The sequence below is a fragment of the Sorex fumeus genome, unplaced genomic scaffold (genome assembly GCF_029834395.1).
Source record: "Sorex fumeus unplaced genomic scaffold, SorFum_2.1 ptg000002l, whole genome shotgun sequence".
Taxonomy (NCBI): domain Eukaryota; kingdom Metazoa; phylum Chordata; class Mammalia; order Eulipotyphla; family Soricidae; genus Sorex; species Sorex fumeus.
In genome coordinates, this window is record NW_026606059.1 from 47,627,690 (window position 1) to 47,771,868 (window position 144,179).

Sequence of the window (144,179 nt, forward strand, 5' to 3'; positions counted from 1 at the left end):
AGGATCAATATAAAAATCAATTACAAAATCAATATCTCGAAATACATATGCTACACCATATTCAACATTATTTACAATAGGCAAACTACAAAAACTATCTAATCAGAGCTGGAGTGAGTGATAGTTTAGGACACTTGCTTTCACTGACCTAGGTTCAATTCCCGGCACTCCATATGTTCCCCCAAGCATGCCAGAAGTGATCAATTCCTGAGTGCAGAACCAGGAGTAAGCCTTGAGTACCACTGGTTGTGATTCCTAAATCCAAACTTAATAACATTATAAAAAATACACCAACCTAATCATGATCAGATGAATGGAGATAGAAGGTGTGTTATATATATGTAAACAAGACAATGTTATCCAGTCATTAGAATGAAAAACTACCATTTTCAGGAATGTGAAGAAATTCTGAGTACATATATTGCACTGCCTGTCCATTGTCCTCCCATTGTTCATCAATTTGCTCGGTGGGCACCAGTAACATCTCACAACAAATTATGAGACTTGTTACTGTTTTCGGCATATCGGATGTATCATGGGTAGCTTGCCAGGCTCTGCTGTACTGACGGGATACTCTCAGTAGCTTGCTGGGCTCTATGAGAGGGGCGGAGGAATCAAACCTGGGTCGGCCCCATGAAAGGCAAATGCCCTACCCGCTAAATCAAAGATAAATGAAATATACGGAATATATGCAATCTAAAACACCACCACCAACTGAACTCCTACAGACATGAGATTGGTGGTTGTTAGAAGAGAGAGAGAGAGAGAGAGAGAGAGAGAGAGAGAGAGAGAGAGAGAGAAGGAGGGAAGGAGGGAGGGTAGGGAGGGTAGGAGAGATAGCAGGTGAAGGTGGCAAAAAATAAAAGCATACCACAATGAAACTCAGACATCAACTCTTGAAAGGTAAAATGCATAAAAGTACTAACTGCATATGAATAAGATTATTGTTAACTTTCCCTCCTTCAGAATTGGGATCAAGGCCACAGGGCCCTTTGGAAGGAGTCTGGGAAGACCAGGGGACTGGTGGTGGGAATTTTAGCGGCAAGAAACCTGTACACCACAATTCAAGTGGTGAGCAAGAAAAACGGATGGTGGGGGATGAAGGGAATGTGTTTTGACAACACTTTGTAGCAGGGAAATTGTTCATTTGGAGACTTTAAAAAAGATGAACTCTGATAAAACAACTAACCTACATAGTGTTGGGCTGGAGCGATAGCACAGCGGGTAGGGCGTTCGCCTTACAAGCGGCCAACATGGCCGACCCGAGTTCGATTCCTCCGCCCCTCTCGGAGAGCCCGGCAAGCTACCGAGAATATTCGATATGCCAGACACAGTAACAACAAAGTCTCCAATGGAGACGTTACTGGGCCCGCTCGAGCAAATCGACGATCAACGGGAGGGCCTTTACCTTTACCTTTACCTTACATAGTGAGGCTGCTGTTATTTTTTGTTGTTGTTTTGTTTTTGTTGCCCATTCACACAAATTATCTTATTATAACTTTACAACCAACTCTTGAGATTGTTACTATTATCACTCATAGAGACGGAAGCTGAAGCTAAGGACGGTTAAAGTCACAAAGCTTGTAAACAGAGTGGGGACCAGTTCCAGATCTCTTGGCTCTGGAATGTGTTAAATAGAATTCAAACAAGTACACATCAGTGTGAGTCTTGCCTCGCAGGCAGTTCCCAGGAGGATCCAAGTCTTGTGGTTCTTCTTTAGCCTGGCTAGTTGATGGAGGAAAGGGAAGCAGTTTGTGGAAGGAGACTGTATTGGGCCAGGGACAGTCACAGAGGCCTTTGGGGAGCTGCCCCGCTCTCCCGCCGCGCCCCACCCTCACCCCGACCCCGACCCGTCACCGCGGAGTCCCGCCCTGCAGGAATCTCGGCGGCATCTGGTCCTGCGCGGCCTCCGTAGAGTCCTGGTTGCCATGGCTCCCAAATCGCCGCGTGGCCGAGCCGCGTCTAGACCAAGAAGAGTGAGGAGAATCCTCCTGGACCAGGATCTGGCATCCTCCCGAGTCGGGGACCCCGGCAGACGTCATGGGCCGGAGTAAGCGCCCCCTCCCACCTGCAGCGCTCCATTCTTTCTTCCCGGGGCTTCTGGGTGTCCCCTAAGATCACCCCAGAGCCACCCTCGACCCCCCGCGGCGCCTTTGCCCTCTGCGGTGTGCCACAGCCGGTCTGGATGAAGTTGCAGGGTTTGTGAGCGGTAGGATAGCAGGTAGGGCATTGCCTTGCATGCGGCCCACCCGGGTTCAATATCCAGCATCTCATATGTTCCCCGGAGCCCACCAGGAGTGATACCCAAGCGCAGAGCCAGGAGTAAGTGCTGGGCACCGACTACTGTGGACACACACAGACACACACACACACCCCCCTTACCTGGGCACCGCCGGCTGTGGACACACACACACACATACACACACACACCGTAAGGGTTTTCATGTAAAATGCGTTGGACGTGGTTCTAAACAACTATATCTGTGTGTGTGTGTGTGTGTGTGTGTGTGTGTGTGTGTTTTGGGTCACACCCAGCGTTGCACAAGACTTATTCCTGTCTCATGCACTCAGGAATTACTCCTGGTGGTGCTTGGGGGACCATATGGGATGCTGGGAATCGAACCCGGGTCTTCCGGGTGCAAGGCAAACGCCCTACCCGCTGTGCTATCTCTCCAGCCCTTGAAAACCTGTATCTGAAGAAGAAATTTTGTGTAGAGAGAGGGTGGTAGTATTGTAGCACTATAGCACTGTCCTCCCATTGTTCATCGATTTGCTTGAGCAGGCACCAGTACTGTCTCACAACAAATTGTGAGACTTATTACTGTTTTTTTTTGCGTATCCAATACGTCAAAGGGTGGCTTGCCAGGCTTTGCTGTGCAGGCGAGGTAGTCTCAGTAGCTTGACGGGATCTCTGGGAGGAGCTGAGAAATCCAACCTGGGTTGGCCGCATGCAAGGCAAATGCCCTCCCCACTGTGCTATCACTCCAGCGGAGAGGGTGGTAGTTACAACAAATATTTGTTATGTACTTTATACCTTTTGCACTGTAGCACTGTCCTCCCCTTGTTCATTGATTTGCTCGAGCGGGCACCAGTAACGTCTCCATTGTGAGACATAACTTTTTGGCATATCAAATACGCCAGGAGGAGCTTGCCAGGCTCTGCTTTGCGGGTGGGATACTCTCCGCAGATTGCCGGGCCCTTCGAGAGGGACGAAGGAATTGAACCCAAGGCAAACGCCATACCTGCTGTGCTATCACTCTAGCCCTGTACCTTCTAATCTAGGAAATTCTCTAAAAGTAGTTTTGCTTTTTCTTTTCTATAAAAATTGTTTTGAGGGTCTGAGCTTCATCTGGCCATGCTCAGGACTGACTCCTGGTTCTGTGATCAGGAATCACCCTTGGCAGTGCTGGGCAGTGTGAGGGATCAATCTGGGTTGGCTTCATGGAAGGTTAGTTACAGCCTCTCTGGCTCCATCTAAGTGGTTTTGCATGCAGTTCATGGAATCTTTAAGCATGCCTTGAGAAGTAGACATGTCGCTTTCACTTTGTAAAGGAGGAATCTGAAACACTGAGGTTTAAGCAACTTGCCCAGTTTCCCAGTGCACGTAGTATAACTGGGAGGTGAACCTAAGCAGAGATGGCATTCTTCTATAGGTTTCTCACTCTTTCTCTTAGTATTAAGAGAAAATCTGGCGAGAAAAAGTGAGGTTCTGCTGAAAATTTTCATACATAAAGTCTAAGATGCTACTTTTAGTGTAATGTCTACTCCAGAGGTGCAGTGAGTTCAACAATAGGGAAAATTGGTAGAATTAGCTCTCCCCTCCTCCACCCCCCCCCACACATTTAATCTATATTGAGTATTTAGATACTCTCGGTAGGTTGTCAGGCTCTGCGAGAGGGGCAGAGGAATTGAACTCGGGTTGGCCATGTTGGCTGCGTGCAAGGCAAACCCCCTACCGCTGTGCTATCGCTCCTGCCAAACACAGTAGCAACAAAGTCTCCAGTGGAGATGTTACTGGGCCCGCTGGAGCAAATCAATGAACAACAGAGGACAGTGACAGTGACAGAGTATTTAGAGAAAACCTAGAATATTTATATTATTGAATTTATTCTGTATTACTATGACCATCAAACTAGGGTGATTAGTCTTTATATCAATTTATGTGATCAGTGAATACATTTTTCAAGGGTGGGAGGTATTAAATAACAGAGCCAAAGGATGTTATTTCTGGAAGGTTACTGAATTAATTAGAAAGTCTCTAATCCAGACTATTTATTTCCACCCTCCTCTATACAGTTGACAAATATTTTATGAAAAACCCTTAAGCACCGGTTTCAAGGTTTCAAGCTTTGTTCCAGTTCTGTGATAGGCCAGGATTAATCTTGAGGCTGTAATCCAGAGGCTGTACACTATGTTCTCACTTTTTTTTTAAAGACATATGAAGGGGAAATTGGTTATATATGTTTCTTTTAAGTTTACACCGAATATCAAAATCCACATGAATCATTCCCCTTTATTCATGAACTTTGTATCGTAGATACTGCACCTTTGTAATCTTTAAATTCTTTTTTTATTTAAATTCTTGCTTAATGCTAAATTATTTTTTCTCTGAGGTTTGTATTCATTTGGTGAGTATTTTGCACCCTCCATTTGAAACTCTTTGAGACAGATAACATATACTAGGTACCACAATGTACTTATTTGCATATTATGAATACTTCCTAATGTTTTTAATAAAAATTTTAGCTTTACAAGGAAAAATGAGATTTCTTCTCCCCATAACATCTTTTCAGCAAGTTGCCTAGATTTTTATATGTAGCATTACGCAAGATACTTAACTTGGGAGAGAGTTTGTTTTTGTTGTTCATTTTGTTCTCTTTTCAAGAAAGGCCTAGTTTAGTTTTCAAACCAAACTATAATAATAGGTGATTTTCTTTAGTAGTAGCTTCACAAATAGGACAGTTCTGTTGACAGTCATTTTTATTACTGAAAGAGTAATATTAGACAAATATTTCATGGCTTTAAGAAAATTCAAATACTTTGACTATTTAATTTTTGAGTGTTCATAATGAAATCACTCACGCATAACCCTATTGGGTCCTTCACTTACATGTTTCATAACTTATTTAAAAATAGGTAAAATAGACAAATAATACCTTAAGCCCCCTAACTATGTAACATAACACCCCTGATAATAAAGAGCCTATACTCTGTTAGAAATGCTATCACAAGAAAAAAACAAAATGACATATAGATCTATAAAAAATACCTTTTATAGACAATGTTTCCTTTCTTCTCATTAATTTTTGGAGGATTCTTGCTTTTTCCTTGACAAAAATTCCTATTAGATGTTCAAAACCCTATTGTAAACAATTCTGAAAAGCACAATGTCTAAATAAAAATTTTAAATGAATAAAAGAATGAATACCTTTAGAAATAAACCATTGGAAAGACTTATTTTAAATGGTAATTCATAGCAGTGACACACTTTAAGGTTTCTTTCTGCAACTATAAGAGAGTAAGTGGCATTGAGCTTGTTCTTCTATTATAAACAGTAATACGGTTGGTCAAAATATAAATGGCATTTCTTTTCAGGAATATGACTGTGCACAAGAATTTAATATGAATTGTATAAGAGGTATGGTTTACACATATTCCTGCTTCTTATGTCACTTTCTTGCAGCAATAAAGGGAAATGGAATTCAGGAGAAGTTAGTAGTCTTTCTGAGCTGAGTTAACAGAAATTAGCATCTGAGATGCTGAAGTTACTGATTAATGGGGCAGAATACTGAAAAAAAAAAGTACAGCATGCAATGGGAAGATTATTTAAGTCTATTTACTGTAGGTTTTCAAGTGAGGCCTGGCTGTGCACACCTAACACAAGAGTTTGTGAGACCTAACAGAGGTCACCTGCCATGGAACCAAGAGTTAGTTGAAGATGTCAGAAATCATGCAGTCCCCTATATCCAACCTCACTTTAGGAGAAAATACTAAACCCTCAAGTAGTAACCATGGAAAATTAGTCCTGCTCCAACAAAAAAAATATAAAATCAAGCCTAATATGGAAATGGTTCATCTGTCACTATTTTCACTGCCTCCTAGAATAAAATTTCACACCCTATAAGGAAGGGACTTTGGCATAATCCAGACTTTGAATAAAGTTGGAATTGAGTTGGTTGCATGCGAGACTTATGAGTTTTAACCCCTGTACTAATCTCTCCAACTCTTAACTGAAATCTATTTAAGTGACTTTCATTATTTATTTATAATCTCTAGTTTGGGGGTCATAAGTGGCAGTGCTCATGACTTACGCCTGCCTCTGTCCTCAAGGATCACTACTGACAGTGCTCTGGGTACTGTATGAGGTGTGACTGAAACTTGGGTAGGCTGCGTGCAAAGCTGCACTATCTCTTTAGTTCTAACAGACGTTTGTAGTTTTCCTTTTATAAGGAGTTTTCTCATTTAAATTGTTGAACTTGTGAGCACAAAATTTATATTATTTACCTTTTATCCTTATCTCTATAGTCTATGTGGTAATTTTGGTAATTTGTGTTTTTTTTTCTCTTCTTCATTGGTTGCTCTAGTTAGAATTTTACTGATGTTATTTTCTTAAATATTTTTATTGACTATCTTACTTAATTGATCTTAATTGATACTGTAACAATGCTATTGCTTATTTTCTTTTTTATTTTAAACTCCCAGTTTCTAAAAGAAGAAACTTTACATTTTTTCTTTCTTACTATCGGCATTTAGTGCTTTAAGTGTCCCTTCAAGTTAAGTTTTAGCCATATTTCCCACATTTTTATGTGCTTGTTTTCAAACTGTGATTGTTGAAAATACTTTCTAATTTCCGTTTTGACTTCCTGATACCCATAACTAGTTTTTTAAAGATCTCATTTGATATATATATATATATATATATATATGTATATTTTTTTTTTCTTTTTGGGTCACACCCAGCGATGCTCAGGGGTTACTCCTGGCTCATGCACTCAGGAATTACTCCTGGCGGTGCTTGGGGGACCATATGGGATTCTGGGAATAGAACCCATGTCGGCCATGTTGGCTGCGTGCAAGGCAAATGCCTTACCCGCTGTGCTATTGCTCCAGCCCCACCTTTCATGTATTTTGTCTGAATTCTTAGTTGTTTCAGGCTGGAGGCTCAGTTCTATTCTATTACTCCCAGTCTATTTGAAACTTAAAGTTTGTGATATTCTAATGATCTTGTACTAAGACCTCACTCTTCTGTTTCGTTTCCAGAAAAACCCTCTTTGTTTCCTTCCAGTGAAGTATTCTGGTTTTCATACATAGCTTTTAATAACTGATTAGTCACTCAAAGTCTTTCTTTATTGTTTAGAAGCAACCACCAATACACTGTCCTTTAATATTCCATTTTCATCATATTTCTCTATGACCTGATACATTTAGTAATGCATTTTCTTCCATTGGCATTATGTTTCCTATAGATTATGTATATTCATTTATTAAAATCATTAACTCATCTTCTTGGCTTCCAGAATTATTTAAAAAATATATTTGTTAATAGTTCTTCTGGTTTATGGTTTAGTTGTTACTAGAGTAGTGCAGGTAACCTGATATACCATTTTTATCATTACCAAAGAAAATGTTAGCCAAAGCACAGGCACTTCATGCTGACTGTGTTTGTGCTCCATTACTACTAGTAGTGGTATCCCCCTGGGTAGGAGGTGAGCAGTAATCTGACTCCCAAGTCCCATCTTGGTTAAAAGGACCACTTTTTGCACCAACTCTTCTAGCTTATCATTCCCTTGGAAGTAGATTTTAGTTGGAGATAAGTATCAGAAGATTTACTAAGGAATATTATTTGAGGGAGTAGGGAAGAATGCAAGATTGGGCAGAGAGACTTCGCCTATCATCACTGGATCACTGTATCTCTGTCATCCCGTTGTTAGGTTGATTTACTCTAGCAGGCACCAGTAATGTCTCTATTTCTCCCAGCCTGAGATTTTAGCAGCCTCTCCTTACTCGTCTTTCCCAAATATTGGAGGTTCTTTCAGGGTCAGGGAAATGAGACCATTATTGTTACTGTTTTTGGCATATTGAATATGCCACGAGGAGCTTGCCAGGCTCTGCCCTTGTGGGCGGGATACTCTCAATAGCTTGCCGGGCTCTCTGAGAGGCATTTATATTTCTTTCTTTCTATGATTTGTTGCCTGTTGTCTGAATCCCTTTAAATATGATGTGATAATTATGGAAAATGGGTAAGAAGTTTCTTATGATGTGTTCAGAAAGCAGCCTGGATTGTGGCGGTGGTTGAGTAGTGGATGTCAGCTGCTGGGCTGGGTCCCTTGGGGTGGGGAAGGCTCTCACCCGCCCCACTCTGGGCGCCTCGAGTGAAAACAGCCTGGCATGCAGTCCGGTGACATGGTTATGGACATGGTGACATGGTGACATTTTATGCTCCCTTCTGGGAGAAGCAGCTGTGAGTTCTTCAATTGCCTCAGCTGAAGAAACATCTCAACTGATTCCCCCTTCCAGAGAACACTAAGCTAAAAAGCCTTAACTAGCCAACTCCAGGGTTGTAAACTTGATACATACCCGCTGATTATCCAAGATGGGAGAGGATTGGGCACTTATCTCCTCACATTGCTAGTCATTGGATGTACATTGGAGTGTTCTCTGGAAGGGGGAGTACTCAAGTTGAGATGTTTCTTCAGCCAAGGCAACTGAAGACATTGGGAAATTGAGGTCTCTCTCTCTCTCTCCTCTCTCTCTTTCAGAAGAATTTTGAGTAGTAGAGGCATTTATATATCTGTTCTAAAGAGGAAACTGCATTTTATATCATCCGCTGTAGCTTGTGATGCCCCTTTCTCATTGTTTGTCTGGAATATATTTTCATATTTCAAGATTCAACTTGGGCTTCTCCAGGCCTCTTTTGTTTTCCTTTCCATCAGCAAATAGCACTAATCACTCCCTCCTTTGTACTTACTGTACTTTTTCCTCACACATGTTGCTGTCCATAAAATTTTATTCTTGTTTTTAGTAGCATTCTAAGGGAATCACCACTCATATTACTATTGGATTAGGGTAGTATATAAACTATCAGTAGGTGGATGTAAAGCTCCCTATGATGACCCTAAGAGTGAGAAAAGGCAGGGGAAATAGATAATCCTGTTTTATAAAGTTTCCATTGATAAAGGAAGAAAGTTTAGATGTCACAAGAACTTCCCCTGATCCCTTAACTGTTTTATAAATCTATATCATATTTATATCTACTTTGAATTTTTTTTTATTGAATCACTATGAGATACACAGTTACAAAGTTGTTCATGATTGGGTTACAGTCACACAATCCATCACCTATCCCGCCACCAGTGTACATTTCCTATCACCAATGTCCCCAGTTTCCTCCCGCCTCTCTCCTCAGCTTGCCTCTCTCTGTCTCAGTCTTTCCCTCACTCTCTTTCATTTTTGGTGTTACAGTTTGCAATATAGGCACTGAAAAGTTATCCCCCATATCCCCTTACCTCCTTTCAGCACTTAGTTCTTGTCTGGAGTGATGATTTCCGGCTATCATTGTCCTAGTGGTCCCTTCTGTGTCCTAACTGCCCTCCACTTCCCCCCACTTGTGACAAGTTTCCAACCATGGACAGTTCTCCTGCCCCTCATTTCTACTGCTGTTGGGTCTAACCATGGGATGAATTAATGAAGAACAAAACATAAGAATCACTGGTGTCCCCAAGGAACAGGAACCCAATCCCTATGAGGAAGTAACAGTCAAAGACATCATTGCTGAAAAGTTCCCAGAGCTTTCGAAGGTATTTTAAATTCCATCAAATCTGCTGGAGTCATATTGATTAATTTTATTCTAATTGGAAGAAGAGAGCTGTTTACAAAATACAATATGCAACTTGAAAGAATAGCTTTGGTAGTTTTGAAAAGCTGATTCAATATACTGAAAAAAGCTTCTTAGAAGTAAACACAGCACAGTAATAAAAAAAAGTATTGCAAAATCTTATTTCCTGCCTTTTATTCCCTTATACTACAAAATTATTTTACTGACACTCTACTTCAAATGATTAAAAACCAAATCATATTAAGAAATTGAAAAGACATCTAGACTGGCTGAGCACTTTTGGTTAACCCTTTAGACTTTTCAGCATACTTAATGAGATAGGTAGGAATTTGTGGTTGAAATTGCCAATATTCATGATAAGCCACTCATTCTTCTAGTCAGACTGGTGACCAGCACCCCCAGTGGGTGAAATTCTTATAGTCCATCTGTATTTTGTCATTTGAATGCTTTCAGGATTCAAATATGATCTTGAAAGAAATGGAAAATGTTTTATTTGAATCTTAGTATGTTCTTCTATAACATAGGACATTGGACATTGTGCAAGTATATACATTTTTTAAATAGTCTTATAATTATGTAGTGATGCTTTTAATGCATCTTCAAAAATTTATTTATTTGAGGCACTGTGATTTATAAACTGTTATTAATAGAATTTCATACATGAACTATTCCAGAATCACACCCTCCTCCCAAGTGTCTGCTTCCCTTCACCATTTTCCCAGGTCCCTCCCTCCCCCTTCCCACCCCAGTGGTAAGCTTCCTACTGAAAACAAGGTCTTCGTTTCTGTTGTGTTATTTGTATGGGCTTTTGTGTGTCTCTATTTCTTCGTAACCTACACATGAGGGATATCTTGTGTCTGTCCCTCTCTGTCTGATGGACTTCACTCATCATGACACTCTCCAGCACCATCCAGGTGGCAGAAAATTGCATGATTTCATTTTGTTTTCAAACGGGTGATTAGTATTTATCCATTATGAATATGTACTGCAGTTTTTTTCCCAGTCATCTCATCCTGGACACTTGAGTTACTTCCAGATTTTGGCTATTGTGAATAGGGCTGCAATGAACATATACGTGCAGATGCCTTTTCTAAATGGAGCGTTTTGAGCACTAGAGTAGATGCCCAGAAGTGGAATTGCTGGGTCATATGGGAGCCCAATTCCTACTTTGTTGAGAAGTGTCTACTTCAAAGCATTTTTTAATGCCTCAGATTATTTTCTTGCAAATGCAGAGCTGTAATACTTGGAATAGACATTCAAAAGGTGAATAATGCTCCCTGGAATTAACAAATATTTAGCCTAAATTATACACTACAAGAACTTCAAAAATGTTTTTCTGTTTAAAGTGTGAAACACTATGAACTTTATAAACACTATATACAGAATGGATATTCTTAGACATTTCTTCTTGGGGACTTCAGTTATCTTCAGAAGTAAATTTAGAAAAAGTGGCTAGAGGCACACTTGGGGCCCTTGTACATTTTTATTATCATCTGAAGAACTGTCATCCTATGTAACCTCATCTCCTACCCTCAAAAGTACCTTCAAATGTTAAACTCACTGGGATTTCTCTTTTCATAATGCAAGTTTGTTGAGGCATCTCCTTCAAAGAGGCCTCCCATTTAAAGAGAATTGATTGTCTACAATGTTGTGTCACAACTGGAGGATATTTGGCTTCCTGAGAGAACTACAATATTCCAATGGGGGTACAGGTGAAAATCATATTAATGGAAGGCCACAGTATGTGAGGCTAGAGTTCAGTCAGTAGAATAGGGACATAGTGAGAAGAGGCATGGTAAAATAGAATATTATTAGTCATTAGTAAACACACTGACAGCTACAGACAGACCCTACTTCCACACTGAGTTGCCTTTGTTTTAAAGATTATGATTATTTTCAGTAATTGATCATTTGGGCACTTGTTTTCTAGTCTTACTGCACTTTAAATTCCTGTTCTTATGTTTAAAACATATGGACTGATCCTATGAAACCATAGATCCTATCCTCATGTCCAAAAAAAGTAGAAATCTGTACATATACTCCTCTCTTTCATTGTCTTGAATTCTTTCTCTCTTCCCCTATCTTTCTTTTTCTCTACAATCCTTAATTTCTCAGTTTTCTCATGGCTACTTCTGGAGGGCATATGTAAATATAACTACAGGGGCTAATCTAATCATAGTCTCTGTTATTGATAGCCTGAAACTGGCAATAAAAATGTGTAGCTAATTGCACACAAATGATCACATTCAATACACACTTTTTAAAAGGCACAACCTGCTCTCGAGGATGTGGCCCACTAATGGGTCAGATGAAAAGAATTTCATCTCAGCTAGAAGAGCTTGCACATTTAGGGAACCTGAGACATCTCAAGGGATTCTTCTTTGCTTAATTTGGAACAGTACAATTAACAGTGGTTAATAGCATATGGTTGGCTACCAAACTCTTACATTAAAAGATGTTGGCTCTGGCACTTGTTGAAGTCCTTGGGCACCTAACTTAGACTTTCTGTGCCTCAGTTCTTTTCTGAAAAATGTATACTATACCTACACATATATGAATAGATGGAAAGTATTTAGAGAAGTGTTGGACGACTAATAAAGTAGCAATAAACATTTTTTATTGGCGATAGAGAATTTATAATTCCATTTAAAATTGAAAGTTCAGGTGGATTAATGTTTTAGCATATAGGAACTGTGTGGTTTCTTCATTTTAAGTGTCTCTTTGATTTTAGTGCATCTTATGGAGTTAATTTATGGTCTTGTTCTTATGGCACAAGATCCTCTAAGCCTAGATATCTTCCTCCACTCTTGGTCCTGATCTGCTGAGTCAGGCCAGCTCAGTGCCTTGCATCACTCTTGTCAAAGGGAAAAGACCCTCAAGTCTGTTCTCACAATGAGTGGAATCTTTGGGTCCTCCTGAAAACAGAACAATCTGAGATGTTTCTTGCCTTTCTCTCTGATTTTAAATGAATAAATATTGGTTGAATGAATAAATGACTATTTCCTGATCGAGTGGTAGAAAATACATTCATATTTCTGCCCCCTAACAACCTGATGTTGCAAGTTGCTCAGTTATGGTTCACTTAGTGTGAGTCACACAGTTCTACAAATAACCTAAAGATTCCATGCCCACATTCTTATAACTATCAACTCTGATTCCAGTGACATATCAAAATGTATGTAGACTCTGGCTAAAAAGGAGAAAAGTTCTCATCATGTTTCATTCTTCTCTGACTCCCTATTGCATCACCGAAACACCAGTGGAAAAATTTACTCCTTGGATCTCTTGCCTTCTGAAAATCACTTGGGCCTGGAGAATTGAAATTAACTGCAAAGAATACCCAATGCATTAATAATGTAATAACCTGATGACAAACACAGAGATGCAGATGTAATATGCAACAAATTTTCTTTCAGTCACAGAAGATCTTATTAGACGGAATGCTGAACACAATGACTGTGTAATTTTTTCCCTGGAGGAACTCTCCTTGCATCAGCAAGAAATAGAGAAATTAGAACATATTGACAAATGGTGCCGGGATTTAAAAATCCTTTATCTTCAAAATAATCTCATTGGAAAAATTGGTAAGTTTTCAAGACCTTACTCTCATAGTTTCTTTAATATTTTTCAGTGGGAAAACATAGTACATAGTTCGGTGGGAAAACATCTTAGAGGAAGACCACCACCACCACCAACAACAACAAAAAAAGCAAAAAAAAAAAACACCTCAGAAGCAGACACAGCCATATCTCAGGAGTTGTGTTGGGCATATCCCTAATCTTTCCACATGTGATCCATCTTCTTATCCCTAGGGAGTTCCATCAGAGATGGAAGCAGCAGATGAACTAACAGCAATATGTTTGTTGACTAGCTTATTTATAGCCTGATTTGGATGCCAGGGGATTTCCAAGCATTGTTTAGAGGACCTAAGGCCTCTGAAAAGTAGGCCAGGCTGTACTGAATGAAGGCTGACTGAATTCAATTCATTATCTTCAATGAAACTTGAATGGTTGGTCTTGAGATGTGGTGCTATTCCGGCACAGCAGTCCTTAGGTACCACCACGGCCATATCCAGAAGTGCTCAGGGGACACCAAGCCTATACCTAATGGTTCTTAGACAGCTCCATTGTCCATGTATTGAACATGGGGTTGTCATAGATGTCAGGTATAAGCTCTAGCCCTTTTGGGCTATCAGTTTAATCCAGTAGCCTGATTTTTAAAAAAATGTTCGAAAGGGATGAGGATATAATATAGGCATGTGTTACGGTTTTGTATTTCCCTAGAAAACTAAAGTGATGTGTGAGTTATGTAATTTCATGTCAGATTATCAGGTCCTATGATAGCTAGTCCTGTTCTGTGTTTTAAGAATGTATCTCTCAAGCCATTGAGCTCAGTATTGGGTATGGAGGGACTTCCACAGATTTACTGCATCAGTTTTGAGTGAAATGAGAGATAAACATTTAAGTTAGGTGAACAAAAGTCAAAACATGAGCATACTAATTAAAACTCTTTGGAAAGTTTTGCAACCAAAGGAGCTTCATAATACTACCTTCAATATTTAAATCTTTCTAAGGAGTCATGTGCAGATGTGGACAACCATTCTTTTATCTATACTGGTAGAAGGGAGCTATGACTGTTTTGTGCTGGCAAGATGATCCCAAAAGCTAGGACAGAGGGTTGGACTAGGTATGCCTGTTTTTTTCCTAATTCATCCATCAGTGAAGTTTTTCCTCCCTATAATCCTTCCAGGGAGGGATGAGTTGAGGAATCGAGAGATTGGAGGCCTGTAGAGTCATTCTTTTGGGAGATTTTGCCATATGGAAACAGCAAGAGTATCTCCCAGTACTCATTAGGGCAACATTATAGTTTAGTGGTAAGAATAAAATGATCTAGGAAATAGTACATGAGAGCATGTGCCTGACATGGGTTCAATTCCAAGCACTACATGGCTTTGCAGGCATCACCAGGTATAACCCTGGAGGCCTCTAAGCATCTCTCATGGTGCCTCTAGAAACCACCATGTAGTTCTGGGATGGTGGCCAACACTGCAAGTCCCAAGCATCAGAATTTCCTTAGACCCTCACAATGAGCCACTAGTCTAGTTGGCCAAGTAACAGTGGGAATTGCCAGAGGACTTCCTGAGCACTGCTTGGGAGGTCCATCACCCCCAAAAGTACAGGCCCCGACCTTAGTAAATCTTTAAACACTACATTGCTTCTTGGAAATTGGGTGAGATTAGATAGTGAACTCCTCCCAGGCTTAGTCTTGTATCTATAAAACAGGGATATTAACATCTAACACAGCAGCAATATAAGGCCTGCATGAGATCACAAGCAAGTGTTTAGTCACTGGCTGGTGATTGCTGTGGCTGCTACTATTATTTTTATTTTAATTTTTTTTGTCAGCCCAGAGTGCGGGGGAGTTGGAGAGACAGGAAAGTGATAGGTCCATAATCTCACCTGACACAGACAGAGACAGTAAAGTGAAGGAAATAGAAGAAGTTTATTGGGGAGGGCAGTGTTGCTCCCCGGCAGACTCTATGAACCTCAGCAATGTCCCTTTTGAATCCCATCAACGGCCAAGACTCAGAGACTATAAAAACCAGCTCCCGGAAGAGAACAGTGCAGTCTCCTGCCCCCGCGCCTGGCTGTCCTCACCCGGACCCCTTGGAGGGGAGTGGGTTGAGCTTTCCTCCCCGCCCTGACCAGGGCTCCGGCAGCCAAAGACCTCCAGGACCAGCCACCACCATGCTGAGACCACTTTCCTCACACATGAAGGTACTGGCAGAGAGACAAAGTCACGCAGGTTCTGGGGCCGAGATCTCCAAGCCTACTCGGATTTGGGCCGAGCATCCTCCACCCAGATCCTCCAAATTCCAGTAGGCGGTGGTCACACCCACCAACTGGCCCCCTGGCGCCGTGTAATCCCATCAACGGCCAAGACTCAGAGACTATAAAAACCAGCTGTGCGACATCTTTTTATGACATCTTATTATCTCATTCCTACTTTGGACAAACAGGCAGGCTACCAAATGTAGCCTGCCCACACGACAGAGTCTGGCAAACTCCCTGTGTCGTACCCAATATGCCAAATACCAGTAACAATGATGGGTCTCATTCTCCTAAAGAGCCTTGAATACAATCTCAGGGCTAGGATGAAGGAGACGTTACTGAGGCCTGCTCGAGGCAATCGACGAATAACAGGATGATTTGTGATTGATTGTGATTGAATTTTTTAAAAATTTTATTGACATAGTTACAAGCTTTCATGTTTGGGTTACAATCACACAATGATCAAACACCCATCCCTCCACCAGTGCAGATTCCCCACCACCAATATCCCCCGTCTACCCCTCCTTTCCCACCCTCCCTCTGCCTCCATGGCAGACATGATCCCCCATAATCTCTTCTCTACTTTTGTGCATTATGGTTTGCAATACAGACCCTGAGAGGTTATCATGTTTGGTCCATTATCTACTTTCAGCACACATCTCCCATCCCGACCAATTCCTCCAGCCATCTTTTTCTTAGTGATCCCTTCTCTATTCCAGCTGCCTTCTCCCCTTTGCTCATGAGGCAGGCTTCCAGCTACTGAGCTGCTACTATTATTAACTGCTATTTACCCCTGTTTGCCTCAGGGGAACCACAGAAAGGAAGCAGGAAGGAAAGCAGAGTGTGAGAAAACAGTGATTCCAGGGTTGATGAATTAGAATGAGTAGCAACCCCTGTTCTGGCACTCAAGCACAGAAGTCAGCTTTTCAGGTTGTATTTTAATTTTCCATTCCGATATGCAGTGACCTCAGTAATGCCATTTGGCAGTGTCTGGAGATACTTTTAGTTGTCCTAAATGTAAGTGTGTTTGGAGTGAGGGAGGGCAGCGACTAACTTGTCCTGTGTAGAGATCTGCTAACATCCTACAGTACACAGGAACCCTCCGCACTCCCCCCTCACCACTTTTCATTCCCAGCCCCCAGAATAAATTATGGAGCCCAAAGTGTTAGTATTGCTTAGGTCAAAAAACCCTGGTGGGTGATGTGGCTGCTCCTTGTTTCATGGGTAATTTGGAATTGGCTGGAGGATTGCAAAAAGTCTAGAATTTGCATCATTTTGAAGAATTATTAAAAGTCTTTCTATTTCTTCAGAAAATTATTTTCAGCTTCTTTTTACTTGGGCCAGAAGTGAGGAAAACTGAAACATTGTTCAATTAAAAAGGCTGTTAGAGAAAACCACCAGCCTTTCTGCAAGGGGACATGAAGAGCTGTCCTAATTGTATGGATCTAAAAGAGTTTCCCCAAATTTTAATTTCGACAGCTGGGTCCACCACAATGACTAATTAGCAGCATAGTATTACAGGCCTTTTCAGAGCTGTGAGAGAGCTAAAATTTTTGCTTCCAACGTATTCTTAAATTAAACACTATTTTAAATCCTAATAATGGAATTTTTTTCAGAGCTTCTCCACCCATAGGCATTTCAGCATTTATTTAACAAGTAAAACCATTTAGCAAGGATTCAGCCCTGCTCTTGTGTCACTGAGGTAGAAGTCTGCAACACAACTGCCTTGCCTAAAGTTCTGTTCCTCCCTGGGAGATGCAGATGGACTGTGAAGGGGCTACTTGGTGAGGATCCAAGTGGAACGCAGAACTGGCTTCAATGAGCTCAGGCCCCACCCCTGACTCAGAACCTGTGTGGGTGGATTCCCCAAATCCACATTGATAATAGTCTTCCTGGTGAGCCTCAGGCCTGGAAGATACTTCCAGCCTAGGAGCTTCTTGAATTAAGGTGGCATTTGGTCCATTCTAAATTTGTTAGTCTGGTTTGAACAGTTGGCAAGGACTGATTCCAGGATTGTTGGGTGGAATAGACTCATTTCCTGCTGCCCCAGACACTCTGTATACATTTTTATTTATAGAACCTTTACTTCTGGACCCATTTGGCCACTGTTATTATTGATAAGTTAGAATTTTTTTCCCCAAACCAGTCTTGCCTTTTTGGGTCTTTTTTTTTCCTTACCAGGTGATTCTTTTTTATGTATGCAAAGTCATCCATATAACAAATGTGTTGAAGTAGCAGTTGTTTTAGTGTAGCCTGACAACTTTTTTTTTTTTTTTTTAAATTGAATCACCGTGAGATAGAGCATTACAAAGCTGTTCTTGATTGGGTTTCAGTCATACAATGTTCCAACTCCCATCCCTCCACCAGTGTATGTTTCCCAGCACCAATGCCCTCAGTTTCCCTGTCACTGTCCCCCCATCCACCCCTCCCCACAGCTTTCCTTTATAGCAGGCGCTTCACTTCTCTCTCTTTCTGTCTCTCTCTGTCTCTGTCTCTTTCTCTTTGTCTCTGTCTCTCTGTCTCAGTCTCTGTCTCTGTCTCTGTCTCTCTCTCTCTCTCTCTTTCTCTCTCTCTCTCTCTCTCTCTGTCTCCTCCTTGTGCCCATATGCGCATGTGCACATTTTGGGCATTATGGTTTGCAATACAGATACTGAAAAATTATCAAGTATATACCTTTACCTACTTTCAACCCCTTCAACCGTCAATTCTTGTCCGGAGCTATCATTTCCAACTATGGTTGTCATACTGAACCTTTCTTTATCGTAGCAACTCTCCACCCCACACACACACTTATGCTAATATCCAACCACTGACCAATCCTCCTGGCATTGGATATTAGCTTCATACTTTTTTTTAAGTATATCCCACAAATGAATGCTAGACTGATAATTTTAAGAGCAACAATGTTACCTACTTAAGTTGGAGACTAGAAACTGTCATATTTCCCTGTGCATAGAGACTACGTACGGAACTGTTGATCATCAAATGCCTAGGATGATCAGAAAAATGGACGTTGCATAGGCAACTAGCAATGTCTATTGTACAAATATGCATTTAGGGCAAAATATTTTTTATCATCATAGAAGCTCTAGATTATATTACAATTTTCATAAAGATTATATAAAAGCATAATCACATTATTTGTATATTTCAGAAAATGTTAGCAAGCTCAAGAAACTTGAATATTTGAATTTAGCTTTGAATAACATTGAAAAAATTGAAAATTTGGAAGGTAAGAATATTTCTTTTATTGTTATGAATTGAAATTGTAATTTAAAATTACATTGTAAATTATTGCCTCAGCAATAGGTATACTTTCCAAATGAACATTTTACATGTCTTAGACTTCTTAATGCTTACTAAATGAGATAAATTTTTTGAAAAAAATTCATTTTAAAATGTAAGAATGATGCTCCCTTCTTGCCCTGCCACAGAAGCAGGGTGGGATGGGGGGGAAAATGGGGAGTGGGAGGAATACTGGGATCCGTGGTGGTGGGAAATGGGCACTGGTGGAGGGATGGGTATTTGATCATTGTATAATTGAAACCCAAGCACAAAAATTTGTAAGTCTACAACTGTACTTCATGGTGTCTCACTAATAAAAATTAAAAAAAAAAAGTTAGGTTTTGGAAGAACTAAAAAAAAATGTGAGAATGAGCTTATTTTGCATACCACATTCCTTCTTGAGGTATATGGAAGTTAATGTTTCTTGTCTTTGTATCAAAGACATGTATTTAACTTTGAGTATTGTTTTGATAATTTATTTATTTATTTAGAATGATCTTGTTCTTTGTCTACTCAGGAAAGAAGTAGAAGTGGGTTGGGGATGAGGGATAAGCTACGTAACAAAATGTTTGCAAAGTGTTTTATTCAGCTGTTTATACATTTGTGTGATTTCAGCAATTTTTTCTATAGTGGTTATAATGGCTGCTATGAGCTTCCTTTTGCATGTCAACTCTCTGTGCAGGTATAATTTTTTTTTGAGAAGTGATTCTAATTAATGGAATTCCTAGTATATTTGCCAAACTAGTTTCCCCAAAATCAATGTATACATATACTGTACTAATAGTCTATGTGAGTATGAAACTTTAATACTTTCTATTTTTGCTTTTTGGGTCAAACCTGGAGATGAATAGGGGTGACTCCTGGCTCTTCATTCAGGAATTACTCCTGGTGGTGCTTGGGGGGACCATATGGGATGCTGGGAATCGAACCCGTGTCTGCCGTGTGCAAGGCAAATGCCCTACCCGTTGTACCATTGCTCCAGCCACGAAACTTTAATACATTATAGAAGAACGTTTTTAAATCAGAGTGACATTGGTTTAGAAGTCTACAAATGTTTATGCCTCTTAGGGGTTTGTGGAAGATTATCACACCATACCCCCCGCCAAAGTGCAAAATCCTTCCAGCTCATTGGATCCTTCCTGCCTTTCAGCACACTCCCCTTTTGTCCCCAACCTTTGGTAACTTCAATTCTGTTGTCAGAGTCCAAGAGTTTGTTTTTATTGGATCTTGTCTGTTCCCTTGCTTTGTTTTTCTTATCTCACATATCCGTGAGATCATCATCAATGAATGAGGAATTCTCTTTCTCCACACTACCACTCACAGTTGTTTTTTCTGTGAAAATAGAAACTATTTCACTGATGTGAAGACATCATTCATTTTCATTTTGATGTGCGTTTCCCTCATAATCAGTGTAGTGAACATTTTTTCATATGCCTGTTGGTCATTTGTCTATCTTCTTTGATTAACTGTTCAGCACTTCTCAGTTTTTGTCATGTTTTTTTTTGTCATTGTTGAATTTTGTTAGTTCTTAATATACATCTTGCCTGTTAGGCATTAGTCAGATGAATAACACTGTCCTCCCGTTGTTCATGGACTTGCTCGAGTGGACACCAGTAATGTCTCCATTGAGACTTGTTACTGGTTTTGGCATATTGAATACACCACGGGGAGCTTGCCAGGCTCTGCCAGGCGGGCACGATACTCCAGTAGCTTGCGGGCTCTCGGAGAGGGATGGAGGAATTGAACCCAGGTCGGCTGCGTGTAAGGCAAATGTCCTACCCGCTGTAGACCAGATCCTGCCCAGTCAGATAAGCGTGTTCAAATATTTCCTCCCATTCAATAAGACATTTTTCTTCCAGTGTGGAGCGATAGCACAGCGGGTAGGGCGTTCGCCTTACACGCGGCCAACATGGCCGACCCGAGTTCGATTCCTCCGCCCCTCTCGGAGAGCCCAGCAAGCTACCGAGAGTATTCGATATGCCAGACACAGTAACAACAAAGTCTCCAATGGAGACGTTACTGGACCCGCTCGAGCAAATCGACGATCAACGGGAGGGCCTTTACCTTTACCTTTACCGTTCTTTTTGCAGTAGAGAAGAATCTTTTGATTTAATCTCATTTGTATATTTTTGCCTTTGTATTTTTTACTTATGGAATCAAATCCAGAACCCTCTGTACCCTTGCTGGTGTCATCTCTATCTGTTGCTGGACCTTGGGGCCTCTCTCTTAAGCTCCATAGATCAGAGGCTCTTTGTCTGTTGGGCTTTCTGGATTCTCAGGCCACGTGTGAGATCTGGTACTTTTCTGTTCTGTGCCTGAGCACAGGTGAGGGGCCAAAGAGGAAGTTACCCAACCGGAACTCCCTCTTTATATCTTACTATTTCTCATCCCCAGTGTTTCCATTATCTATGGACTCCCTCTTTGGTGGGCAATACGGAAAAGGACAAATGAAAACTAGCTGTGTGATCCGATGCTCCTCCTTTCCCCTGTGCTTCTTCCTTCACAGTCGTAACCAGACTGCTTGATGTTCCTTGTCTCTTACTCAGTATTCATTATTGAAACCTTTTTAGTCTGGTCATTCTGTTTTGAAAGGGTTCTTGTTTCACTTCCCATGATTCTATCTTGTGCTAATATATATTTTTCTCAATACCTGGTAACTGCATGGTGTCTGATTATAATCACAAAGGACTTGGTAACTGGTGGCGGGTGCGGGACTCATCTGCCTCAGTAAGATTTTTGTTTCCACATTCTGCCTCTTATCTGGCTGCAGGCCTGCTTGTGGGCTCCGTGTGAGTGGGCAGTCCCTGCTCACTGGGCGGCTTCGCTTCAGAGCAGGGGCATGGAGCAGAGGCAGGGAAGCTGCTTTTCACACCCCACTCCCATCTGCTGACAGCTAAAATTAGGAGGACTTTTTCCTTAGATCATGCAGAGTTTTCTTTTTCTTTTTTTTAAAGCCTATTTGCCATCTCGTCTACATACTGATATGCCCGTAACTATAAAGGTTTTGAATATAAGAAAATTTATATTAATTGACATGTTTTAGACTCGAAAAGAACCTTATTATTATTTAAGCCCTGAATTCCATGTTTAGAGCTGGAATTGAACCAACTTTCCCCTACATTGGCTTGTCTGCCTTAGATGAGGGCGGCATACTTTCCTTTGTCTCGTGTGAACAAATGGAATAATGAAATTGACTTTATAACCATACTTTACGTTAGCGAACTATCAGAGAAGTTGTTTAGACTGATTTGCGGCTGGCTGATCCCTGGCTTGTTCTTTTGAGATTAAAGGAGTTTATGCAGCGTGCACGCTGTTCTTGCAATGTTTTGTTTATTTGCCACAAGAGGGCAGCATTGCCACTGTCTAAACTTCACAAGGCTCACCTCAAGCTGTTTACTTGAAGTACTTCATTTCTTGCCCTGCCTTCCATCCACGTGCAATGAGGACAGGGGTAGCTTGAGGGCATGTTTAGGGGATGAATTGCTGGAAAGGAGGATGCAGTTTACCTGTCGGCAAAAATGCTCTTTTGTTCCATCTCATTTGGGGTGGGGGAATTTGGGCCACACGTGGCCATTCTCAGGGATTGACTACCCCTGGGGTGCAGGGAATCTAGCCTGAGTCAACCACAGTAAGAGCCTCCACTATTGTATTATTTGCCCCAGTTTTGTTTCACCTTTTTTTTTTTGGCTTTTGGGTCACACCCGGAGATGCACAGGGGTTACTCCTGGCTCTGCACTCAGGAATTACTCCTGGTGGTGCCCGGGTGACCATATAAGATGCTGGGAATCAAACCCTGGTCAACTTTGTGCAAGACAAATGCCCTACGGGCAGTGCTATCGCTCCAGCCCTAGTTTTTTTTCCTCTTAAGGGTTTGGTGTGGGAGATGAGGAAGATGGGTGTGCATACTTTGCCCTCACAAAAGTAAATCCCAACATAATTTTTATTTTTTGGGGGGGGGTTAGGTCACACCTGGTGATGCACAGGGGTTACTCCTGGCTCTGCACTCAGGAATTACTCCTGGCAGTGCTCAGGGGACCACATGGGATGCTGGGAATCGAACCTGGGTTGACCATGTGAAAGGCAAACGCCATACCCCCTGTGCTATCGCCCCAGCCCCCAGGAAATGGTTCTTACTGTCAGTGATCTTCAGAAGTGCGCCAATGATTTCAATATGCACAAAGCAGGAGGTGGGAGAATCTGTGCCTCACTACACATCGGCTCTCTCAATCCTGTCTAATGAGGGTGTTTGTGTATGTTTGTTTGCTTGTTTCTGTGGTGCCAGTGGTTAAACCCAGGGTCACAAGCACTCTGCTCCTAGACCAGGTCTCATGAGGCTTTTTTTCTTCTTTTTTTGACTTTTGATTTTGTTCCAGAGCCAAACCTGGATATGCGTGGGGCCTCTCCCAGCTTGGTGCTCAGGGGATCATGAGGTGCCAGTGATTAAACCCAGGGTTCCCATATAAGAAGCCTACCCTTTGAATCATTACTATGGACCCACAAAAATTTGGATTATTTTGGTTTGTGCATCTGGTTCTATGCTTAGGGATCACTTCTGGCAGTGCTAGGTGGACCATATGGGTGTGTGTGTGTGGGGGGGGGGGTGCCAGGAATTGGACCTGGGTCAGCTGAGTATAAGGCAAGAGCCTTAACGACTGTATTGTTTATTTGTTCTTTAGAATGACATATTTGGTTTATTATATTAGGGCAAATAAAAGAATATTTAAAATTCATCACTTTAAAAAATATAAACTTTTTGAAAATTTATCTAACAATGCATTAAAATTGAATTATAAACATTTTATCCAAGAGTCTTTTAAATTCTTTCCATCTCTCTCTCCCTCCCTCCCTCCCTCCCTCCCTCCCTCCCTCCCTCCCTTCCTTCCTTCCTTCCTTCCTTCCTTCCTTCCTTCCTTCCTTTCCTTGGAATGTAAGTACCTTATCCATTGCAATACCTCTCTGACCTCAAATAGAAACTTCTTCAATTTCTTCATTTGTGAAAGGAAGGCATAGTTAAAATGTCTTTAGAGACTCTTAAGATAAAATTTAAGAAATATCGGTTAATCTCTATTTTAAGTCCAATGAAACTTAAATATATCACATTTTATGAAATTCATCTAAACTTTTTACCAATGTAAAACAAACATACAGATCACTGTCCTGCCATTGTTCATCGATTTGCTTGATCGGGCCCAGTAATGTCTCTATCACGAAACTTGTTCTTACTGTGTTTGGCATATCGAATACATCATGGGGAGCTTGCCAGGCTTTGCCGTGCGGGCGAGAAACTCTTGGTAGCTTGCCGGGCTCTCCGAGAGGGGAAACATACAGATTTAGAGATATAAACTTAATTGCATTTATGATTTAGTAGCATTTTTAATATAGTGACTAAGTATGTTTTAATAATTAAATGGGACTGGAGTGATAGTACAGTGGGTAGGACATTTGTCTTGCATGCGACCTACCTATGTTTGATCCCCAGCATGCCATATGGTCCCCTGAGCACCGTTAGGAGTAATTCCTGAGTGCAGAGCCAGGAGTTACCCCTGAATATTGCCGGGTTTGATCCAAAAAGTCTCCCCCAAAAATCAATTGACTGAATTATAAAGTATATTGATGTGTTTTAAGTAAATTATTAATTCGGTGCTTGACATACTTTTAAACATGCTTGCCATTGTGAATAGTACTGAATAGTTTTGCACAAATTACTTGTTTTTCCAGCAGAGGTAATTACTGAAAATTTTTTCCTCCAAATGAAAGTCTGGATAAAGAAAAGGTAAAGGCCCTCCCGTTGATCGTCGATTTGCTCGAGCGGGCCCAGTAACGTCTCCATTGGAGACTTTGTTGTTACTGTGTCTGGCATATCGAATACTCTCGGTAGCTTGCCAGGCTCTCCGAGAGGGGCGGAGGAATCGAACTCGGGTCGGCCATGTTGGCCGCTTGTAAGGCGAACGCCCTACCCGCTGTGCTACCGCTCCAGCATAAAGAAAGGAAGGTATTATGAAGTCTATATACCATACACTGACAGATAACTGAAAATCCTAACTGTTCTCTCATACTTGCTAATGTATTTTTAATGTTGTTTAAAGTGTATAGTTTAAATGTTTATGATTAAAATATTTTTAAATCTTAGGAAAATTTTCAACATTTTTTCCTAATTTTAGTTGGAGTTATTTTGTTCTTTACATTTATATAATTTTTTTTAAAAAAGATGTAAAGTCATTGAGTTACCTTATCCTTATAAAAGAGTCTCTTTGTTTATCTGTTCTTACTCATTTTAGATATTTATGTTTAATATTTAATACTTTACCAGAGTAATATAATATGTTTTATCGCATTAACAATAGCTTCAAAAGCCAAAGTGTTTTTTTTTTTTTACTTAAGTTGAAAACTATCACTTCTTGCCAATGTTGTAAAGCCCTGGGTTTTACACCCTAGAGGGAGCCACTCTTAGCTCTCCTTGTTTCTTTTGCTACATGTTTCCTTCTGTGCTTTTCTTCTATTTCATGATATTCTCACTTAGGCACTTGTTGTTCTTTCCTTAATTAGAAGAGGCAGGTTTTCAAGATTTTCTCTCTCATTTAATCCACTTTGCACTAATATATATATGTATGTGTGTGTATATATATATATGTATGTATATTTATCACACAATGGGATATCCTAGAGGGATACATGATATTGACCCATTTTTGGTGACTGGTATTTTGAATTTAATTGTTTTTTTTTTTTGGAAGGAATAGTTAGCTGCTGATCCACGTCTAACTTCTGATCCTTCTTACTCCCCTTCTCTTACCTCCTGCCTCCAGACTTGTCTGGCTCTCTTCCACAGTGGTATGGGTTATGGTCTTAGGCTGTGCTGGGCCTTCCCTTCTGATGGTTGTGATCACAACTACTTGTACTTACAAATGCAAAATTGCATTCCACAGAGCTTCAGCTAGGGAATTTCTTGGTAACCGGCGTGGTGAGGGTGGTGATGTCGTGTTAGTAATAAGTAGCTGATATTAGCAAGGAGACTGACTGTGTACACTCTGGGGTACTGTTCAGCTGTTCGGCTGGCTTCCATTCCCAAGTCCCCAGTTTAGAACTGTGTGAACTTTATACATTTCTGAACTCTTTTGCCTTACAGTTCCAGTATGCTGTGGTAGTGAATAAAACCTTCAAAAGTGTAGTGCCTTAAAACCATGTTTTTAGATCCAAGGGATCTGATGGTGGCAGTGTCTGCCTTGATGGCATGAAAGCAAGCCCTTACCATGCCCTGCAGTGCCCCAGGAGCACTGAGTACTAGTACTGTGATTGTGATCCAAAGTGTCAGAATAAGTGCATCCTTTGGTACCCTACAACCATGTGTACACACCACCTGCATGCTCTGCACCCATGGGTGTGAGCACCATACCGAAGTGATGCTCACAACAATGTAAGGGAATGTCTCCTGCCCCCGTGCCTGACTATTCCTCGCCGGGGCCCCTTGGAGGGGAGCGGGTTGAGCTTTCCTCCCTGCCCTGGCCAGGGCCCCAGCAGCCGAAGACCTCCAGGACCAGCCACCACCATGCTGAGACCACTCTCCGCACACCTGAAGGTACCGGCAGAGGGACAAAGCCACGTGGGTTCCGGGGCCGAGATCTCCAAGCCTACTCGGATTGGAGTCGAGCATCCTCCACCCAGATCCTCCAAATTCCAGTAGGCGGGGGTCACACCCACCAACTGGCCCCCTGGCGCTGTGTAATCCCATCAGCAGCCAAGACTCTGAGACTATAAAAACCAGCTCCCGGAGGAGAAGAGCGCAGTCTCCTGCTCCCGCGCCTGGCTATTCCTCGCAGGGGCCCCTTGGAGGGGAGCGGGTTGAAGGGAATGGGAAACAGCAAAAAGAAGACAGGCCATGTTTCACACCCATTCACAATGTTGTGGTTGAGCAATCGTATTGAACTTCTTTGATCCATGTAATCAGTTGTGACAGTCATTATTAGATCTATAGCTGAGATGGCTTCTTCACTACATTTTCCGCTGATTTAAACAGGAAGTGGTGTTGTGCCCAAGTTTCAGATTCCGAATTGCGGAGAGACCAAGTCACACATGATAATGCAAAAGCAAAGGAACTTTATTACTAGCCCGAGCCAGCGCTAGCTCGAGCAAGGGTCCAAGTCTCATCCATCCAATGCAGTGGAGTCTTGACAAGGACCCCGACTCCAAATCACAAGCAGTTTATATAGGGTTGAGTCAAGAAGTGGCTTATATACTGGTCTATTTTTAGCACTGCCCTATTACAACAGTGGTCAGCAATTAGACAGCAGGTACCAGTAACAGTTTGGGGTTCTTTCCAAGAAGGGTGCAACAACCCCTCATAACTGGCCAGATCCGACTGCCCAGTTTCTTATCTAGGTGAATTACTGAATTGGGAGTTTACAAGAAACTGCTTTGGGGAAACAGAAACTCAGTCCTAGTTGAGACTTAACGTTAGCAGCAGCTTGTCAGTAGCTTCTGAGGAGCCTGTTTTGGGCCTCACAGTGGCCCCCATGTAGGATGTGCTCCTTACTCTGCTCCACCATACATGAGACTGTTCCCCAATGTGGATGCCGTTTCACCTTGCTTTCCCTACAAACCCCCCTGCTAGGCAGGCAGCCTCTCATGTGGATTATTTTTCGGTCCTCCAGCTCTGACATCTTCCTTTTGGTTCTCCTATGTTGCCTCCCTATTTGCTCTGCTGTATCTCCGACACCCATTTCTGGGTATAATGTGCCATCTGGCTTTTCCTTTAGATTCAGATACCCCAGGGTTGGCCATCTCTGGCATGAAGACTCTGCTCGGGTATGTCCCTCTCTGCTGGGATGCCTTCCTCACTGACCTGAGGCTTTGAGGCACATGCCCAACCACTGCTAAAGCTACAGCTTCGCACTGCTAGACCTAAAGCTGTGCCCTTCACTGCTCAGCCTCTGATTTCGCTGGCCAATGCATTTTTTCTCTACATGTTTTTCTCATTCTGTTTGATTTGGAGTCCTCTGGACCTTCATAGCTATTTTCTGTCTGTCCACTTTTTCTTTGCTTTGCTTTGCCTTCCTATGTTTTGAAGGGCACAAGGGAGAGGGAGAAAAGAATAAAAGTGAAGATATAGGCATAGAAGAAAAAAGAAGGAAAATATGTAAGAGGAAGAACCATAAATCTTTTCTTTCTCTATTTTTGTCCACTGCCCCTTCTTTCTTCACTTCCGATGTTATTAAAATAGGAATATAATTATGGTGGTGATTGCCACTTTGTAAAAGGTGATGATAACGTCAACTGGAATATCAGTAAAAGAATGAGAAAATTTAGTACCGAATATCTGTAGAACTTGATGACTGATGACATAAACAGGTTATAAATTGACATAAACAGTTTAATTTTCAAATGACCCTTGACTTGTTGATGTCAGACTCACATGTGGTTACAGAATTGTGACAGCATTAATAAGGGTTAGACAGGAAAAAATGCAGAAAACTCTCTAAAGGAGTGGAAAGTGATTGAACATATGGGGAGTTCTATTTGGTACATTTTGAATGTTATTTAGGCATTTGGAACGGGATGGGCATTCAGAAAAAGGAATAAGATCTTCAGTTGTGGATGTGAGATGTCGAGTTATTTTTTGAGAGTTGTCATAATCTTGGGTTGGTCAATTATATAAGTATAATTTATTTGAAAAAGACTGACTAGGAAGAAAACCATTGTATTTTGGATATAGAAGACTCAGGTGTTAGATTCAAGAATAGATAAGAGAGAGGGAGCAAAATAAATAAATAAAATGTGAGAAACCTTGCCAAAGGTAACACTGTTACTGTTGCAGAACTGTGAGTCAGTATGAATCAAATTTCATATTTGTGAGGTTAACAAATCAAGAAAAGGTAGTTTACTAAGCAATGAAAGGAAAGCAGTACATAACTAGGGAGCATATATGGGAAGAGTAAAGTATATAAAAGTTTGAAGGTAATGAGTGCAGACCAGGAGAGCTGGGTTTCACCAGGTGATGCCCTAAAATGTTGAAGGCTGCAAAGTCTTTCAGGTGAGTCCTGAAAGCATAAGTCTGTTGTAGGGAGAGACAGCTTTATACTGAGCCTCACCAACAGGGGTACCTCACCAACATGCCAACTCTTCCAGAGTTCACAATGTGCAAGGCAAATCCCCTACCCACAGTACTATCACCCAGACCTCCCTAGCTAATTTTTGCAAATGAAGCCCTCTAGTTCACACACTGTTCTCAGTACTTTTTGTGAATAATCTTATCTTTATAGCAACTTCCAATTTGGTAACAACATTATAGTGATTCTACACATGAGAAGACTGAGGCCCGTCTGCCTCGTGAGCTGGGAAGAAGGCAGCTGGAATCAAGAAGGGATCACTAAGTCAATGATGGTTGGAAGGATTGTTAGGGATGGGAGTTGTGTGCTGAAAGTAGATAAAGGACCAAACTTGATGGCCTCTCAGTATTTGTATTGCAAACCATAATGCCCACAACTATAGAGAGAGAGTATGGGGGAAATTATCTGCCATGGAGGTGGGGGAGGGTGGGAAAGGAGGGGGTTACATTGGTGACAGAGAATGTGCACTGGTGGAGGGATGAGTATTCCATCATTGTATGACTGAAACTCAAACTTGAAAACTTTGTAACTGTATCTCATGTTGATTCAATTAAAAAAAGATGGGGGCTTCTAACTTCTTCAAGATTATAGGGCAAGAATGTGACAGAGAAAGAGTTCAAAGTCTAATTCAAAAGTTTGTCTTTCTAATTCATATGGACTGTGTGAGAGGGGAGCTAATTCAAATTTGAATTTAATTCACACATCTATACTGAAGATGGGTATGTCAGGTTTACCCTGTTTCAGTAACTCACCATTTTCCATCCTTCCTAAGAGGAACGAATTTGTTATTTTAACCTTTTATTATACCTTTAGCCTTTCATTTCATTTCATTTCATTTCATCATCCTGTTATTCGTCAGTTGCCTCGAGCAGGCCCCAGTAACGTCTCTTTCATCCTAGCCCTGATATTATATTCAAGGCTCTTTAGGAGAATGAGACCCATCATTGTTACTGGTATTTGGCATATTTGGTACGCCACGGGGAGTTTGCCAGACTCTGCCCTGTGGGCAGGCTACATTTGATAGCCTGCAAGTTTATCCAAAGTAGGAATGAGACAATAAGATGTCATAAAAAAAAAAGCCTTATCCACTGTAAATCTCTCTGGCCCCATTCTGTCTCTTTAAGGTGACTACAAATATTATTTCTGATGGATTAATTTTGGGGGAGGGGCCCACACCTATTGGTGCTCAGGGATTATGCCTGTCTCAGTACTCAGGAATTACAACTGGCAGTGTTCAGGGGCCCATATGGGGTGGCAGGGATAAAACCTGGGTTAGCTGTGTGCAAGTCAAATACCCTATCTGCCCTGCTATCACTCTAGCCCCTCTGATGGATTTATCAAATTCCTTTCTTTGGGGGGAACTTCCCTTTACTTTGAATGTTCTAACTGCCTTCAAAACTTTTTAAAAAGATTCAGATGCTCTTAACCTTTTTTGGCATCTGTGAACAGGTATCTGTCTGCATACTGTCCCATTGACCGGAATTTAGAACAAAGCAATAGACAAAGTGTATTTTTACCTTTCTACACCCGCAGAATATGGAATATTGTTCTAGATGCCCTGTATAAAGGAGCATTGTTCTCAAGTAAAGTCCATCCTAGCACACTCATGTGGATTTTCTTTACACACAGTAAATAGGAGCAAACTAAATCCAAATGTTAGCCAGATTAGCACTTGCATATGGTTCAGGGAAGTGATCTCTCCTAGATGGAGATGCTACGGGACTAAAAATAAAGGGAGGTGTAAATAAAAATGATCAAGACTAAATATTTGAGGGGCTGTCAGGGGAGATAGCTCAAGTAATAGGAGTGCTTGTCTTGCAAGCATGTGGCCCTGACATTGATCCCTGGCACCACACAGTTACCTTGAGGTTACCTTGAGTACCGCTGGGGGTAGTCCTGAAGCCCCCAACGCACCCCTGGTGGTGCCAGAGCATTGTGTGGTACCTCTTCTTAGGAGCCCTCTCTCCCCCCAGTCCTCCCAGAGAGAAGAAAAAAGACCAAGCCTTTGAGTTGATATTTCTGCTAATCCACTTTTTGGTAAGCAATTAATCGGTCTTAATTACGGAGACTTAAAATAGTACAGTTTCTATCATGTGCTGTTACCCACATTTTATTAACTGTGATTTCTTTTTTCGTTTTTTTTTTGCCTTTATTTTAATTTCTCTCAACAGGATGTGAAGGGCTAACAAAACTTGACTTGACCGTCAACTTCATTGGTGAGCTGAGCAGTGTTAAAACCCTCCAGCACAATATCCACCTGAAGGAACTCTTTCTCATGGGTAACCCATGTGCTGATTTTGATGGCTATAGGCAGTTTGTTGTGGCAACTCTTCAACAATTAAGGGTATGCTTATTTTCATAATGAAAAACCTGTAATCTGCAATTATAATGATTTTTTTTATTTCTTCACAATTTCAGAGAATGTGTTGTTTCAGAGACTGGAATATTTATAAAAACCAAAACCAATTCTTTGACTATTGAACTTCTAAAATTGTTTTTAAGTGTTCAAAAATCTTTGAAAAATAAATTTCATACTTTTCTCTTTTCCCATTTGTGACACAGCAGAGCTTGTTTGAACTATTTCTTTAATTCAAATCAATGTTACAAAGAGCATTCATCATTACTAAGATCAAACTGAAAGGTTTTGAGATGATTAAAGCTAAGTGACTTTTTAATTAAATCACTTTGCTTTATTAAAAAAGAATTTATTATTATTATTGTTATTATTATTAGGTTTTGGGACACACTCGGCAATACTCAGGGCTCACTCTTGGCTCTGCACTCAGGGATTACTCCTGGTGTTGTTTGGGATACCATATGGCTTTGTATGGCATTCCGGGGATTGAATCCAGGTTGTGCAAATGCAAGGAAAGAGCTTTACCCATTGTACTGCCTTTCCAGTTCCAGAACTAATTTTATTATAGCTTTATTTTTAACTTCCTCGTGTGGTGGTAGTTCTCAAACTTTAGTGGGCATTGAAATACTTGGATGGTAATTATTAGGTCTCAGAGTTCCTGGTTCAGCTGGTTTGCTACACCATTGAGAATTTTGCATATTTAATCAATAAGCTCTGAGGTGGATCAGATGCTAATAGTCCAGGAGTTACTATTTTATCTATTAGCCTCTTTTTTACAGAACTGCTAGATTAGTATTTTAGAAACTTTGGAAATGACATGTGATTTCTAGAGAAATCATCTACTTGAAGCTACTGAGGTAGTATTGTTAATTTTCATATAATTATGGCCGTTCTTGACCCTCATGCTTCTGTCAGGAGAATACATAGATGCATTGGCTTTGTCATGGACCTTTTTTTTTCTGAAATAAGTACTTTTATTAAAGGTATTGTTAACTGAACAAAACAAGTTGCCTATCACAAAAGTTTTCATGATTATCTTTGGACATGGCAGTAGGGGTAGAAAGAAATCTTTTTTTCTAATTTTTTTAAAATACTCTCGGCAGGCTACCGAGAGTATTCCACCCACATGGACAGAGCCTGGCAAGCTCCCCATGGTGTATTCAATATGCCAAACACAGTGATGACAATAGGTCTCGTTCCCCTGACTCTGAGAGAGCCTCCAATCGTTGGGAAAAGATGAGTAAAAAGAGGCTGCTAAAATCTCAGGGCTGGGAAGAATAGAGATGTTACTGGTACCCGCTTGAGTAATTCGAAGACCAACGGGATGACAGTGATACGGTGAATACAGTGATTTATATATTAAATCACCATGACAGTAGAGCATTACAAAGCTGTTTGTGACTGGGTTACAATCATATGGTGTTCAAACATCCATCCTTCCACCAGTGTAATTCCCCAGCATCAACGCCCCCAGTTTCCCCACCCCCTTCACAATTGACCCCATGCTGGCAATGCAGTGTTCTGGCTTGAGAGGCCTGGAATGCGGGCTAGGAGTTGTTTCAGTGCGCTGGTTGCAGTGTCTCTGATTTGACCAAACTTTTGCAATAAGATGAGTGCCTTAGGTGTTTACAGGCATGATGAAGCCATTGCTCTGAGAGTCGATGCTCCCTGTTTCACCTGACACTCCTGTCATTGGAGCAGGTTGAATCTCAAAGAGAAAGGCTGCAGTGGGCACTAAAACTACACTTAATGGGGCTCTGTGTGTATTAATGCATAGGCTTTGGAGCAAGTCTTTCATCAGAGTCAACTATTAGAATAGGCAACAGCATCTCTTTGAGAAATACTATTTGTAAGTGTTTGCCAGTGTTTTACAGATAAGTTGATAAACTTTGTACTTGTAATTGCCACTTCATCAAAAGCTTGCAATTTACTTGAAAGGAATTGTATTAAATGATGTCTTATTCTCCTAGGATTGTCACGACAAAGTACAGGGAACTGCCTGAAACCTCAAACTTTTATTGACAACACAGAAGTCTAGAAGTTTGAGATCAAAGTGTCTGTAGTAGGAGTTAGCTCCTAAAGACAGCGAGGAGAGTCTATTTCTAGCTTTTCTTCTAGCTTCTGGTAGTTTTTGACTGTGCAAGATTTTTTTTTTTTGGCTTATATCTGTCTCTTCACATAATAGTTTTTTTTAAAATCTACTTTCGTGTGCTGAAAGTAGGTAAAGGACCAAACATAATGGTCTCTCATTATCTGTATTGTAAAACCATAATACCCAGAAGTAGAGAGAGAGTTAAGAGGGAAATTGTCTTCCACAGAGGCAGAGGGAGAGGTGGGACGGTGGGGCTGGGGTGGGGCAGGGAGAGGGATACTGGGGACATTGGTGGTTAAAAATATACACTGGTGGAGGAATGGGTGTTTGATTATTGTATAACTGAAACTCAAACGTGAAGGTTTTGTAACTGTAGCTCATGGTGATTCAACTAAAAGAATTATAATATGACAGTCATATTGGACAAGGGGCTACTTTCTCCTGTATAACCTCAACTGAGCTAATTACATATGCCATAGTTATTTCCTAATAAGGTCACATTCTGAATATGGACTCAGGAATTCAAGGTAACAGTTCCCCTCACCCCCCCCCCCCCACCCAGAGACACAATTTTGTTCACCACAGCTCATTTATTTGAGTTCCATATATAAAAGGTAAAGGCCCTCCCGTTGATCGTCGATTTGCTCGAGCGGGCCCAGTAACGTCTCCATTGGAGACTTTGTTGTTACTGTGTCTGGCATATCGAATACTCTCGGTAGCTTGCCAGGCTCTCCGAGAGGGGCGGAGGAATCGAACTCGGGTCGGCCATGTTGGCCGCTTGTAAGGCGAACGCCCTACCCGCTGTGCTATCGCTCCAGCCCTGCTATCGCAGTTCCATATATACATATCTTTTTTTTTTTTTGTGACTGAGCCACTGGTAAGTATGCACTGCAGAATAGTGAAAAAAAAAGTTTTGGTAATAGACTGGGATTTTGCTCATATCTCCACCATGAATAGTGTGCCCCATTTGTTTTTCATCAATAATGGACAGTTTCTACTTTCTACATTCTGTGAGAAAGTCGGTACATTTTTTTTTGCTTTTTTTGGGGGGTGGAGGTCACACGCGGAGATGCTCAGGGGTTACTCCTGGCTCTGCACTCAGAAATCACTCCTGGCGGTGCCTGGGGTCCGTCTGCAAGGCAAACGCCCTACCCGCTGTGCTATCACTCCAGTCCCAGAAAGTTGGTACATTTTAAATTCTGTTTCTTTGCTTTTTTTTCTTATAGTATATGTGAGATCATTCTATCACTGTATCACTGTCATCCTGTTGTTCATCGATGCCTCGAGCAGGCCCCAGTAACCTCTCTTTTGTCCTAGCCCTGAGATTTTAAGAAGTGCTACATTCGAGGCTTTTTCAGGGTCAGGAGAATGAGACCCATCATTGTTACTGGTTTTTGGCATATTAAATACACCACAGGAGTTTGCCAGACTCTGTCGTGTGGGCAGGATACTTTTGGTAGCCTGCCAGGTTCTCCAGAGTAAGAACTAGTAAATGGAGATGGGTTTTATAGTTCCTGGGTCTTGGCCAATGATGGGATTGCACGGCGCCAGGGGCAGTAAGTGGGTGTAATGCCTACATACTGGAAGGTAGGGGATGTGGGTGGAGGAGGCCCCAGTCCCAATCCGAGCAGGCTTGGAGATCTTTGGGTTTCAGGAATTCTAAATGAAAAACATTAGAAATGCTATAGTGTGTAACTTAAATGGACAGGAGTGGTAGTAGAGTGGGTAGGGTGCTTGCCTTAAACACTACTAACCCAGATTTGATCCCCAGCATCCTGTATGGTCCCTGGAACCTGCCAGGAACTCTTTCTGAGTGTAGCTGGGTGTGGCCTCAAGGGCCTCAAAACAAACCAAAACAACTACATAACCAAACCAAAAAAAAAAAAAAATCCACCCTCATTCATTAGACCTCCAAAACTCAAATGTGATTTTTTTCTTTTTATGTAGGAGTACGGCTATTTATTCAGCCACTGGTTAGCTGATTGAATTGTGCATGAACTCCACCTTACTTTTTAAAAATTTTTTATAATTTTATTTATTGAATCACTGTGAGAGCAGTTACAAAGCTTTCGGGTTTAAGTCTCGGTCATACAATGAAACACCCATACCTTCACCAGTGCCCATTCTCCACCCCTAACAACCCCAGTATACCCCCATCCCACACCCTCCCCCTACCTGTGGGGCAGATGATTTCCACATTACTCTCTCTCTATTGATCACATTCAATATTTTGACACCAGACCCACCAATATTATTTGAGATTTTACCCCAACACTCAGATCTGCTGAAAAGACAACAGTAGACAATTTGTTTTCTATTGCTGGTTATGAATAACACAAGATGTCGCATGGCTGCAGTAGTGGCCACGCAATTTTGAAATTCCAAAATTTTAACCCTTAAATCTGGAGGGATTTCTGCCAATACCTACTGGGTTCCAAGGTTTGCTCCTGAGTCTCTGGGATCATGGCCATTAAGCAGCTTGATCAGGAGCCAGAAAGGGCGTTCGTGAGCAATGACTTGGGGTCTCGTGGGGGTGGGGAGGACAGGACCGGCTCCACCCCCATCCTGTAAGGCCCAAAATGTCTTGTCACTGTGGGCCCAAATCTGACTGTCCAATGGCCTCTGAAGGATAATGGCCACCGAGCCGCCAGGGGGAAGCAGGCGAAGGGACAACACCCTTTTCCCCCTGGGGTGGCCCGGCGATGGTAACCTACTGTGGGGTCCGGACGCATTTCTGCCAAAAGCTGCAGGGTTTTGAGATTTGTTTCTGAGCCTCTGGGATCATGGCTGTTAGGCAGCTTGATCAGGAGCCAGAGAGGCAGTTCATGGACGATGACTTGGGGTCTCGTTGGGGTGGGGAGGACACGACCGGCTCCACCCCCATCCCATGAGACCCAACAAGTTTTGTCACTGTGGGCCCAAGCCTGACTGTCCAATGGCCTCTGGAGGATGACGGCCACCGAGCCACCAAGGTGGAGCAGCGAGAGTGGCAACACCCTTTCCCCTCTGGGGTGGCCCGGCAATAGTAACCTACTGTGGGATTTGACACATTTCTGCCAAAAGCCACTGGTTTTTGAGATTTCTTTCTGAGTCTCTGAGAGCATGGCCGTTTAAGCAGCTTGATCAGGAGTCAGAGAGGCTGTTTTGTGGGTGAAGACTTGGGGTCTCATTGGGGTGGGGAGGACACGACGGGCTCCACCTCCATCCCATGAGGCCCTGCGTGTCTCGTCACTGCGGGCCCAAACCTGAGTGTCCAGTGGCCTCTAGAGGATGGTGGCCACCAGACTGCCAAGGGGAACAGGCTAAGGCACGAAACCTATTCCCACCTGGATTGGCCCAGCACCGTTAACCTACTGCAGGGACCGGATGCATTTCTGCCAAAAGCCGCTGGATTTTGAGATTTGTTTCTGAGTCTCTGGGATCATGGCCATTAAGCAGTTCAATCAGGAACCAGAGGGGCCATGCCTCCAATTATATAGCTGAGCCGGAGGTGGTTTGTGGGTGTGTTTCCTATATACCTAACTTTTGGCCGTTTACTTTCTTGGTAACCTTTTCCCCAAGTTTTTGGGGTCTGGCCAAAGGCACAGCAGCAATTTTGGGGTATCTGGAAGTCTGAAGGTGCCATCAGGCTGCTGATGCACAAACCTCACAGGTACAGATTGACCTGCTGGTGGCACCATACCCCCTTCAAGTGTGATTTTTGGCTTTAAGGAATTTAGGCCATTTTCAAAGGTTACCTTTAAAAATCATAATAAAAAAAGATTCAATAATTCAAACCCTAGAACAGATGCTGGTAGATGTTGAAATATCTTCATATATTTTCAAAATGTGTTTTGTTTTGTTCTGTTTTGCCTCCTGTCTCTAAGGTAACAGGGAAGTCATTTGTCATAATCTCTTAGGAACAGTAGGTCTAGCAATTATATCTGTGTGTGTGTGTGTGTGTGTGTGTGTGTGTGTGTGTGTGTGGTGTATGCCTGTGAACGCACATTAATACTTGATTTTATGTTCTAAATAAGTTAAGAAAACATTATCTTGCTTCCTTCCAAATGTTTATCAAAATGTTAATGAAAATTTATATTTGACCATATGGTCATGGTCTTCCTGTTGTTCATCAATTTGTTCGAGCGGGCCCAGTAACGTCTCCATAGTGAGACTTGTTACTGTGTTTGGCATATTGAATACATCACAGGGAGCTTGCCAGGCTTTGCTGTGTGGGCGAGATACTCTTGGTAGCTTGCCAGGCTCTCCGAGAGGGGTGGAGGAATCGAACTCGACTTGGCCAGGCCAGCTGCACACAAGGCAAAGGCCCTACCGCTGCACTATTGCTCCAGCCCATTTGATCATAATCTCTCAGTTTATTCAATCTTAATTTAAAATCTTTCAAGATCTCCACAGTGAATCTCTACATGGTAAATGAATTTTGGAACTGTTATGGGAAAGCTATAAAGCTATAAAACCCAGCTACCGGACATCTTATTATCTCATTCTTGCTTTGGACAACGTGGTGGGCTACCAAATGTAACCTGCCCACATGGCAGAGTCTGGCAAACTCCCTGTGGTGTACCCAATATGCCAACTACCAGTAACAATGATGGGGTTCATTCTCCTAACCCTGAAAGAGCCTTGAATGTGGCACTTTTTTGAATCTCAGGGCTAGGACGAAGGAGACGTTACTGGTGCCTGCTCAAGGCAATCGAGGAACAACAGGATAATCATGATTGTTATGGGAAAGCTTGAAATTGTTTCATTTTCTAATCAAAGATAACAAAAATCATGGAACTGATCATGTTTTTCTGTTTTGCTTTCACTGTATTTATAATTCCACCATGATTCTGCATTATTTATTGTTTTTAAACTTTAAAATATTCCAGTCCAAGTCTACCGGTGCTGATTCAAATTGTGACTTTTTCATAACTGCACCCTGTTGATTGTCCTTTTCTTCTAGTGGTTGGATGGTAAAGAAATAGAGCGTTCAGAAAGGATTCAAGCATTGCAGAACTTTCCAGAAATTGAACCATCTATCAAAGAGCAGGAAAAAATTTACTGTCTTAAACGAGCCAAAGAAAAGGAAGCGACTCAGAAAAAAGTTCAGGAAGAATGTGGAAAGGAAAAAAAGAGAAGTCACAAAGAGAATTTCAGGCAAGTGAACCTTAGAACTCACTGTGCTTTTGTTAGTCACTAGGGTTGCTTTCCAAGATTCTGGTAAAATCATCAAGCTATATGTTCACTTCCCCAATATGAATGCAATCTAGCTTCTTGAACTATGGGTTACCAACTGGGGTAACGTTTTAAAAACTTATTTTAAAATAAGTTTGTATGGTTCATTATCAGTGAATGGTTTCTATACCGTACTTCAACATCTTGGGTGAAAGGGATCGCCAATGGAAAAAATATAAGAAGCCTGGTTTACAGTATCATGAAACTCCAGATGATTAACTTTGAAGAATAAATTAGGATGTGAATTTTGGGGAAAGTAGAGCATCCCACTGTTTGTGCCAGTTCTATGAGGTTTTCCTCTCAGAAACAAATGCCTTTCTAAACCAGCAGCTTTAATTTGCATCTAAAATTATCTTCAAATCTCTTGGAAAATGTGCACAGGAAAGATGAATTAACAGGTGTACTTAGATTTGTAATGTAGGACTGTTTCAGAAAAAGTTAGATGCAAATCACATTATTATAATTGAACAATTTTAATTGCATCATAAAATGTTCTATTTTGTGAACTGTATACTAATACATTTTAATGTGATTAATGTGACTTTAATTGGTATACTTTTACAAACATAAATATTTCATGCTTCTTCATTTTAAATGAATTGCAACTGTTGTCAGCTGATTTGATTCTATACTACAAAAGCTTTAAATATTTTGATAATGGGACTGGATATGTGGCTCAGTGATAGAACATGTGTATCACCTGTGTGAGGCATTTTGCATTCAATCCCCAGAACTCAGAAAAATAGAAAATAAAAGAAAGATAAATATTTTCATAATAGAATTTTAAACTTGAGAAAATAATAATCATAAAATATTTCAAACACATAAATGTTTATAAAGTGATAACTATATAGACCCACTATATAGATTTTTAAAATGTCAATAGTTTTGCCTTTTATTTTCCCTAAGAAGTGACCTAGGGCCACGCCTGATGATTATTAAACACTTAGCTAATTATTCAATGAGAGAGACTAAGGATGTCGTGCTCCTCCAGCCTTGCAATGCTGGGGAGTTATCTGGGCTATCAGGTAATGCTTCCTGTACCCAAATCAGCAGCTTTCCAGGGGTCTCCGGGGCTGCATCTGGTAGTGCTCAAGGCACTTTCTGGTGCCAAGGATTGAAACTAAGTCACATGCAAAGTGTGTGCCTTAATCCTTGTACTATCTACATGGCCCTTGGAATACTGCATAATTGGTCTTACCAATTGTTTATTAAAGCATATTCACTTATACTCACCTATCAATAGTGGAGGAGTTCTTCATCTTTGTCAATATCATCAATATGGTGATAGTACAGCAAGTAGGGTGATCCAGGTGTGACTGAAAACAAAAACAGACAAAAAGATATGTTAATACCTAAGCCAATCAAGTTGAGTGGCATATAGCATCTGATATTTAATTCACATTTTAAAAATCACTAAAGTGAAAGATTGTAGCTACCTTGTATATTTTCAATTGTTTTCAATTATAATTAAATGGACTACTTTTCCTTGTTGAAAAAATCACTAGAGTAAGAATTTGTATCTGAAATAGTATCTTAAATTAGTGTCTGAAAGGTGGTTTTTTGGTTATTATTTGTGTGTGTGTGTGTGTTTGTTTGTTTTTGCTTTTGGGTCACACCTGGCTATGCACTAAGCATTACTCCTGGCTCATGTACTCAGGAATTACTCCTGGCAGTGCTCGGGGAACTATATAGGATGCTGGTAATTGAACCTGGGTCAGCGCATGCAAGGCAAATGCCCTATCCACTGTGCTGTCTCTCCAGCCCCTGTTTTTGTTTTTTTTAATTACTACAGGGTCATATTTGTGTGAGATTAATCTTTCTTATTACTAATCTCTCCCCCATGAACAGCTAATTGTCTCTGCACTATTGGTTTAGATGCTGTTCTTCCACAGATCTCTTTTAGCATTTTACCATATAACCTCCCCTCAGAGAGAAGGGAGCTTCATCTGTCTGGGGCTTCCTGATAACCTTTAACTAATTTTAGTTTCTGTGGGTTTATGGTGAATCTTGATATTTTGAAGGAAATATTCTTTTATTTTAGATTTGTTTATTTTTTGTTTGTTTGTTTGGGGGCCACACCTGGCTGTGTTTTGGTTTACTCCAGGCCCCGCATTCAAGGATCACTCCTGATAGGTCTTTGGGAACCATATGTCGTACCTAAGATCAAACTTGGATCAGCCTCTTATCAGGCAAGGACTCTACCTACTGTACCATTGCTTCAGCCTCTCAAAGTATTCTTAATTATACATGAAATTTCACTCATATGCAAAATTTTTTGTTGTTGTTAATTTTGGAGGGAGGGGAGCACACCTGACAGTGACCACAGCTTTCTCCTGGATTTGTGTTTAGAAATCACTCCTGGCAGGGAGACATGTACGTGGTTCCAGGGATCAAACCTGCATCTACTCTTAAGGTGCAAGGAAATACCCTGCCTACTATACTATCATTCCAGCCCCTGTTCTGAAAAAAAAGAAAATTAAGATCCTCTATTTAGACTCTAAATTCCTAATGTGATTTTGATTGAAATTGTCACTGTCACTGTCACTGTCACTGTTCTCCGATTGTTCATCGATTTGCTTGATCAGGCCCAGTAACACCTCCATCGTGAGACTCATTGTTACTGTGTTTGGCATAGTGAATATGTCACGGGTAGCTTGCCAGGCTTTGCTGTGCGGGCAAGATACTCTCTGTAGCTTGCTGGGGTCTCCTAGAGGGGTGGAGGAATCGAATTTGAGTCAGTCGGGTTGGGCTCATGCAAGGCAAATGCCCTACCTGCTGTGCTATCACTCCAAACATTGAAATTATATTTATTTTATATTAATTAGGGGAAAAGTTGGAGTCTTCATGACTTTGATTCTTTCCTTGTTGAATTTTGGAATAGCTCTATTTATTTCTAACTTTTGAGTTCTTTGATAAGATTTTATAATATTCTCTGTAAATTTCTTACATTATTTTTGTTACATTTCTATGTATCTTGTAGAATGAGGTTTTTAAATAGAATTATAATTGCTTCTGTTGATGCATAAAAATGCAACTGATTTCTGTATACTATATTTTTAAAGCAGTTTTTCTGAACTTTTAAAAAAGAAGGTAAATCTGTAGGTTATCTTATGTTTGCTACTTTAAAAAATATATAGTTTTAAGTAATTGTCTTTCCCCCCTACCAGCCCATTTTTTTGGCCACACCTGGTGGTGCTCGAGGCTTATTCTTGTCTTTGCACTCAGGGATCACTCTCAATAGGCTTGGGGAACCATATGTGGTGTCAGGAATCAACCCTTGGTGAGTCAAGTGCGTGGCAAGCACCCTGTTCTTTGTACTATCACTTTGGCCTGAAACTCACCTCTTTAAAAGAATTCTTAAAATCGTTTTTCATCTACTTTGCATTTTTCTTTGTGGTGCCTGCCTCGAACTTTCAGGCTGAAGTAGAATAGCAGTAATAAGGATGGTTTGCTCTATCTTGTTCCTGATTCTAGAAGGAATAGTTCTAACTCTTCATCATTAAGTATCACTTTAGCAGTGGTGTTTTAGTTAAGGAAATTTCCCCCTTTTTACCCTTTCTCTAAGGGTCACTTGTAGCTCTGCACTCAAGAATTACTCCTGGTGTGCTCAAGGGAAGCTAGAGATCAAACCTGGGTCAGACACATGCAAAGCAAACACCTACCCACTGTACTATCAGTCTGGCCAAGTAAGTTTCCTTTTATACAAACTTCATAAAAAGCTTTTGCCATTACAAGTACCAGATTTTTATGTTGGGATAGTCTTGTTTTACTTGTTAATGTGCTGAATAAGATTAATAGATTTTTCAATATAAAACCATCCTTGAATTTCTAGAATAAACTTGATTTTTCAATTATATTTTGAAATACATTATTGCATTTGTCTTTACTTATATTTTATCTATCGATAGATCTATGAATGTAGATTTTTAGATTTTTGCTACAATGCCTCAGGAATGTTTTTCATTTGTTTTTTGTCTTTCTTTTATATTTAGGTGCAAGAGATCAAGCTTGGGTGACACATTCATTGAGCCACATCCCCAGACCCTTTAATTCTATTTCTCTGATGTTTTGCTGCAAAGCAATGAAATGTGTTGGGAATGTTTGGTTGATAAAAGTTTATACAAATTATGCCAGACACAGTAACAACAAAGTCTCCAATGGAGACGTTACTAGGCCCGCTCGAGCAAATCGATGATCAACGGGAGGAGGGCCTTTACTTTACTTACTTACTTACTTAAATTGATTAGGTTCATGCTCTTCAGAAGAAGCATAGTCAGGTTTCTTGCAGGAAACCTGAATTTGCAAGAAATTCTTTCTTCCTGACCACAAGCCCCATTACTCCCTCCATCCTTTACCCCTACTACTCTATTTAACCTGAATAAAAACATCTATGAACAGACACCTAGACATTCTAGAGGAATGACATTGAAATAGAAGCACAATGACTTAGAGGGGTATCAATGAAATTTCCGATGTCAGAAGCTGAGCAGTTGTCACAAATGACCATACAGGTAGTTAGTATGTGATCACTATCATAGGGAACAACCAATAGGGAAAGCTTTCATGTTTTCAAGAACCCATAAATGTGCTCACATGAGAATCCCAGTAGCTAGACATCAGCCTCAGAGAAGGTACCAATAGCCGAACTGTAACAGCGGTAGTCTTACAAGAGTGTTTTGTCTCCTTCATCCATTCTTCTAGGCCCAAATTTCAAAACTGGGGGAAATGATGAAACCCAGTGAGATGTGATTCAGAGGTATGGAATAGATGAGCAGCAAGTCCATATTCATAAGCACAAGCTAAGCATGATCTGGGAGTGGAGGGAGAGCTTAGAGTGGGGGAGAGGATTTCCATTTGGATGTAAGTCTGATGTAATATTTAACTGTAGACATTTCAAAACCTGAGCATTGAGCTGGGATGAAAATGTTCTTGTATGTGATTAAAAGGCTGTGTCTCTTCATGAGTGGGAAGTTAATTCTGAGAGCATATTTGAAGAGCATATTTAAAGAGAAAAATAATTTGTTTATATGCTAAAAAGCTCAATTTTTTTCCCAATCAGCTACCTACATTTATATACATTTTGCATTTGAAGATGCATGCTGTTTAGGTATCCTATACATTTTAAAGCATAATTACATTTATTTTTATTATACTTTTTAAGATGGTGATTGGTAAAAGTAATGCAGTGAGTCACTTTTTAGAAAAAATAAACTCTTAGATGAGAATGAAGCCAATCATTTCAGTGATGATTAGCTAGGATAATATAGAAAAAAATAGAATCCCTTAATTGCATTTTTGGTACTATAAAGAACAACAATGCTGCAGGGAAAATATTCATTTTGTGTAACTTGAGTTATTTTAAAATTAAACTATGTACTTGGATTTTACAGTAGGTTAGGTATCTTAAGTAGAATGTTATTCTTTTTTGTGTGGTTTATATCGCTTGTATTTTATGTCTATTACTTTGTGCCTATCTCTTAAATATCTTATTTGTAGGTCAACAAATGAGCCCTTTGTGTCTTCTCATCTCAGTAGTAACAGAAACAGAGATATAAATTAATTCTCTGACGGTCTATAAATTATGAATAAAAATGAGAATAGATCTCTGTTGCTATATAAAGCTATAAAACCAGAACTATGAAAACTGGAGTAGGCCAAGGTTATAGATGGAAGATCTTGGTCATTGTAGCAGAGAAATTTGGAGATGGAAAAAATATAATCAAACTTTCCTGTCAGAAATATCCCTTGGGAACAGTACTTGAAATGGAATGAGAGGTTCATATTCAGAGGGGTTATGGTTGGTTAGGCCCTGTTACTGGTAAGCCCCAGACTGGTTCAGTCATCAGAACCTCCTGCACAGTATTGTGAGGTAAATTCCTGTTCCTTTCTCCGATCTATGAAAAGACTCACAAGTAGCATTCAAGGGACATAAAATTTTAATAAAGCTCCTTAGATGACTGATAACCATATCAGCTAGGTCTGTGGACTCTGGAATGTGTATTTAGCATTTATTCTTGGGGTTAGATATTGAGAGTTTACCCCAATGAAATTACATCTTCCAATTAGGTTCAGGTAGGCCTTCTTTCAGACATACTTTTGCCGTTTATAGGTAAGAAAACTTTGTGAAGTTTAAGGATGCACCTAAAATATTCATTACTGGTCTTATGTTCTCTGTGTTCTTTTCTTAAGCCCGTCTTCTGTAGGGGGTCATGACCACCTTCAGATACCAGATAGACAAGAAGGGGCATGCAACATGAAGAAATCAGATGACATTGAAGATGACTTGGAATTTTGGAATAAGCCCTGTCTGTTTACCCCTGAATCGAGGTTGGAAACTCTTAGGCAAATAGAAAAAACACGAAATGAACAAGAATCATCAAGGTAATCTATATTTTCCTGTCATTGAAAGTAAAGTAGTGAAATATTTGCTAGCCATAGTAAGTAGACTTTGCCTTTTTTTTTTTTTTTGCTTTTTGAGTCACACCCAGCGATGCTCAGAGGTCATTCCTGGCTCTGCACTCAGGAATCACTCCTAGCGGTGCTTGGGGGACCATGTGGGATGCCGGGGATTGAACCTAGATCGGCCATGTGCAAGGCAAACGCCCTACCCGCTGCACTATCGCTCCAGCCCCGACTTTGCCTTTTTCTAAGTTCATTGAATTGTATTTGCTAACATTTATTACCTTCTTTATAATAGCATGAATTACAGTATTTTATGTAGGTTTTATTTGTGTCTTTTAAAATTTTTAAAAAGTTTTAACTTTCTAGGAGACTAACACCCAAGAGTGGCCTAGATTCGTACCAGGAGGTTTTCTCCATGGCTTGGAGGCCAGCCACACATGTTAGGGGAAAAGGGAGCTCAGGTAGAGAAGGGAGCACCAAATAAAGGATGTTGGGAGGATCCTCCCAGGATGGGAGAAGCATGCTGAAAGTAGACTACAGACCAAACATGATTGCCACTCAATGCCTCTTTTGCAAACCACAACATCCATCCAAAAGGAGAGAGAGAACAAAAGGGAATGCCCTGTCACAGAGGCAGGGTGGGATGGGGGGGATGGGAGGTGGGAGGGATACTGGGATCCGTGGTGGTGGGAAATGGGCACTGGTGGAAGGATGGGTAATTGATCATTGTATAATTGAAACCCAAGCACAAAAATTTGTAAGTCTACAACTGTACCTCATGGTGTCTCACTAATAAAAATTTAAAAAAATATAAAAAAAATTAACTTTCTTATTGAATCAGCATGAGATAAAAAGCTTTCATGGTTGAGTTTCAGTCATAAAATGACTGAATGCCCATCCCTCCACCAGTGCACATTTTCTACCACTAGTCTCCCCAGTATCCCTCCTACCACCCTCACCCCATCCCACCCCCTCCCTCTGTGGATGGCACTTTTCTTTTTTATTTCTTTTTATTTATTTATTTTACAGTTGTAGATTTACAATTTTTTGTGCTTGGGTTACGATTATACAATGATCAGATACCCATCCCTCCACCAGTGCCCATTTTCCACCACCATGGATAATATCCCCCCACCCCCATACCCCCATCCCCCCCTGTCTCTGTGGCAGGGCAATCCCCTGTGTTCTCTCTCTCCTTTTGGGTGTTGTGGTCTGCAAAAGAGGCATTGAGTGGCAAACATGTTCACTCCATAGTCTACTTTCGACATGCATCTCCCCTCCTGGGAGGATCCTCCAAACATCCTTTATTTGGTGCTCCCTTCTCTATCTGAGCTGCCCTTTCCTCTAGGATACCCGGCTGGCGTCTAAGTTATGGAGTAATCCTCCTGGTGCTGATCTCAGCTATGCTTGGGTATTAATCTCGTACTTTGTTACTTTATATCCCCCAGATGAATGCAATCTTTCTATGTCTATCCCTCACTTTCTGACTCATTTCGCTTAGCATGATACTTTCCATATTGTACCACTTGTATGTAAAGTTCATGAATTCATCTTTTCTAAGAGCTACATACTACTCCATTGTGTAGATGTACCAAAGTTTCTTTAACCAGTCATCTGTTCTTGGGCATTCAGGTTTCTTCCAGTTTCTGGCTATTGTAAAGAGTGCTGCAATGAACAAACAAGTGCAGATGTCACTTCGACTATACATTTTTGCCTCTCTGGGATATATTCCCAGGAGTGGTATTGCTGGGTCAAATGGGAGCTCAATTTCTAATTTTTTGAGAATCGTCCATACTGTTTTCCAGAAGGGCTGAACCAATTGGCATTCCCACCAACAGTGAAGGAGTGTCCCTTTCTCGCCACATCCACGCCAGCATCGGTTGCTTTTGTTCTTTTGAATGTGGGCCAGTCTCTGAGGTGTGAGATGGTATCTCATTGTGGTTTTGATCTGCATCTCCCTGATGATTAATGATGTAGAGCATTTTCTCATGTGCTTTTTTGCCATTCGGATTTCTTCTTTGAGAAAGTTTCTGTTCATTTCATTGCCCCATTTTTGGATGGGGTTGGATGTTTTCTTCTTGTGGAGTTTAACCAGTATTTTGTATATCCTGGATATCAACCCCTTGTCAGATGTGTATTCGGTGAATATCCTTTCCCATTCTGTGGACTGTCTTTGTATTTTGGTCACTGTTTCTTTGGAGGTGCAGAAGCTTCTTAGTTTAAGATAGTCCTATTTATCTATCTCTGTTTTCACTTGCTCGGCCAGTGGCATGGCATCTTTGAAGATACCATTAGCTTCAATGTCATGGAGGGTTTTGCCAACTTTATCTTCAATGTACCTTATGGTTTCTGGTCTGATGTTGAGGTCTTTAATCCATTTTGATCTTACTTTTGTACATGGTATTAGGCAGAGTTCTGAGCCTATTTTTTTGCATGTAGCCGTCCAGTGATGCCAACACAATTTATTAAAGAGGCTTTCCTTACTCCACTTCACATTACTTGCACCTTTATCAAAGATTAGATGATCATATGATTGAGGGGAGATGTCAGTGTATTCAACCCTGTTCCATTGGTCTGCAGTTCTGCCTTTGTTCCAGCACCATGCTATTTTAAATATTACTGCTTTGTAGTAGAGCTTGAAGTTAGGGAGGTTGATTCCTCCCATTTTCTTTTTTCCCAAGAGTTGCTTTAGCTATTCGTGGGGGCTTATTGTTCCATATAAATTTCAGGAGTGTTTGCTCCATTTCTTTGAAGAATGTCATGGGTATCCTTATAGGGATTGCATTGAATTTATACAATGCTTTCGGTAGTATTGCCATTTTGACAATGTTAAGTCTCCCGACCCATGAGCAGGGGATATCTTTCCATTTCCTCATGTCCTCTTTTATTTCCTGAAGTAGCGTCTTGTAGTTTTCTTTGTACAGGTCCTTTACTTCCTTAGTTAAGTTGATTCCTAGGTACTTGATTTTCTGGGGCACAATTGTGAACAGGATTGTTTTTTTCATGTTGCTTTCTTCTCTCTCACTGTTTGCGTATAGGAAAGCCATGGACTTTTGGGTATTGATTTTATAACCTGCAACTTTACTATACGAGTCTATTGTTTCTAGGAGTTTTTTGGTGGAGGTTATTGGGTTTTCTAAGTAGAGTATCATATCATCTGCGAATAGTGAGAGCTTGATTTCTTCCTTTCCTACCTGAATGCCCTTAATATCTTTTTCTTGCCTAATCGCTATTGCAAGTACTTCCAGTACTATATTGAACAGCAGTGGAGAGAGTGGGCATCCCTGTCTCGTCCCTGATCTTAGAGGGAAGTCTCTCAGTTTTTCCCCATTGAGGATGATGCTTGCTGTAGGCTTGTGGTAGATGGCTTTAATTATGTTGAGAAGGCCCCCTCTATACCCATTTTGGCTAGGGTTTTCATCAGAAAGGGGTGCTGGATCTTGTCAAATGATTTCTCTGCATCTATTGATATAATCATATGCTTTTTATCGTTTCTTTTGTTGATATGATGGATTATGTTGATTGATTTTCGAATGTTAAACCATCCTTGCATCCCTGGGATGAATCCTACTTGGTCATGGTGTATGATCTTTTCGATGAGTAGTTGGATTCTATTTGCTAGTAGTTTGTTGAGGATCTTTGCATCTGTGTTCATCAGGGATATCGGCCTGTAATTCTCTTTCTTTGTGGTATCTCTGTCTGCTTTTGGTATCAGTGTGATATTTGCTTCGTAGAAACTGTTTGGAAGTGTTTTTGATATTTCAATTTCGTGGAAAAGCTTAAAGAGCATTGGGAGTATGTCCTCTTTAAAGATTTGGAAGAATTCACTAGTGAATCCATCCGGGCCAGGACTTTTGTGCTTGGGGAGACTTTTTATTACCATTTCAATTTCCTTGATGGTGATAGGTCTGTTCAGGTATTCCAGGTCTTCTTGGTTCAGCCTTGGGAGTCTGTAGGAGTCTAGGAATTTATCCATTTCCTCGAGGTTTTGATGTTCCGTGGCATAAAGCTTCTCAAAGTACTCCCTGAGGATCCTCTGAATTTCTGTGGTTTCTGTTGTAATGACCCCCTTTTCATTTCTGATTCGGTTTATTAGGGTTTTCTCTCTCCCTTTCTTTGTGAGTTTTGCTAGAGGCTTATCGATCTTGTTAATTTTCTCAAAGAACCAGCTTTTGGTTTCATTGATCCTTCGGATTGTTTTTTGGGTTTCCATCTCGTTAATCTCTGCTCTGAGTTTTATTATTTCCTTTCTCCTGTTCGGGTTGTGCTCCTTTTTTTGGTCCTTCTCCAAGCTCTTAAGCTGTGAGGTTAGGTTACTTATGTGTGCTCGCTCCTCCTTCCTGAGGAATGCTTGTAGAGCTATAAACTTTCCTCTTAACACAGCCTTTGCTGTGTCCCATAAGTTTTGGTAAATTGTGTTCTCATTTTCATTCGTTTCTAGGAATCTTTTGATTTCCTCTTTGATTTCCTGTCTAATCCACTCGTTGTTCAATATTGCACTGTTTAATTTCCAGGTGTTTGATTTAGTTTTCTGTTTTTGTGTGTGATTTATTTCTAATTTCAGCGCATTATGGTCTGAGAAGATTGTTGATACAATCTCTATCTTCTTAATTTTATGAAGGCATGTTTTGTGGCTCAGCATGTGGTCTATCTTGGAGAATGTTCCATGTACGCTTGAGAAGAATGTGTATTCAGCTTTTTGTGGATGAAGTGTCCTGTATATATCTACTAAGTCCCTTTCTTCCATTGTTTCCCTCAAATGAAGTATGTCCTTGCTAAGCTTGAGTCTGGTTGATCTATCAAGAGGTGACAAAGCAATGTTGAAGTCTCCCACTAGTATTGTGTTGCTATTGATGTCTTTTTCCAAATCTATGAGTAGTTGTTTTAAGTACTTTGCTGGTCTCTCATTAGGTGCATATACATTTATTAGTGTAAGTTCTTCCTCTTGTACAGATCCTTTGTTCAATAAGAAATGGCCTTCACTGTCTCTTATGAACTTCCTCACTCTGAAATTGATATGGTCTGATATAAGGATGGCTACCCCAGCTTTTTTATGGGAGCTGTTTGCCTGTAGGATTGTTTTCCAGCCTTTGACTCTGAGTCTGTGTTTGCTTTGACTATTGAGATGCGTTTCTTGCAGGCAGCAGAATGTTGGGTTCAATTTTCTAATCCATCCTGCCTCTCTATGTCTTGTAATTGGTGCGTTTAGCCCATTGACATTGAGAGAGATTATTGTTATGGGATTTTGTCCCATTGTTCTGTTAAAATTTGGTGTATTTGAGGGGCCTTTTTGCCTTAAAGTAGCCCATTTAGTTGTTCTTGTAACCATGGTTTTGAGTCTAAGAAGTTCCTGAGCTGTTGTTTGTCTGTGAAACTGTGTGTTGTTCCTTCTATTATGAATGAGAGTCTTGCTGGGAAAAGTATTTTTGGGGAGGCATTTATTTCATTGAGTTTTTTCACTATGTCCCACCACTGTTTTCGGGCCCTGAGGGTTTCATCAGAAAAATCAGCTGTGAATTTTAAGGATGCTCCTTTGTAAGAGATTTCTTTCTTCGATCTTGCTGCTTTCAGAATTTTGTCTCTGTCTAAGGTTTTGGTCATTTTGATCAGAATGTGTCTTGGGGTATTTTTATTCGTATTTCTTCTAGCTGGTACCCTTCGGGCCTCCTGAATGTGGTCACACGTTTTCTTCAGCTCTGGAAACGTTGTAGCAATGATGTCTTTGGCAGTTCCTTCTTCATCAAGGTTTTCTTCCTGTACCTCTGGGACTCCAATAATTCTTATGTTACCCCTCTTGGCTTCATCACGATCTACTCTTGCCATCTGTTCCCGAATTGTGAGTCTCTTTTCCATTTTCTGCTCTTTTCTGGAGAGTCTCTGAACTTCATCTTCGAGCTCACTGATTCTGTTCTCAGCAGCTCTTACTCTGCTGCTGAGGCCTTCCACTGAGCTTTTCAATTCGCTTACAAGATTTTTCAGGTCTGACATTTCTTATTGCATTTTCCTCATTTCTGCCTTCAGATCCTCTTGTCTTCTATTGGCATTGCTTTCCATTGTTTCTTTTAATTCCCTAAGCATCCTAAGTAGCTCCCTTCTGGATTCCTTGTCAGAGAGGTTGTCTAACACTACAGTACTGTTGGTGTCATCTGGGCTAGACTCTTCAATATGAAAGTTTGGTGGGCTTTTGCGTTGCTTTACCATTGTGAGAGGTGTGGTTTAGTCTGTCACGTTCACTGTTACTATTCTGCTTGATATGCAGTGTGAGTTAAGATAGGCTTATGAGTTATTGGCTACTGTGTTTCTAGTGGCTGAGCTAAAATAGAGAAGTTTCCATCTAAGAAGGTAGCTTATGGTTCCTATGGCATACGTAGTGGGAAAATATTTCGCGGCAGCATTAGCGGCCGCGGCTCTTGAAAGAGTCACTGGCACTGGGCAAGGAGTTGGGAATGTCTCCTGTTTGAAATTGGAGCCGTTCAGCTTTGTTGCCCAGAGCTGGGCCTCTGTGCCTGTCCCGCGCAGATCAGGGGTTGAAAACCGGCTTTCTAGGGGCTGGATCTAGCTGCGCATGCCCAGAGAGGGTCCCAGGCCCTTGGGGGCGGGCTGTACCTGTTTGGAATTGGAGCCGTTCAGCTTTGTTGCCCAGAGCTGGGCTTCCATGCCCGTCCCGCGCAGATCAGGGGTTGAAAACCGGCTTTCTAGGGGCTGGATCTAGCTGCGCATGCCCAGAGTGGGTCCCAGGCCCTTGAGGGCTTGCTGTACCTGTTTGGAATTGGAGCCGTTCAGCTTTGTTGCCCAGAGCTGGGCCTCCGTGCCCGTCCCGCGCAGATCAGGGGTTGAAAACCGGCTTTCTAGGGGCTGGATCTAGCTGCGCATGCCCAGAGTGGGTCCCAGGCCCTTGGGGGCGGGCTGTACCTGTTTGGAATTGGAGCCTTTCAGCTTTGTTGCCCAGAGCTGGTCCTCCGTGCCCGTCCCACGCAGATCCGGCACTTTTCTTTTAATCTCTCTATACTAATGGACATCATGGTTTGCAGTACAGATACTGAGAGACCATCATGTTTGGTCTTCAGTCTTCTTTCAGAATGCATCTCCCAAGTGATCCCTCCAACCATCATTTACTTAGTGATCCCTTTTCCATACCAACCGCCTTTTCCCACAGCACATGAGGCCAGTTTCCAAACCACTGAGTGATCCTCTTGGCCCTTGTCTCTACTGTCTCTGGTATTAGTCTAATCACTGTATCACTGTCATCCGGTTGTTCATCAATTGCCTCAAGCAGGCCCCAGTAACATCTCCTTTGTTCTATCCCTGAGATTTTAAAAGGTGCCACATTAGAGGCTCTTTCAGGGTCAGGAGAATGAGACCCATCATTGTTACTGCTTTTTGGCATATTGACTATGCCACGGGGAGTTTGCCAGACTCTGCCATGTGGGAAGGATACATTTGGTAGCCTGCCATGTTCTCCAGAGTAAGAACTAGATAATAAGTTGTCGCACGGCCGCAAATGCGGCCGCCTGCTTCCAGGAGCAGGATTTTATAGTCTCTGGGTCTTGGCCATTGATGGGATTACATGGTGTCAGGGAAAGTTGGTGGGTGTAATGCCTACATACTGGAAGATGGGGGATCTGGGTGGTGGAGGAGGCCCCAGTCCCAATCCGAGAAGGTTTGGAGATCTACACCCCGGATCCCGCACACCTGGATTCCTCTGCTGGTTTTTTCATGTGTGAGACTCCTTCAAACATGTGGAGAGTGGTCTTAAGCATGGCTGTGGCTGGAACTGGAGGTCTTCAGCTGCGGGGGGTCTGGCTGGGGTGGGGAGGGAAACTCAACCCACCCTCCTCCAAGGGGCCCCAGTGAGGACAGCCAGGCATGGAGGCAGGAGACTCTGCCTAATATATTATTAGTCTAATATGAGTCTCAAAATAACAGTTATTTTTTATTCCACAAATGAATGAAGTCATTTTATGTCTATCCCTCTCTTTCTGACTCATTTCACTTAGCATGATAGTCACCATGTCCATCCACTTATAAGAAAATTTTATGACTTCATCTTTTCTAGCAGCTTCATGGTATTCATTGTGTAGATATACCCGAGTCTTTTTTAACCAGTGGTCTGTTCTTGGGCACTCAGGATGTATCCAGATTCTGGCTATTATGAATAGTGCTGCAATAAACATACAAGTGCAGATGTCATTTGTTTTGTACCTTTTTGCATCCCAGGATATATTCGTAGAAGTAATATTGCTGGGTCATATGGAAGTTCAATTTCTAGTTTTTTTAGGAATGTCCATGTTATTTTCCAAAAAGGCTGGACTAGTTAGCATTCCCACCAACAATGAATGAGAGTCCCTTTCTTACCGAATTCGTACAAGCACTGGTTGTTCTTGTTCTTTTTGATGTGTGCCAGTCTCTGTGGTGTAAGATATATGATATGTCATTGTTGTTTTGATTCGTGTTTCCCTGATTAGTGATATAGAGCATTTTTTACGTGCCTTTTAGGCATTTGTATTTCTTTTTCTAGGAAGTTTCTGTTCATTTATTTTCCTCATTTTTTGATGGGGTCGGAGGTTTGTTTTTTTTTTGCCAATCAGTGGCCTCTCTCTACTTTGGTCACTGATTCTTTTGAGGTGCAGAAGCTTCTTAGTTTAATGTAGTCCCATTTGTTTATATATGTTTTCACTTGCTTGGGCAGTGGTGAAAGTGGTGAAAATTTTTTAGTATCTCTTTTTCATCCTTAAAAATGGCCTTAGCTTCAATGTCATGGAGGATTATGCCTACATTTTTCTCCATGTACCTTATGGATTCAGGTCTGATATTGAGGTCTTTAATTCACTGTGAACTGACTTTTGTGACTGACATTAGACAGAGATCTGAGTTCTTTGTGTTTTGCAGGTAGCTGTCCAGTTTTCTCAGCACTGCTTGTTGAAGAGGCTTTCTTTGTTCCACTTCACATTTCTTGCTCCTTTATCAAAGATTAAGTGATCATATATTTGAGAGTCTGTGACAGAGTATTCAACTCTGTTGTATTGTTCTGTGGGTCTGTTTCTAGTACAGTGCCATGCAGTTTTAATTGTTACTTCTTTTTTATTACAGTTTGAAGTTGGGGAAGGTGATGTCACCCATCTTCTTTTTCCCAAGGATTGCTTTAGGTATTCGGGGTGTTTATTGTTCCTTATGAATTTCAGGAGTGTTTTGTCCTGAAATTTCTTTGAAAAGTGTCATGTGTGTCTTTATGGAGACTGCATTGAATCTGTATAATGCTTTGGGAAGTATTGCCATTTTCACATAATCCTCCCAATCCATAAGCAGGGGATGTGTGTTCATTTCCTATGTCCTCTTTTATTTCTTGAACTAGTGTTTCGTAGTTTTCTTTTTATAGGATCTTCACCTCTTTAGTTAAGCTGATTCCAAGGTACTTGATTTTCTGAGTCACTATTGTGAATGGAATTTTTTAATATCTCTTTTTCATCTTTCATTATTTGTATATATGAAAGACATGGACTTTTGGATATTGATTTTGTAACCTGCCACTTTACTATATAAGCCTATTGTTTCTAGGAGTTTTTCTGTAGAGTCTTTAGGAATTTCTAAGTATAGTATCATGTCATCTGCAAATAGTGATAGCATGACTTCTTCCTTTTATATCTGAATGTCCTTGATATCTTTTTCTTGCCTAACTGCTATGGTAAGTACTTCCCTTTTATATTGAATAGAAGTAGTGAGAGTGGACCACCTTGTCTTATCCCTGACCTCAGAGGGAAGGCTCTTAATTTTTCCTCATTGAGAATAATGCTCACTGTGGACTTGTGGTAGATGCTTTTACTATACTGAGGAAAGTTCCTTCAATTCCCATTTTGTTAAAGATTTTTTTTTTATCATAAATGGAGGCTGGGTTTCATCAAATGCCTTCTCTGCATCTATTGATATGACCATATGGTTTTTATCTTTTCTTTTATTGATATGATGAATATGTTGATTGACTTACCAATATAATATCATCCTTGAATGCCAGGATGAATTCTATTTGATCATGGTGCATGATCTTTTTGATGATTTTTTATATTTTGTTTGCTAGGATTTTGTTGAGGATCTTTGTGTCTGGGTTCATTAAGGATATGGGTTCATAATTTCCTTTTTAGTGATGTCTCTATGCATTTAGTATGAGGGTGATATTTGCCTCATAGAAACTGTTTGGAAATGTTTCTGTTTCTTCAGTTTCCTGGAAAAGCTTGAACAGGACTGGGAGCTTTAAAGGTTTGGAAGAATTCACTAGAGAATTCATCTGGGCCGGGGCTTTTGTTTTTTCTGGAGATTTTGATTACTGTTTCAATTTCCTTGATAGGTCTGTTCAGAAATTCCAAGTTTTCTTGGGTCAGCTTTGGGGGATTATAGGAGTCCAGGAGTTTATCCATTTTTTTTTGAGGTTCTCTTGGTTCGTTGGCATAAAGCTTTTCAAAGAAATCTCTGATTATCCTTTGAATTTCTGTGGATTTTGTTGTGATGTCCCCCTTTTAAATTGTGATTCTGTCTATTAGGGGTCTCTCTTTCTTTTTCTCTCTGAGTCTTGCTAGTGGTGTGTCAATCTTTTCTGTTTTCTCAAAGAACCAGCTCTTGGTTTCATTGATCTTTCAGATTATTTTTTTGGCTTTCCATGTAGTTAATTTCTGCTTTAGGTTTTGTTATTTCTTTCCTCATGCCTGGTTTGGGTTCCATTTGTTGATCATTTTCCAAGATCTTAAGCTGTGAGGTTAAGTTACTTCAGTGGATTGCTCTTCCTTCCTGAGGAATGCTTGAAGATCTATAAACTTTCCTATTAACACTGCTTTTGCCATGTCTCATAAGTTGTGGTAACTCATGTCTTCATTCTCATTTGTTTCCAGGAATCTTTTGATTTTCTCTTTGATTTTCTTTGTAAGTCACTCATTATTCAGCAGTGAGATGTTTAATATCCAGGTGTTTGATTTAAATTTCTGTTTATAGGTGTAATTCACTTCTATTTTCAGTGCATCATGGTCTGAAAAGATTGTTGATAGAATTTCGATCCTCTTAATTTTATGGAGGTATGTTTTGTGGCCCAGCATGTGGTCTATCGAATATCCTATGTGCACTTGAGAAAAATGTGTATTCAGCTTTTGGAGGATGAAATGTTATGTATGTATGTATATATGTATGTATGTATGTATGTATGTATCTATCTATCTATCTATCTATCTATCTATCTATATGAAGTCCCTCTCTTTCATTTCTTCCCTCTGATAATGTGTGTCCTTGCTGAATTTGAATCTGGTTGATATATTGAGAGGTGATAAAGCAGTGTTGAAATCTTCAACTATTATTGTGTTGCTAATCAATGTCTTTCTTCAAGTCTATGAGCAGTTGTTTTAAGTATTTTGCTGGTCCCTCATTAGGTGCATATAAATTTAGGAGTTGAATACTTCCTGATGTACAGATTATTTGATCATTAAGAAATGACCTTCACTTTCTCTTGTAACCTTCTTCAGCCTGAAGTCTATGGTTTGATACTAATCTGGCCACCCCAGCTTTTTTGAGGGAGTTATTTGCTTCTAGAATTGTTTTCCATCATTTTACTTTGAGTCTGCGTTTGCTCTGACTGTTCCTATGCATTTCTTGCATGCAACAGATTATTGGGTTCAATTTTCAGATCCATCCAGTCACTGTCTTTTAATTGGTGCATTTAGCCCATTGACATTGAGAGAGATTATTGTTAAGGGGTTTGGTCCTGTGTGGGGCTTGTCTTGTCTTAAAGTAGCCCATTTAATTTTTCCTGTAGCCACGGTTTTGAGTCTATGAAGTTCCTGAGTTGTTTGTCTGTGAAGCTGTGTGTTCTTTCAACTATGAATGAGAGTCTAGCTGGGTAAAGTATCCTTGGTGAGGCATTCATTTCATTGAGTTTTTTTTTTTCACTATACCCCCTACTGTCTTTGGGCATGGAGAGTTTCTTTCTTTCTTTTTTTTTCTTTTTGGGTCACACCTGGAAATGCACAGGGGTTACTCCTGGCTCTGCACTCAGGAATTACTCCTGGTGGTGCTCAGGGGACCATATGGGATGCTAGGAATCGAACCCAAGTTGGCCGCATGCAGGGCAAATGCCCTACCCACTGTGCTATCACTCCAGCCCCTGGGCATGGAGAGTTTCATCAGATAAGTCTGCTAAAAATCTTAAGGATGCTCCTTTGTAAGAAGTTCCCTTCTTAGATCTTGCTGCTTTCAGAATTTTATCTGTATCTATGGTTTTAGTCATTCTGATAAGGATGTATCTTGGAGTATTTTTATTTGGATTGTTTTTAACTGGAACCCTTGGGGCCTCCTGAATCTGTATGCCAGTGTTCTCCAGCTCTAGGAACGTCTCAGCAATGATGTCTTTGACAGTTGCTATTTCATCAGGGTTTTCTTTCTCTCTCTCTGGGACTCCATTGATTCTTATGTTATTCCGCTTGGCTTCATCCCTGTTTTCTCTTGATATCTGTTGGTTTATTTTGAAATTCTTCTCCGTTTTCTCCTGTTATCTGAAGGTTCTCTGCACCTCATCTTGGAGCTCATCGATTCTGTCCTCAGTAACTGTTACTCAGCTGCTAAGGCCTTCCACTGAGTTTTTCATTTCACCTACCAAGTTTTTAGGGTCTGTCTTTTCTGTTTGTATATTTGTTTGCATTTTCCTCACCTCCACTTTTATATCCTCTCATATTTTATCAGCAGTGCATTCCATTGCTTGTTTGAGCTCCTTATGCATCCATCCTTAACAGCTCCATTCTAAATTCCTTATCTGGAAGGTTGTATAGTTCATTATTGCTGTTTGATTCATCTGTGTTAATGACTTCACTCTCTAAGCCTGGTGAGTTTCTGCATTGTTTTACCAATGTGTCCTTTGCATTTTGTAGTTTTTTTCCTGTGTGTTAATGTATGTTTTGGACCCTGCCATTGGGCTGCCTTTGTGTATTACCGTGGGTTATGGATAGGCAAAGAACTGTGAGGCCTGGGTTAACTACTACCTCAAATGTTAGGTATAGATGAAGTAACTTCTTCACACCAATGCTATTGTATCCATGTGGTTTTGTGGTTAAAAGTGTGCATTGGGGGTAGGAAAGGTGGGGGGGCGTATACTGGGGATATTGATGGTGGGGAATGTGCACTGGTGGAGGGATGGGTGTTTGATCATTGTGTGATTTTAACCCAAAAATGAAAGCTTGTGACTATCTCACGGTGATTCAATAAAATTAAAAAATATAAAAAAAGCAAAAAAAAAACTATGCCATGAGAAGGGGATTCACGGACAACCTGAGGGTCCACACACCTGTTTTGAGAAGTTAGATTCGCATATTGGGTGCGACAGCTGGCAGGGGAGGGCAGTTCCTGGGCAAGATGCTGGGAGACAGAGCTTCCCTTCAGGTGAGGGGTCAGGGTTCAGACTTGGGGGTGGGTGTCACTGGCCACTGGGATCCACCGGGTTTGAGAAGTTAGATCGGCGCTTTGGGGGTGACTACTGGCAGGGGAGGGCCTGTATGTATTTTTTAACAACATAATTTCATAAAATAATTGTCATTTGAGTTCTATATAATTGATAGTATAATACAATGAAAAAGGCTACTTTGTAGTAGGATGAGCTTCTATGTTGTTTTATTTGAAAAATTTAAATGAGAGCATCATAATTAGAGGTGAGTTTCATTTGGCATTTTATTTCTGTATACAACTCTCTTGGACATTTGATTAGAGGGGAAATGCTTCACCTTTGAATTTTTTAAAAATAGTATCACAATTGTTAGATACTAGGATTCTAAAAGTTATTATTTTCAGAATAACATTTTCAAAGGTAGTCTCATTTCATTTCATGCCATTGTTTAAGTTGAATATGTGAGAAATATCACTTATGGGAACATTTACAATTCATCATCTGGAGAATGTGATCATTTAGCTCTAAAATATAATATTCTGCATGGCAATGGCATAAGTAAAACATATATCTTCCTACAATTTTCAACTCAGAACAAAAAAATAAAAAAGTAGCAAAGCTTTTAGAGATATCTATTTTTCTGAAATTTTCTTTGTTTATTGGGTAGATAAGGGGAACAAACTGACAATATGTTTTTCACATACAAGTATTTTATATAAAGAGTTTATATATAATTTATAATATACAATTATGTAATATATAATATATAAAATATGGTCATTTGTTTGGTCAGAGATGTTTGGAAATATGGATTTATGTCCCTACTGTTACGTACTCTGTGTGCAGTTAGTAAATACCTTGTTACTTCTTATCTGTTCCTCATCTATTGAAGAGGGATTATCATATCTGCTTCACCTGAACCACTGTAATGTTAAGAAATGTCTGTCCACACTGTCCTCCTGTTGTTCATCAATTTGCTCGAGTGGGCCCAGTAACGTCTCCATTTTGAGACTTGTTGTTACTGTGTTTGGCATATTGAATACATCACGGGTAGCTTGCCAGGCTTTGCCGTGCGAGCGAGATACTCTTAGTAGCTTGCCGGGCTCTCCGTGCGGGCTGTGAGCAAGGCAAATGCCCTTCTGCTGTGCAAGAAAAATAAGATGAATAAAAGTACTTAATGGACTCAAGAACCCTTTGAAATGGAAATTCTACATATTTATGTAATGCACATTTCTGGCCTATATACACATATAATAAAATTATATGTATATATGTATATAGTTATATTGTTTCTTATTCCTCCGCCCCTCTCAGAGAGCCCGGCAAGCTACCGAGAGTATCTCGCCCGCACGGTGGAGCCTGGCAAGCTACCCGTGACGTATTCTATACGTCAAACACTGTAACAACAAGTCTCATGATGGAGACGTTACTGGGCCCGCTCGAGCAAATCGATGAACAACGGGAAGACCGTGATAAATGTTGTATATATTGTATATAATATATTGGGTCTGAAATCAGGGGGATTTTCATTCTCTCTGACAATCTAAAAATAGATGGCTGAAGTAGATGAAAGTCCAAGTCATCTGTTTAGTGTGCTGTAGTCTACCCAATCCAATGGGTCCCTGAGATATTTGCCTCTTGTATGTGATCCTTAATTGTCTTCAAATAAAGATAATACCATCCGTCATGGAAACCAAATAATATGACTAATAGGAGATTAATTTACAATGCATGAAAAGATGAATGCTTTTTTAGATAAAGATACATTTAGAAACGATATTTCTATAACTGCTAATAGAAATCTAAGACAAATTGTGTACAGTTCTACCACTGAGACAAATTTGTCAATATGACCTTTTAGAGGTTATATGTACTTTTTCAGTTTAATATATTTTCATTAATATTTTAAACATGTTAAACTGATATTCCATATTTTATGTGTTATCCATGAGTCTTTTTTTTGCATTTCTTTTCTTTGTATCCCTGCCCCTTAGTGGTAATGAGTATACTAAACTTTGGTTAACAGCACTAGTTCTCAATAGTCATATAAATTGCAGGACTTGGTTCTTGTATTTAAAGACAATAATAAACTTATTTATTTTGTATATTAATTAACTTTAAAAACATGATCAACACTTATCTATCACTTTTTAGATCAGTAGGTAAAGAGTGAACTTTTTTTTATTGAATCACTGTAGATATAGTTACAAACTTTCATGTTTGGGGTACAATCACACAATGATCAAACACCCATCCCTCCACCAGTGCACATTCCCCACCACCTTTAATATCTAAAATATTTCATCATATGAGTAGAGCACAGTTGATCCAATCATTCCTCTATTAGTGGACATTCATGACACTCCGAGATTTTGCCACTATAGATAATGATGTAATAGACATCTTTTTACATAAGTCCTATGAACATGCATTTTTATTTCTATGAAAAAGATTCTACTTGGCATTTACAAATTGTAATTTTTAACTAAAGCAGAAGCTGTATACTCAAATGGAGAATTGACAGTTATTTGGGTAAGTGATGCATAAAATATACTCATTTAAACATTCATAAGTTGTTGATGAAAAGAAGGTTTTTGCCCCTTTCAAATTATCTTGCAAATTGTCATGGTTACATTTTTGCTTTAAGGGTATAGGCAACAGAAATTATTACAGAAATAATATTATTATTATTATAGTAATTATTACAGTAATAATATCATTACAGAAATCTGACTTGATGGTAAATTCCCAACATAGATTTAAATGAATGGGTTTCATAACAGTGAATTATTCACATGTTCACAAATATCTGTCTAATTTTTCTCAATGTCTCACAAAATATCAATTCCTTTACTATTATCTCTTTTTACTTTTCCCTCTCCATATGGTCGCTTATTTTTGCCTACCTTCCATCATAAGTGAAAAGAAGAAAGTGAAACAACCCAGGACCTTGATCACTGAAGATGGAAAAGTCCTGAATGTAAATGAACCTAAGTATGTGAGGCGAAATAGAAACTGGATGAAGCAAAACTTGTGGTGTTGGTCATTTCAATCGTTTCAGTTGTAGTTTTGCTCTGCAGAGAATATATCTGACCACTCTAAGTATGATGAGCTTTAGAATGTCATTTTGCACATATCTAAAAGCCAAACATCTATGCCATTTTCACATATGTAATCTTAATTAAATTTTCTTAGCATATAGAAAATGACTTTGACATATGGAAATCTTACCTATTTATGTATTCTCTGAAATTCTGGACCATGCATAATCTCATAATATTGATAATTACATAGTTATCTGATTATATAATTGCCAATGCAATTTTTTTTGTTTCTTAGTTTTTAGACAACCATGATTAAACTAGCTGAGAATACTGATATATCTCTTATGCCTCTGCCACACATGTACAAAGCGTTCTAATATTAAGGAAAGTAATTGATCTCATTACTTCAATGCGGTTAATGAGAAAAAAAATATTCAGACTGGCAGTAACCCAGTAGAGTAATATCTATCTACTCTAACTGGCAGTCTTAATTTTTTAAACTTAGAAGCAGATCAAAAAGGCCATTGATAAACAAAATACAACCCCAATAAACTATGAAGTAAATCCTGGCTGCTACTCAAATTCTCAGTAGTTTCACTATTTAATTTGCTATGCCATTCCATGATAAAGGTACAAAGTTAGAACCTGTAGAAAAAATATATATATACTGCCTACTTGTGACTACCATGAAGATAACATGAATGATGCCTGGTTTCTATTCTGCTCACCAGGAAAGCATTCCAAGACCTAGTGGTTGCCTGAAACCACAAAGTTAGTTAGTCAGTGCCTTTGTCTTTGTAAGGCATAGCCAGTTTTGGAAAATTTGATATTTTAATGGGTCTTTGTCACTCCCATACACATGCATTATCATCTTTCAACTTAAAAGGAAATAAAACCAAGACATATCTTTTCCCCCAATTTTCATTACGGTTATAGCCCTATTTATCTACTCCTATCCTGGAACTCTTTAAGTCACATATTTTCTGGATTCTAAGCTCACCACATTTCAATATTCAGTAACATTATTTCAAATATCTCTCCCTATCTTCTTTTTTTTTTTTGGCTTTTTTGGGTCACACCCAGCTATGCACAGGGGTTACTCCTGGCTCATGGACTCAGGCATTACTCCTGGCGGTGCTCGGGGGACCATATGGGATGCTGGGAATCGAACCCGGGTCGGCTGTGTGTAAGGCAAACACCCTACCCGCTATGCTATCGCTCCAGCCCCTCTCCCTATCTTCTTATCCTAGTAGATTTGGTCAAATGAGTCCTTATATTCCTCCTTAAAGCACTTTTTTTCTTTTGCTTCTCTAATTCTTCAAACTCCCTACCTGTTCTGCTTGTCTTATGATTGGCTCATTTGTTTTTGCCTTATCTCCTAAATATTCTGGAGAAAACTTCTAGGTTGTCTTCTCTTTTCACATTCACTCTTCAGTGATCTCACCTGATCTTTAAGTTTTCTTACCTAATCTTTATCTCATCTAATCTTTGTGTTATTTTCAAAGTGATCACAATGAGCTACATACTATCATATACATACAATCACAATGAGATACATACTACTTCTCTGATTCAAGATTAGTATATTTATTTAGCTATATATACCACAATGGAAATATAAAACATGTCAAATTCAGTGACTAAAACAAATTCTAATTTCTATCATCAGTGTGGTTTTCATTGAAAACACAATTATCTCTCAGTACTTAGCAATAAGCATCCACTCATTTTATAAGATTAAAAACCCTGGCTTCATTCTTGATTCATATATTTTCAGTGAATCCTACAACTCCTTCTTCTATATTACCAGGTTATATTTCTTTTTTTTTCTTAAAAGCCAACTATTATATTTAGTTTTTTTAAATCGAATCATCATGAGATATAGTTACAAACTTTAATGATTGAATTTCAGTCATACAATGATCAAACATTTATCCCTCCACCAGTGTACATTTCCCACCATCAATGTCCCCAGTATCCCTCCCACAACCTCCACCCCATCCACCCCCTGCCTTTATGGCAGGCAACTTTCCTTTTTATCCTCTCTCTCTACTTTTGGGCATTATGGCATGCAATACAGATACTACGAGGTTATCACATTTGGTCCTTTGTCTACTTTCAGCACACATCTCCCTGCTCATATCTCTTATTCATTCCATCATTGCCACATTGAGTCAGTTAACGTTTCCCTGGACAATTGAAATAGCGTGTTAAATGATCTCTATAATTCATCTCTTTGTCTCCTATAATATAGTCTCTTCTCAGCAGAATAAAGGAGAAGGTAGGAGAAAAATGCACAAGCATTTCTTCCTTTATTTCTTCATTTTTCCTTCCTTTTCTTCCCTCCTTCCTTTGTTTCTTCTGTCCTCTCTTTTCCCTCCCTCCCTCCCTCCCTCCCTCCCTCCCTCCCTCCCTCCCTTCCTTCCTTCCTTCCTTCCTTCCTTCCTTCCTTTTTTCCTTCCTTCCTTCCTTCCTTCCTTCCTTCCTTCCTTCCTTCCTTCCTTCCTTCCTTCTTTCCTTCCTCCCTTCCTTCCTCCATTTCTCTCTACCATTGTCTCTTCCTTTCTCCCTTCTCTCTTTTTCTCTTTCTCTGTCTCCTCTTTCTCTTCTCTCTCTCTTTCTCTCTCTCCTTCTCTTCCTCTCTTTTTCTTTCTCACTCTCTTACTTTCTCTCACTCTTTTCTCTTTCTTTCTTTCTCTCTCTCAACACCCAGCAGCTCTCAGGGCTTACTGCTGGCTGTGCTCAGGGATCACTTTTGGTGGTGTTAAGGAGATCAAATGGAGTGCTGGGGATAGCTGCTTGCAACACAAGTGTCTTAACCCCTGTAATATCTCTCCATGCCCTTTCCTTAAGGAATTTTTCTGAAAAAAATCACCATGTAACACACTATTTCACAAAACTTAATCACAGGACCTTGTCTATCAGAAAAAAAGGTTAGATATTTTCTCCGTTCTGTGTACATGTGCCTGGTTAAAGTTAGGTTTTTATTATTGTGTATATGAATAAAGAGAAAATTGTGAGGAATGAATTACAGTCAATGCCACAGCAAACACTTCTGTAATACTTTTAAGTTCTATGTGATGCGAGAGTTGAAAATGCCTAGCTGGAAAAGTGGGGAAGGAGTAATCAAGGCAGAGAGTACAACATATAAAATTGCTCCTGAATTGAGTTCAAGAACACATGGGTCATTTGAACAACTGAAGAAACTCCGTTTAGAAGATTCCTGACAGCCAAATCTACAGCTAATTTAACATTTTTTCCAAGCACCTTATCTTATGTACTTTAATATCAGTGTGTTATACATTTTACATTATAGTACTATAATTGAAGTGCTCAAAAATCAACCAATTAATTCGGAATAGTATGTAGACAGTATGGAAATGGTACTTCATCTTGGGATATAGTTGAATGACTTAGGACTTACTCTCCAAACTTATTAGCTTCTCCTGAAGGTATCAGTCTTTCTGAGCTGCTCTGTCTCTTCATTCTGTATAATGGAAGTGGTACAGTATGAGCAGGGCCATCAGCATTTACAGATCTATGGAAAGAGAAAAATAAAGAGAGTAGAGAAAGATCACAAAGAAGATAGCGAGGAAAAGGAACAAATACAGCAATGTTTCAAATTTAAGGAAAAAGAGTATTGGCTAAGGGGAAGCAAATACAGCATTTAGTTCTACATAAATATAGTTTAGTGCTTTAGCATGCTTGAATAAAATGTAAAACAAAACTTTAACCACCAGATGTCTCTGTCTATGCACCAAAGCAAAACTTTTGTGTATAATTTTAGCATTTTCACATCTGAACAATGTGAAAAGGACTATTATTTTAATACACTGGATTTTTTAAAAATTTGAAATTAACATAGACATTTTTATTGTTCAGTTACCAAGATAAGTTTCTTACTAGCATTATAGAACTATTATCTGATTAACATGATTACATGATGGTATTATCTATTCTATTGCTCAAGATACCACCCTTTTTTTTTTCTAAAAAAAAATGAATTATCCTTTAGATTGGACTTCTCTTTGAATGATGATGAAAAACATCACCAGATCATCCTGGACCTGGCTGTCTATAGGTAAAGGCCTTTCATCATGTGTTTATATAATGGTGGTTTTGTCTCCATTTTCAGTTGCATTCTCTTGAGTTCTGAACATTTTGAGATGGAATTTGTTGTGTCATGTAGCTAAGTGAAAAAAAAAGCTCTTTTATTAAGACAATTTATTATGATGTTTTAAATCACATCTAGTGCATATACTGCCAAAACAAGCACTTAAATCACAATTTAAGTGAAAGAGAAAGTAAATAACAAAACAGTTCCAAGGTTGTGAACTCAAGGATGTCTGTTCTGGGCAGTGTTTAAATAATTCCCAGGCATTAGTTCTCCCGCTCCTGACATCCCTAGAGAGCCACCTCAGCCTGCTTTTGCTGACTTCATTGCCTCTGTTTCAGCCCCGTGCTGCCCTTTCTGTTGTTTTCCACTTAAAAATATGCTCTGTTAAGTGCTTTGAAGATCTTCATTTTTAGGCCCTATTCTTGGAGTTTTATTAATATGTAGCATTTGTCCCTATTAAGTCTCTTGTCTGCCTCATGTCCAATCATCACCCCATACATACATGTTTTCAGGGATATACCTATGTTTCTCCTGTCACATAGTAAAATTCTTTCATTTCCATTATTCTGTTTAAATTGTTCATCGATTTGCTCAAAGTGGGCCCAGTAACGTCTCCATTGGAGACTTTGTTGTTACTGTGTTTGACGTATCGGATACATACATCACGGGTAGCTTGCCAGGCTCTGCTGTGCAGGCAAGATACTCTTGGTAGCTTGCCGGGCTCTCAGAGAGGGGCGGAGGAATCGAACTCGGGTTGGCCATGTTTGCTGCGTGCAAGGCAAACGCCCTACCACTGTGCTAATTCCTCATCACTTCATTGGTATATATGAAAGTGAAGAACCTTATGCTTCCTGCTTTTATTCAGCACATAGCTATAGAATGCCAACTACATTCCAGGCACTGGGAGGTGTAACTGGCATGTTTTAAATATTTTCACTGGTTTCCTGGGGCTATTGACCCAGTTGGGGAGACAGAAATCTTAGAAGTAATTGCAAAGGGAGAAGAGTGCTGAGCAAGAAAGAAACAGATTTAGGCATGGAGAACCATGTTGTGAAGAGTGTTGTGGCTACTGATAAGGAAAGAGATGACGGGAAGAGTTGTTGACATGAGCAGCACAAAATTGAGGGATGAGAAGTAACATGCTTTGTGAAGGCTGGGAGAATATTGTCATTGGGCAGAGTTAAATAGCTCAAGCAGAGATATTATAGTCCGGGGCAGATGTACTGTAGAAGACACTAAGCATGGGAAGGAATATGAAATCCATTAAATGGGTGGATACTAAACTTGATTTTGTAGGAAGCCTAGACTCTACTTTTCGTTTTTAGCTTATTAAATTTATGAAAAAATGTGAAAGTGTTTAACATTATATATTAGGACCTTTGTAGGTACCTTTGTGGCAAATTTTAGGGGTTAAACATTATTAATATCCTCACTTTACACATGAGGAAACAAAGAGATCAAGAAACATGATCCAGGATAATAAAGCAGAAATGGGATTCATCACCTCTCAAATCTCTGTGATTGAAACCTGAGCCCACATAACCCAAGTTTTATATCTTACCTGCCTTAATGTTTAAATCATCTCTGCATTTTTAATATTCCTGACAAATATGTAAAAACATGATCACAATTATTTGGATAAGCTTCTTGTTTTAATAAATCAGGTTGGAACTTTTAAATGCATGTTTAGCCCAGAGACTTAAATGCCACTTGGGCCTTTGCACTACAATAGGTGAAAGGTTTTGCTTATTCTGCATGATGTGCTTTCAAGGAGTGAAGTAAACCTAGTCTTCCAAAAGAGATGCTTGCAGGGCAGCTGCAGAACAGCTGTCGGGGATGGAGAGTAGCTAAGAAAGCAGTTGCTGGTAGTTGCAGACCCCACGCTTAGTGGATTCAGCATTCCTGGTTATTCAAGTCAGTCTTAGGGGCTTAAAATAAATATTCATGAAAGAACATGGCAAGCAGTTTTTTGCAAACCTCTGATGTTTCAGTCCTTAGATATTTTGGTGGTAGGGGCAATCAATGCCAAGTGTACTTGTGGGTCTAAATATGAAATTGCTGATATATTGAATTTCTTTGGGTCTGGGGATTAATTTAGCACTAATTTTTAAAGACCTGTTTAGCATGGAGATTTTAAACTGTCATCATTTAAAGTGGCTCTCAAGTTTGAATTTGCATTTGTCCTTTAAAGGATGTTTTTAAGATGATAAGATGACATGTTTTATTTTGAAGGTATATGGATACTTCGTTAATTGATGTTGATGTGCAGCCAACTTATGTTCGGGTAATGGTTAAAGGAAAGGTAAGGATAGCCCTTTGAATGTTAAAAGTTAACCTTTGTACCAAGAGAAATTGCCTCAAAATATTTAAAGTAGTATTAAACTACGGAATTACAATTAGAGAATCATTTTTAGGCTCAAGGTTTTATGTCTTTATGTCAAGGTATACAATGAGAGAGACTGCTAATTTGTGTGTAGCTTGGTAAAATGAGCAATTTCTTTTTACCTAGTCTATTGTATAGGTAATATTTTCAAAGCTGATAAGATGATAAAATATACAGTAGGCTGTTGTTGATAAAATAGATTTTAAAAATCTATTCCAGTGTGTTTGTAGTGTTTTCTGTTTTTCTTTCCTTTATTAGGGGGTGGGGGTGGGGATTGAGCCACTCCTGGCTGTATTATGTGCTTACTCTTGACTCTGCACTCAGGGATCACCCCCAGTGGGCTCAGGGTACCATATGGGGAGCCTTGGGTCAAATCTGAACCAGCCTCATGCAAGGCAAGCTCCTTGCCTGCTGTACCATCTCTCCAGCGCCGATACTAGCAGTATTTTCAAAGCTGATAAAACCATAATAATATATGTGTTAGATCATGGATGAAATTATGTTTAGACAATATACTCATTTAAAATTATCAATGAGACCCAGTAGATAACTCAAATGGAGTGGAGTGCACACTTTACGTGTGTTGAAAGCTCAAAGTCCTTGACACTCCTTGGAGCCCCAAGAACTGCCTATAATCCTGGTGTCCCATGAACACTGCTAGGTGTGTTCTTGCTGGTCCTCAGCACCACTGGATCTGAGCAGCACTGTATCCCCCACCGTCAGACCAGCACCACCATGGTCTTGAAGGCCCTGGGTACTGTTAGGATGTTTTTATTAAGTAACATTTAAAAAATTACCAATGATTTCATTCATAAGAATTTTTCTCTATCATGTTTGAAATACGACATTTTTGCTGACTCTGAGAATTAGAGACAGCTTGAACATTTAAAATGTAAATATGTTGGTATTCTGTGACAAGAAATTTTATTTCTGAATTACTTTTCGGTCATTTTACATAAATGGACAAGTGTTGTTTCCTTGTTACTGATGACTGTTTTTAGACTATTCATTAGAATGAGTAAAACATAAAAGTCTTGGGGCTGGAGTAATAGTACAACAGGGAGGACGTTTGCCTTGTACGTGGTCAACCCGGGTTCGACTCCCAGCACCCCATATGGTCCCCCGAGCACTGCCAGGAGTAATTCCTGAGTGCAGAGTCAGGAGTAACCCCTGAGCATTGCCAGGTGTGACCCAAAAAGCAAACAAAACAAAACAAAAGATAAAAATCTTGAAATAATATGAAACTATCCAGAATGCAAGGCTTTCTCTGTAATAACACCAAGATTAACATTCATGTATGCAGAGAACTCCTGGCCAAGGAAATTTGGAGGAATTTTATATAACCTTCTCCCAAAGCAATTTCCTGTTTGTCCCCTTTCTAGAGAAGCCTGTGTCCCTCTTTAAACACATTTCTCTTTTTCTCCTCTGACATCTCAATAAATTTCTTAAAATAAAAACTATATTGTTTTATTGCTTATTGGTTCACTAAAAAATGTAGGTAAGATAATTAACACATATCATGTATAAACCATTCATTTTCCCTGCTAAATCCAAACATGCTTTTTTATTGAATGGCATTTCTCAGAGACTATTTCCAGTTCTATGTTTGGGGTCATTTCCAGCTATGTTTGGGAGACCATGTGACACTGAAGTTCAAACCTGGGTCTACTGCATATGAAATATCAGCTCAGCCCATTAAGCCTTTTTTCCCCTTTATCCTGTGAATGTTGTATCTTAAATTTGTAAATCCTTCATTGTACATGAGGTAGCCCTCTCATGTACTGGACACTCACTCTTTATAACATTTTATTTGCTTCAGCCATTTCAGCTTGTCCTTCCTGCAGAAGTCAAACCTGATAGTAGCTCTGCCAAAAGATCTCAGACAACAGGACACTTGATAGTCTGCATGCCTAAGGTAGGTAATATTATCTGGATCCTTTCAAGTTTGGATGTGTTGGTTCTTGAAGGAACCAGTCCTGTCAAACCTAAGGATGATGGTCAAAAGAACCAAGAAAACTACTCATGCCAGCTTGGATTAGAAAACAAAGGCTTGTGGGAACAAAAATAAAGTCAGGGACCCCATAAAGGGGTCTATTCTACCATTATGTCACCAGCTCTTGTCTCTGTGGCTTTCTATAGCTCCAAGCTAGGAGTTGTAGTGTGTTAGTCAGATGGTTCTTCCAAATGGAACACATATCATGGAGTGTATCTGCTTTTTGGCGATTAATAGTTTCTTTACAAATAAATTGAAAGGAAACAGTATATCTTGCATCTCTAAAAAAATTGTGTTGATTCTAAATATTTTGCTTACTCTATTCATGACTTTGGATATTCCTAGGTCTCTGTTTTCTGCTATTGTTGTTAAAAAAGATAATGCATATAAAATTCATAGAATGGCAAATGTGCAGTGGATGTTGCTAATATTTTATGATACATAAAAGGTACTATTTTAAATAAATATCCTTTGTGTTTGTGTATATATGTGTAGTAGTAGTATTACTACTACTTGTAGTAAATAGAAGTGTACTACTAGTGTACATAAGTATATGTGTACTAACTGATAGTAAACTAATTTGATTCAGTTCCATTCAGTAGAAATGTTGAGTGTCTACACAGCAGTTTCTGATCTAAGAAAAGTCAATTCTTTAATGAGTTTACATAATCTAGTAGAGTAAAAAAGAGATTAACAGATAACTGTTCTGTAACAAAAATAATAATTTATGGCATTTCTAAGCTAGTAAAGTTTCATTTTAATTTGGTAAAGAAGTAATGTAGTACAATGATCTTATTAAGGAGATGAGACTGTGATACAAGGAATAATTGAAAAACCCATATAAAACAGGAGGAAAGCTGGAGGCATATTCTGTGAATAGGAGTGGTTCCTTGTGATTGTAGCATATGACAAACCTACTAATGTGGAAGATAGAAGAACTCTGATGGTACCCAGGAGGAAAATTTTAGGTGGACTTAGGTGTAAATTTCGTACTTTATACAACTCTGAATTGGGATGAATTATGGAAACCAAAAAGACAATTTACTGACTAAAGTGTATATCATTTACAAGACAAACATGATCAAAGTATGTATTATAATTTAATGAACATATATATTAGAAGTCAGGCATTATCCTAAATACTGAATTAATCAATGTCTGTACTCAAGATACTTAATTAAAAGGTGGGCGGACTAGGCCCACATAAATGAAATTATTTCTCAGTGTGAAGGTATAATTAAAATTAGATCTGAATGATAAGAGTTATCTCAATGCACAAATATGGTATGAAGAACGAGCATACTGAAAAAGAACAGCAAGTAAAAAGAATCTATGGTGGGAATGAGGTAACAGTATTGCCGGTGCTGAAAAAAATTAACTATACTATTCAGAATATAGTGAGACAAGGAGAAAATGGAAGAAAGCAGTAGCACAAGCAGCAGCTACCTCAAACTGAGACTTCTGGGTTTTTAACGGATTGAATGTTATTCCAAATTTAGGGAAAACCCTAAATAATTGGTTTATGTACTAAACTAGTAGCATTTAATTCTAATTTGATAAGGAAGAAATGTAGGGCAATTATCTTGTAAGGAGATGAGACTGTGATACGGGGAAGAATAGAAAGCCCATAGAGCAGAGGAGGAAAGCCGGAGGCATATTCTGTGAATAAAAGCCCCTTGTGATTTCAACAAGGACATGAAATATCTGATTTATGTTTTTGAAAGTTCATTTTGGCGTCTGTGTGGAGACATCAAAAGTAGTAATAATAGAATCGGAGAGATGTATGAAGAACTCCAGTTTGAAGAGGAAACTGACTTAGACAAGAATAGAGGTGAGGGCAGCTGAAGAGCAAGTAAAGCAAGTGAGGCATTTGCCTTGCACATAGCCAACCCTGTTCAATCCCTGATCCCCATCAGGAGTTATCTCTGGATAACCTGAAAGTTATCCCACAGTAAGCCCTAACCATCTCCAGGTGTGACCCTAACCACACATGTGCACATGCACTCACACACACACACACACACTCACACACACTCACACACACACACGAGTGGAGGTGGGTGGTTATAAGTAACTGCCTATAAGACATATGTTGTTAGAATCAGAGATAAGTCAAGGATGCCTCCTGATGTTTGATTTGAACTGATGGGTAAATAAATGATGGTGGCCATTTTCTGAGACAGGAAAGAATAAGAGAGAAGCAGATCTTAATGCTTTAAGTTTCAGGTTGCTTGATGTATTCCAATTTGGCATCTCATGCAGACATTTAAATACATAAGTCATGAGGTCTTAAATAAAATTGGATATAATCATCTTGTAGGGAAACTCAACCCGCCCCCCTCCAAGGGGCCGCAGTGAGGACAGCCAGGTGTGGGGGTAGGAGACTCTGCGCTGTTCTCTTCCGGGAGCTGGGTTTTGTAGTCTCTGGGTCTTGGCCATTGGTGGGATTACACGGCGCCAGGGGGTCAGTTGGTGGGTATGACCCCGCCCCAAGCAGAGCTCCAGCAGCCAAAGACCTCCGGAACCAGCCACAACCATGCTGAAACCATGCTCCACACGCATGAAGGTACCGGCAGAGGACCAAAGGCATGCACGTCCCGGGGCTGAGATCTCCAAGCCTGCTAGGATCGGGGCTGAGCATCCTCCACCCAGATCCTCCATCTTCCAGTAGGCAGGGGTCACACCCACCAACTGGCCCCCTGGCACCGTGTAATCCCATCAATGGCCAAGACCCAGAGACTATAAAACCCAGCATCTGGAAGCGCGCAGCCACAATCGCAGCCACGCAGCATCTTATCTCATTCTTGCTTTGGACAACCTGGCATGCTACTGAATGTAACCTGCCCACACTGCAGAGTCTGACAAACTCCCCGTGGTGTACCCAATATGCCAAATACCGGTAACAATGATGGGTGTCATTCTCCTAACTCTGAAAGAGCCTTGAATATGGCACTTTAAAATCTCAGGGCTAGAACGAAGGAGACGTTACTGGGGCCTGCTCGAGGCCATCGACGAACAACAGGATGATTGTGATCGTGATAATCATCTTGTAGATGATGATCATAGTCTTAAACTGAAAATGTTATATTAGGTTAGAGTATAGATGGAGGAGAGAAGAGAGCTCACATTTGAATTGTAGGAGATTCCCTCATTCTGAGATTAAGTAACATAGGAGTCAGAACAGGAGATTGTGAAAGAACAGCTAATGTAGTTAGGAAAAGATAAGTGTGTGTCAATAGAGAGGTCTCAAGTATAAAGCCTTGTTCATGAAATATGGTCACTATATAGGCGGTCACAGAGTTTGACCAAATGCAGCTCATCAGTGAAGTTGAGAAAGTCCTTTCATTGAGTTAGTAAATTGAAAACCAGTTGAATAGACTGGATGAAAGAGAGTAGAATTTCAGTCAGTTATTCAAAGATATTTTGTGGTGAATGGAAGAAAAGAGAAATTAAACAGTGACTGGGGGATATGAGTAATTCAGAGAGGGTTTTTGAGATCAGAGATAACGACACAACTAGAGGAAACATTAGAGAAATTGAATCTTGTACTCATTGGTAGGGAAATAGAGATGAAGGTATAGATTTCACCTCGCTACTGGGTGATAGTCATAGTGGATGACTCTCTTTCTGTGTCTCCCTGTATCTGTGTGTGTGTGTGTGTGTGTGTGTGTGTATGTGTGTGTGTGTGTGAACCCTGACAAGCTTTGGGGACTTTATGTGATAGAGGAACTTGAACCTGTGTCAGCCACATGTAACACAATCGTCTTATCTACTGTGCTATCTGTCTGGCCCTAAAATTTCTATAATGATATAATAAACTTTCATTTGCTCATAGCAAGTTTTGCAGCAGATTTATTAGAGTTAATCAATTATGCATTTTATTGAGCTAATAAAACAGAAAATATAATTTGTTGTCAAGCAATAAAATAACAAACAAACATGACTGTAAGAATCACATTGTCCTTGGTGACAATACCAAATTAAGGAAATGGTTCTGTGCTAATTATAATGTCCTATAGGGAAATCTAAAAAATAAACTGAATTACCTATTTTGATATAGACATTTGTATGACACTATGATGGAAGTTATTAATTTTTTTCAGTTTCCATTCTGATTGAAATGACAGAACTTTAAGCTGCAACTATTATTTGCAAAATAAATTCAAGATATATGATTTATATACCTTTTGCAGGGTGCCAGACAATTATTCAGAAAGTCTTCATTGTCACAGCTTATGAATCTGTTAAATAAATAAAGCATTATGCATCCATTATCTGTTTTATTTTTATATCTGCCTAAATTTTTAATATTATATACATATAGAAATTATGAAAATATCTTAACATGTATTTCAGAAAAGCTTGGGTTGAAGATGAGATAATTCATATAGAAAGATTCAGAATGATTCTATTTTTTCTCAGTAGTAAACTAAAAGCATTTTTCCTTTGAGGTATGTAGATATATAATATATATGTAGATATATGTGTACATATATATATGCACATGCTAAGATCTATAGACTACTTTTTCAAAATGACATTTATATCTAATTTATTTACATCATTCCCTTTTCACTTGCATTTGAAAGACCATTTTTATCCCATTGACCAATTTCCTTTTGCTCTGCTTCAATGAATTTCTTCTCTCTGCATTTTATGCTGGAAAACATTCTAAAATATTTCCCTTCTTAAAAAAGAGCACAAGATATTAAAAATGTTTATTGCTCTGATCTTATTTGTATCAAGACACTTAAAAATAGGCACCTATGTTTACTATCAAATCTTATAATCTCTAAAACCACCATCAATTTGGCATATATCTTCTCTCCAAGCCCCTCCAGGGAATCCTTCATTTTTGAGATCTCTAACATTCTCTACATGACTAAATAAAGCAGTCAGAACTCTTTTTTAAAAAATTTAATTATTTTTAAATTTTCAATTGAATTTTTTTGATTTTTAAAATTTTTTCAATACTGTGATATATGATTACTGACTTAGACACTTTTGTGTTATGCCTCAGTCATACAATGGTCGAGTACCCATCCCTCCACCAGTGCCCATTCTCCACTACCAATGTTCCCAGTATCCCTTCTACCACTCCCATTCTTCACCCCTCCCCTGCTTCTGTGGCAAGCACATTCCCTTTTACTTCCTCTCTCCTTTTGGGTGTTATGGTTTGCAATACAGGTATTAAGTGGGCATCATATTCAGTTTATAGTCTACTATCAGCATGCATCTCCTATCCTAAGTGAGTTCTCCAAGCATCCTTTGCTTGGAGGTCCCTTCTCTATCCCATCTGCCTTCTCCCCCACCCCCGCCGCATGTGAGGCCGACTTCCAAACTGTGGAGGAATCTCTACTATTCTACTATTCTTGGGTATTGGTCTCACATTCTGTTACTTTATATTCCACAAATGAGTACAGTCTTTCTATGTCTGTCCCTCTCTTTCTGACTCATTTCACTTAACATAATACTCTCCATGTCCATCCACTTTTATGCAAATCTCATGACTTCATCTTTTCTAACAGCTGCATAGTATTCCATTGTGTAGATGTACCAAGTTTCTTTAACCAGTTATCTGTTCTCCTGCACTCAGGTTTTTTCCAGACTCTGGCTATTGTAAATATTGCTGCAATAAACATACAAGTGCAGTTATCATTTCTATAGTACTTTTTTGCATCTCCAGGATATATTCCCAGAAGTGGTATTACTGGGTCAAATAGAAGCTCAGTTTCTAAGTTTTTGAGAAATGTCCATATTGTTTTCCAAAAGGCTAGACCAGTCAGCATTGCCACCAGCAGTGAAGGAGAGTCCCCTTCTCCCCACATACACACCAACACTGGTTGCTTTTGTTCTTTTGGATGTGGGCCAGTCTCTGTGGTGTGAGATGATATCTCGTTGTTTTGATCTGCATCTCCCTGATGATTAGTGATGAAAAGCATTTTTTCATGTGCCTTTTGGCCATTTGGATTTCTTCCTTGAGAAAGTTTTTGTTCATTTCTTTGCTCCATTTTCTGATGGGATTGGATGTTTTCTTCTTGTAGCATTCAACCAGCACTCTTTTTCTTCAACCTTAAAGCAGATTTTTACACCATTTCATCAGTCCCTTTATTTTTGATATTTGTTCACTTAGTGTAGTGCTTTCATTTATTTCTCTTCCTACATTGCTTGCTGGAGGGTCTTTTCCAGTAGATGATTCTTTGTGAGATATGTCCCACCTGAAGCCTCTGAATGCTGGCTTGTCCACTCACCTCAGGGCTACTGCTCTCTACCCCTGCTTATTTCCTCAAAATCATCTCTACTCTCATAAATTTATGTCACATTTCAAGAGCTGTGCCATCTCATAATTGCTAAGTAGGCTATTAAGAGCAACAGATACACTGAGAAAAATGCAGGAAGATGGGTTCCATATTAATATTATTAATATCCAATAAGATAGTGAACACTGATGCAGAAATAATAGTCAAGAGGATTTACCTCAGACCATTCAGGGATGAGAATAAGAAAATTAAAATCCAGAATCTACTATGGTTTGGAAGTTTGGTAAAGCATCAGTACTCTAAGATGGTTGTAATTTAGGAATAAAGTGAATGAGAAATCAACCAATACTTATAGGTAAATGGTTTGGGGTGAAGTTGGCCTTTAATGACTACCACCCACACATACATGGTAAATATATGTGGTGGTGGGAGGGAAGGAGAGAGTTCATATTTACAAATATTTTTAATTTCATTTGAGGTAATAAGTTATAATAGTGTTTAAGTTGCTGGCATTGATGTCCCAAGCTTTTGCACACTACCATCGCTTCGGTGCCCAGTGACCCTTTACCACTGTCCCTGTGTCACATCTGATCCAAATTTCCTTTCCTCTTATTTTTAACTTTTCCTTCCCACTCTTCACCTCGCACAGTGGGTAGGGTTTTGCCTTGTACCTGGCCGACACAGTTGACCCGAGTTCAATTCCTCCGCCCCTCTCAGAGAGTCGGGCAAGCTACTGAGAGTATCTCACCCACACGGCAAAAGCCTGGCAAGTTCCCCGTGACGTATTTGATATGCCAAACACAGTAACAATTCTCACAATGTTACTAGGCCCACTCTAGCAAATTGATGAACAACGGGAGGACAGTGACAGTAACCCTTCACCTCGTTATTTGTTGATTGACCATTATTATTTTGGCATATAATATTACTGCCTCAGCACCACACATGTGTTCCAAATACTCCACCTATGTTTAAATGTTAATTCCAATCAACCTATTTATTTCCCCCACACCCCATCCCCCCAAATTTGCACTCCTAGACCTGTTTTATTCAAGTCTGTTATTGGTTGTTATTATTTATACCCTTGATTTGTTCTCTGACTACTGCAGATGAGTGAGATCATCCTGTGTTTATCTATTTCTCCCTCCACCTCTGGCTTATTTTTGCTCAACATAATAACCCCAAGCTACCTGTGATGTATTCGATATGCCAAACACAGTAACAACAAAGTCTCCAATGGAGACGTTACTGGGCCCGCTCGAGCAAATCGATGAACAACGGGAGGACAGTGACAGTGACAATAACCCCCAGTTCCAACCAAGTTGTTGCAGACTGCATGTCTTTACTTTTTGTCTTGTGACTGCATAGTTTTTGAGTATGAATATCTCTATGTGTCTACACACACATATATCATATATATGTATGTATCAATCACAACTTCTTTGTCCATTTATCTCTTGTTGGATGCTTGGGTTGCTTACATATTCTAGTTATTGTACAAAGAGCTGTAATGCACATAGGTTTGCACAGATCTTTTTGAAGGAATGTTTCTGTATTTCAGAGTGGGAGGTCATAATCTGAAAAGAAGGTCTATCCCAGATTTAGAACCCTAACCCAGAAATGTGCATAAAATAGTACAGTTGGAATTCGACGGGAAGTTGGAAAGGGCAGGCAACCAGTAGCATGTGCTCTGTGAAGCCAGGAACCTCAGTGAGAAAGAATACAAAACACATATCTCAGGGTAACTGGCTAAGGTATGATGGAACTAGGAGAATAATAGCTGAACTTTTGTGAATTTTTTGGTTAATAATTTCTTTTTACTGTGTGGGCAGGGAAGTGGAATTGAATAAACACTCTAGCACTTATGATCTATTAATGGCTTAGACCAAACAAGAATAATTGAGAGCTTATTTTTATGTGAAGATAATTTTCACTATTTCCAACAAGACTCTAAAAGGATATTTAATTTTTACTTTCAAAACATCATTGTCATCCTTAAACTTTCTCCTCCTGTCACTGTCACTGTCCTCCCGTTGTTCATAGATTTGCTTGAGCAGGCCCAGTAATGTCTCCATTATGAGACTTATTGTTACTGTGTTTGGCATATTGAATATGTCATGGGTAGCTTCCCGGCTCTGCCGTGCAGGAGAGATACTTTCAGTAGCTTATCGGGCTCTCTGAGAGGGGTGGAAGAATCGAACCTGGGTCGACCAGGTCGGCCTCATGCAAGGCAAACACCGTACCCACTGTGCTATTCCTCCTAACTTAAAAAAATATAATTTTCAATTTTCAGCTCTGTTGTGTGGCTACTTCTCCCTGAGAAACTGTCAAATTAGACTGTTCTCCACAAGTATAAAAGAACTTGAAAGGCACCATTTAATAGTTATATCTTTTCTAATATAACTGTGTCATTTAAGTGTCAATATTGATTTTACAAATAAATGTTAACAATTGTAACTTTTTAGACAACATGTGTATCTTTGGAATCAAAGCCTACATTGTTATTTCTTTGATAAGTTTAAATTTTCTTTGCTGTCTGTTACAATTTTATTTGCAATACAGTAGCAACATTTTAAAAATGTTTTACTTATTCAGGTGTTTTACATCTTTGAGGATTTACAAATAATGTACCAACGGGAATTTATATGTGTATTCATATATTTGTGTCCTTTTTTATCGTTGGAGCGATAGCACAGCGGGTAGGGTGTTTGCCTTACACACAGCCGACCGGGGTTCGATTCCTCCATCCCTCTTAGAGAGCCTGGCAAGCTACCGAGAGTATCCCACATGCAGGGTGGAGCCTGGCAACCTCCCATGGTGTATTTGATATGCCAAAAACAGTAACAAGTCTCACAATGGAGATGTTACTGGTGCTCGCTCGAGCAAATCAACGAACAATGGAAGGATAGTGCTATAGTGCTATTAATATATTTATTAAATACATTTATTGAACATATTGGTTATATTTAATATTATCATATCTATTACAGAGGAAGTTTATTTACATCAGAAATAGATGAAATAAATATCCAAGAAAAATTTAAGATTCTACTAAGTCTTACATTTGCAAGAGGGATATAGTGTTTGAACCTGAGTGTGTCTAGGGCCTATACCTGGTTCTATGCTGAGGAGTGCCCCCTAGTGGTGCTTGGGGACCATATGTGGTGCTAGGATTTGAACCTGGCTTGATTGCATGCAAGACAAATGCCTTCTTGTACTCTCTTCAATCCCTAACATTTTTTTTAATTAATACATTACTTTCAGGGACTAGAGAGAGAGTTCTGTAGCACATGGAGGTCTCTGAGTTTGATCCCCCTCATCATTTGCCTCCGCCCAAACAGTGGGGCTTAACTCTGCTGGTGCTCACCAGCCTTGGCTGTGGCCCCGAGAGACTCTGAGCACCATGTGTTCTAGTCCTGCAGGTCACATGGGCCGAACTACCAGAGGAGTGGCCCTCATTGATCTCTTTACTGAGTACTATTCTCCCAGTAACTGATTCAACTACCACAACTCACACCAAATAATTGGCTTATGCCAGTGCAGTTTGATATCTAAAGGACTTACGTATTTGTAAGTTTTCTGGAAGAAAAAGTATAAAAACCGTTTTAGGAAGTACTTAACAGGCATGGGTAAAAGTAAAGGCCCTCCTGTTGATCATCGATTTGCTCGAGTGGGCCCAGTAACGTCTCCATTGGAGACTTTGTTGTTACTGTGTCTGGCATATCGAATACTCTCGGTAGCTTGCCGGGCTCTCCGAGAGGGGCGGAGGAATCGAACTCGGGTCGGCCATGTTGACTGCGTGTAAGGCAGACGCCCTACCCGCTGTGCTATCGCTCCAGCCCTGAATCTAAATTTTATTGGAACTATTTAAAGAAAATAATGGGTAAGACTATATTAGGTGTATCCAACAAAAATTAGGACAATTATGACATAGTATCAAATATAATAGGATTAAAAAGAGTTACATACATTCACGATAATTTGATTCAAAATATAAGAAAAATAACATAAAGTTCCAATAGTTCTTTATTCATTAGGTTGTACCTTATTTAAGTGTAACACAGGGGAAAAATAAACACTGCTATATTTATGATTGATTTTGGTCTTTGACAATTATGATCAACAAAAACCCATTTATAATTTTAATAATATAATTAAAATCATTTTAAAAAGTCATAAAAATAAATCCTACAAAACCATCATTTTTATTTTCAAAACCAAAATTATAGTTATTTTATATAATTACCAATTAATAGAAATAAAATTGAGTATAAAATATAAGCCAACAATTAAAATTGAGAGATTCAGAATAATTCCCAAAATGGTGCTATAATCCACAAAATAAATTAAAATTTGATTTATACATTATTTAAAAATCAGAAGATCAAATATTAGTTAGCCATATCAAGTCTGTTAAATGAAAGACACTTTATCTGAGCCTGCCAATTCACAGGCTTATTGGATGAATAATTGGCATGACTAATTTAAAGTGGTCCACTAAGCCCATTATTTCCTTCTGCAGATCTGTTCCTCCCACAATTCTTCCGCTCTCAGAAAAAGCCGCCATTATCTATCCAATTTGGCAAGTCAGGGAGTAGGCTACACCCTTGACGGAAGCTCTTATTGTCCAAATTGTCAGTACACCCAAATATCTTCTGCTTTTAGTTACCACATCCCTGCACTTCACCCCGTCCACGCTAGTGTTCTGACAACCAGACCACCTCATACAGCCCTTTCTATTTTCTTTGACTCTGTTATTACTACCTCTTTATTCTTTCTACACTCAGAAGCCATACCAGTCTTTAAAAACATATATAAGACCATTTATTTATTTTCTTCTAAAAGTTTTCAACAGCTTTTTATAACATTATAGCTAGAGCTCCTGATGGTGGCTTAGAAGCCCTTACACAAAGTAGTGTCTTGGCTTTTCTCTCTTCTTAGAACAAAGAAGTTTCATACCTAATCACAAGACTTTCAGAGTTTGTGTCTTTTTTCTATGAGGACTCCAGTCCATTTTCTTTTCTAACCACTTTCTTTGGTTTCACATGGTTTGTGGGTCAAAAGATTACTTCGAGGGGTCTTCTTCCTCTTTATCATAATTAACTAATTGTGTTCTCTGTCACCTCGTTCAGCCACATGACCTGACTCTATTATAACAGTATTTACCATGAGGAAACTTATCTTATTCATTTATTTTTGTGTGGTTTGTCCTTATTTAAAGTGTAGGTTCATTATAAGAGAGCCCCGGATTCATTCACCATTTGGACAGTACCTATCTGCTAGCAGGTACCAAATAAATAGTTGAATGACCATTGCTATCTTAACTTTATTAAGTTATCTAGTCTGTGGTCATCATTTTTCCTTTCCAAGAGGATTTTTAAAAATGTAATTAATTTGTGGACCTCCCAAGTGGTGCTCTTGAGCCTTTAGAGCTGTAATCAGTAATGCTCAAGCATGTGGTACCAGGAATCAAATTGAGGTTGGCGACATGCAAGACATGTGTTTTAACTTCTGTGCTATCTCTACACCTCTCCATTAGGTGTTTTATTTTATTTATTTATTTATTTATTTTTTGCTTTTTGGGTCACACCCGGCAATGCACAGGGGTTACTCCTGGCTCTGCACTCAGAAATCACTCCTGGCATTGCTCAGGGGACCATATGGGATGCTGGGAATCGAACCTGGGTCAGCCACGTGCAAGGCAAACGCCCTACCCGCTGTGCTATCGCTCCAGCCCCTCCACTAGGTGTTTTAAAAATTCTCTTCCAACAGCAGTATTTACTTTCAGACATAAAAATCATGTATAGCTTGGGTTGAAATTAACATATCTTTGTCACCATTGTGAATACATTTTTTTCAATTATATTGCCTTTTTTTGATTTTGTATCCATATCAAAATAAAAATTACTTTTCTGTACTGAACTTACAGTTCCATATTACTTCTAGCAATTTTCTGAGAGATTGTTTAGTATTTCTTATTTTTAAAAACCATGCCATCTGTGACTACACTGTTACTTTTCAAATATTATTCTTTATTTTGTATTGGTTATTTATTTACATATTTCTAGGAAGTGCCTCTGGGAATAAGCCAAATAATCATGGGAGTAATTTTATTTCTTTTCTCTCACAAATCACAGCCTGATGCTATCCAGTGTCCACTGTCAGAAACAACTGTTGAATTTAATTTTTGTTCCATTTTCTAGTAGTTTACAGCAGCAAGCTCTGACAATTTGACTTGATATATGGACCTGCCTTGATTTGAAGGCTTGTTCACTGGTTAATTTTTCAGTATGTTAAAGATGTTTCTAAAGAAAAGTATGATAGTGATTCCTATTGATCCCCATAAGTTATATGTCATTTTTCTCAGGATATTTTTAAGATTTTTGTCATTTCAGGGGTCAGAGAGATAGTACAACAGGGAGGACATTTGCCTTGCAGGCAGCCAATTCGTGTTTGATCCCCTGTATCCCATATGGTTCCTTGAGCACCGCTAGGGGTGATTCCTGAGTGCAGAGCCAAGAGTTACCTCTGAACATTGTCAAGTGTGACACCCCAACAACAACTACAACAAAAAGAGTTTGTCATTTCTGTTATTTTAAACTGTATGTTGTTTCTTTGTATTTATTTAACTTGGGATTCTATGAGCGCCTTGAATAACTATACGTAAATTTTAACAGATCTGGGGAGATTTTCAGTCAGTATATCAAGAAATTTTTGTCCTACTACGTCCTTTTTATATTTTTCTGAGACTCCAACCAGACATATGTTAACTGCTTAATTCTGCCCACCTGTCTCTGTGTGTTTAGACATCCTTAAACATCATTCTCTGTTATTCATATTGGTTCATTTCTATTATATATCTCTGCCAACTCAGTCACCCTTTCTTTGCTATCTCCATTTAGATGTTAATCCTCCTCAGTGATTTATTTTTTATTTAAGATGTCGCATTTTTCAATTCCGGAATTTTAATTATTTGCTAAAATCTTTGATGTTTATTCATCATCTAATTCAAACATCTACCAGTTTCCTATTTTTCTTGACTGTGAAGGCATAAATGCTTTCCTGTTTCTTCATGTTGTAATTTTTATTACAAAATGAACATTGTAGAAAATATATTGTAGAGACAAAGGAGTTTCCCTTTGCAATTGCTTTATTTGACTATACTGTTTCCAAATTCTATCTTTGCTGAAGTAGGCTACCCATGCAGTAGGCTCTGCTTTGAGTTTGTTTGTTTTTTAGGTCTCCGTGTTCTTGCATTTTTGTTGAGATATATGAAATTTATGCCTTTTATGCATGGCCAAACAGAGATTTGAATAAAATTCAGATGCCTAATTATGGCTATCCTCTGTGGTTCCCTTAGTTTTTATTCTCACTTGAATTCCCTACTACAATTTTTTGACAATTTAACCAGTAACAGTGCATCTTTCTGCTTAAGTTTGAGTCATTCACTAATCAAGAAATAGTTATTTGTGGTAAAAAAAAATAGATAAGCATGCATCTTACTGGTGTGTTCTCACTCTCAAGGTCAACTTCCACTAGTTTTTTTTTCCTTTTTTTTTCTTTTGGGTCACGCTCAGCTGTGTTTGGGGTTACTCCAGGCTCTGTGCTCTGGACTCGTGGTGGTATAAGGGACCATATGGGATTCCGGGAAACAAACTTGGGTCCGCTGTGTGCAAGGCAAGTTGTTTAATGATAGAATAGCTACCTGCTGTACTATTGTTCCAGCACGCCCATGTGCATTTTTTAAAAAGGAAATAAAACTTTTAAAGAAGGAAATAATAATATATAAAGATATCCATTTATTCTAACTGAAGAATAAATTTATAAGTATAAAACAATGGCTGAAATCATTGAGAAATGAGTCATGAGTCTTTAACATGTTAAAGATGTCGATTGCCTCGAGCAGGCCCCAGTAACGTCTCTTTCATCCTAGCCCTGAGATTATATTCAGGGCTCTTTAGGAGAATGAGACCCATCATTGTTACTGGTATTTGGCATATTTGGTAGGCCACGGGGAGTTTGCCAGACTCTGCCCTGTGGGCAGGCTACATTCGACAGCCTGCAAGTTTGTCCAAAGTAGGAATGAGATAATAAGATGTCATAAAAAGATGTCCTGATAAGATGTCGCGTGGCCGCATTCGGTTCCGGGAGCTGGATTTTATAGTCTCTGAGTCTTGGCCGCTGATGGGATTACACGGCGCCAGGGGGCCAGGTGGTGGGTGTGACCCCCGCCTACTGGAATTTGGAGGATCTGGGTGGAAGATGCTCGACTCCAATTCGAGTAGGCTTGGAGGTCTCGGCCCCGGAACCCGCGTGGCTTTGTCCCTCTGCCAGTACCTTCAGGTGTGCGGAGAGTGGTCTCAGCATGGTGGTGGCTGGTCCTGGAGGTCTCCGGCTGCCGTAGCCCTGGCCGGGGCGGGGAGGAAAGCTCAACCCGCTCCCCTCCAAGGGACTCCGGGAAGGAACACCGGAAGCGCGGGGGCAGAGACTGCACTGCTCTCGTCCGGGATCTGGATTTTATAGTCTCTGAGTCTTGGCCGCTGATGGGATTACACGGCGCCAGGGGGCCAGGTGGTGGGTGTGACCCCCGCCTACTGGAATTTGGAGGATCTGGGTGGAAGATGCTCGACTCCAATTCGAGTAGGCTTGGAGGTCTCGGCCCCGGAACCCGCGTGGCTTTGTCCCTCTGCCAGTACCTTCAGGTGTGCGGAGAGTGGTCTCAGCATGGTGGTGGCTGGTCCTGGAGGTCTCCGGCTGCCGTAGCCCTGGCCGGGGCGGGGAGGAAAGCTCAACCCGCTCCCCTCCAAGGGACTCCGGGAAGGAACACCGGAAGCGCGGGGCCAGAGACTGCACTGCTCTCGTCCGGGATCTGGATTTTATAGTCTCTGAGTCTTGGCCGCTGATGGGATTACACGGCGCCAGGGGGCCAGGTGGTGGGTGTGACCCCCGCCTACTGGAATTTGGAGGATCTGGGTGGAAGATGCTCGACTCCAATTCGAGTAGGCTTGGAGGTCTCGGCCCCGGAACCCGCGTGGCTTTGTCCCTCTGCCAGTACCTTCAGGTGTGCGGAGAGTGGTCTCAGCATGGTGGTGGCTGGTCCTGGAGGTCTCCGGCTGCCGTAGCCCTGGCCGGGGCGGGGAGGAAAGCTCAACCCGCTCCCCTCCAAGGGACTCCGGGAAGGAACACCGGAAGCGCGGGGGCAGAGACTGCACTGCTCTCGTCCGGGATCTGGATTTTATAGTCTCTGAGTCTTGGCCGCTGATGGGATTACACGGCGCCAGGGGGCCAGGTGGTGGGTGTGACCCCCGCCTACTGGAATTTGGAGGATCTGGGTGGAAGATGCTCGACTCCAATTCGAGTAGGCTTGGAGGTCTCGGCCCCGGAACCCGCGTGGCTTTGTCCCTCTGCCAGTACCTTCAGGTGTGCGGAGAGTGGTCTCAGCATGGTGGTGGCTGGTCCTGGAGGTCTCCGGCTGCCGTAGCCCTGGCCGGGGCGGGGAGGAAAGCTCAACCCGCTCCCCTCCAAGGGACTCCGGGAAGGAACACCGGAAGCGCGGGGGCAGAGACTGCACTGCTCTCGTCCGGGATCTGGATTTTATAGTCTCTGAGTCTTGGCCGCTGATGGGATTACACGGCGCCAGGGGGCCAGGTGGTGGGTGTGACCCCCGCCTACTGGAATTTGGAGGATCTGGGTGGAAGATGCTCGACTCCAATTCGAGTAGGCTTGGAGGTCTCGGCCCCGGAACCCGCGTGGCTTTGTCCCTCTGCCAGTACCTTCAGGTGTGCGGAGAGTGGTCTCAGCATGGTGGTGGCTGGTCCTGGAGGTCTCCGGCTGCCGTAGCCCTGGCCGGGGCGGGGAGGAAAGCTCAACCCGCTCCCCTCCAAGGGACTCCGGGAAGGAACACCGGAAGCGCGGGGGCAGAGACTGCACTGCTCTCGTCCGGGATCTGGATTTTATAGTCTCTGAGTCTTGGCCGCTGATGGGATTACACGGCGCCAGGGGGCCAGGTGGTGGGTGTGACCCCCGCCTACTGGAATTTGGAGGATCTGGGTGGAAGATGCTCGACTCCAATTCGAGTAGGCTTGGAGGTCTCGGCCCCGGAACCCGCGTGGCTTTGTCCCTCTGCCAGTACCTTCAGGTGTGCGGAGAGTGGTCTCAGCATGGTGGTGGCTGGTCCTGGAGGTCTCCGGCTGCCGTAGCCCTGGCCGGGGCGGGGAGGAAAGCTCAACCCGCTCCCCTCCAAGGGACTCCGGGAAGGAACACCGGAAGCGCGGGGGCAGAGACTGCACTGCTCTCGTCCGGGATCTGGATTTTATAGTCTCTGAGTCTTGGCCGCTGATGGGATTACACGGCGCCAGGGGGCCAGGTGGTGGGTGTGACCCCCGCCTACTGGAATTTGGAGGATCTGGGTGGAAGATGCTCGACTCCAATTCGAGTAGGCTTGGAGGTCTCGGCCCCGGAACCCGCGTGGCTTTGTCCCTCTGCCAGTACCTTCAGGTGTGCGGAGAGTGGTCTCAGCATGGTGGTGGCTGGTCCTGGAGGTCTCCGGCTGCCGTAGCCCTGGCCGGGGCGGGGAGGAAAGCTCAACCCGCTCCCCTCCAAGGGACTCCGGGAAGGAACACCGGAAGCGCGGGGGCAGAGACTGCACTGCTCTCGTCCGGGATCTGGATTTTATAGTCTCTGAGTCTTGGCCGCTGATGGGATTACACGGCGCCAGGGGGCCAGGTGGTGGGTGTGACCCCCGCCTACTGGAATTTGGAGGATCTGGGTGGAAGATGCTCGACTCCAATTCGAGTAGGCTTGGAGGTCTCGGCCCCGGAACCCGCGTGGCTTTGTCCCTCTGCCAGTACCTTCAGGTGTGCGGAGAGTGGTCTCAGCATGGTGGTGGCTGGTCCTGGAGGTCTCCGGCTGCCGTAGCCCTGGCCGGGGCGGGGAGGAAAGCTCAACCCGCTCCCCTCCAAGGGACTCCGGGAAGGAACACCGGAAGCGCGGGGGCAGAGACTGCACTGCTCTCGTCCGGGATCTGGATTTTATAGTCTCTGAGTCTTGGCCGCTGATGGGATTACACGGCGCCAGGGGGCCAGGTGGTGGGTGTGACCCCCGCCTACTGGAATTTGGAGGATCTGGGTGGAAGATGCTCGACTCCAATTCGAGTAGGCTTGGAGGTCTCGGCCCCGGAACCCGCGTGGCTTTGTCCCTCTGCCAGTACCTTCAGGTGTGCGGAGAGTGGTCTCAGCATGGTGGTGGCTGGTCCTGGAGGTCTCCGGCTGCCGTAGCCCTGGCCGGGGCGGGGAGGAAAGCTCAACCCGCTCCCCTCCAAGGGACTCCGGGAAGGAACACCGGAAGCGCGGGGGCAGAGACTGCACTGCTCTCGTCCGGGATCTGGATTTTATAGTCTCTGAGTCTTGGCCGCTGATGGGATTACACGGCGCCAGGGGGCCAGGTGGTGGGTGTGACCCCCGCCTACTGGAATTTGGAGGATCTGGGTGGAAGATGCTCGACTCCAATTCGAGTAGGCTTGGAGGTCTCGGCCCCGGAACCCGCGTGGCTTTGTCCCTCTGCCAGTACCTTCAGGTGTGCGGAGAGTGGTCTCAGCATGGTGGTGGCTGGTCCTGGAGGTCTCCGGCTGCCGTAGCCCTGGCCGGGGCGGGGAGGAAAGCTCAACCCGCTCCCCTCCAAGGGACTCCGGGAAGGAACACCGGAAGCGCGGGGGCAGAGACTGCACTGCTCTCGTCCGGGATCTGGATTTTATAGTCTCTGAGTCTTGGCCGCTGATGGGATTACACGGCGCCAGGGGGCCAGGTGGTGGGTGTGACCCCCGCCTACTGGAATTTGGAGGATCTGGGTGGAAGATGCTCGACTCCAATTCGAGTAGGCTTGGAGGTCTCGGCCCCGGAACCCGCGTGGCTTTGTCCCTCTGCCAGTACCTTCAGGTGTGCGGAGAGTGGTCTCAGCATGGTGGTGGCTGGTCCTGGAGGTCTCCGGCTGCCGTAGCCCTGGCCGGGGCGGGGAGGAAAGCTCAACCCGCTCCCCTCCAAGGGACTCCGGGAAGGAACACCGGAAGCGCGGGGGCAGAGACTGCACTGCTCTCGTCCGGGATCTGGATTTTATAGTCTCTGAGTCTTGGCCGCTGATGGGATTACACGGCGCCAGGGGGCCAGGTGGTGGGTGTGACCCCCGCCTACTGGAATTTGGAGGATCTGGGTGGAAGATGCTCGACTCCAATTCGAGTAGGCTTGGAGGTCTCGGCCCCGGAACCCGCGTGGCTTTGTCCCTCTGCCAGTACCTTCAGGTGTGCGGAGAGTGGTCTCAGCATGGTGGTGGCTGGTCCTGGAGGTCTCCGGCTGCCGTAGCCCTGGCCGGGGCGGGGAGGAAAGCTCAACCCGCTCCCCTCCAAGGGACTCCGGGAAGGAACACCGGAAGCGCGGGGGCAGAGACTGCACTGCTCTCGTCCGGGATCTGGATTTTATAGTCTCTGAGTCTTGGCCGCTGATGGGATTACACGGCGCCAGGGGGCCAGGTGGTGGGTGTGACCCCCGCCTACTGGAATTTGGAGGATCTGGGTGGAAGATGCTCGACTCCAATTCGAGTAGGCTTGGAGGTCTCGGCCCCGGAACCCGCGTGGCTTTGTCCCTCTGCCAGTACCTTCAGGTGTGCGGAGAGTGGTCTCAGCATGGTGGTGGCTGGTCCTGGAGGTCTCCGGCTGCCGTAGCCCTGGCCGGGGCGGGGAGGAAAGCTCAACCCGCTCCCCTCCAAGGGACTCCGGGAAGGAACACCGGAAGCGCGGGGGCAGAGACTGCACTGCTCTCGTCCGGGATCTGGATTTTATAGTCTCTGAGTCTTGGCCGCTGATGGGATTACACGGCGCCAGGGGGCCAGGTGGTGGGTGTGACCCCCGCCTACTGGCCCCGCACACCTGAAGGTACTGGCAGAGGGACAAAGCCACGCGGGTTCCGGGGCCGAGACCTCCAAGCCTACTCGAATTGGAGTCGAGCATCTTCCACCCAGATCCTCCAAATTCCAGTAGGCGGGGGTCACACCCACCACCTGGCCCCCTGGCGCCGTGTAATCCCATCAGCGGCCAAGACTCAGAGACTATAAAATCCAGATCCCGGACGAGAGCAGTGCAGTCTCTGCCCCCGCGCTTCCGGTGTTCCTTCCCGGAGTCCCTTGGAGGGGAGCGGGTTGAGCTTTCCTCCCCGCCCCGGCCAGGGCTACGGCAGCCGGAGACCTCCAGGACCAGCCACCACCATGCTGAGACCACTCTCCGCACACCTGAAGGTACTGGCAGAGGGACAAAGCCACGCGGGTTCCGGGGCCGAGACCTCCAAGCCTACTCGAATTGGAGTCGAGCATCTTCCACCCAGATCCTCCAAATTCCAGTAGGCGGGGGTCACACCCACCACCTGGCCCCCTGGCGCCGTGTAATCCCATCAGCGGCCAAGACTCAGAGACTATAAAATCCAGATCCCGGACGAGAGCAGTGCAGTCTCTGCCCCCGCGCTTCCGGTGTTCCTTCCCGGAGTCCCTTGGAGGGGAGCGGGTTGAGCTTTCCTCCCCGCCCCGGCCAGGGCTACGGCAGCCGGAGACCTCCAGGACCAGCCACCACCATGCTGAGACCACTCTCCGCACACCTGAAGGTACTGGCAGAGGGACAAAGCCACGCGGGTTCCGGGGCCGAGACCTCCAAGCCTACTCGAATTGGAGTCGAGCATCTTCCACCCAGATCCTCCAAATTCCAGTAGGCGGGGGTCACACCCACCACCTGGCCCCCTGGCGCCGTGTAATCCCATCAGCGGCCAAGACTCAGAGACTATAAAATCCAGATCCCGGACGAGAGCAGTGCAGTCTCTGCCCCCGCGCTTCCGGTGTTCCTTCCCGGAGTCCCTTGGAGGGGAGCGGGTTGAGCTTTCCTCCCCGCCCCGGCCAGGGCTACGGCAGCCGGAGACCTCCAGGACCAGCCACCACCATGCTGAGACCACTCTCCGCACACCTGAAGGTACTGGCAGAGGGACAAAGCCACGCGGGTTCCGGGGCCGAGACCTCCAAGCCTACTCGAATTGGAGTCGAGCATCTTCCACCCAGATCCTCCAAATTCCAGTAGGCGGGGGTCACACCCACCACCTGGCCCCCTGGCGCCGTGTAATCCCATCAGCGGCCAAGACTCAGAGACTATAAAATCCAGATCCCGGACGAGAGCAGTGCAGTCTCTGCCCCCGCGCTTCCGGTGTTCCTTCCCGGAGTCCCTTGGAGGGGAGCGGGTTGAGCTTTCCTCCCCGCCCCGGCCAGGGCTACAGCAGCCGGAGACCTCCAGGACCAGCCACCACCATGCTGAGACCACTCTCCGCACACCTGAAGGTACTGGCAGAGGGACAAAGCCACGCGGGTTCCGGGGCCGAGACCTCCAAGCCTACTCGAATTGGAGTCGAGCATCTTCCACCCAGATCCTCCAAATTCCAGTAGGTTAAAGATGTATGTCTAAAATTATCATTCAAAAGTATTGTTCATTTGCACTTTGTTCATTTATTAATTCATTCAGCAAATAATTGTATAGAGCCTGTTAGGTTCTCAGTACAAAAATTCCTGCCTTCACTTAATGCAGAACCCAGCAGCTTAGAGCAGAAAAGTGAAAGGACTATGCGTTAATCCAGGCCATCATGTCTGCCCGGAGGGGAAAGGGTGTTGGTCCCTTCTGCCCTCCTCCCTCTGGAAAGAAAGATGGCGGCCACATGGGAGCCTTGTGGAGAGCAGGTATGAGCCGAGGGTGTGGGGGCGACTAAAACCTCATGGGAAGGGGGGCGTTCCAGTCCGTCCTTCATGCCCTACCGAGGTCACCAGTTGCCCCCCACGAGCGGCTCTCCAGCACAGCCACAGCCCCAGAAGCACAAGGACTTAATGCAGAACCCAGCAGCTTGGAGCAGAAAAGTGAAAGGACTATGCGTTAATCCAGGCCATCAGGTCTGCCCGGAGGGGAAAGGGTGTTGGTCCCTTCCGCCCTCCTCCCTCTGGAAAGAAAGATGGCGGCCACATGGGAGCCCTGTGGACAGCAGGTATGAGCCGGGGGTGTGGTGGCGACTAAAACCTCATGGGAAGGGGGGCGTTCCGGTCCGTCCTTCACGCCTTACCGAGGTCACCAGTTGCCTCTCGCGAGCAGCTCTCCAGCATGGCCACGGCCCCAGAAGCACAAGGACTTAATGCAGAACGTGGCAGCTTGGAGCAGAAAAGTGAACGGACTATGCGTTAATCCAGGCCATCAGGTCTGTCCGGAGGGGAAAGGGTGTTGCCCCAGTCGCCTTCTCCTCTCTGGAAAGAAAGATGACGGCCGCATGGGAGCCCTGTGGACAGCAGGTATGAGCCGGGGGTGTGGTGGCGACTAAAACCTCATGGGAAGGGGGGCGTTCCGGTCCGTCCTTCACGCCCTACCGAGGTCACCAGTTGCCCCCCACGAGCGGCTCTCCAGCATGGCCACGGCTCCAGAAGCACAAGGACTTAATGCAGAACCCGGCAGCTTGGAGCAGAAAAGTGAAAGGATTATGCGTTAATCCAGGCCTTCAGGTCTGTCCGGAGGGGAAAGGGTGTTGCCCCAGTCGCCTTCTCTCTGGAAAGAAAGATGGCGGCCGCATGGGAGACTTGTGGACAGCAGGTATGAGCCGGGGGACTGGGGGAGACTAAAACCTCATGGGAAGGGGGGCGTTTCGGTCCGCCCTTCACGCCCTACCGAGGCCACCAGTTGCCCCCCACTAGCGGCTCTCCAGCACGGCCACGACTCCAGAGCACAGAAACCAATTTCTTAACTATCTGACTTTCAGTAGAAATACTTCCAGGGTCAATAAGTAAAATAGCAGAAATCCAAAACCAACATATAATTCTTGAACCCAGCTGTAGAAAGCAAATCACTTCACAATGCTTTGTCAGCATGTCTGATTTGGGGGGGGGGTAAACTCTAAATAATAGTGGTGAATCTTTTATTGAAACAATGAATCTAATCAAAGCAGATAGAGTGTTAACTAGAATTCATCTGCCCCACAGGGACTGGGAGGGGTGGGGGTGGGGTTTTATTGGGGTTCTTCATGGTAAAAAATAAGTTTTGGTAAAGGGAAATGTGCTTGATATTTGCATGACTGAGACCTAAACCTGAAAGCTTTGTAACCTTTCCCATGGTGATTCAATAAATAAATAAATAAATTAAAAAAAAAATTCCTGCCTTCATAGGTTATCTTTTTGAGGTAAAAAGGGGAAGTGTATAAACAACTAATTACATAGTTTTTAAAGCTGCCATGTTTCATTGCCATTGAGCAAAACAGCATGCAAAACACAGAACAAATAACAGATATTGCATATAAATTCACAAAAATGTTTCAGAAAAATTTGAAACTATAATAAGAGAGATAAATTATATATGCGAAAGAAACATTTCCTTTTCGGTGTAAATCTTGATTAACATGAAAAGTATTCACTATACTACACTGCACTGTAGCACTGTCCTCCTGTTGTTCATTGATTTGCTCAAGTGGGCACCAGTAGTAATGTCTAACAACAAATTGTGAGACTTGTTGTTACTGTTTTTGGCATATCGAATATGTCACGGGTAGCTTGCCAGACTTAGCTGAGTGGGCGAGATACTCTCAGTAGCTTGCCGGACTTTCCGAGAGGGGTGGGGGGAATTGAACCCGGGTCGGTTGTGTGCAAGGCAAATGCCCTACCCTCTGTGCTATCACTCCAGCCCACTATATCACATAATATAATTATTTATCTGGTAATCAAAAATTCTTACTTTCTTTGGGGTAGATAAAATATATCTACAGGACTAAACAGTATTTTTCTTTGTTTTGTTTGGGGTCACAACTAGCAATGCTCAGATTTACTCTTGGCTCTGCAACAGGCATCACTCCTGGTGGGGCTCTGGGGACCACTTACGGTGATGGAGATAGAACCCAGGTTGGCTATCTGCAACGCAAGAACCTTACCTGCCCTCTGGCCCTAAATTCAACAGTATTAAATAATTTATAATGTAAAACAAATCTACCTTCCAGTTCTCTTCCCCAACTATCTTACTTCCCTGTGCTAGAAGCAATTTTTGCTCCGTATCAAAACATCAAAAAATTGCAATACTAGTAAGGATTATATGAAAAAGCACTCTCGTAAAATTTCTTGTGTAAATGCACAATTATTTAACATTAAATTATCAACAGGTACTATACACATAAATTGTACTGTGTGTTATAGTAATTCTAATTGTGGATTTTCCCCTAACTAGACTATGGTAAAATTTTATGTACAAATGTAAGTACTATGGTATAACTATGATAAACTGGAAACAATATGAATATATAACATCTAATTATATGGCAGCATACAGATAAACGGAATGCTAATTGATAATATTTCTCACATATGAAGAACATAATTTTAGTAGCAATGGAAAATATTTCATCAATGCAGTAATCGCGAATTTCCAGATTCCCTATCATATCCTCGCTTTAGGTACAATTCCCCGTGACACCACAGGCACCCATAAGTGTATCCTGTAAATGAATAACATCCAGAAAGACTTAGAAACTGTGGGATATCCTAAGGCACTTCTCAAAATGTTGTGGAATCGGAGGATAATCTGGAGAAAGCTTGTTTAAAGAAAAATAAGATTCAGGCCACTATCTACAGATTTTAATTAGATGGTGGAGAAATATATGTTTAACAAGCTCCTTGAAATTTGAAAATACATGAAGTAAATCAGAAAAGGCCTAATGAAAAATCAAAAAACACTTAAGTACTGAAATATATTCAGGTATTTATAGGAAAGGAAAAGGTAAAGGTAAAGGCCCTCCCGTTGATCGTCGATTTGCTCGAGCGGGCCCAGTAACGTCTCCATTGGAGACTTTGTTGTTACTGTGTCTGGCATATCGAATACTCTCGGTAGCTTGCCAGGCTCTCCGAGAGGGGCGGAGGAATCGAACTCGGGTCGGCCATGTTGGCCGCTTGTAAGGCGAACGCCCTACGAAGAATTCAGGAAATGTGCAAGTCATAAATCTATGAGCTAAAGAAGGATTATTGAAGTATATATAGGATCATCCCAAATAATGTGATCAGGAGGACACCATCTGCTGAATCCTTGCACTGGAGTCACCTGAAAAAAAAAAAAAAGCCTAGTACAACTCTTGAGCAGTCACGAGTCACTCCATGAGTACGGAAGCTGCTCATGTGGAAAAGGATTGGGGGAGAAGTACTTGGGGTCTTTTTCTTGGTACCCTAGCCACCCTCCAGTGCTTGCCACAAGTCATGCCCAATGTAGAGACCAGAAAAACTATATAATGAAGTCAGTGGTGTTTATCTCTCTGTATATAGAGAGCAGAGCAAAACAATACAACAGAGAAGTCAGAAGCCAGAGGGGTTCCATCTTTTTGTGTGTGCATAAAGCAGAAAACATAGTTGGTAAGACAGCAAATAGGCTCAGAATTTGAGTTATGCCAGAGGGTTAAATTATCATTGAGATGGCACAGAATCCTGAACTGAAGAGTGTAAAAGTTAATTATTGAATTATTTTTAAGAAAAATATTTAACTTTTTTATCTTAACTTTTTTTGTGTGTTTGTTTTTGTTGTTATTGTTGTTTTTGGGTTTTGGCCACACCCAGCAGTGCTCAGGTGTTACTCCTAGCTCTGCAATCAGGGATCATTCCTAGCTGTGTTCAGGGGACCATATGTGATGCCAGGGATCAAACTCAGGTTGGCTGCATGCAAGGCAAGTGCCCTACCCACTGTACTATTGCTCAGCCCCACACGTTAACTTTTATGTTATTCTGTCTGGGACAGTTATGGATAATGGATTGTACTTCATTAAGGTGAACCTTTGAGCAGACTGTTTCTCTGGTAGCTGCTGTTGATGGCAAGTCCAAAGCCCACCTAATTTAAAATGATAGAAACTCAAAGAAGTATGTACACATCTGGAGTCAAGCCAAAGTGAGCCTAAAAAAACAGTTAAATAAGCCAACAGTTTACATGTGATTATTCTCATTATTGATTTTATTGTCATTAGAATACATTTAAATGGTTCACAAACAAGATTGTATGTCATTAGTACTTTGAGAGTAACTTGGGCGTACATATGGCAGGGGGCAGGCGGAGAGCGTGCATAAATTTTACAATGATTGCTTGAAATGATAGAATAAAAGATTTTTGCGTAGTGAAGAAATAGATTTCTTTCCAATGCTTCACACACTACTACCCCTCACTCCCACTAAATTTAGTAATTTTGTTAACATCATCACCTTGGCAAAGGAAAATAAGTAGATTGTGGATTTTGAATGCTTCTATTTTAGCTGATATAAATAGTTATATCATGGCATCAATAAAACATATTTCAAAGATCTCCCAAGACTTCTAAGTCAAAGTCTAGACACTTCACAAATGATACAATCACTGACCCAGTTCCTCAGCTTTATTTCCACCTATTCTCTGCCTAACACTCCGTGCTAGATTCTGTAGTCATTTATCTTATCTTTGTTCATGCTTTTTCTCTTTTTATCCCCTATAATGTTCTTCATCCTTTGCATGACCTTTATATTCTGGAAAATTCCCCCTGTTCTTTACAATTTATATCACCTAACATTCTCCAGTCAACCTTCTTTAATCCCTATTGTCCACATGACCCAACATGCTTCCCTTCTTCCCATTGTATAGTGGTATATACTTGTCAACTGCACCCTTTTAAAATGTATTTTAATATCATAGATAGATGGCTTATATTACTTTATCTATTATTAGATGACCAGGGATAGTATTTTAATCTATAATTCTATATCTACCACTTAGTCCTATGATTGACACATAACAGAAGAGGGGTTCCCAAGATTGTTTGACCTAATGCACCCTACCCCACCCCAACACACACACACACACAGACACACACACACACACACACACACACACTTCCAGGAGTCACTCAGAAGCCCCTGAAATCTTTTATAAGTGAACACAGTGCTTCCCAATTGCATCTGGGAGCACTCACCACCCACCCTCCTCATCTCCATTGGGTTCCCTACTCCCCAGGGTTTGGTATCACCCACTTTGGAAAACACTAATAGGTACCCTATAATTATTTCTCTGAGAAGACTTAAGATAGGAATTGACACTATGACCCTTTCTAAGAGAAACCTAGGATTTTCATGAGTACTGTTATTTTAGAATTCAGAGTAAGTTCACAAGAAAAATGGAAAGGTTGGTTATTTTCTATTTACATTCTCAACAATTAACTGATTACATTCCAGTTTCTTTTTCTATTCAGTCTTTTAAAAGCGTTATTAAAGTGCCATGATTTATAAAGTATTCATAGTTGAGTTTTCAGTATACAATGTTTCAGCACCAATAACATCACAATGTCAGCTTCCTTTCACCAATGTTCCCAGGTTCCCTCCAACTCCTTCCCTCAGCCTGCCTGCTTAACAGGCATTTTTTTTTAAAGTTCAATTGTTTAAATTTGGATCTCATGATCTCAGTGTCATTGACTCTGTGATTTGTATATTTATAGCTATCATTCCTTAACGCCACCAGTGTACCTGAATCCCTTCCATCCTTGCTCCTCATTGCTTCTCATCACTCTCTTCTCCACTCTACTTTATTTCTTTCCTTCTCCTCCCTATACTCTGGGACCAAAGGTTATCTAGGAAACCTCCCTTTAAATCATTGCAATTCCTCATCCAGTTATCCTAAATACCACAAGTGAGTGATATTATCCTGTGTTTATCTTTCTTTTCCTAGCTTACTTCATTTAACATGGCATCTCCATCCATGTTGCAGTGAACACATGATTTCATCATTCCTTATACCTGTGTAGATACCACATCTTCATAGTCCACTTATCTGCCATTGGACATCTAGGTTAATTCCAAATCTCAGCCGAATGCTGCAATGTCTTTTACTACTAGCATGTCCTCCAAAATAGAATGCCTAGTTACTTAATTTTATACAAACATCAAACCAAACCATGTGCAATCACTGTTTTGCAGGTCAAGTTAAAGTCAAAACTCCAAAGCAGTAACTTGGACATAGTACCAGTAATTTCTGTAGTTCAAAGTACAAAAGTATTAGTTACTAAGTCTTTTCCCCTTGTCTATGTTTACTGTGTTCTATACAATTCACATAGTTTGGGCTTCTTATTATTAGTTAACTCTAGTCACCGGTTACAGACCATCACATTTTATTAAAATAAATATAGGGTCTTAAGGTAAGGACACTCCAGCATGCTTAAGATATGGTGTAAACTGAAAAAGGCAACTGTCAGGAAAGCCTTAGAAGGCACTTTCACATTCTTCAGAAAAGTAAATTTTGATTACTACCTCCCTGTTCACTTCCAACTTTCAATCATATGACTATGATAATTAATTTAATGAATATCATTAAAATCTTAATTTATACCTTTGTCCCTATTCCACAATTGGATTTTCGAGCAGTTGATTACGTTTTTCTCTGTGGATTCAGGGAACCACTAGTCCATCAATATCTAATATATCAAACATATCTTTGGCCCTTATAATTTTTCCATTAATCATCCGGAAACACATTTAGTTCAGATGAATAAGATGTTTGATGTTAATGAAAATCATTTCCTAGAGGAAGAAAAGCACTAGGTTTGCAAATTTGGTTCAGAAACTAAGGGCAGAATTTCAAGAACCTGAAACTCTGAATCTTTGGTCCTATTCTTGATAAAAGTAGATCTCTCTCAAAGGAGTTTTATCTGCTATTAATATGAATATTGGTGTTAATAGAAATATTAGCTTTAAGATGAATTTTGGTGTGAAGGTGAAAATTGTTAATGTTTTTCATATGCTGATCTCTTAATTTCACCTAACTTTCAAACTTAAAAGAATCTTTGAAACTAAATGGCTGAAAATATCTTTTAAAAATAAGAAACACATTTAGATTCTGGTACACAGCAAAATCCCTGTGAAGAAATGTTCCAAATTTGTGATTCTATTTGCATTTCCATAAACACAGAGAATCTTTGTCTGTGCTTATTATGGGATAAATAACAGTGTTAGAAATAGGGTGTTTTAAGACTCCAATTATGCATATGCTCCCATTCTTGTTACTGCACTTACAACATGAAGTAATATCAAACTTGTGCTTTAGTTCAGGAGCTTTCTTTCACCTAAAAATTGATGATTTTTAACCAGCTTTGACTTCATTTAATAGAACTTTAAAAATTTTTTTCCAAGAGCTTCTAAGATGCCACTGTTTCCAAGAAAGCAGATTCTGGGATAGAGATAAGTACTCAGATCTAAGTACTTAGTATCTGAGATAAGTACTTAGATGGTGCCCTGGGGAAAGGAGAACAGGAAGCAGTATGAGGAGAAGAGAGAAACTCAGCATCAAAGCAGACCTTGCTTTTGTCTTAGCCAGAATCTCCATGAGCTCTGTGGGTGACAGGGTTCTTTAGGGTTGTTCTGAGTTGCACTAAGGGAGCAGCCCATTAATTCCAAAATCAGAAAAACAAATTTAACCTTGGGTTCTTATACTCACAAAAAAGTTTCATATCTCAGGATCAAAGAAGTAGTTCAAATTGCTGGCTGTATTCTCTGCATGCAGGTGGTCCAGGTTTGATCCCCAGTACTGCATGGTCCCCAGGGCCTCCTAAGAGCAACTAACAAGCAGGGGGTCAGGAGTAGCCATCAAGCACCACCAGATGCCACCTTTCCTTCCTAAATACATAAATAAGTAAAGAGTTCCGCGTCCCACATCTGTCCCAGAAGGAGTTGTAAGTTTCAGAACTCTAAAGTTCCCGTCCACTAATAAGTTAGGGCCAACTAGTAAGGATGGATGGCCTTCCATCCTAAACAAGAAATGGCAGCCCACCCCTGGGTTTACCACTCAGTCTGGTCATTTTTCCTTTTTCTAACTTTGTCAATCTAAGTTCAAATTACTTGCAGTATAATACAATGAACGCATGTCTTGGTTGCACTAACCACATTTCAGATGCTCCAAAGCCCTACATTGGGCAAACTATTTCCATTTTTTTTTTTTTTTGCAGAAAATTGTTCTTGACGCAGCTATCATGCAACCAAGGATACCAGAGGCCTGTTTTTCTCCTGACACGCTGCAGGAGGGGAGGGCCTGCTCTCAGCATCCTAAAGTCTCTGAGTTCTCTCTGCTTCTGACCACCTGAAGGAGTCTTTTTTTTGATCTCCTCGATTCTTGTTTTTCTTTATATTGATATTAGCATGGCTTCAGTTGCAACAGAATTTTTTTTCTATTGCCATAATGATAGGTCAGAGAGTTGGAAAAATATTTGTATTCAGCACACTACTTCATTTAAATAAAGAGAATAAAACCAATTATATTTTCTTATTAAAGTAGCATAAATAGCCATACCCTGCCAGATTACTGTCTGAAAGCTTAACACTGCTGGCCTGCAAGAAATTAATTAAAGACAATAAACTTATGGCATTAAATATATCTTAAAACAGCAGAATAAGTTCTTTGGTATGAATAACCACTTGAGTATTATTAACTCTCCCCACACAAATCATGTCTGCTGGGGTTCATGCTATGGCGTGTGGGGTGGGGGCTACTTTCTGCTAAATCACTTTTCTTTCTGATTCCATAAACATTGCACTGGTGACATAGTTGTGGTTCTTGCACCATTGCACAGATTTCTGTTCTTCTACAAGTTGTTTTTTGTAGATTATATCTCTTTGAAAGTGTTTCTGCACAAAAGCATCCAAACTTGAAATGTATTGTCTTTAGAGCACATGTCCTATTCTTCAGTACTCATTTTTTTCTCTTTCTGAAGTATTAGCAAAAGTCTGGTCATTACAATCATTTGTGTCATTTAAAGGTATTCTTTTCCTATTCAGGTATTCAGTCTATATGCAGAAATGGTACAGTTTATGTATATTTTTTCCTTTGTGCAATGCACATATGCTCTCTCTTTAAATCTGTGTAAAAGAAAGTGAAGCTTATGTTCTTGTCCTTCTATGTAACAGAGCCGAACTAAGTAACGCATACATAGACAGATTTAATTTTTACAAACTCATAGAAAATATACAAACTAAGACAACTGGTTTTTATTCCACCACATTAAGAGGATTGCCATCCATGAGTGGTTATCTAGAACAGTCATTTCCTCAAGTTTCATGGTCCAATTTCTCAGACTAGGATTCATTGACTTCATTCATTATCCACTAATGTTTGCTATAGAGAATAGACTTGCTGGGGTCTCAAACAATAGAGCACAGCCAAATATCAACAAATGAGATGCAAATTATCTCAATTATTAATTAGATTAACTAACAGGCCAGCAGAGAACTCTAGTAATGATTGGCTCCGAGGATCTGATTTAGGAGTCTAACTGAAAGGTCCTCAAACTACAGTGTCCTTGCCTGCAGCAGAGTATGGCATGCTGCTGGCTTTCAGAGAAGCTTTATTAAATTAACTAATTCATCCTATCTCCCTGCTTGTTCTTTGAAAATTGAAGTATAGTTTGGAACTTGAAAAGACTATTGCAAACATCAATGATGTTACATAACCTTCTCATAACATACATTTGGATTTCAGACTCTTTTATAAAACATTTTAACATTTAGTATTTATATATGTACAAACATAGTTATGCATTTAAGGTGTGCTGCATTTTTATTTTAGGTTGGAGAAGTAATTTCAAGAGGTCAACAAGCATCCAAATCTGTGAAAAGTAACTTGGACAGCAGCAGAGAACAAACAAACACAAGGTATGACTTCCCAATCTGTCTTCAGTACCTGGTATGGTCCTCTTATGATAAGAATCCTTTATTTCAAGGATACCACACAACACCAGAGTTCCTGCTTCCCTCCACCACTGTCCCAAAGACCCTTCCCCCAACAAGGTACAATTGTTTATAAACATGAATGCTAACGTTTATTCTCCAAACTCATATTCTTGATTTGCAGAGATTTTGATCTCTCGAAAAGCAAACTCATGTATACACAAAGCTATAGTAAGTGGCAGTAAGAGTGGGAATTGCAGTAGCAATGCCTGATAACACACTGAGCATGTGCTTCATTTCAGACACAATTCTCTCTGCTTGATCATAATAACAGATTCAATCCTCAGACTTTTCCTCCTTGGCTTTCAGGTATAGAAAATAAGGAGCACAAATTGAGAATATCTATGAGTCATGCTATGTTGGAACAGCTCTGCTAATTCCTGCTCACTATACTGCTGACATTGACTTGTTTTTATGACCCACATGTTCCCTCCTATATCCTAAAACTCGCAGGACTGCAAGAACCAAAAAATCCCATTGTGTGACCACCTGTCAATATCCTAATCATTAGTAATTCCAGCTTTGCTTAAGCTTCTTTCCCAGCTGGTCTCTCTATCTCATTCTCTCACTCTCTCTCTCCTACTCTGTTTCTCTCCCTCTTTCTTTCTCTCCTCCCCACCCACTTCTCCTTTTCACTCATTCTCAATATTTCAGTGTTAGAATGTATTTCTTTGACCCTAGCTCAAGGTTCTTGTTTTGCCCACCCCACCCCAAGACCCTCTAAACAGAGTCTATCTTCCGTACACAGTGACATCCTTTATTTTGGATAAGGCTCTCATTATTTTTCAGTGCTTCCAAAGAATGAACATCCCAGTTATTTCCTTCTACTTATGATTCCTAGGCTCTTACCATCCAGATGGCAAAGTCTATTTTGAATCCAGGCAAACTATCTTTGTATACAAATATATATGCTAGAATTATCACCATAAAAATACCTGAACAGTGTTATATTTATGCCTTGCATAATCCTAGCAGTCAGGCATTCATATATTCAAAACTAATTGTCAACATTTTGTAGGGCTTTTCAAACATGGTGATAAAACAGGGTTTTTCAAATATTTGTTTGGGCAACAGGTATGGAATTGAATTCCTTCTGAAAAGTGGGCTGCTATTTTCTTTCTTTGAAATCCACTCATATTTCATATCTTGGCAATTTTCATTTCTGATATATGTGTAATTTATAGAGATTCAATAGTAGCATGACTTATATGAATACTCATAATAGTCCCCTAGCGGTATCAACATGTGTAAAAAGTCTGAATCTCATTTGTGAGGAATCACAGAATGGGAAGCTCAGTCACTGTTTCAGACCCAGAAAGCCATCATTACTGTAATTACATGTGAGAAATACAGATATCTTAGCACAGGTTTTCATAGTAGTATCTCCTGCCATACTTTAAAAAGCTTTTCTTTTTCATTCTTATTACTGAGCAGTAGTCATCTCACAGAAGTACAATATTTGTCTTTGTGAGGTTTTTGTGGGGTTTGTGGGATTCTTAAATCATGGGTAAACTTCATTATCCTCATTATCTCAGTCTCTGACTGGGCAGTCTTATTAATCAAACTGCTACCATAAAGACGTACATGGAATAAGTTCAGACAACTAGTAGCTTTGGTTTACAGATGTAGCAGTATGCTGTGAGGGTTGGAACCTATCACATCCAGAATGGTTCTGTTCACATTAGCAGAAATACGGAATGGGAAAAGAAGAACTAATGAATCTATTTTTTTAATGCATTGTGATGAAATTGAGTCATGTTTGGGGGATGGTAATGGATTCAGTGAACACTTGTGCGTCTATGATACTATGTGATAAAGATCAAGTTTTCTCAAAAGTGGATTTATTAAGTATTTAATCTCACTCTGCTACATGTTTTCTGTCCTTAATCTTCAAAATAATTGCAAGATAGATCTTTTTATTTCTAATGCACTGAGATTTAAAGAGATTAAATAATTTGTCCAAAATCACAAAGTTGGTCAGTGAGTTGGGGAATCAGGATTATTTGGTTCACAAATTAGTGGTTGCCAGGAAGGAATGGGGAAGCAAGGTAGATAAATTGGGTAAGTGAGGCCAACTGTAGCTGAAAGGTAAAATGTGCGCTTTAGTAGTGAATTTAATGTACTGAAGATGTTGGCTTAGAAATAAAGATGTTGACTTGTGCAATAGAAACTTATGCAATGTAGCATTACTTAAATAAAAGTTTGAAGAATAAAAACCCTAAACTCCAAAATGGAGGTAGCACTGTAGCACTGTAGCATTGTCCTCCTGTTGTTCATTGATTTGCTCAAGTGGGCACCAGTAACATCTCACAACAAATTGTGAGACCTGTTGTTTCCATTTTTGGCATATCGAATACCTCATGCCAGGCTTTGCCATGCGGGCGAGATACTCTTGGTAGCTTGCCGGGCTCTCCTAGAGAGGCAGAGGAATCAAACCCGGGTTGGCCATATGCAAGAACTCCCTACCTGATGTGCTATTGCTCCTAATGCGTATGTTTGGCATTGTGAGGCTAAAGTTCAATCCCTGACACTGCATGCTCCCACTAACACTGTGCTGTATAGTTGTGGTAACCCGGGGGCACTAAGTACCACTGGTGATTCACAGCCCCAGGCCCCAAACACTAGTTCACAGTAGCATGCTGAGTGTTTCTGTGAGTATCACTTGCTCTTACCCCCATAACCACTGAAAGTGACCACTGTTTTTAAAACACATGCTCAGCCTTCCTACATCTCCTCCAAAAATTAGCAATTTGCCTTCTTCCCTACTATTTTTTAATGATTATTTTTAGGGACTATACTAAGCAGTGTTTAAGGACCATATGGGCAACACCCAACAATGGTGGGGATTGGTGGCGATCAGGTTTGTTGTGCTGTGAATCAGACCTTGAACCTATAGACTTGCACATGAAAATACCGGATCTACCACTTAGGCTACATCCCTGACACAGGTGTCTTATTTTCCCCCTAAACTTGATTCTTCAAACCAGTTTGAGATACACAGAGATTTTACTTATAACCTCTTACCTCACTCATTCATATTCATCTATCATCAGTTCTTCCTAAGAGTGGTGTATTTGCCACAGTTGAGGAACCTATATTGACTTATGTCAGTAGCCCATGACATCCATAGTTTTTTTTCATAATTTTATTTTTTTCTTCTTATATTTATTTATTGAATCACTGTGGGAAAAGTTACTAAGTTTTCAGGTTTAAATCTCGGTCATACAATGATCAAACACCTCTCCCTTCACCAGTACTCATTTTTCACCACCAAGAACCCCAATATATTCCCCCTGCCACCCCTCCCAATGCCTGTGAGGCAGATGATTTCCATGTAACTCTTCTCTACATTGATTACATTCATTATTTTGACAAAAGATGCACCATTATTGTTTAGAATTTCCCACCCAACAATCAGAATTGCTGAAAAGGCATTGTGAAATACTGTTTTCTATAGCTGGTTATGAGAATCATATAATGATTTTGGATTTCTGCAAAGAGCCAGATAATTACGAGATTGGTTTCTGTGCATCTGGTGTTATGACTGTGCCGGAGAGCCACTCGTGGGGGGCAACTCGTGACCTCGGTAGGGCGTGAAGAATGAGCCAGTACCGTCCCCCTTCCCATGAGACTGCAGTTGCCCCGTCACCACCGACTCATACCTGACTTTCCTATAAGCTCTGAGGCAGCAGCCATCTTGCTGCTGGGGGGAAAAAGGCAGAAAGGAGAAACACCCTTTCCCTCCTGGGGAGGCATGGTGCCGTAGTTTAACGCATGGTCCATTCACTTTTCTGCCACAAGCTGCCAGGCTCTGGACTAAGTCCTTTTGCTTCTGGAGCCATGGCCTTGCCTGAGAGCCGCTTGTGGGGAGCAACTCGTGACCTCAGTAGGGAGTGAAGAATGAGCTGGTACTTACCCCCTTCTCATGAGACTGCAGTTACCCCATCACCACCGGCTCATACCTGGCATTCCAATAAGCTCTGAGGCAGCGGCTACCTTGCTGCGGGGGGCGGGGGGGGGATGCGAAGGGAGCAACACCCATTCCCTCCCTGGGAGGCATGGCGCCGTAGTTTAGCACATGGTCCATTCACTTTTCTGCCACAAACTGCTGGGCTCTGGATTAAATCCTTTTGCCTCTGGGCCATGGCCGTGCCAGAGAGCCGCTTGTGGGGGGCAACTCATGACCTCAGTAGGGCGTGAAGGACGCCATGACATCCATAGTTGACAGTAAGTTTCACTCTTGGTGTTGCACATTTTATGGGTTTAGAAAATCTGTAATGAGATGTATCAACCATTATCATATGGTAATGAGACAGATTAACCTTATTGCCCCCCGACTTCTCTTTGTTCCCCTGGTTCATACCGCTCTCTCCCAAAGCTCTGGGCAACTTCACTTTTTTCACTGTCACCATAGTTTAGTATTTTCCAAATGTCATGTCATTGAAGTGCACAGTATGTAGCCTTTCCAGGTTGGCTTTTTATTTTATTTTTTTCACATATCTATATGAGTTCTAGTTCTTCTGGGCCTTTTCTTAGTTTGATAGTGCATTTCTTTTTAGCATGGAACAGTATTCCATTGTCCAAATATGCCTCATTCATTTATCCATTCACATACTAAGGGACACTCTCTCCCCTCCCCATTTTTTAGGAGATATTAATAAAGCTGCTATAAACTATACGCAGGTTTCTGTGCGAACATAAATTATTAAAGACCTTTGGGTCCAAGGGCTGTGATTATTACCAAGAGTATCCCGCCCGCACAGCAGAGCCTGGTAAGCAACCCATGGTGTATTTGATAATGCCAAAAAACAGTAATAACAAGTCTCACAATGGAGAAGTTACTGGTGCCCATTCGAGCAAATTGATGAACAACAGGATGACAGTGCTACAGTGCTATGGTTAGAAAGCATCGTGTTTTTCTGAGAAAGGACTTAGCTATGTTTCTAAGTGTTTGTGCCAGTTTGCATTTTCACTAATGAAGAAAGAGTTCATATTAGACCACATCCTTGGCAGCATTTGGATTTGTCAATACTCTGAAGTTTGGTTTTTCTAAGAAATATTTAGTGGTATCTGATTTTTATTTTAGCTTTGATTTCCCCAATGACATAGCCTATGGAGCAATGCTTCATGTACTTATAAGTCAGATGCATATTTTCCCTGCTGAAGGGCCTGTGAAAAATCACTGCATCTTTCAGTCCCCTTGTTAATTTCCTTATTGTTAAGTTCTTTTTATTGTTGAGTTTTGAGTTCTTTATATATTTTTGAAACCAATCTTTATCATGTTTTTCCAATATTTTCTCCTAAATCTCTGACTTATTTGTAGTTCTTCCAAAATGGACCTTCACAGAGTAGAAGTTTTAAATTTTAAAACTATCTTAAAATTAAAATCTATCTTATTATTTTATGAATTATCATTTCACTGTTAAGTATGAAAAGTCGTCTCTGTAGCTAAATTCATCTAGTTTTTCTCCTGTTTTGTCATACCAGAAATTTGTAATTTTATTTTTAGGCCGCTTACATATTAAGAGTTTATTCTTTGAAGTTTGTAAGCTCTGTGTCCAGATTCAGTTAATTCTTTTTGCATGTGGATGTATATTTTTATCAATACATTTGTTGGAAAGACAATATTTGGAATAGTTGGAAATACAATTATTGTATTGCTTGTGCCTCTTTATTGGTGATCAGTTGTCTATATTAATGGGAATAAATTTCGTCTTTTTTTCTGTTTGACTTAGTTTTATTTATTTATTTACTGAATCACCATGAGATACAGTTACAAAGTTTTCATGATTGAGTTTCAGCCATACAGTGTTCAAACACCCATCCCTCCACCAGTGTACATTTTCTACCACCAATGTACCCAGTATCCCTCCCACCCACCCTCACTTCAGCCCTCCCACTGCCTCTATGGCAGACAATTTCCTTCTTACTCAACTTAGTTTTAACTTGCAGTTTTGATCAAAACACTGAATACACAAATGAAGGTGACAAAAACTGATGTCTTAGCAGTTTGAGTCTGCCTAGTCATAGACGTGATCTATTTCTCTAATTCTTATTTGCCATCCTTCATTAGAGTTCTGTAGTTTTCTTAAAAGAATCTTCTACACGTTTAGTTAGATTTATTTCTATGTTATTTCATTTTGTGGGGATGCTATTGTAGATGGTATCATGTTTTCAATTTGAAGCTACATTTTTCATTGTTGGCATATATTTATGTAATTGACTGGTATATGTCAATGTGTATCTTATAATCGTGCTAGAATTGCTTATTAGTTTGTGAAGTCATTTTTATTCAATTCTATTAATATTTTCTGCAAAGAATTTGTGTCATCTGAAAAGTTTTCTTGACTCAAATTCCTCTTAAAGAAATTTTTTTCGTCCTTTTTATTTTAGAAACAACTTGTCACACACACTACATGTCACAAACGCCACATGTCACATATGCCACATGTGCATATACAAACACACATGAATTTTATTTTGAAATATATAGAATATATAGATTAATTTATAGAGAACTATCCTTATAACATTGACATCCATTAAGTTTTATTTGATGGTTTTTAATAAAAACTTGCAATTTTTTCCATAGGTTGTTTTTGAATTTGTAGACGTGTTATGGTTAAGTTATTCTAAGTTAATATTCTCTTTCAGTTGTTACTGGTATATAAAATTTTAATTAATGTTTTAAATCTTTGTAAAATGCACATAATAATTACAATATAACTATTTTAAAGTGTAAAATTCAGTATCATGTGTTTTATTTGTAATTCTGTGAAACCACTACCCCTTTGTATTGACTTTTGAACCCAGTTATTTCTTGTAATTTTGTTCATTTATATGCTGGTTATTTTTTATTTTATATATATGCGAAGAATTATGTCATTCTTTCTCTTCAACCCCATGCCTTTTTTGTTCATATCTTACTGGATAGGAAAAAAATCTTATACAGGGTGCAGAGAGGGGGGAATAGTAGATATTTTTGTCTTGCGAACAACTTCAGAAGGGAAATGTGAAGTATATTGCTATAAATTATGAAACATATATTTAAATATAGCATATTTAGTGGTTTTACAATTCACGAAATTTTATTCCAGTGTCTGAAGTTTTTAGATTTCCATTTCTCATTAAATTAGGTGAGGTTCCGGTGGTGGGGCCAACTACTTTTCTTCAAAGTCAAGGACAACAGAATTGTAACCAATGATCTTATTCACTAAAATTACAGATACACCATAGTCTATTAAAGATTCTTATAAAGAATTCTAGTTTAAAAATATAGCTATAATAGGTGACTTTTTATTAGTCCTTTTGAATGCAATCATTCCCTGTAGAATCTATTGTGTACAATCTGGGTCTTTAGAATCAACTATTGTATAGTTTTTGTATACTTGATGTTTTTCTTCAGCAGGTCCATGCTTAATCATTATAATGCTAAGTCTCAAGAATAAAACACTCAAATGGTTTCAAATTCTGTGAAGACAACAGAAATGAAAAAACTTGGTGACAAGTGCATAGTTTTACTCTTTTTGAAGAAAATCATCAAAATTCCCTCTTTCAACAAATAGTGTCTGATATATAAGTTATTCTGAGGACATCAGTTTGGAGTTCCTAGATTGGGTTAACTATGATTTTCTTTAGGAAAGAGATAATATTTTATTTCACTGTCCAAAAATAGTATACTAATTTCTTTTACATTTATTTAGCAGGCATTTAGTCAGTAAAGCTGTATGCCAAGGATACAGGTAAAAAGTACAAAAATCTTTGCTCCAGAGTTGTCAATCTAGTAGGAAAACAGAATTGTAATGAAACAATTACGTGACAATGTGATAAAATTTATATTTGAGCACTACACTGTGTTATTGAATGTTACCAGGAAAATTGTCTGTTTGCATAGGCAAGGTATTGCTGGGCTAAAGAGCAACTGGTGAATAGATAGATAGATAGATAGATAGATAGATAGATAGATAGATAGATATTCAAACATATATATATGTTAAGCAATTAAATTGTGCCACGATTTCAAAATAATTTTATCAAAATAATTAGGTAGGTGAACTTTATCTAAACCTCAGTGTACAAATTACTGGGCCCAAATCCAAGCATGTAAATTGGAAATTGCCTGAAAAGCAGCCCAGGTGCCTATATTATCCAGAATTTTCTATATATCTATGATAAGGGAAATTATTGGCAGTGGAAGTTTCTTTTTTTTTTTTTAACTCTAGCATTGCAGAAAGAACTTGGTTCAGGTTGCAGAAACTGGGTTTTGTGGGAAGAGGAATTAATGGCTAAACTTTGTGATGGCTCAGATTTTGTAGCATACAATGCACCCAGCCAAACCACAAGGCTGCATTGTCTGAAGCAGCAGAGTCCAGGGAACTGGCTACATTCAGAAGTAACAACTATTTAGAGTGGTCCTATCATTGATCCTCGCTGTGGGCTTGGCCTCAGGTATCTTTTCAGTTAGCTAAACCAATATATTCTTGGGCTGCAGAGATAGCACAGCGGGTAGGGCGTTTGTCTTGCACTCGGCCAACCCAGGTTCTATTCCCAGCATCTCATATGGTCCCCCAAGCACTGCCAGGAGTAATTTCTGAGTGCAGAGCCAGGAATAACCCCTGAGCATTGCTGGGTGTGACCCAAAAAGCAAAATAAATTAAATAAATAAATAAATTCTTAATTTAGCAGAATCTCCCTGATCACCTCTTCAACTGTCTCTATGGCCTGGGCCTCTTGGAGCATTGTAACACCTTATTTCTACCAGGGTCTTAGTCCTCCTTCATGAGACTCTAATCTGACTGATAGATCAGACCATCTCTTTTTTTTTCCCCCTTTATTTTATTTTATTTTTTTTTTTACAGTTGTAGATTTACAATTTTTTGTGCTTTGGTTTCAATTATACAATGATCAGATACCCATCCCTCCACCAGTGCCCATTTTCCACCACCATGGATAATATCCCTCCCACCCCCATCCCCCCATCCCCCCTGTCTCTGTGGCAGGGCAATCCCCTGTGTTCTCTCTCTCCTTTTGGGTGTTGTGGTCTGCAAAAGAGGCATTGAGTGGCAAACATGTTCAGTCCATAGTCTACTTTCGACATGCATCTCCCCTCCTGGGAGGATCCTCCAAACATCCTTTATTTGGTGCTCCCTTCTCTATCTGAACTGCCCTTTCCTCTAGGATACCCGGCTGGCCTCTAAGTTATGGAGTAATCCTCCTGGTGCTGATCTCAAGACCATCTCTTAATGTATCACTGTTTTCAGAGATAGCACCAGCCAATGTTTACTGAATAAGTAAATGACAAACTATTTGAAATTTAATTTTATCTTTTTTCCCCATTGTAGACACAGAAAAATCGAAAAACTAGAAGTAGATCCTAGCAAGCATTCCTTCCCTGATGTGACTCACATCGTTCAAGAGAAGAAATGTACAGCCAGAAGAGTTCCCAAAATTACACCAAATGAGGAAGACCCAAGCTTTGAAGATAACCCTGAAGTACCTCCTTTGATCTGAAACATCAGGTGGTCTACATACAACCACCCAGACCCAGTTTTTCTCAAAGAAAGAATGTGTATCTAGTACTTACAGGATAAACAGAGTTCTTTATCAGATTTATCTCTCCTCTTTCTTAGCTCTGACTTTATACTCTAAAGCAAGCTTAAAATTAAAATGTGTACTTCAAATATACCAAGACTTCTCACATTGTGTACAATAAAATGTTGTCTGGTGACATAGTTCAGTAGATCATAGTTTTATTGTAGAGCCTATGAATAAAAACTGCCTGTATGTGCAGATAGATGAAGTCATAGATGAAGTCATTGAAAGACTGATTACTAAATTGGTAGCTCAGCTAATGGGTCAGGAACAAACGTTAACAGTATAATTTCAGAGCAAATTAGAATGCTTTCAAATTATTATAATCAGTATTCTGCTCGTGATATCTCTGCTTTCTCTGGTGGCAAGGATGGCATAAGGGCAAGAAGGTAAGGTTTGAAATGGGATGCCTTGCATTTGAATTTGAGCTCCTTTTCATTCCTGAATCTGTGTGGCTCAACCTTGAATGGGAATAGTACCCCTTAACCCTAAATTCGCCCCAAGGTGAGCCACAGTGGATGTCTAGCTCCATGTCTGCGTGTTCACTACTCTCCTGCTCTTTTGTGCCTTCTTATTCTAGTAAATTTCCTCCCTTCTCTTTTATTTCTGTCTATCTTATATTATACTCCCTCCTTTACTTTTTTAAAGTTACATTCTTTATACAGAACAATTTAAATTAAATAATTCACAAATACTACCAGAAAAGAATGTTATTCTGATCATGATATTCTCACATTTCAGTCAGACTTGTCCAGCCACACATGCAGTAAATATGTATGGGCCACCATGATTCCTAGGGACTGGTATGCTCATCAGGGAGTCAGTGGTAACAAGGCAATAAATGTCCAAGCATGTACCACATCAAGGTATGATAGAGCTCTGAGAGAAAGAGCGAGGAGGGGACATGTGGGATGAAGTGTTTTTTTTTTTAAGACAGTTCTTACAGAAAGTCCTTCCTAATAAACGAAAATCTTAACAGAGAACCAAAGTGGATCAAACCCCCACACAGTTCAGGGAATAAGATTGATGGCCAAGGTTCATGTTTACAAAAATTTGGGTGGAACTTTGAAGTGAGGTTCTGAAAGGATTGGTGGAGAAAGGGAGAAAGAAGAGGCAGTTGGATTACTCAGAACCTGGCCAGAATCTGGGGAGCAAGGTACTAATGAGTTTTGAGGTAGACCACAACCGAGGAGCTTGCAGAGGTGTATAGAAATGATTCTGGGGACCGGAGCAATAGCACAGCGGGTAGGTGTTTGCCTTGCACACAGCTGACGCAGACTCGATCCCTGGCATCCCATTTGGCCCCCCAGCACCACCAGCTGTGATTCCTGAGTGAAGAGACAGGAGTAACCCCTGAGCATCGCTGGACATGCCACACACACACACACACACACACAACGCCAATTTTTTTTTTAAAGAAATGATTCTGTCTGCTGGTATGGTTGCTACTGTATATATAGCTTCTGCCCCTCAGTTCCACAGCCAAGCTCCTGGTTGGTGGATTGAGAAGTCAGCTTTGGTCAGTCAGTGGCAATCACGAAGAAAGATGAGATAGGAAAAGCATAAAGGAGGGGAGAGCAAAGGCAAATTTGGGTCTACTGATCCTCTCTGCACATGTCTATCACTGTTCCTGAGTCCACTGTAAGAAGGAAAGAATTCTGCTGGCATTGTGCTTCTCCAATCTCATTCAGCTTGTTCTTTGGTCAACTATATTGAGAAATCATATAAGGAAGACAATTCTAGAAAGCAAAGTTCCCAGAAATAGCCAACTTGATGTTCCATAATCTGAAAGAGTCTAAAACTCATGAACTAAGCAGTCATACATTTTTAGAACTATATTTTTACTTCCACCACAAGGTAAAGCAAAGTTATGATTCTGACTAACAATGCATTATCTTTTAAGCACCCCAAACCATGCTATTATAGGCTTACGTATTGGTGGTTCACCCAACCCCAACCCTCCTATTTTCTACATTAAAGCCCTATGCATCAATGTTTAGTGGGTTTGAATGTACTTTTGGGAAATGATTCATTGTAGATGAGGTCATGAGGATGGGTGGAGCCTCAATGGGGTGGGTGGGTTGTCAGTCAGATCCCAAACAAGAAAGAGAGATCACGTGAGGGATCGAATCAGCCATCATCACCCTGTTCTCAGATTTCCAGCATCCAGAACTGTAAGAAATATATTCCTGTTGTTCACTTCTTCAGTCTTTGGTGTTTTATTGATACCCCAAGTTGAGTTGGACTCACTCTTTCTCTCTCTCTCTCTCTCTCTCTCTCTCTCTCTCTCTCTCTCTCTCAACCCTGAGACACCACCCAGAATCCTTTCTGCCACCTTTTCCATTCTTGGAAGTCATTATTTCTGCTTTTGGGAGTCATATAGTCATATTCTCTTTTGCTAGCTCATGAGTTAAATACTGCAATATAAAGTTTGTTGCGATTATCACATCTCAAAATGAAAAAAAAAGAAAAACTCATAAATTTTATATATTTGGATGAAATTTATGTATATATTATCTTTGTATATTCTTAAAGCAAAGAAGAAATATCACAGATATAATTTTTGTTTTTGCAGCAGTTGGTTGTACTTGGTGACTGGTAATTATAACTTCCTTTCTAACATCATTTCTGTATTAACTTTACCCTCTGCAAACAGTTTTACTGGTGATAGGTCCTTGCCTGGTAGGATAATAAAATCTTCATTTTTTCAGATTCTGAGTCATTACAGTCCTGACTATATAGTCCTACATAGTTTCTCATTCACTATTGCCACAGAAAGCAGAAGTGCTAAGACATGTCCTAAGGTTCTTCTGCATTTTAATTATTTTCCTTCTTTTCCACTCTTACCCACCTCCATATAGTGAATAGTAGTCATTCTGTTTTCCTATGACAATCACCCTAAGCAACGGTAACTTTGCTCTTTCTTCACTGGTCCAAAGGAAAAAAAAAAAAAACGGTGAGATGGTTTCAATGTCCAGTTAGAAGTAAGATTGTTCCCTAAAAAAGAAAAATCTCCCTCACCTCAAACTCAGTGTCTCTAAACCTAAAGATTCAGGAATAGGAGCAAAACTCTGACCATTTCACCATTGGGATTAACAGTGGAATAAACCTCTCCCATTTTTTTTGTTTATTTTATTTGCTCTTTCTTTCTTCCTTCCTTCCTTCCTTCCTTCCTTCCTTCCTTCCTTCCTTCCTTCCTTCCTTCCTTCCTTCCTTCCTTTTGAATCACTGTGAGATAGTTACAAAGCTTTCACGATTGAGTTTCAGTCATGCAGTGATCAAACACCCAGCCCTCCACCAATGTACATTTTCCACTACCAAGGTCCCCAGTATCCCTCCTGCCATCCTATCGCACCCTACCCCTGCTATTATTGCAGACAATTTTCTTCTTTTTTTTTTCTTTTTGGGTCACACCCGGTGATGCACAGGGGTTTCTCCTGGCTCATGCACTCAGGAATTACTCCTGGCAAACTCCTTACCCACTGTGCTATTTCTCCAGCCCCGACAATTTTCTTCTTACTCTCTTTCTACTTTGAGGCATTATGGTTTTCAATACAAATACTGATCTCTCCTATTTTGATTTCTTGACCTCTGATCTATGCATCTTGACTATGGGTGAAACTATCACTGTTGCTGTCCTGTTGTTCATCGACTTACTCGGGCAGACCCAGTAATGGCTCCATTGTGAGACCTTGTTACTGTGTTTGGCATATCCAATACATCACGGGTAGCTTGCAGGCTTTGCGGTGTGGCCGAGATACTCTCGGTAGCTTGCCAGGATCTCCGAGAGGGGCGGAGGAGTCAAACTTGGGTTGGCTGGGTTGGCCACATGAAAGGCAAATGCCCTACCTACTGTGCTATTGCTCCAGCCCAGAATAAGAATGAATAAGTAAAGGCTCATTCCATGTCGATTTACTCTTTTGATGAGGTTGAGGCAGGAGGTGCCTAGGATATAGAGGATACATAGGATAAAGAGGATGGGGCATTCTAGAAATTGAGACTCTAGGATGAATGGCAAATCAGCTGACTAAAGGAGTTGGGATGGGGTATAAAAATATGCACGTGGAAGGATTTTCTTGCAGGCTTTCCAGGCAGCTCTCTCATCACCCACATTTGGTGCTCCCAAGCCGCTCTGTATGGACCAGATCGAGATGGCTGTTAGTGATGGGCAGACAAAGGAAGAATAAGGACCAAGCTGGTTGCTGATTAGTTACCATTTATTCAATCTCTCATCTCTCCCATTTCACACACTCCCCCTCTTTTTCACCCTTCATTCCTCACTCCTTCATTCCTAGCTCCCAGATCCCCAGGTGAAACTATACATTGGACAATTAGAGTATTTATTTTATCCCATTGAATTAACCTTTACTCTGAAAACTGTTACATTCAACTGATCCCTTTGAGTCTTCAGAAAACTACTTTGTTGTTTTATCAGGCCAACTGCCTCAGGATAATGATGAACAAGTCCAAAGAACTCCAAAGATATATTTCTAATGGCACACTTCATTTGCTGTGAAAATGAAATCCCTGGTCAGAGATGATGCTCCATGAAGCACAGTGGCAGTGAATAGGACATTCATTATGTAAGTCCACAGATGGTAGTTTTGGCAGAATTATTGAGAGAAGGAAGGCATTTTCATACTCAGAGTAAGTATCTATTTCCTTGAGAACCAGGCACTGGTTCTTCCATGATGGAATTGTCCCAATATCATCAACCTGCCAGCATGTGAATGAATGGTCCCTGGTGTACAGTGTCAGATAAGTTGCTCAGTATTGGTTTCTGCTATTGTTATACTGGTTACAGTGGCTATTAGAACAAATTTCCAGGTTATTTAACATTCCTTCTGTTGAAAGGCCTATTGTCCTTCCATCTCTACTCTGTGATGACCTTACTTACTTGCTTCTGATAAATAATAATAGTGCTGCATGATTTGTTGTGGCTAAATCTAAAATGACTGTCTCACTTTTATATACTTGTTATGAGATGCTTGCTCTTGAGAAATCAAGCTGTCATTGAAGAGATCCAACTCTTCAGGGACACTACACTAGAGATGCTGCAAGTAGACATTCTTATCATAAAATTTAATATTTGACTCAGTAGCACTTTAAGCTGATAACATGAACTTCCAGATATTTGAGTTCCCCATCTTTAATGGATGTCCAGCCCTGACCAAAATTTGACTATAGTTGCAAAAGACACCCCAAATGGAAATCACCAGAAGTTCCTTTCCAATTTAGACCCATGATGGGAGCAAAATAAAACTATTCTTAAACTCTACTCTGTTTAAAGATGATTTATTTTGCAGCAATCAGAACAGAAGTGGGTGCCTGGAAATAGTGTGGTACCAAGACAAAAGCCTATGATGTCCAGAAATTGCTGGGATGAGGGAATCACTAGAAATTGGAAAAAGCTAGATACAGTTCATGTCAATGTGAATCTTCCAGGAATCTGAGTCCAAGAGTTCAAGTGCATATACAGGGGGTGATGCCTAGGAATGAGGAAGACATAGCAAGAGTAGAAAGGGGAAGCCTTGAGATGTAGAAAATGAGGAGGGAGGAAGAGGAAACAGAATTGGCTCTAAGTAGGCTTAGAAGGCTCTGCTGCTTGCAGAAATCTCAGGTGAACAGGGATGTCCACAGGGACGACCGTGTTGGTCTTGGTTTTTGTTTTTGTTATTGTTTGTTTGTTTTGGGCTCAGAAGTTCTTGGGATTTACTCCTGGCTTTTTGCTCAGATATGACTCATGGCAGGGCTTCAGGGGACCATATGCAATGCTGGGGATCAAAGCTGGACTGGTCACATGCGAGGCAACACCTTATTCACAGGATTATCTCTTGGACCCCAAGGATAAAGTAGCACTGTAGCACTGTCATCCCATTGTTCATCGATTTGCTCGAGCAGGCACCAGTAATGTCTCCATTGTGAGCCTTGTTGTTACTGTTTTTTTGCGTATTGAATATGTCACAGGCAGCTTGCCAGGCTTTGCCATGCAGGCGGAATACTCTAGGTAGCTTGCTGGGCTCTCGGAGAGGGGTGGAGGAATCAAACTCAGGTCAGCTGCATGCAAGGCAAATGCCCTACATATACTGTTGGAACTATACAGAGAAGATTAGCAAGGATAAGTATTGTAGACAAAAATTGCCAAAACTGACTGCAGCTGTCACATTTGTTTAGAGATGGGAGAAGCCCCAGAGTGGGCTTAGGGAATCCTGAAGGTGTTGAACTGAGGCTCTTGGCTCTGTGCATGCCTGGGTCAGAATCTCGAGGATTTGAGCAAGCCCATGCCCCTCTGTGGATTTGAGCAGCCTGCGTCTCTCTGTGGCTGCACAGAACCATTACCGAAATTCAACAGGCCTTGGAGAGACCCCTGGGGTTCATGGGAATAAAGAAAATGATCCTTGGGGACTGGAAGAAAAGAAGACTTTTTGCAGAAGAAGAAAGTTTTGCAAAACTGTTGCCAGTAGTAACCTGGAAAAAAACATTTAATACACCTAATGATTTAATGGATTTAGCAAAAGGGATTTCCAGGTAGACTGCCAAAAGTATGAGTGCCTTTTTAGCAGCAATCACAAGGCACAAATAATTAGTCATTTTTTCAAGCAGAATTTCATGAAAATAAAAGGGAGCTAACTGACTAGCCTCAAAACAAAACTTTCTCATCCCAACTTTCTCCAGTGTAAGTTAAAAAAAGCAACCCTCAATCTAAGTGGGGGTGTGCAGTATTGATTGGGGTCCCCAGGAATTGTAACACTTCAGAGCCCAGCCATTGTATGAGCATTCCTGAAAATAAGTGTTTCTTGTCTCCCAGTGCTTGTGTAGTCACTTGTGCAGAAGACAGTGGAAATGTATAAAGGCTTGGCAGTATAGCATGATACTTCCCCATGAAGCATCATGAAGAGATGATCACATGGTCACACATGAAGAGAATCAATGTGTGACCATGAGCCTGGGGATAATCAGGGGAAGAAGTATTTAAAACAGGAAAAGCTAAGGCCTTAAGGTAACTCATGGTGTCAGACTAGTCAATAAACCAGTGTGACTAGAGTCATTGAGCAAGGCAGGGTATTTCAGAAAAATTTGGGAGACAGTGAAAAAGGAGGTTAAGACTTCGCTTGGTGTAGACTATAATGATCCTATATAATCCTAAAATTAGGAGTTGCATCCCGCCTCCCCCCCAAAAAAAAGCTTTGGATTGTGTCAGATTATTGTTAAAGATGCTTCTGGAAACCCATCTCTTCTTTTCTTTAATCCAGAGAAATATGCTGAGCATGTGTTTGTTCTTTATTTAATATCACTTAGCCATTCACAATACCCCAGAGCAGGTGATATAATAATGAGTGAAAATAAAGAAACCTTGTCCTGAATTTCCCAGAACCTGTGTCTTTGTGGCACAGATAAATGTTATTAAAATAATGTATCAAACAGAGTGATGCCTTTGAACTCTCTCTTATACTTCATAGTCAAAACAACCCAGTCTCCGAAGTGATTAGTGCCTTGGATTGCCATGAGATATCATAACAATAATGGGATTAAAAGAATGGGATTCTTTTAAAGATATTTTGACTGAATTTCCAATGTGAAGAATTTTATCTACTAAAGTAAATGAGATGATTCACATGATAACATTTTCAAAGCAAGCAGTCACAAATTATTTCTTGAATCTTGCCCCCAACTGGAAATATTAAAAGGGTTCCTTGAGTGAGGGGGCTTCATGAAGGATGAAGTCTTAAGGAATAACTAGCTGACAAGGCACTGGGAGGAGGTAGTGCTATGCTTTCACTTGAATTCTGCTGATCAAGGCTTCCAGGGGATTTTGTGGAGCCTGAGGTAACAACAAATGTCTTTGAAAAGAGGTTTCTGTGTGTCCCAATTTTGTTTGGGGGTTTTGTATTCAGTAATTTGAGTTTGGAGAGGAATTCTCTTAGGCGTCTCCTGGGGAGATTTGAAGAATGACTCCTGGAATGAGGACATATAGGCTGGTATCTGGCTTATGCCTGAGAACTTGAAACTGACAATGGACCTGAGTCTCTCAAAAGCATCTGTTTGGAAAGCCAGAGCAGAGCTGTGCAAGGTTGAGTGTTGACTGTGGCCCACCCTCAAAGCTGGATGTGAGTAGGGGTGTTGAACCTTTTGTAAGAACCAGATATAGAAATGAGAGTCTGGATTTTTTTGAGTGCCGTACAGTTGGGTGTGTGGAGAATTAAGGAGACATAGACAAGAACCAGAGAGTGTTTTGCAGACTGAGCAGCCAATCTAGATGACTGACTAGAATTAGGGGTATAGGCAGAATAGGCAAGTGGGGTGGGGGCTGGCTCTGAAGAGTCTGTGAAAGGGCCTCAAGCATTTTAATCCTACTACTGGTCCACAGAACAAGAAGTTCAGTCAAACTGTGTAAGGATAATTATAACTGTACTCTTTTTAAAATTATTATTATTAATGAATACCATGAGGTGATTAGTGATACAGTTACAGACTTACAGACTTTCATGCTTGCATATCAGTCATACAATTATCAAGTACCCATCCCTCCACCAGTGTCCATTTTCCACCACCAATGGTCCCAGCATCCCTCCCTCTACCCCCACCCTGTCCCCTCCACCCACCCCGCCTCTGTGGTAGGGCACTCCCTTTCGGTCTCTCTCTCTCCTTTTGGGTGTAGTGGTTTGCAATAGAGGTATTGAGCGGTCATCATACTTTGGGCATGCATCTGTCAACCCGAATGGGTCCTACCAACATCCATTACTTGGTGTTCCCTTCTCTCTCTGCCTTTTCCCCCAGCATGTGAGGCCAGTTTCCAAGCCATGGAGCAGACCTTCTGGTCCTTATCTCTACTACTCTTGGAACTATACTTTTAACATTGTAGAGGTCCTTAGTCTTGGGATTGAATCAATAATTGGAGAATGAGCACAAAGACCAAGGAAGAGATTTGGGATCAGTAGACAAGAGGGGCTCAGATCCTCTTCTGGGAACTCAGAAGCTCACAGGGAGGAACTAGTGAACATATATCTTCCTCACCCATCCCACTTCCCTCTAATCTCTCACTGGAACATTCTGCTGGACAAACCCATTTGGAGAAAGGGGAAAGGAACCTCTGGGTAGGGTCATTAGAGGTCAAGCTCCTGGGTACAAAGCTTAGCAAAGTGTTTTACAGCACACTTGACTCTGCCCTTTTTCTTCATTCTCCCATCCCAGTCCAGAGTCCATCCTGGTGAAAAAACATTTTTGTCCACCATTCTTCAGTGGTGGTTTTCCAACCCAAGAGGCAGAGAGGGAGAGGAACAGAAAAGATTGAATACCTGAATTTTAGGAGGACAGTCTCATTCCTAAAGGACAGCTGAGCATAGATTTCAAATGTCAGAAGGGCCATATTTTACCCAAGAATTAGAGAAAACCCTCAAATATTTGCCTGACTTTTCAATGGGGGTTGTGACAACCAATATCGATGAAGAATAGCTGACACAGTGGGAAACATAACTCTGCAGCATTCAGATGACATGTTGTAAGGTGAGCACTCAGCATGATCTTAATACTAACCCTTGATTCTAGAGTCTGGTGCTCTAACCAACTTTCTTAAATTCTTCCTGTATTATCCCTTCTGCTTAATAACAAGCCCCTCAGATATATACACTCTCCCTCTCTTTACCTCTGCTCATTTCCATTGACGAGAACCCTGATTCATGCCCTCTTCCAGGGCCAAGAGGGACCTTTTTACTATTTCCACATCTTTCTCCTTTATCTCTACCTTCTCCTCCATCTATCCCACTCTACATCTACCTCTAGTCCCTCTGCCAAGGGAAAGACTCACTAGAGGTGATACAGCCATCTCCCTCTCAAAACCAAAACATTCCAAACTCCAATCCATGCATTTCCCTCTCCTGCTTTTCCTTTCAGTTTTTTTTCAAATGAACACTCTGATAGCTCATTGTGCCCTTGTATTCCCATCACTGCTATGCAGGCCTCTGCTGGTTGGTCCTACCCGGTAATCATATAATGGCATTCAGCAGGCCTTCTGCTGTGAATGGCCTGTGAGTGTCAAGAAGACACCACAGACAGGGACTGCTGCGCAGGCGCAAGTGTCACTCAGGCCCCCTGGGCCTGACTAGAAGTGTGCTCTTTCCTGTTCCTAGGAAGTCAGCCTCTGCATGACAACTGTCACCACTGGCACTCTGGCACAGCTTGCCTGACACATATGTATGATATCCTGCCTCCAGCTGACATGTGTCAAGCTAATGTGTCTGTCACTCTTGCAGCAGGCCTTCCTCAAAACTGTGTTTTATGATCTTCACTCCCAAAACTTTTGGCCTTTCATTTGGTCTTGTTTTTCCCTTGGAGACAAGCTTTGGTTTGGTGATAAAACTCTTCACTCAGCAAACATGCATGGAATGCCAGGAGACATGCTGGGATTCATGTTCTCTGAGACCTGCCTACTTCTTATTTTTCTGATAAGTGACAGCTCCCTCCAGCAATGACATGAGGCTATTTATGCACTAACCAGGGTGATCGCTCAAGCCTGGCCCTCTTCCTAAGGCACACACTCTCCCTGGACACTTGGGCCATTCTAACGGTTTCTGTGATCAGCTCTAGACTAGTGTTCCTGTTGCTTCCGTTTCCATTTTCTCAGATTCATTCTTAAAGTTTACGTGACTCAGCTGGCTCCATGTTAGTTCACTGTCTTCCCTTATTCTTTGCTGCCTCTTCATCTCATTTTGCCTCTTTTTTTTTTTTTTGGTCCTGGGTATTGAATTTACTGCACCCAGACCAGAAAATGACATCACTGTTTCCTCTGTACAAGATTAAATTGGTAGCTGTCAGATTCTAACCTTAGAAAAAGCTTTACCAGTCTTCTCTAATTCCATTGCTACCATCTGCATTCCATCTTTGCTCATCTGTGATGTCAATGTGATCCCACACAACCCTATTACGGCCACAGTTGCTTCTCATTATGAATGCCTACAAGGAAAATCTGACCTAATCAGATCTGGACCCCAATTTGTTGTGAGTAATTCTCCCTGTTCACTCACTAAAGTCCTTGCCATTTCAGAGAATCGCAAAAGGGTCATGTATACATTGGCCTTCTGTTAGTGGTGTGACTAACCTGAAGCTGGTTATTTTGCTGGGACCAGTGGCTGAAGTAACAAATTGTATGGAAGAGACCCAGTTTTGTACAGGAGGTTGTCAAGGAGTTAAAGTAGTGTTGCCAAGGCCCAAGTGGAGATCCTATTGGTAGACGGTGTGAGGCCCAAAAGCAGGTTCCTCAGAAGCCATGACAATCTGCATCTAACATTAAGTCTCAACTAGGCCTCAGTTTCTGTTTCCCCAAAACAAGATTTGCAGTTTCTGGTAAACTCCCAATTGAGTAATTCACCTAGATAAGAAACAGGGAATTTGGATCTGGCCAGTCATGAGGGGTCACCACACCCTTCTTGGAAAGAACCCCAAAGAGTTACTGGTACCTGTTGTCTAATTGCTGACCACTGTTGTAATAGGGCAATGCTAAAAATAGACCAGTATATAAACCTCTTCTTGATTGAACCCTATAAAAACTGCTTGTGAGTTGGGTTCCTTGTCAAGACTGCACTGTGTTGGGTGAGACTTGGGCCCTAGCTCAGATTGGTGCTGGCTTGATCTAGTAATAAAGTTCCTTTGCTTTTGCATTATCATGTGTGGACTGGGTTTCTCTGCAATTGGGGATTGAAACTCGGGCACAAGGGGAAACAAAACAAAGGCTCAAAGTCTTGTCTCTTTCTGATAAAGGTGTCAACTATTGGGGGTCATTGATAAAAATAGGGTTCTTTTCAAAGAGAAAATAGTTCGATCTGAAAGGACATCATCTCCCTTTGACTGCCTGGGCACGTGCACCTGATTAAGGTGTGCAACAAGTCCTGCTTCCTCCTATCCCTAAATGTTCTGAGGGTTTTGGAGAGCTGCTTGACTCTGTTCACCTCCAAAGGGGAAATTAGGATGCTGGATCTGTTTATACTTGCTACAGACCATTCTTAACTTACCAACCATATATTGTACTTGCAGCTTAGATGGATCAGAAAGTCAGTTCAATGCAACAAGAATAACTTGTTTTCTCCCTTAGAGATGTGTGCCAAAAGTAGATAATGGACAAAACATGATAACCTCTCAGGGTCTGTATTGCAAACCATAATGCCCAAAAGTCGAGAGAGATTATGGGGAATCATGTCTGCCATGGAGGCAGAGGGAGGGTGGAAAAGAGGGATTATACAGGGGATATTGGTGATGGGGAATGTGCACTGGTAGAGGGATGGGTGTTTGATTATTGTGTTATTGTAACCCAAACATGAAAGCTTATAACTATCTCATGGTGATTCAACAAAATTTAAAAAAATAAATTAAAAAAATTATTTTCTCCCTTATATATGGACTTTCAATGTAGTGAAGTCAGGATGAGTAACCTGAGTCCAGTGACTAACATAATAGAAAGGCATCTTCATTCACATATTTGACAGTTGATTCTGTCCTTTGATAGGACTCTGCATGGTTCACAGCAAGATCCCCAAGACATGTGCTTGAGGACTGATTTATGCTTTTTTTAGAGCATGATGACTATATTGTAAGAATGAATGTCCCAAGAGGATAATAAAGAAATGCTTGACATTTTCATAACCTACTCATCGAGATCAAATAACTTGTTTTAGCTATATCCTATTGACCAAAGAAATCACAAAGACCATATTGCCCAGGTTCAAGGGTTAATGGCACAGTTCCTAAATCTTTTTGGAGCAGTGGGTTGACTCTAGAAGACCAGATGAGGCAAGACATGCTTGGAGACCATTGGGATAAAAGAGTCTATTACTATGTTCTTCCTTCCCCATGAGACTCATGTTCTCATAGATTGTATTTATACTCCTAAGAGAAAAGAGGTGATTACCTTACTGTTGTCATATAAATAAAAGATGCAGGCAATGGTAAGGAAATGTGAATATTTAATAGGAAAATTTATTATAACTTATACTCTGCCTCTTCTACCTTTGGGGGGTGTTAAAATAAAAACATTTGGAAATCAATGCAAGACCTAATAAAGATCCTTGTAAGCAAGCTCAAGGGTTGTTCCTAGTTGTGATTGGATCTCTTTTAATGTTCTTTAGGTCTTACAGATATAGAACTCAAAATATTTGCTTTTGCTATATTTCCTTTAAGAGTAATATGAACTCTGATCTTGTTCTTATGGATCCATGAGTTAATTTTTTAACTAATACTGGTTTTTTAACTGGTACTAATTTTGCATTTTGTGTTATATAAAACAGATTGTTTTTATTGAATCACCATGAGATATATATACAAAGCTTTCATGTTTGAGTTTCAGTCATACAATGATTGAACATCCATCCTTACACCAGTGCACATCTTCTATCACCAATGTCCCCAGTAACCCCCACATCCCATCCCTCCCCCTGTCTCTATGGTAGACATTTTCAACCATACTCTCTCTCCACTTTTGGACATTATGGTTTGCAATAGATACAAAGAGGCTATCATGTTTGGTTCTTTATCTACTTTCAGCACACATCTCCCATCCGAAACTATCCCTCCAACCATCATTGACTCAGTGATCCCTTTCCTATTCCAGCTGCCTTCCCCCCCAGCTCATGAGGCAGACTGCCAACCATGGAGCATTATTCCTGGTCCTGTCTCTATTGTCTTTGGGTATCAGTCTCATACTATATTTTATTATTTTATATTATACCAATGAGTGCAGTCCTTCTATGTCTGTCCCTCTCTCTGTGACTCATTTCACTTAGCATGATATTCTCCATGTCCATCCACTTATAAGCAAATTTCATGACTTCATCTTTCCTAACAGCTGAATAGTATTTCATTGTGTAGATGTACCAATATTTCTTTAACCAGTCATCTGCTTTCAGGAACTTGGATTCTTTCCACATTCTGGCTACTGTGAACAGTGCTTCAAATAGCATACAAGTGTAGATGTCATTTCTACTGTGTTTTTTGAACCGTTGGAATATATTCCCAGAGGTGGTATAGCTGGGTCAGATGGAAGCTCAATTTCTAGTTTTTGAAGGAATACCCATATTGTTTTTCAAAAAAGGCTGGACCAGTTGCCATTTCCACCAACAATGAAGAGAGTCTCTTTCTCCCCACATCTGCACCAGCACTGGTTGTTCTTTTTCTTTTGGATGTATGCCAGTCTCTGTGGTATAAGATGATATCTCACTGTTGTTTTGATTTGAGTCTCCCTGACCTAGTGATGTGGAGCATTTTTTCATGTACCTTTTGGCCATTTATATTTCTTTTGTGAGGCAGTTTCAGTTCATTTCTTCTCCCCATTTTTGATGGTGTTGGAGGTTTTATTCTTGTACAGTTCTACTAATGTCTTGTATATCCTGGACAGTAACCACTTATCTGATGGGTATTGGGTAAATAATTTTAGCCATTCCGTGGGTTCTCTCTGTATTTTGGACACTGTTTCCCTTGAGGTGCAGAAGCTTCTTAGTTTAATGTAATCCCATTGGTTTATGTATGTTTCCATTTGCTTGGGCAGTGGTGTTTCATCCTTAAAAATGCCTTTGGCAGCACATGAGAAAATGCTCTACATCACTAATCATCAGAGAGATACAGATCAAAACAACAATGAGATGTCATTTCACACCACAGAGACTGGCCCACATTCAAAAGAACAAAAGCAACCGGTGCTGGCGCAGATGTGGCGAGAAAGGGACCCTCCTTCACTGCTGGTGGAAATGCCGACTGGTCCAACCCTTTTGGAAAACAGTATGGATGATTCTCAAAAAATTAGAATTTGATCTCTCATTTGACCCAGCAATACCACTCCTGGGAATATGTCCCAGAGAGGCAAAAAATTATAGTCGAAGTGACATCTGGACTTGTTTGCTCATTGCAGCACTCTTTACAATAGCCAGAATCTGGAAAAAACCTGAGTGCCTGAGAACAGATAACTGGTTAAAGAAACTTTGGTATATTTACACAATGGAATACTATGTAGCTGTTAGAAAAGATGAAGTCATGACATTTACATACAAGTGGTACTACATGGAAAGTATCATGTTAAGCGAAATGAGTCAGAAGGAGTGGGATAGACACAGAAAGATTGCATTCATCTGGGGAACATAAAGCAACAAAATGGGAGACTAACACCCAGAAGTGGCTGAGATTGGTACCAGAAATTTTGCTCCATGACTTGGAGGCCAGCCACAACCAACTGCTAGGGGAAAAGGAAGCTCAGATAGAGAAGAGAGCACCAAATAAAGGGTGTTGGGAGGATCCTCCCAGGGTGGGAGAAGCATGCTGACAGTAGACTATAGACCAAACATGATTGCCACTCAATGCCTCTCTTGCAAACCACAGGACCCAAAAGGAGAGAGAGAGAACAAGGGGGGATTCCCTGCCACAGAGTCAGGGTGGGAAGGGGGGGTGGGGGTTGGGAGGGATGCTGGAACCCGTGGTGCTGGAGGATGGGCACTGGTGGATAGATGGGTACTTGATCATTGTGTGACTTAAACCCAAGCACAAAAATTTGTAAGTCTATAACTGTACCTCATGGTGTTTCACTAATAAAAAAATAAATTAAAAAAATGCCTTTGGCTTCAATGTCATGGAGGATTCTGCCTACATTTTCCTCCATGTACCTTATGGATTCAGGTATGATACTGAGGTCTTTAATCCACTTTGATCTGACTTTTGTGGCTGGGGTTAGACAGAGGTCAGAGTTGATTTCTTTGCAGGTAGCTGTCCATTTTTCCCAGAACCATTTGTTGAAGAGGCTTTCCTTATTCCACCTCACATTTCTTGCTCCTTTAGAGTCTGTGACAGAATATTCAACTCTATTCCACTGGTCTCAGCCACCACCATGCTGAGACCACTCTCCGCACACATGAAGGTACTGATAGAGGGACAAAGCCACGCGGGTTCCAGGGCCGAGATCTCCAAGCCTACTCGGACTGGAGTCGAGCATCTTCCACCCAGATCCTCCAAATCCCAGTAGGCGGGGGTCACACCCACCACCTGGCCCCCTGGCGCCGTGTAATCCCATCAACAGCCAAGACTCAGAGACTATAAAATCCAGCTCCTGGACAAGAACAGTGCAGTCTTCTGCCCCCGCGCCTGGCTGTTCCTCGAGGCCCCTTGGAGGGGAGTGGGTTGAGCTTCCTCCCCCCCCCCCCGACCAGGGCTCCGGCAGCCGAAGACCTCCAGGACCAGCCACCACCATGCTGAGACCACTCTCCGCACACATGAAGGTACTGGCAGAGGGACAAAGCCACGCGGGTTCCGGGGCCGAGATCTCCAAGCCTACTCGAATTGGAGTCGAGTATCCTCCACCCAGATCCTCCAAATTCCAGTAGGCGGGGGTCACACCCACCACCTGGCCCCCTGGCGCCGTGTAATCCCATCAGCGGCCAAGACTCAGAGACTATAAAATCCAGCCCCCGGAACCGCGCGGCCGTGACATCTTATCAGGACATCTTTTTATGACATCTTATTATCTCATTCCTACTTTGGACAAACTTGCAGGCTATCGAATGTAGCCTGCCCACAGGGCAGAGTCTGGCAAACTCCCCATGGCTTACCAAATATGCCAAATACCAGTAACAATGATGGGTCTCATTCTCCTAAAGAGCCTTGAATATAATCTCAGGGCTAGGATGAAAGAGACGTTACTGGGGTCTGCTCGAGGCAATCGATGAATAACAGGATGATGAAATGAAATGAATGAAATTCCATTGGTCTGTGGGGCTGTTTCTATTCCAATACCATGCTGTTTTAAGTATGACTGCTTTGTAATACAGTTTGAAGTTGGGGAAGGTTATGCCACCACCTTTCCAACCCCCAAGAATTTCTTTAGCTATTCATGGGGGTTTATTGTTCCAGATGAATTTCAGGAGTGTTTTGTCTATTTCTTTGAAGATTCTCATGCCTATCTGATAGGGAACACATTAAATCTGTATAGTGCTTTGGGGAGTATTGTCATTTTGATAATGTTAATCCTCTCTATATATGAGAAGGGGATATGTCTCTATTTCCTAGTGTCCTCTGTTATTTCTTGAAGTAGTGTTTTGTAATTTTCTTTGTATAGGTCCTTCGCCTCTTTAGTTAAGCTGATTGTGTGGTACTTAATTTTCTGAAGCACTATTGTGAAAGGGGATAATCCAGTTTTTTTTCTGATCTTGGTTCCTGTGGTCTTTCAGTGTGAGACCAATATCATTATCTTAACTCAAACTTCCATGAACTTAGTCCATGTCTCTGCTTCTAGTCCTACTCTTTGCCTGAGTTTGTGATTCCTAGCATTCTAGAGAAAACTCTCATAGAGCCAGGACACCTTCTAATATATTGCAATGGGGCAGAATATTTTCAAACAAGACCCTATTATATCAAAAGTTATCTGAAAAAGTGTAAATTCACAAAAGTCTAGTTTTTAAAATACAGGAGGAACTCCCTGGACAGGAATTCAAGGGAAGTGCTCAACTACTGAGCCTTCAGCCTCTCTTCACATCTTTCTGGGGTGGGTGGAGAAATGACTAACCACTGATTGTTTCTGTCTGAAGGTATTGTTTTCCCAATTTTCTAAGAATAGTATGAAAACAAAAAAGTAATTATTGGATTGATTCCCCTTATCTTCCCTTGACTGACGGTCCCAGTTTCACTGAAGAATTAATCACATTCTTCAGCTCACTGCATATTAAAATTTCATGTCAAACCTCTATATGGTTTATGTATATGGTTTTGTATTCATCTATGTATATATGTATTTTAATTTATTTTCTTTGACATCCCCTACCCCATAACCCACATTGCTGTGTGTCATTTAAATTAGTTCAGAGCATCTTTCTTACATTAATTTGGTTATGTGTGTGTCCTTTAAAATTAAATTGCTATATTAAATGTACAATCTTTTTTGTAAAGATTTTATTATGTTTAATTTTCAGTAATATTTCTTACCATTTTTACTCGACACTAATTTCCCAAAACCATGGGCCTGCAAATATTTCTAGTTCAGAGTATCTTGCTAAAGAGAAGTACAACATTTAAACATTCACATTATTTAATCCATATAATTCCTTGCACATTGGGCATCAAGCCCTCTCCAGCACTTTGTTATCCCAAACAACATTTCACTTTGGATCTCTGAATTAAATATTCTGGCATATATATTGCAGAATAAATGCACAGCTGGCATCTATTCTGATTGGTTGTTGCCATGGGTACCAATTGTTAAAGGATTTGACCATCACCTTAACTGTTCTTATCTAAAGCCAACAAAAGCTGCAAACAGGTTTTCATAGAGACACTATCCCTTTTTCTCTGTTTCCTTTTGGCACTTAACAGGTTTGATCATTTCCTTAATTTTTCCTCATTAGTTTTGAAATGCATTTACTAGAATTTAGGTTTTGTCTCTTTCCTAGAGGCATTACATTATAGCAAAGAAAAAATTGTAAAACTTCTAAGAGGAAATGTCTTCATTCATAGCAGATTTCCAGGTGTTCTTATGAATGGGGGAGATCATCACGAGGCAGGAGTTCTGCCTGCCCCACTGTGACAAGCCTATCGAGATGAACTCAAAATTCATTCATATTCTTGTACATCTTTCAGTGCCAGATTCAGAATGAACACTTAAAATTGTGGTTGATGAGAGGAAATTAAGGGAGAAAGGGAGAGAAATAAACAAGTAAGCTATGTAATTCCAGAATGCCTGAGAAGATGTCACACATCTCAGGTAGCTCATGGGATATATAGTCTACCAGAATTTTTTCCTACCTTTACTCATGTAAAGGGACAGACATACAGAATCCAAATTAAAACCAGATCTGACTAAAGGGTATCACCACTCAATTTATCTATGCATTGAATTAGTTGTCTTTAAAAAAGGATAAATCATATAAAACCAAGAGGTTAACATATATTTTTGGTGTATATTCACCGAGAGTAAGCACTGTACCACTGTCCTCCCGTTTTTCATCGATTTGCTCAAGCGGGCACCGTAATGTCTCACAAAAAATTGTGAGACTTGTTGTTACTGTTTCTGGCATATTGAATACGTCACAGGGAGCCTGCCAGGATCTGCCGTGTGGGAAAGATACTCTCGGTAGCTTTCCAGGCTCTCCGAGAGATGCAGATCCCCAAGAGGGGCAGCAGGTCAGCTATGTGCAAGGCAAATGCCCTACCCCTTGTGCTATCACTCCAGCCCAAGAGTAAGCATATATAGATAAATTATATGTATACATATAATATAAATATATTTAATTATATATAAATGAAGCATAGAATTACATGTTAGATACATTATTTTCCCCAAGTCCTTTACTTTATTGTTTATTGACATTTCCTCATGTATACCCTGTAGAACCAGGGTACCCTGCTGTATTTGGACACATGGGGAAACCACATGGAATATATGTTGACTCTTCAGGATGCTTTGAAGACTAGAAGACAATCAGCAAATTAGAAGTCCTGAGTCAAGTCTATTCAACAACTTTTTCATAAACTCATGAATAGTAATGAATTTTACATTTTAAAATGGTGAGAACAATAAGAAGAAGATAACTATTTCTTGACTTGGAAATTATAGGTAATCTAAATTTCACTATCTACAATATAGCTTTGTTGGAACACAGGTATGCTCTAGTGCTTTGTTTAGAACTGTGCTCACACAACAGTGCAGTTTCCTGTGGCTTTCAAAGCATCAGTTATTTACTTTCTGACACTAAAAGGGAAAAGAATGCTTCAATTCTTGGACTGGAGAACTGTTTCTCATCGAAAACTCGTCAAAGAAAAGCTGTAAAAATATCTCTATCCTTTCCCATTCTGTAGACTATCTTTGTATTTTGGTCACTGTTTCTTTTGAGGTGCAAAAGCGTCTTAGTTTAAGATAGTCCCATTTGCCTATCTCTGTTTTCACTTGCTTGGGCAATGGCATGTCATCTTTGAAGATACTGTTAGCTTCAATGTTGTGGAGGGTTTCTGCGAACCTTTTGTTCAATGTACTTTATGGATTCTGGTCTGATGTTGAGGTCTTTAATCCATTTTGGTCTTACTTTTGCACATGGTGTTAGGCAGAGATCTGAGCCCATTTTTATGCATGAAGCTGTCCAGTTTTGCCAGCACAATTTGGTAAAGAGGGTTTCTTTACTCCACTTCACATTTCTTGCTCCCTTATCAAAGATTAGATGATTATATGTTTGGGGGGAGATGTCAGTATATTCAACCCTGTTCCATTGGTCTGCGCTCTGCCTTTGTTCCAGTACCGTGCTGTTTTAATTATTACTGCTTTGTAGTAGAGTTTGAGATTAGAGATGTTGATTCCTCCCATTTTCTTTTTCCCAAGAATTGCTTTAGTTATTTGTGGGAGCTTATTCTTCCATATGAATTTTAGGAGATTTTGCTCCATTCCCTTGAAGAATGTCATGAGTATCATTATAGGGATCACATTGACCAGAATTAATCAACAGGGAGATGCAGATCAAAACAACAATGAGATATCATTTCACACCACAGAGACTGGCCCACATTCAAAAGAACAAAAGCAACCGGTGTTGGCGCAGATGTGGCGAGAAAGGGACCCTCCTCCACTGCTGGTGGGCATGCCAAATGGTTCAGGCCTTTTAGAAAACAGTATGGACGATTCTCAAAAAATTGAGCTCCCATTTGATCCAGCAATACCACTCCTGAGAGTATATCCCAGAGAGGCAAAAAAAAAAAATAGTCGAAGTGACATCTGCACTTGTTTGTTCATTGCAGCACTGTTTACAATAGCTAGAATCTGGAAAAAAAAAACTGAGTGCCCGAGAACAGATGACTGGTTAAAGATACTTTGGTACATCTACACAATGGAGTGCTATGTAGCTTTTAGAAAAGATGAAGTCATGAAATTTACATACAAGTGGTACTACATGGAAAGTATCATGCTAAGTGTAATGAGTCAGAAAGAGATGGATAGGCATAGAAAGATTGCATTCATCTGGGGAACATAAAGTAACAAAATAGGAGACTAACACCCAAGAATAGCCAAGATAAGTACAAGGAGGTTTACTCCATTGCTTGGAGGCCAGCTGTACATGTTAGGGGTAAGAGCAGCTCAGATAGAGAAGGGAGCACCAAATAAAGGGTGTTGGGAGGATCCGACCAGGATGGGAGATGCATGCTGAAAGTAGACTATATACTGAACATGATTGCCATTCAATTCCTCTTTTGCAAGTAACAGCACCCAAAAGGAAAGAGAGAACAAAAATGGAATGCCCTGCCACAGAGGCAGGGTGGGATTGGGGGGTTAGGGGGAGGGAGGGATGCTGGGATTAGTGGTGGTGGATAATGGGCACTGGTGGAGGGATGGGTACTCGATCATTGTATAACTGAAACCCAAGCTCAAAAATTTGTAAGTCTACAACTGTACCTCATGGTGTTTCACTAATAATTTTTTTTAAATCTCTATTCATTGAAGGGCTGCTAAAGTAAGCTCTTTGAACAAGGCATCCACCATCTTAAAAGACAGCTGAGTTCTATTTCCTTAGGTGTCATACCTACATTTCAGTGACAATTTTCTAAGCACTATCTCTACTTCATGGATCTCAAAGAACAGATATGGAGCATGTAAAAAGCATCTCTTCCAGCATCTATTCAGGGCCATCTTATCCCCATCTGTATATACACTTGGATTTTTATACCTCTCTTCTCATTCTCCTTTCAAGTGTATCTTTTGCACAAGATTGACATCTACTTCAGGATATCATGGAGTACATTTTGAATACATGTATTAAGGACTTAGCCACCTAGAACTCATCAAAAAACAACTTGCTATATAGTTACTGTTGTGTTGTTGCATGTTGCTGATGAAAACAGAGGCTTGGAGTAAACAAGGTGAGAAATTTAACCAGTTTCCTTTTATTCCAGGGAATATATCCTTTTCCTTCTCTCTCCCTTGTCATCAACAGTGACCTTTGCTCAGGTGTTCTTCTCTATGGGTTGCAGTTCTGTTTTCACGGCTAGATACCACTTCACATAGTATGAGAAGCACTAGGTAAAACAAAACTAGTTGAACCTTTCAGCTCTTACTTGAACCTTTTCCTCTCTCATAAGAATATTGTTGCAAATCAAGGCTGTTGCAACCAGAAAACTGTGTTGAATGTCTCTGACTACTAGAAAATACGACAGATTCTGATGATCCAGAGACTCATCCCTTTCCTGGCTGCTTTCATTCTTTATCCTGAGATATAGCACAGCGGGTAGGGCGTTCGCCTTACAAGCGGCCAACATGGCCGACCCGAGTTCGATTCCTCCGCCCCTCTCGGAGAGCCCAGCAAGCTACTGAGAGTATTTGATATGCCAGACACAGTAACAACAAAAGTCTCCAATGGAGACATTACTGGGCCCGCTCGAGCAAATCGATGATCAACGGGAGGGCCTTTACCTTTACCTTATCCTTTAATCACACCCACCACCTGGCCCCCTGGCGCCGTGTAATCCCATCAGCGGCCAAGACTCAGAGACTATAAAATCCAGATCCCGGACGAGAGCAGTGCAGTCTCTGCCCCCGCGCTTCGGTGTTCCTTCCCGGAGTCCCTTGGAGGGGAGCGGGTTGAGCTTTCCTCCCCGCCCCGGCCAGGGCTACGGCAGCCGGAGACCTCCAGGACCAGCCACCACCATGCTGAGACCACTCTCCGCACACCTGAAGGTACTGGCAGAGGGACAAAGCCACACGGGTTCTGGGGCCGAGACCTCCAAGCCTACTCGAATTGGAGTCGAGCATCTTCCACCCAGATCCTCCAAATTCCAGTAGGCGGGGGTCACACCCACCACCTGGCCCCCTGGCGCCGTGTAATCCCATCAGCGGCCAAGACTCAGAGACTATAAAATCCAGATCCCGGACGAGAGCAGTGCAGTCTCTGCCCCCGCGCTTCGGTGTTCCTTCCCGGAGTCCCTTGGAGGGGAGCGGGTTGAGCTTTCCTCCCCGCCCCGGCCAGGGCTACGGCAGCCGGAGACCTCCAGGACCAGCCACCACCATGCTGAGACCACTCTCCGCACACCTGAAGGTACTGGCAGAGGGACAAAGCCACACGGGTTCCGGGGCCGAGACCTCCAAGCCTACTCGAATTGGAGTCGAGCATCTTCCACCCAGATCCTCCAAATTCCAGTAGGCGGGGGTCACACCCACCACCTGGCCCCCTGGCGCCGTGTAATCCCATCAGCGGCCAAGACTCAGAGACTATAAAATCCAGATCCCGGACGAGAGCAGTGCAGTCTCTGCCCCCGCGCTTCGGTGTTCCTTCCCGGAGTCCCTTGGAGGGGAGCGGGTTGAGCTTTCCTCCCCGCCCCGGCCAGGGCTACGGCAGCCGGAGACCTCCAGGACCAGCCACCACCATGCTGAGACCACTCTCCGCACACCTGAAGGTACTGGCAGAGGGACAAAGCCACGCGGGTTCTGGGGCCGAGACCTCCAAGCCTACTCGAATTGGAGTCGAGCATCTTCCACCCAGATCCTCCAAATTCCAGTAGGCGGGGGTCACACCCACCACCTGGCCCCCTGGCGCCGTGTAATCCCATCAGCGGCCAAGACTCAGAGACTATAAAATCCAGCTCCCGGAACCGAATGCGGCCACGCGACATCTTATCAGGACATCTTTTTATGACATCTTATTATCTCATTCCTACTTTGGACAAACTTGCAGGCTGTCGAATGTAGCCTGCCCACAGGGCAGAGTCTGGCAAACTCCCCGTGGCCTACCAAATATGCCAAATACCAGTAACAATGATGGATCTCATTCTCCTAAAGAGCCCTGAATATAATCTCAGGGCTAGGATGAAAGAGACGTTACTGGGGCCTGCTCGAGGCAATCGACGATTAACAGGATGATGAAATGAAATGAAAATCCTTTAATCTGCATACATGAACACTGGGGCGATAGATGGCACAGCAGGTAGGGTGTTTGTCTTGCAAGTGGCTCACTCAGCCACCCAGGTTCAATTCCTCTGCCCCTCTCAGAGAACCCGGAAAGCAACCGAGGATATCTCGTGTCCGTATGGCAAAGCCTAGCAAGCTACCCGTGACGTATTCAATATGCCAAAAACAGTAGCAACAAGTTTCACAATAGAGACATTACTGGGCCCGTTCAAGCAAATCAATGAACAAAGGGAGGACAGTGCTACAGTACTACATGAACACTGGCCCTCAAAGTTATAAAAGCAGGGGGAAGCACCTCATTCTGGTTATAAGTACTTTAAAGAAAGATGAGCTATATTTGAGGGAGAGAGAAACCCAGAAGATAGTTTAAGAGTTAAATTACTTGCCTTACACAGAGTTGACCCCAGTTCAATCCCTAGAACTATACATGATCTCCCAAGCACAACCAGAAGTAAGTTCTGAGAACTTCTGGGTATGCCCCTTCCCACTAAATAGTTAAGTTTGAAAAGTTTGTGGATTTCTGACCAAATTAAAATTTAGCAACACTGGATTCAACAATTATGTCAAGCATCTGTTATGTTGTAAAACTAGTCAGATTACTTTTCCACTAGGAATTTATTTTATTCCTCACAGCATCTCTAATGAGTTAGAATGATGATATGGTCTGTGTTATAGATGTGTGAACTGAGAGTCAGAAAGCCCAGGTATCTTGCCACAGAGCTAATACAGGTCAACAGTTGGAATTATATGGGACACCAACTCTTTTCAGATATTTTCTGTATGTTACAATTTCTTATCTTAATAAATGCAAGGAAAAGGACATGTGAGGATGTGGAGACCCCAGAGTTCAGAATACATGTTGCCATTCTCCAGTTATACCATGATCAAAATTATCAAGATTTCAGTGACTTCCTTAGGTCAATTTTACAGGTAAATAACACTGCAAGAAGACACATTGGTTATATTATTTAGAATGTATGTTATATAAAAATTCATTTAATATAATAGAAAATAAAATAGGTATATAAACTAAGAGCAACAATCATTTCACCCAAATAGAGTAGATGTCAAGAGCCAAGAAATCCAGGATTATCTTGTATGTTGCATGGTGATATTATGGAACAGTCTTCTAACATTTGTTTCCTCCTTTCAAGCACATGATCTCTCTACTGAATGTTACCACAGGGTCTGAGAATGTTTCAGGAGCTCCAATCTTTATATCAATGATTCCATCTTTCAAAGAAAAAAAGTATATGCTCACGGAAACATTCTTAAAGTTCCTTTGCATTTCTACTTGCTTTTTGCTAACTAAGACTTAGCTACATGACTAACTAAGACTTAGAACTAAGACTTGCTAACTAAGACTTAGAACTTCAAGACAGCTGGGAAATAGAATCTTGGTTCTGCATGATAATCTGTTCGGCAAAACTCAATCACATTGCAAAAAAAAGACTAGAAATCTTTACCAAATATGGAAGATAGTGTGAGTGCTTATGAAACTAAGCTGGAAAAGGAGTGGAAAGATTTCTACTGCAGAGTGAACTCAGCCAAGTTATCCATGTTTTAAAACTCCCATTTCCTATATGATGAGGACAGCTACACTTATGTTATACAAATATTATGAGGGTAAATCAAGTTGCTACTTAGAGCCACTCTACGAAGCTGAAGGCCACACCTGAATGTGCAGATGTCATCTCACAGCTAGTATCTCCTATACGAGAATGGGGATGTGAATTTGCCCTCTGCTGAGTTATCTTGAAGATACCCTAAAGTTTCTATACATCTCTGCTTGCAATAGGTCTCTTTTACAGAGAAACTGAGTGCATATGTGGCCAAGCAACGCATTCAAGTGCACAGCAGAAAGAGTCAGAACTGGGGTCTGAATTATTCTTTCTTTTTCTCATACCCACATATAGTCCATGCTTTTCTATTTCAATATTCAAGTATGGTTTCAATATCCAAGTATGGTTTGGATACTTTAGATTTGGATACTTTAGAATTCTCTGAAGTTTCAGAAACTCTATTCCTCATTAGATTATTTATCAAATTCTATGTCTTAATCTATAATTCTTAAAACAAACAAAAACCTCATCATCACTTCTCTCTAGACACAACACTTGATAACCATGTACATCCCATCAACTTTGCCTTTGCCCCGCTTTTTTGTCTCCATGAGTCAATAATTTACTATTCTTCTTTAATTTATGCTCTGTAAATTGAACAGTTAGAAGTACATATCTTTCTCTAATATTATCAACAGTTTCAAAATTATGCTACAAGTATCAGGAGCCAATATAAGGTGACATAATAAGCAATAAGCCTAAACCTGGCATTAAGCTTCTGGTACTAGTCTGATAACTCAGGAACATGGAATCACTCTATCTTCGCATACACACTTCATGCTTGTGGTTACAAATCGAGTGCTGCACCATTAATCCAGATAGGAAGTAGAAAAAAGACTCTAAAAAGGGAAGTTATGAGAGAAGTGATTACTACTTGCCATGCCCTATATCACAGGGCATTTAATTTCTTCAGTCATGGCTGTGATACCCAGACAGAGCTTGTTTCATAGGAATTTAGAAATGTATTATTTTAAGTTGTGCTTTACTTAAGCCTCCACCAAATGAAGGTTCTATTAGAACCTCTATTAAGTAGAAGGGGTTAACTATGTATTGAGTAGATGACCAGCAGAAAGAAACTGAACAAAAAAGTAAACCTAAGCATACTATGAGTCAAAGAAGTGATCACTTTTGGAATTTAAATTTTATTTTGACATTGACAGACCAATATTTGTACTTGATGATGAGACAGCCTTGCACACACTAAGTACAATGTTTCTTGTGGAAGGTCAAGTAAGTTGCCATGCTGAATTTTTAAATTACAAACTCCTTGTTGGAGGTAATATGTTTTGCTCAGTCCTGATGTTTGTTTTCATGTTAGTGTATAGATAGATAGACATACACAGATAGATAGACAGATACCACACTTCTTTTATTTCTTGCTGAATTAGAACTAAGTAATATAGATGTTATTTACTATGCCCCTACATAAGTTAACAACATAAATTCTCCTTATATTCCTTTCCCACCTTCTCCTTTAGAAGCTTTCTGGTCTACTACAGACTTGTGGAACATAATTGAAAGTCCTGAGTTAGTCCCTAAATTTACGGTCAGCTAATCTACGATAAAGGAGCTAAATATATTAATTGTACCAAAGAAAACTCTAACAAAAAGAGCTGTGAAAACTGGATAGTCACATATAAAAAAATGAAATCAGATTTATACCTCACACCCTTCAAAAAAGTAAATTCAAGATGGATTAAAGATGTCAAGATTAGATCACAAACCATAAAATACATTGAATACAACATCAGCAGAACTCTCCAGGAAATTAACTACAGAGGAATCAACAGCATAACCACCTGGCAAAAACAATAAAAACAAAAATAAACAAATTGGAATACATGAAATTTTAAAAGATTCTGCACAGCAAAAGAAACTCACACTAATAAAAAGACAGCCTACTGAATGGGATGAAATATTTGTGCATAATACATAGATAAAGAATTGATATCCAAGATACATAAAGTACTCACAAAATTCAGCAACAAAAAAATCCAATAAGCTCATACATAAATGAGGTGAAGAGATAAACAGAAACCTTCTCAATGATAAATAGAAATATGAAAAAGTGCTCATTCTCACTCATGAATACATAAATGCTGATCAAATCAATGATATATCTTACACTTGTGAGAACGATATATATCAAAAAGTGTGTAGATAGTGTTGGTGGGGTTGTGGTAAGAAAGGAACCCTCACTTACTACTGGTGGGAATGTCATCTGATTCAACCTCTTTTTTATGACAGGGGGTCACACCTGGTGATGCTCAGGAATTACTTCTGGCTCCGCACTCAGGAATTACTCCTGGCGGTGCTCGGGCGACCATATGGGATGCTGGGAATGGAAGCTAGGTTGGCCATGTGCAAGGCAAATGGCCTACCTGCTGTGCTGTTGCTCCGGCCCCTGGTTAAACTTTTATGGAAAGCAATAAGGATATCTATTCAAAAAATAGGAAAACAACTACCATACAATCTATCAATGCCACTTCTTGGCATCTATTCCCCAAAGACAAACACATTAATTCAAAAGGATATATGCGCACCTATGTTCATTGCAGTACTTTGTATAATAGCCAACATATGGTAACAACCCATGCCCACCTACAGATAAATCAGGAAGTTGATCTATCTGTAGATAAAATACTATAAATCTCTAATAAAGAACAAAAACATGTATTTGCAGCAACATGGATCAAACAAGATGATATTATGCTGAGTGAGACAGAAATATAGAGATGAATACAGAATGATCTCATATGTGGGACTTAAAGATACACAGGAAGATAGAAACAGAGGTAAAATTGAAACATGATGGGAGAATTGATTGATAGAACTGAGTTGGAGAGTTGGAGAGGGAGGGGTCTTGGGGTACTTGGAAGGGGAAGGTGAGTATACTGGTAATGGGCGTGGTGTTGGATTACATGCATGAGAAAACGCTATCAATAATAATGTAAACCACAAAATCTCAATAAAAATTATTGAAAATAATAAAATTTTTAAAATATTAAAATATCTCTTCTATATTTTTTAATTTGTGGGCATTATAATTATAAATTATCCACATCGTTGTCTTTCCATCTTCTCTGGGATCAATAACCATGAGTGGTTCTCAAAAGCCGTCACCGAACCTTGCCCATAATAAAGAATTTGAATAACTCGCCCCACCCCAGTTGACCTTAGAGTGTTCATCTTTAGTGCCTAGTATCTTCAGGCTTTATATTCTAAATTTTTCTAATTCACTTTTTGGTTTTTGTGAATCTGTAGAAAAACCCAGGTATATAGGACTTTGATATTTGTTATATGCCAATGGAGGCAAGGCTACAATCTTCTATTTTTTAAATTTAATTTTATTTTTATAAAGTTGTTCACAATAATTGATTACATTTAATATTTGTACACCAATCCATTGTTCATTGATTTGCTTGAGTGGGCACCAGAACGCCTCCATTGTGAGACTTGTTACTGTTTTGGCATATAGAATATGCCACAGGGAGCTCTGCCATGTGGGCGGGATACACTCTGTAGCTTGCCAGACTCTCCAAGAGGGACGGAGGAATCAAACCCGGGTCAGCTGCATGCAAGGCAAATGCCCTACCCGCTGTGCTATCGCTCCAGTCCTCCAATTAAATATCACTATCACTATCACCCCGTTGTTCTTCAATTCACTCGAGTGGGCCCAGTAACTTCTCCATTCGTCCCTGTCACGCACAAGTGTAGCCCAATGACATATTGGGGGCTCCTTCAGGGTCAGGGGAATGAGGACCATTCATTGTTACTGTTTTTGACATATTGAGTACGTCACGATAGCTTGTCAGGTTCTGCCGTGCAGGCGGGATACTCTCGGTAGCTTGCCGGGCTCTCCTAGATGGATGGAGGCTTTTGGGGCAGCCTCTAATCACCTTTACAGGTGTTCCTAGTCAGGCATATAGGCGAGTATGATACTCTCAGTAGCCTGCCGGGTTCTCTGAGAGTGAGAACTAGAGAATAAGAGGTCATGCGGCTGCAAATGCTTAGTTTTATAGTCTCTGGATGGCCATTGATAGGGTTACATGGCAGTTGGTGGGTGTAACTGTCTAGCTACTGGAAGGTGGGGGAGCTGGGTGGAGGAGGCCCAGATATGAACCAAGCAGGCTTGGAGATCTCAGCCCCAGGTCCCGCACACCTGGGTTCCTCTGCCGGTGCCTTGTCTATGTGTGTAGAGAATGGTCTCAGCATGGCTTTGGCTGGGTCCCGGAGGTCTTCAGCTGTCAGAGCTCTGATTGGGGTGGAGAGGGAAACTCAACCTGCCCTCCTCCAAGGGACCCCGGTGAGGACAGCCAAGCGTGGGGGCAGGAGACTCATATCCAATTAAATATGATATCTATTATAACTTGAGTACTTATAAAAGGTTATTGAAAATTGAAATATTTAAGTAAAAGAATAGAGCTGTAATTTCACTTTATGCCCTATGCTAAAACAAAAAAAAATCTACAGTTAAGTAAATGAAATAAACCAATGTTATAAAATTTAAAATATATAGGTAAAGATTTATTTTTAGGAGCCCATTGTATCAAAACATGTTCAGTGACTATATTTTTGTTGAAATGTCTCTTTAAATCAACCCCTAACTCCTTTTTTTCCCCATTAATTAGCCAGGTTGCTAAGCTGGTGTGGTGAAGTGGTAGTGTTAAAGTGTCCCCAAATTAATAGTGCTTCATCAGCACTAGGCAGGGTGTGAAATTACCTTCTGAAGTGTTACCTGAATGCAGTTAGCACCCCCTTGGTTGCTGTCAAGAATGAGACTCAGCAGAAATATCAGCAGGTCTGTAATAGCCATCCTCACAACCCAGACTTTCCCAGGTGAAATCCTTGGGTTTCAATATCTGTTGGCTCACTTAGTGGCTTTATTCTTTGTGCCTTCAGTCCCCAACACTCAGAGATCCAAGGTTTCAGAGATAGTTGTTCCCAAATGGAATTGTTCTGTCCCTGACTCACCCCTTAAATAGAGCACATTGCGTCGCCAGGCAACTGGATAAATCGTGTATGAGTTTGTGCTAATGGAACAGGATTGGGGCAACTGCCTTTCACCATGGAAACACTGCCCTGTGTCACAGCAATTCTAGCCTGCTGTGAACATCCACACTAAATAGGTTAGAAGTATCTCGTGTATAAGTATGCATGGGAGCTTCTTAGTGAAGCTTCTTTCCAGTTAAGTCTTTGGGTAACACAACTTGAGGTTAACCCTGCCTTAAATGTTAATTTCTCCCTCTGCATAAACTAAAGTTATTTTCAAAGTAGCCAATATTAGCCTTTAAACATTTTGTAAAGATTAAAACTTATATTTGAGATGGAATATGTTTATTCAGATATTCATAAAAATAGAGCAAATTTATCCCACTTCCATTTGTCCCTGATCTGAAACAGCTGCCTCTTCTCTAGAGAGTAACCCTACAATGCAGAAAATTGTTGTCATGCAGTCTAGGAAGCACTGTGATAAATAGCAAGTCCTGACAGGCACAGGTTGCCACTGAGATGGCCAGATACTTAATCACGTACTATATGTGTGTTCTTGGGAATGCTGCCCTCTGGACCTTCGTTTCCACATCTGTGGTATAAGGTCCATAATGCATGATATATGAAAATTGATCACTTCATCACTCGACTTCCCGTTACTCATCGATTTACTTGAGCGGGCGCCAGTAACGTCGCCATTTAAATGTCCCTGTCGCATGCTAGTGTAGCCCACGTGCTAGTGTTTCTAGAATGAACGAATTGTTCATTCTAAAAGCATGAAGAGCCTCAAACCGATCATTCAGGGTCTTGACGAAGAAGTCTGACCGTCTTGTAGGTGGGTGGCCACGCTGTCTTTTGACATCCCGTGGAATCCAGTCAGTAACGGCTCTAGTTCAGTGGTCATCTCCAAATCTCATTACGTGTCCAGTCCATCTGATTTTTGATGCCTTAGCAAACGAGACAGCGTCCCTGATTCTTGACTGTTGACGGAGGTTGGAACTCCAGATTCTTTCTCTTATTTGAGTGAAACGTGATATTCCAAGCATATCTCTTTTGATTCCTCTTTGGGAGACCCAAATAGAGATCTTCAAGCCTATTTATTTATATGCATATATATATATTTTATACATACTAGATCAAATTTATATGTCTCAAAAAAGAAAAAAAAGAAAAACACAAGTCTTACTTCACACAAACTCAATACCTAAAAGTTTATTTTAAAATGTAGATGTACCTTCTTTCTAACTGATCAATAAAATCAGTTCAGCAGGCCACTCATTGAGTCACATTTCAATAGTAAATACTTATGATTCAAGCACATGAACAAGGGAAATTGCTTCTTCTTTTATTTCCCTCACTCCATTGTTTCCTTTTAGAGAACTCACCTGGGCAAAGTCTGGGATGATAGTTGGCTAGCAGAACCATTCTCTCTCTATCCCATCTGTGGTCATGGGTGCATGCTTCCAGGAAGGTTTCATAATCTGTCCATATCTGAACACTGATACCCCCCAAATTACCATCAATATTCTAATTCTAGAGTCTAGAATCAGGGCATAGGCCTGAGGAACAATTGCCCAAGATTAATTGAGTTGGTTCCCATTTACCTTGTGACTATCTTTTCAAGCTTTGAGAACAGAATGTGAACATTCAGACCTCATCTCCAGTCCATGGGGCCGGTTCATGAGGTTCTGAATTAATACATAAACAGATTGAACAGACAGGCTTATTTACTTGTTCTGGTCACAGCTAAGAGGCGTAAGACCTGGATTTAGATACATTCAAAACACAGGCTGTCTCAGAAGAACAGTTAGAGGGGAGCTCAGTGTCACAGCACAAATACAGACATTTAAGGATTATATCTATTGGAAAGATTCAGACGTCTCAAATGGTGAGTTGACAGTGCTCAGTGGCTTGTCTTCCCCATAATTCCATCTTTCTATAATTTTTTCTTGATGTGCCAGAAAGAGGAGGCTATGGTAAGGGTTACCATTAAGGGTCTGAAGAAATAATTATTTTATATTTTTATTAGATATGATAAAATTCAATCCTTATACTTTGGGTGTTAATCAAGTGAAAATATTTTAATTCAATTCTTATTTTCAAGAAAGAATTGTTTTTGAAAAATAAAATTTGGGAGCGTAAGAGATAAGATAATACAGAGTCTAACACATTTGACTTGCATGCAGCGAGCCCTAGTTTAACTGAGCACAGAGCTAGAAGTAAGCCTTGAACACCGCTGATCTATCCAAAAGCCAAAATAAAATTTAAAAAATTTTGAAATGCGTTCTTTCATCATTGATGACTTAATTCACTAAAAATTAAGCACTACAAGTATATCATTCAAATGGTTGTAATGCTAATCTGATATTATAAATAATAATAACTAAATTTTCTTTTTTTCTAATTTATTTATTTATTTATTTACTTTTTATTAGTGAAACACCATGAGCTACAGTTGTTGAAACTTTCATTCTTGGGTTTCAGTTTTACAATGATTGAGCACCTATCCTTCTACCAGTGCCCATTCTCCACCACCAATAATCCCAGTAGCCCTCCCACCCCCCACCCTATCCACCCCATCCCGCCCTGCATCTGTGGCAGGGCATTCCCGTTTGCTCTCTAGAGCTTTCCTTTGGGGTGTTGTGGTTTGTAATAGAGGTGTTGAGTAGCCATCGTGTTTGGTCTATAGTCTACTTTCAGCACACATATCACATCCTGAGCGAATCCACCAAACACCTTTTACTTGGTGTTCCCTTCTCTATCTGAGCTGCCTTTTCCCCCAGCATGTGCTGCCGGCTTCCAAGCCATGGAGCAGACCTCCTGGTACTTATCTCAACTATTCTTGGGTGGTCATCTCCCCTTCTACTACTTTATATTCCCTAGATGAGTGCAGTCTTTCTATGTCTGTCCCTCTCTTTCTGACTCATTTCACTTAGCATGATACTTTGCATGTAGAA

The 144,179-nt window shown here is 40.9% G+C and overlaps 1 protein-coding gene across 1 annotated transcript; it reads left to right on the top strand.

Moving 5' to 3' along the window:
* The first annotated feature begins 2,018 nt into the window (after positions 1-2,018).
* Positions 2,019-110,757, top strand: DNAAF11 (dynein axonemal assembly factor 11). The gene is made up of 14 exons (XM_056110368.1): positions 2,019-2,050; positions 13,252-13,419; positions 18,821-18,898; positions 31,226-31,398; positions 38,448-38,645; positions 43,568-43,586; positions 43,884-43,893; positions 44,912-45,103; positions 61,449-61,523; positions 65,589-65,654; positions 67,923-67,992; positions 69,893-69,988; positions 100,961-101,046; positions 110,463-110,757. Exons 1-14 carry the CDS (start codon positions 2,041-2,043, stop codon positions 110,629-110,631), a joined length of 1,410 nt encoding a protein of 469 aa, XP_055966343.1. The 5' UTR covers positions 2,019-2,040; the 3' UTR covers positions 110,632-110,757.
* Positions 110,758-144,179: the final 33,422 nt, after the last annotated feature.

What these genes read in the sequence shown, in the direction of transcription:
- DNAAF11 (XM_056110368.1), top strand. An exon ending in CAACTCTTCAACAATTAAGG is followed by an intron (nt 31,399 to 38,447) that starts GTATGCTTATTT and finishes CTTTTCTTCTAG; the next exon opens with TGGTTGGATGGTAAAGAAAT. An exon ending in CTGGACCTGGCTGTCTATAG is followed by an intron (nt 65,655 to 67,922) that starts GTAAAGGCCTTT and finishes TTTATTTTGAAG; the next exon opens with GTATATGGATACTTCGTTAA.